The sequence below is a fragment of the Calonectris borealis genome, chromosome Z (assembly GCF_964195595.1).
Source record: "Calonectris borealis chromosome Z, bCalBor7.hap1.2, whole genome shotgun sequence".
Classification (NCBI taxonomy): domain Eukaryota; kingdom Metazoa; phylum Chordata; class Aves; order Procellariiformes; family Procellariidae; genus Calonectris; species Calonectris borealis.
In genome coordinates, this window is record NC_134352.1 from 37714946 (window position 1) to 37859124 (window position 144179).

General features: G+C 41.0%; 3 protein-coding genes across 3 annotated transcripts in view; 2 read left to right on the top strand and 1 right to left on the bottom strand.

Annotated features, from left to right (window-relative positions):
* Nucleotides 1–13007: 13007 nt before the first annotated feature.
* Nucleotides 13008–14029, top strand: LOC142076070 (tubulin polymerization-promoting protein family member 2-like). The gene is made up of 3 exons (XM_075138443.1): nt 13008–13312; nt 13457–13610; nt 13768–14029. The coding sequence occupies exons 1-3, from the start codon at nt 13008–13010 to the stop codon at nt 13948–13950; spliced, it is 642 nt and encodes a 213-aa protein (XP_074994544.1). The 3' UTR covers nt 13951–14029.
* A 4770-nt stretch (nt 14030–18799) lies between these two features.
* Nucleotides 18800–80272, bottom strand: SYK (spleen associated tyrosine kinase). Its single transcript, XM_075138274.1, has 14 exons — nt 80065–80272; nt 57920–58372; nt 56293–56453; nt 46233–46371; nt 44680–44761; nt 43573–43619; nt 37850–37918; nt 30342–30432; nt 29478–29655; nt 27988–28197; nt 27347–27536; nt 25824–25964; nt 25469–25581; nt 18800–23848 (listed from the first exon to the last, which is right to left on the bottom strand). The coding sequence occupies exons 2-14, from the start codon at nt 58331–58333 to the stop codon at nt 23776–23778; spliced, it is 1908 nt and encodes a 635-aa protein (XP_074994375.1). The 5' UTR covers nt 58334–58372; nt 80065–80272; the 3' UTR covers nt 18800–23775.
* A 63686-nt stretch (nt 80273–143958) lies between these two features.
* DIRAS2 (DIRAS family GTPase 2) overlaps nt 143959–144179 on the top strand; it is a 977-nt gene continuing 756 nt past the window's right edge. Inside the window, exon 1 of the mRNA XM_075138326.1 lies at nt 143959–144179. This exon is cut by the window's right edge and continues 756 nt beyond it. Coding sequence (XP_074994427.1) covers nt 143959–144179 — 221 coding nt within the window.

The following is a 144179-nucleotide window of genomic DNA, read 5'->3' on the forward strand; positions in this document are numbered from 1 at the left end:
AAACGATTTGCCATCCCTTCTTCAAAACACAGTGTAATTTCTCCAAATTGATTCCTACTCATTTTCTTGTCCCTGGTGGATATGACATGAAGAAACAGACTCAAACTAAGGAAAGAAAGACTTAGGCAAGGCATTAAAAACAGAGATAGTGAAACACTGGGACAGATTGCCTGGAGAGGCTGTGGAATCCCCATTACTAGTGTTTGATGTTTGTCTTATCTCGTCTAAGATAAGACAAGCATTTGTAGGGAATGACAGAGATAGTGATTTTGCCCTAAGAAAAAGAGTAAATGGCCGCTTGAAGTTTATTCCAGATTCCTGCCATCCTCCCTTCTCCTTTTCCTGTGATTTATGTTTCCTTGAAGTTTCTGCCTGCCCTCTCCTATTTTCTTAACTGCTTATTATGGAGGACTCGCATATAATTGTTGGGTATCTGAGTGTAATAAGCTGTTTTTCATTTTCTTTGATTTTCCAACTACATTTTGGTTGTTACATATCTGAAATAGCATATGACCTTGTTAAACCACACTTCAGTAAACCATAGTTAGGAACAAAGAATGCAGTTTTGGATTTGGTGTTCGGCAAAGAACAAACCAATCTCATGCTACTGTCCTGCCAAAGAAAGACGTGGTATACTTGAGGTGAAGGTCCTCAGAGGCCACTCAGAGGCCAGCGAGCCATCTCCTCAGCCACAGAGTATGTGGGTTGGATCATAGGGAGGGTATTAACCACAGGATCATCTGGGTGGTCTTCATCCCTCAGCCTGGCTGATCTGCAGACTATGCAAATCCTCACTCGGCAGATGAGCAAGGGAAAAGACTGAAGAGTGCTTCTTTCCATGGCAGGTAAACCACACATTTCACTCTGCCCTTCAATCGTGTTGCTTGAAGCCAAGCTTCTGTTGAATCATGAAGTCAAAGCTGTGTTCCCCTGTGATGTTAAAAAGGTAAGACCCATTCTCCAAAAACATTGTTTTGCATGAGACATTAGGATGCCTTTTCCTGAAGAATTTTACAAAATCTCCAGAGTAGAATTTGAGGGTTATTCTCTTTAATCATGGAATCATAGAATCATAGAATCATAGAATTGTTTAGGTTGGAAAAGACCTTTAAGATCATCAAGTCCAACCGTTAACCTAGCACTGCCAAGTCCACCGCTAAACCATGTCCCTAAGCGCCACATCTACACATCTTTTAAATACCTCCCAGGATGGTGACCCAACCACTTCCCTGGGCAGCCTGTTCCAAGGCTTGATAACCCTTTCGGTGAAGAAATTTTTCTTGATTTTCCTAATTTTTCCAGTCTAAACCTCCTCTGGTGCAACTTGAGGCCATTTCCTTTTGTCCTATCGTTTGTTACTTGGGAGAAGAGACTGACGCCCACCTCGCTACAACCTCCTTTTGGGTAATTGTAGAAAGTGATAAATCGATCCAGCCTGTCCAGATCCCTCTGTAAAGCCTTCCTATCCTCAAGAAGATCAACACCCCCGCCCAACTTTGTGTCATCTGCAAACTTGCTGAGGGTGCACTTGATTCCCTCGTCCAGATCATTGATAAAGATATTGAACAGAACTGGCCCCAAAACTGAGCCCTGGGGAACACCACTCGTGACCAGCCTCCAACTGGATTTAACTCCATTCACCACAACTCTCTGGGCTCGGCCGTCCAGCCATTTTTTTACCCAGTGAAGAGTGCACCCGTCCAAGCCATGAGCAGCCAGCTTCTCTAGGAGAATGCTGTGGGAAACGGTGCCAAAGGCTTTACTGAAGTCCAGGTAGACCACATCCACAGCCTTTCCCTCATCCACTAGGCGGGTCACCTGGTCATAGAAGGAGATCAGGTTGGTCAAGCAGGACCTGCCTTTCATTAACCCATGCTGACTGGGCCTGATCACCTGGTTGTCCTGTACGTGCCGCGTGATGGCATTCAAGATGATCTGCTCCATATCCTTCCACAGCACCAAGGTCAGACTGATAGGCCTGTAGTTTCCCAGATCCTCCTTACGGCCCCTCTTGTAGGTGGGTGTCACGTTTGCTAACTTCCAATCAACTGGGACCTCCCCAGTTAGCCAGGACTGCTGATAAAGGATTAATGCGTATATGCATACATATATGGGAATATGCCCACGGGTAAGTAAGCCTACAGGCTAGGGCTGGGTACTGCGGCTCTTATGCAGGTAGTCCCCTGAGTTTGTTTTGAATATTTGCCACAGATAAAGCAAGAAGGCCTCAGGAGGAGGCCTTATAAATCTTGACCTCACGTTACCTTCTCGTAGCCTCAAACAGCATGACCTCTGAATACAAAACGTCTGTTTTATCACACTGCAGGCACAAGTGGCAACTGTCTTTGCTGCAAGCAGAAGACTGATTAGACCATTACAAGGTTTTTCTTCTCTCAGCAAAGGTTGAATGGGTGAGTCTAAAAAACCTTCAACTACTTGACCACCCACAGTTTGTGCCTGGAGCACCCATCGATGCTGATGGATACTGGTTTAACAGTATGGGTACCTGGGTTTAAGAGAGCAGATGGCCTTAAGTATTGGATTTCATATCACAAAATTGACCTTAAGCATCAGCTATGGAAATAATACAAGGGTTAAAGTGAAGGGGAAAAAAAAAAAAAGAGGCTTTGGGGCCATCAAGGTCTATATTTATATCTTGTTGCCATGAAGGAACCAGTGCCTGAAGTTGGTGGTTGAACAGTTGTATTCACAGAGAATGAGCGTGAATGTGTGTGTGGGGGGCGTTTTTCTGCTACTACAGACCAGGACTCCCCTATAATTAGAGATGGCAGGTGGTGAGGCCCTGCCACAACCATGCATTCACTCTGACTCCTTGCTCAAAAATAGGATTTGGGGAAGCGGGGAGGCGTGCGGGAGGATGACGCAGGTTCTTGGTTTTTGCACAAGGCGCACCTAACGTGGTAACGCTGAGCATGATTGATATCAGTTTGAAGCAAGCTGGGTTTTATTTTTTTCTTTTGCCCCTAACCAGACCTGAAAAGCAGTCCCAGGCTGTGGCTTCAGCAACCGGCAGCATGAGGCCAGCTGAGTTGTGTAGACTCCCACAAAGGGTGTCTTGCTTCCGGCAGATGTCCCAGATACCAAGCCATTTGATCCCACCACAAAAATAGTTGCGTAAAATATTGTGCGTTGGCTCTGGCCTGACAGTGATGGGACTGTTCCGCTTCACTGGGCAGGTGAAAACATCCCGCTGGGGCTGTGGCTTGTGTCCCGCAAACCTTCTCCCTCCACGGGGCAGCGAGGTGCCTCTGTGCGAGAACGAGAAAGAGAAGAGATATGGGGGAGTTTCCCCTTCCCTTTTACAGTCGTGCTTTTAAAAACTGACACGTGTTTTCCTAACCAACTGCTGGCATCTAGCTTTGCTGTCGGGAGAGATGGGAGAGGGAACCCAGCAGGGCTTCAGGCTTCTGACACATTTTGGGAGCGTTGCTGTGCCTTCAGGAAAATAAGGACCTATGGCCAAATCCTCAGCTGGTGTCAGCTGACAGAGATCGGTGACCGCTGTGCCGGGAAGCCGATTTACACCTGCTGGGGATCTGGCCCTGGAGAAGAAGCATGAAGGAAGCATGCACAACACAAGATGGTGAGGAGCCTGCAGCCTCAGGAGTGTCGTTAGTGTTGGTCTTCTCAATGCCGCTTTCTCTTTTCAGTGTCGTGCGCTTCCCACCAGTGGCCTTTCCCAGCCTTGTTGGGAGCAGAGATGTGCCGTTGCAGAATTTGAAGCTGGTAACCGCTGCTGACCGCTGCATACATATATTTTTCAGAAAATTGTACCATAAAAATCATGCCACAAATTATCCCAATTCCACAAAATAGTCCCATGTGGATTGGTCGGTGAAATCATGCAAGAATGCTGCTTTTGAAAACAAAATATTCTTAGCCAGAAGAGGCCTTCTGTTTTGTTCAGTGGGTTTCAGACCTGACTGAAAACTGGCTCTGCCCACCTTGTCCTTCCTCCTGTTTTTATGGGATGTGTCCGGTCAATCTGAGCTGTGAAAGTGGGCCAGGCACCACACCCAGAGAAGCAATAACCTGGTACCGTCATCAGCGAAGTGACTTCTCCCAGGCCGCTGCGCGTGACAAAGCCTGCCCTGCCTGACTTGCAGGCAGAGTGAACTAAGTTAATCCCTCCTGGGAAGTTCAAACGCGTTGCAGCCACACGTGCTGTCCCAAGCCTCTGCCCCCATCGGCTTGCACCGCCTGAGTAATGCAGAGTGGGCAAAACAGGTGTCAGCTCTTCTGATGCACGCTGGAAAATGTCACTGTTGCTTAAGTCAAATGTAAGTTATTTTACAAGCTGTAAAATGGTGGGAAATGAGCACTTGCACTCTCCTGCTTTTCATGAGCTGTTTCTGGTGTCCAGGACGTTGGTAATCCTCTTCACTGTAGTTGCAAGTGTGAGCTGCTCTGGCTCCCATCTGCAGCAGCTCATGGCTTTTACAACCTTCCCAGCCTAAAAGGAGGAGTATTTTGTGGTGCACTGGCAGTTTGTTTGTTTGTTTGTTTGTTTGTTTTAGAAGAATCTCCAACCATAGCAGATTTTTCCATTTTCTAGGAGAAGCACTGTAGGCCAAAAGTGGAAGAATGAGAACTGGGAGAAAATATAATAGGTTAATGTCTCCCTAGGTCTGCAAAGCAAGTAAATTGACTGTCAGTACAAAAATAACCGTATAGGATCAGAAGAAAAGTTCATCCACTCATGTGTCCTGTCTCTGGCGTGTGCTTAGACCAGAACAAGCACCTAAAGCATCCTCCGGTATAAAACTTCCTGGCTACCCGTCAGACTCAGAGACTTGCCATGCTAGAGGTTGTTGCCTCTCTATCTTCTGTTACACAAAGCATCTTGTGGTGGTGAGTTTCACCATTTCACACTATGAAGACGGAGTGAGGGGCTGTCATTTCTCAGCCTGCTGCAAGAGCACGAAAGCACAGAAAGCACATGAAAACAGCAACCCCACTGGACTGCGTCAGCACCCAGCATTGATGTAAAAATCAGAGATGCCAGGTGGAGTCGGGTTTGTCTGTGCCATGGTGCAGCAACATCTAGTACTAAATAAATATTCTTGCTAGCATCCCTCCAGGGTAGAGTAGGAGAGAGGGCCGGTGCCAGGTCCTGGTCTAGCTAGGCGAGTCCCTAACTGCTACGATATCAGTACTATTGATCAGTTTTATTGCAGCAGTATCTAAAGGTCCTAACTTGGATCTGATCTGCGTTTTCAAGATCCTGTAAACATGCAGCAAAAAGACAGCTCAGCTCCCGAGAGCTGGCCCCTGAAATTTGTAGTGAGCGGGAGCAGGTGGGTTCAAGTGTGTGCACAAGGCTGTAGATCGCCGCTACCTTTCTTTTGCCATTTCTAGATTTGCTGGATGCCTGAGTTAGCGCTAGACAGTGCAGGTTCTGGGAACACCTGTCAGACCATAACCAGAAAAATGAGAAGGAACGGTTGGTTTCTCGGCTCCTTACAATGCCCTCTGCCCCGGGATGGAGTGCAGGGCTGTGTCCGACACATCCGCCAAATTCATCTCTGCTCTTGGTATGCCTAGAAAGTATTAGTTCAGTCAAAACTGAAAGTCTCTTCTTGTCAACAATAGCCACTCAGAAAGGCAACAGAAGTGTGTATCTGCGTGTCAGCCAACACAGGCCTTCCCTGCGGAGGTGTTTAAAGGAGAGCATGCCCGGCTCCCTGTCTTTGCTCTTTGCCTTCACCAAGATGTTTGAAGCCTGAACCATTGCCTGACAGTGAAGAAAAGACAGCCTCTTCCTCTGCAAGCTGCAGTGTGTTTTGAAATAGGTTGTCAATTTCCTTAATAGTGCTAAAAACATAACCCCTATTTTATTTTTTTCATTGATAGTTCAGAATAGGAACAGGTCTGTAGCTTTAAAAGTCTGGTGTCCTAGACCATCCTTATATCTGCTCTGGGACTTTACAACCTGCTGTTAACACAAAAACTTTATTTACTAAACAGGATGCAGAAAAATGAAGCAACCAAGCAGAAAGCTCTAAAACATAACGTAAATCCTGTTGTGTGGTTTCAGTCTCGTTGTGCTCAGTGCTTTTAGCTAGGGTATGTTGTATAAGTGATTTCTTTGCTTTTATGGAAGGCAAGGTAGAAGAGAAGGTAAAAGTATAGTGCAAGGACAGTGTAATACTAAGACTGCAGTTTGTAAAATTGGCCATTGTATTGCTTAGTATCTCAGCAAATAAGGTCAAGTACGTGCTTTTAAATATTCGTTAAGCCACGGTCTTTCTGAATTTAATATTGAAGATAAAATAAAGCACAGAAATAACGCTGGTAATTAGTTATTAATTTTCTTTTCTTCTTTTGCTTGAAACTCACTTTTAAAAGCTTGAAATAGAATCCTCTGGTTGAAACAGGCTTGTGCAGCTGGTCAGAAAAGGACAGAAGACTTGAGCTATCATAGGAAAACGATGGGCCCACATCAGCTATGGTATAAATGAGAATATCTTAAGATGCTCATTGAATTTGTTCATAAGGGTGCTAAGTGCTAGGTGGTGAAGTCTGCTTGTCCTATTTGTACTTGATGCATGCCAGCACCTGAGTTTTCTGTGGGTCTGAATGACAGCACACAAGATCATGAGGTGCATCTAGACCATCAGAAGATTTCACACTGATTTTACTGTCGAAAGAGAAAAGTGAAGGAATGAGGCATGTGAAGACCAATAATCATGTGAGAATGGTGATTGGGGAGCAAAACTTCTTCAGTTCTCTGGCTAAAATCTGTTCCAGCCAACACTGTGATCCAAAAGGCACCCAAGGAGAGAAGAAAGCTGAGGCTGAAACTTGCTAAAAACAACTGGCTTAACCTTCAGTTTATCTGTTTATGCACCTTTTTCAGTCCATGTCCTCCTACACACAGCTTGAGGAGGATATTGAAGTTAAACTATAGGATAACATTTGTGTAATATAAGGAACTGTACGAAGCTCTAAAGGGCAGTGGTGACACAGGCTGTATTTACCATAAGTCTGTACCAAGCACTGAGCACGATCTTGCTTAGTGCCTCCATGAGCTGTCAGACCTGCAGTATGGCTGCTAGGCAGGCTAGTACCAGCACTAAGAAAAAAAGAAAAATGTTTAAGTACTCAGAATTTGAAGGGAAGGTAGTGAACATTGATTATTGTTTCATTTCTGCCTCAGCCCCCCCTAAACACATAAAGATGGTAGAGCGCGTGTGAGGTTTCTCTTAAGAAGATAATAATGGATGCGAAGCGTGAAAAAAGTGCAGCCTGATGGTGCCTCACGCTCGCTATAATCACCCTTCCTCCCCGCACGGCTGGTCTGCGCAGCCCAGCTTTCGGGCTCAGTTTACCTCCTCCTCAGCCTTGCTGTGGCCAAAGCGGCTACAGGAGCTGCAGAGCATCACATCTGGGGCAGCCAAGGGAGGCGGGGGTCCACAGCCACGGTGGCAACCTGCCCCGGCTGTGTGTGCGGAAGGTATTTTCCCGCACACTGCTGGGGGACACCTCAGCTCCTCCCGCACCAGCGCAGCCTGCCATGTGGAGAGCCTGGCTCAGACAGGACCGGGCATCTCCCATTGCAGCGACCACAAATCATCACCCACCATGGACAAATTCCCATGAGAAGGACCATCCCATGGGTGTCCTCCTAAAGCATGTCTGGACAGATGCAGATTCAGACTGGCCACAGGTCAAAGAAGAAATGATCAATTCTTCCTGTGCTCAGCCTCTGAAATGAGAGGCAGGTGATATCCATAGATAGAGAGGGAATTTGTTTTTTTGTAATTATCCATTTTTACTAGAGGGATATGCTCAGCAGGATCAGTGGTTCAGCACAGCGGTAAGGGTGGATAATTTCTTGGCTTATTTCTGTGGGCTCACTGTGGGGTCTGCAGCTCACCAGAGATCCCAGGATAATGCAGAAACATAGTTTTCCACATGTTGGTTTTCAAGTAAAGGAGGAGACCCTTGAGTTCACATGGGCTAGACTGAGGCATACAGAAGGTCACTTCAATGCAGGATTATTAAACTTCTCCTAATTTAGTCCTTTGAACAACTGCTTGATCTACATGTCCATGAAAGGTTTCCTGGTTGTGTATGTGTGTGTGCATGCCTGACATAAATAAAAGATGCACTGAAGAACTGAAGATATTGAAAAGAAATCCCATAAAATATTTTTACACAGAACAGCTGCATGTCTGGCCTCTTTAGCTTTATGTTAATTTCTGACAAGTAGCTTCAAATTTCTCAGTGCAAGATTCTTGTTCTTGCAGCTATTCTGTAAAACTTCTCTTCTAAGCCCAGGCACCAACACATTGCTCTCTTTTCTCCTCTTTCCCCGTACATCTGCATCAGACAGATTATATTTGTTCAGCAAGACAGATGAATTCACTGCCTTTCAAACTTGTGCTATGTATGTCATTCTCCTACTTGACTCTCATTTTTAATAAAACTTTGTCCTTCATCTACTGGGAGACCAGGAAAGGGACAATTTGGCTGCAAAAGAACATGCTCTGGGATCAAATGGTGAGGGTCTTGTGGAATGGCTACAGCTCCACATCTGAGTTTCGATTCACCTTCATCCTCCATCATTTGGGGTTTTCTAGGTCTAGCAGTAATCCGAGCAGCTCGTTTTGACAGATTTAGAGTGTTTCATACAGTAATTGGAATTTCACTGCTTTAATGTCTTCATTCAAACAGTTTCTCTGATCATGGAACTGAAAGGGAAGTCTTAAGCTATACATAGCTTTATGTGAAAAAAAAAGGAGGTTTATGTGATTATGGTAATAGTTCATAAAATCTAGCAGACAAAGAATAATTTAGAATTCATTTATTCATAACAGCAGAAGTTGATATTCTTCTTGCCTACAAAAGAGTTTCAGACATTAATTTTTTCTCCTGGATTTCTGCTATTCTGCAGAGCTAGTTTGGATTGCTTCAGTATTACAGATGCCCTAACTTCTTTTTTTGTCTTTTTTAGTCTCTTCAAAATACTGTTTTTCCTTAAATAAATAATGCTGATTCCATGAAGATGGTATCAAAGCTGTCTTCCAACTTTCCTGCAGATTTATGTAAGTATTTGAACAGAACACTGAATTCTGGTCTCTGTTTGCAGCTAAGCATATTACTGACAGAGAATAAATCACTTCCCTACAACTGAAGATTTAAGATTTAAGCAACTTAGCATATCCTTTCATAATTTGAGAATTTCTTGTTAGTGGTGCATTTGCTTTGGAGACAGGGGAATAGTGTGTGTGCATGTCTGTTTATATATTCTATTTATATTATTTCAGTAGGATACTACTTTTTCCTTTTTTTTTTCTTTCCTTTTTTTTCCCTGATGATCCTCCTCTATTTCTTCAGCCTCTGTCTTATCTAAGATGGTTCAAACCTCCCTAAATGTAATTTTAAACTGAACTCATAAAAGGCTGGCAACAGCTTCAAATACTTAACTAGTTAGTTGGGATGAAATTGTGTACTCCTTTGGCCTGACTTTGTAGAAAGCCTTGCAGTTGAAAGCAGAAAAAATTTGGCATGTAGTCATGAGAGAATTGAAGAGTGAAGACCATAGGCACAGTGATTCACATTAATCTCTGTATTAACCTCACTGAAGCGATACATCTGGAATATATTAAAACAATTTTGCTGTATGCGCTGTCAGTTACGTGTTATCATTCTAGAGAGTGGCTGTTTAAAGCCCTGTCCTCCAGGTTAAATCAATTTAGCAACAGCGAACTGACAGATCACAGGAGATGCTTTTCCTTAGAGGTGTCTGTGGGGGGAATCTGCAGCTTTTGGTATTAGGCCCAATGCCTTTTCATGTTTTTATCGGGGAGCTGAAAATAGAGGAAAAACTGCTGTTAATAAAATTTGCGGATGACAACAGAAACAGAAATCTGCTAGAGAAATAGGAGAGAGGGCAGGAAATTTCAGAAGAACAGTAATCTGGCCATTTGCCTTTTTCTTAATAAGGCGTGTTGGCTAATAAGAATCCCTGACCATACATGCCTCTCTGTGCGTGTGCGCGTGCACACAAGGATGGAAATAACATAGTTCTCTTCTTCGTTAAACGTTGGTGACCTCTGGTGAGCTTCTTGCATGCTCACTCCACCTGCGAGGTGCATAGCTGGAGAAGGGGCTTTGTCCTTTGGATCAGACGAGGGTTGGATGAGACCACCCGTTCGGGCCATCCAGATCCACAGGGTCCCCACCTTCCCTGGCAATCTCTGCAGTTTTGGAAACTTGGCTGGTTTGAGCGGGTTTTGTTTATGGCTTTGTTGAGTTTATGGCTGGGGAGCATCGCCCCGAGAGTTTTAAGGAAAGTGACCTTTTGGTTTATTCATTGTCACATGCAGACTGTGAGGAGCAGAAACAAATAAGCTGTTGGCATCACAGAACCGATCTGAAGTGGTTTTGAGTTACAGGCCGAAAAAAAAAGAGGTGAACTCCTGACCTTGAAATTTATGGGCACTTGGCTATGCACTCTGAGAGAGTATTGCCTTCTTTCTGGGTCCTTCAGATTCACCTAATCACCTAAAGCTAGGTATACATATTTCAGTTTAAAAAAAAGTCATATGCTGTAACTAAAAGGGGAAAAAACAGTTCAGTGCCAAAAATACACTCTGCCACAGAAAAGAGACACCTTTCCAGAATACAAGAAGAATCCCCACCAACAACATGCACATCTGTCCCGCACATCATCGGTTCTGTGATGACAGCTAGTGCCTCATTTCTTCCCTGCTTTCCTTGCACAGGCAGTGAGACTGGCATTCCCTCTGGGGCAGCCCCAAAACAGCCTGCCTGCAACAAGGAAAGAGGAAACAATTCATTGGGGTGATCAGCACTTGTCTGAAAGGCAGAAACAGCACTGCTACCAATCGTTTGTCTGAGGTTTACACTGGCATCCTTAGTCTCTGCCCCGGCTCATCAGCAGCAAGTGGTTCTGCAGAACGGGTGCGCTGCACGGCTGTGCCAGGGCTCTGACGTTTTTGTCACCTCGGCGGGGCGGGTTGCCAGGCCTTGTTTCCCAACAGTGGTGGGAGGTAGCACCGGGCGCTTTTTTGGCATTTCACCCTTGCCTGGACCACCCCCCCACAGAAGCCTCTCAAAGCTGACAGCTGTCCAGTGCCCTTCGCACAAGACCTGCTAAGGGGCAAAGGAGTTTCTGTGGCTGGCAATGTAATTGGTGGAGAATCATGGTTAGTCCAACAGGAAGACCACGCAGAAGTGCAGCAGCGGTGAGCATGCAGCAGTATCTGCAAGGTTTTCCTCCAGGAATGGGTAGAGCTTGGCCAAGCTCACCCTGCTGCTGTGGGCTCGTTGCGACCAACAGCAAGACTGGAAAGTACATGCCTGTTAATTAGTGGTGAGAATAAAATATTTCTGAAATAAGGCGTATTTATATATGGTTCCATGTTGCTAAGCTCATCTCAAGGAAAATAAATAAAACAACCAATGAAGGCACATTAATTTAATCTTACATGGGCCACAAAGATGAAATGCCTTTTTAACAGGGCTCTATCACAGTGCCCCTACCAACACAGTACGACTGCCAGGGTGCAAGCTGAGCCTTATTGCTGGCCTGAACTTCCCAGATCCAATTGCCAGCTACTTTAAGTTTATTAGCTTATGACCAGAAAACCCTGTTTCTCAAAGGTTTTTCACAGGTGATATGTGTTTGTCTCTTCCCACCCCATCCCACTTTTTGGAGTTATTGATTTCCCGGTGACCCCCAAAGGCGTGCGGGCACAGCCCCTAGCCAGGGCATGAGCACACTGGCAGCAGATCAGCTCCTCGAGGAAGGAGGAGCAAGGACTGGCTGCGTTTACTGGTTGGTTATAGGGAAAAACAGCCCCTTCCCTTTGGAGTACATGTCCAGTACGGATGACATTTCCAATATGTGATGCTTACATTAGCTGAAAAGTGTGCAGTATTTGGTTTTTTGTCCCACAGCAGGCTGAAGGTCCAATAACCCTCCCCAAGGCATTTGGACCACCACATCTCTGGTGGCACAGGGCTGTCCCCTCCTCTTGTCCCCTCCCCCCCATCCCCCGCCCTTTGGTGGGCATTCCGAGGATTGTGACATGCTGACGTAACAATCGGCCAGCGGGGGGCGGCTCTGAGTGCCCTCTGCCTCCAGGACAGTGGGGAAAGTGCCAGTGCCAGCACCAGTCCCATCACCATCAACACCGGATCACGCAGGTGAGCTGGGTCCACACCTCCCAGGGAGGGAGGGAAGGGTCCTGGGAGGGCCTGCAGCAAGGACACCCGGACCCCCCCCCGCCCCCTTCATGCTCACAGCCTCCCTGGTACAAGCTTGCCCGATTTTTGCTCTAGAGAGGTGCAGACCCACACAAGATTTATGTTAAATGGCAGCCTGCAAACAACCTTGAGATTCAGAGCCCCTGGGTGAAGCACAAGGCTGTAGGAGAGGCTAGGTATTTCAAAGGGGTTCGAGGGTGTCTCACAAGCAGCAGAAATTGGCTGCTCAAGCCGTGGTGGACTGATTACAATCCGAGCGATGGCTTTTATGTTCTCAGAGATCCCTATACCTGATTGCAGTGGTCTAAGTTGATCAGTAGTGGAAAATTTACTGGTGTCAGGAGGAGAACAACCTAATTCAGGGAGCAATTCAGGGGATGAAGCATGATAGGGAAAGATGGGGACAACTCCTTGGTGACTACTTGTAAGAACGTCTGTGAGATTTAGGCACTTATCTGGGGCCTGGAAGACAATCTGGACTCTTTATCATCAAATAACAGGCAAAGCATAAATCAGCTTACAAATGCAGGCATTTGTTATTGAGACAGTCCAACTGAAACTTGTATTTCAAAAAGGTTCAGAAGCTTTGGATGCCTCGTTCCTTCACATGCAGCGTTCATTGCTTCACCCCAGAGCCCCACCTCCACCCCTCCACCTTGCCTTGGGTCTCAACCCATCCCTGCCCAGATCCTGCCTGGATCCCAGGTGTTCTGTGTCAATACCTATGTGGTCATCATAGTTGTCCCATGGTGGAGAGATACGTGCAGGTGGCGCCCCTTGCTCTGCTGGAGATGAGGTGCGTGGGACATGAGTGTGTGTCCAGCAGCTGCAGATGGTCTTCAGCTTCTTCCCTGCCAACGTCTTTTCTCCACAGCAGCAAGATGTCTGAGGTAGAAAATGCTTTCCGTAAATTTGCGGTATATGGTGACACATCTGCCAGTGGCAACGACATGACGGGGAAAAACTTCTCCAAGATGTGCAAAGAGTGTGGAGTGATGGATGGGAAAGCCGTGACCAGCACTGACATTGACATCGTATTCAACAAAGTCAAGTGAGTGTTGCAGGGAGGCACGGTGGGCAGCGCAGCCGGGCGGGAGGCAGGCAGGCTCTCATGCGAGGGGGCAGCCCTGGGGGTTTCCATCCCGCTGCCACCCAGCAGCGAGGTAACTTTCCTCTTGGTCTGCCCTCGCCATAGGACCAAGGGTGCCCGCACCATCACCTTTGCCGAGTTCCAGCAGGCCATGAAGGAGCTCTGCTGCAAGCGCTTCAAGGGCAAATCGCCAGAGGAAGCGCTGCAGGCTGTGTATGGCCTTATCGAGGGGAAGGAGCCCGGCAGCGTGGGCGCCACGGTGAGCATGCGTTTCCTCATCCGCTGTGCACCGGGAGCTGCCACGGGACCATTCTTCCCTCCTGTAGGGACGTGTGCTGTCCTTGCATGTAGGGAAGAGTTTGGTTGTGAGCTGTTTCCTAACGCTGGCTGCCTCTGGCTGGCCTCCTTTTTTGCAGAAAGCCACCAAGGTTGGTGGGGTCGAGAGGCTGACGGACACTAGCAAATACACCGGCAGCCACAAAGAGCGTTTTGATGAGAGTGGCAAAGGGAAGGGTCTTGCTGGCCGCGAGGATGTGACAGACAGCAGCGGCTATGTTGGAGCCTACAAGGGAGCTGGCACATACGACAAGACGCACTAAGACTGATACGACTTAAGGAAACAAGGACTTTTCCCCTATAACACGGGAGGAGAGGCAAATAAACATCTCATGCAACCAGCCTTCTGTGTCTGCGTACCTCAATTCCGACAGGGTGGGAATGCATGGGGTGGGCACTGGATGACTCCGAAGAGTGCTGCAGGTTTCCCATCTGACCACGCTTTGATTGCTGTGTGGTGGGGTTAAATCCAAGCACAAGCTAGCCTTCTGGAGGCAACTCTATGGGCAGCTAGTCCACTGCCATCACGCTGCTTTGCATTTCCAATCAAGTGAACAGTAGGTTGTCTCTGAGTAGTCACTCGTTATTTTTATTCTCCCCTCCCAACACACTATACTTTTTGGTGTGATTTTTCATTTGGGGAGCAGCGTGTGCATGTTTTTATATAGCTACGCCGGGCTACATTTGAGTTGATGGTTTCTGGTGGCAGGCAGCCCACCAGTGGTGCCTCACCACACCTTGAAGAGCACTCTTGCCCTTGAAGGGCATAGGATGCAATATGTACCACATGTGGAGAGGGAAGGGGTACTGATAGCACCAGTTCCTGCTTTTTGCTTTGCCCTTCCCCCAGGTTAAACCCTCTCACCCGTTCCTAGCACTTGGCATGGCCACTCATTACTGTTTCCCCAGGCTTCAGGACTCTGGCAGCTGAGGAAGAGTTGTGAGCCTGAGGAAAGCAAATAAAGATCTGTGGTGTGGGGGGATCAGGAAGGAGGGAAGGCCTATGTGGAGCATAGCAGGCCCTCTGTACTCAGAAGGATGGTTTGCAAGCTCTGCCTGCAGCCAAATCCCTTCCCTCGTCTCTCTTTCCCCCTCTGCTTCCCAGCCACACTGCTGTGGTTGCTTACGAGATCTCTAGTGCTGACAAGACCTAAAATGACACGTGCGCTTGTTCTTTCCCCCTGGCATTTCGGCAGGCTGGTAGGACTAGCATGTCCCATGTCCCTGCTGCTGGATCTGCAGCTGTGTGGCCAGTTTTGGGGCGCCCAGTGTGGGCACCCATCCAGGACACACTGCTGGGCAGCAGAGGTCTGTGGGGGGCTCCTTGGATGCGTGACCAGCTCTCAGCCCACTGGGGCTGCCTTCCCTGCTGAGCACATTCAGTCTCTTGGATGTAGCATAACTGAGCTTTTAGGGATAACTGGAACAGCACCTTTGGGACAGTTTCCCCTGACATCATGGAGAATTACTTAGCTGTACTATTCCAGTCCTACAAGCCCTCATCATGGGCCATGACATGGGTGCTCAAGGCACAACACTTGCTCAGAGCACATTGCTCTTTGCCCCATCGCACTTACAAATGTCCTCCTTGCTGCCCTAACCCCAGATAACATAGCATTTGGGTGGATCTAGGAATTAACAAATCCCACTCACTCGCTCGCTCTCTCTTACGTACCGATGACCTTTTAAGCTACTTTAAAAAAGATCCATTGTGCCCCTAGGTAACTCATGTGTGTAAAGTGGTTTGGTGATTCTGGAATAGGTGACAGAAAGTCCTACAGAAAAGCGAGCAGGTGCATTGGGCATAATTGGCAGGGTCTTGGTAGCTGGGGACTGCAGGGGTGACTTGGGAGGAGGAGATCACAGACCACCCTGTGCTGGCCCACGGCCTGAGCAGGGCTGGAGCAAAGAAACCCCCTGAGCAGGAGCAGGCATATAGAAGACACTGGAGGAGGACTCTAGAGGTACTGCGGCTGGTGGAGAAGGCCACACCAGAGCAGTGCAGTGAGAAACAAGGACCAGCAAAAGAAGACCCAGTGGCTGATCCCAATCTCCTGTGCTGTCCATGGCCTCCTTGAAGGTACTGAGGGGATGGGAGATCAGGAAAGGGGGCAGGAGAGTTGTCTGGGGGGAAGCTGATGTATTTCCTCAGTGTTTGTTTAATTGCTTGTCTGTCTTTCTCAATACCAGAATTGATAATTTAAAGTTTATGTTAGTTGGCAATAAAATAAACTGTGAAATGCAGACTCAAGACTGCCTCTTTGCGCAAGACACTAGGAATGGGATATAGTAAAATGAAAAGAATAGCACTGGAACATATGTAAAAAAAATAGGCCTTATGTCTGCTTTTTCATTTTTTGTATAACTCAGATCCAGATCTTTAAAACACATACTCAAGGTGGCTATCCTCAGCAATGCTGTCTTGGTACATCATGTCCTGTACAACAGTTTAAGCAAAGTACCTGTAAATTAAGAGATGACAGAATGTTGTACAAAAAAGAAAAGCTAGTGCACTCAGTAAAACAATGACAGAACATTCTCACATAGCTCCACTTTTGGTGGCGTAGCATTCCTTATTTAAATACTGTCAGCAGGTAATTGCAACAAATATTAATATTTCAGAGCTATGATTGCTATTCCTGACGCTTTCTCTTACTCGTTCCTGAAGTGGCTCTGCTCATCCTGTTGCTCTTGAGATGCTCCTGCAAAAACATGGCTGAGGCTGCAGGACTGTATGATGGTGCCCCCGGACATTTTTAACTGTTTTCTATGCTTTGGTGTATAAGTCATAGTCCCCTGGTCTTCCCAGGATGAAGGGCTGATTGATTTCTTCCCCACAATGTAGCACTATGTGGGGAGCATAGCTGGTACGTGTTAGAGTGTAATCAAAGACACGGGTTTGAGGTGCTCACAGTATTTTCCACAGTCTCTTACCCCCAAACACTTATTAACGCATGATGGGTAGTAATCAGCAGGGTCCTGCTGATGCTTGGTGGCCAAGCAGAAATGAGTACCGGCTTCATGGGCCCAGTAGCGTACTACCACCAAATAATGCAGTTTTCAAGCAAAAGATGTAGGTACCAGCAGTCTCACAGCTGTATCAGTGTCCAGGTTTGATGTGGTATCTGATGCCTCCATTCCTTCTAGCTGCCCTTCAAACATCTTAGGACCTTTTCATTTTGGGGGAAAGGAAGACAAGGACTGCCCTCAATAAACAAGCAAACCTTGAGTATTTCTTTGTTCAGGCCTCAGCTTCCTTGTAATTAAATGACTCAAGAAATTGCCCACATACAGTTCTGCAAACAAACACAGGAATGTGTTGTATTATTAGTTTCTTTTTTTTTTTAATATATATATAGCTGGCATGGAAAAAGCTGTGGGAGCTTTGGGAACAGAGAGCTTTGTACTTGTGCTTGTGTAGTACAAGCTCTGGTTTGCATTAACTCGGGTACAATGTGACACTGGAGAGTGAATTTCTGAGCCATGATTCAATCTGTACTTCATCCTGTAATCTAACTTGTGTAGCACTCCAGCACCAACACGAATCACTGCTTGTCCTGCCTATTCCTTATAAGTAGAAACCACAAAAAGATGAGGAATGCCATGCTCACTCCCTACGGCAGCTACAGAGTGGACAGATAAAAAGGAAGTCATGGTTGACTGAAGAGTTTAAAAATAGTACCTGATTACTGCATGCCCTTGGGGAAGCAGTAATACCAGTGGATATAAGATTCTAAAATATCCAAAAACATACATGTATCAATGACAGAGTCAACAACACATTTGCAAAAGAAAAAAAACAAGTTTATGCTCTAGCGCATTGGGAGCCTGCAAAAATTGAGGTGGCTCCCCAGTGCAAGGTGTGTGTGCAGGGTCCTGTTACACTGCGGCCATCTGATAATAAATATCTGTACCATTTTGAATTTGCTCTCTTAAAGAGCCCATATCATCTAGAAGACCAGCCATACTGGGAGAAAAAGGTTAGGAGCCTTCCTCTCGGCGGTGGCTGAAGCTTATTGTGCCTCACTTCTCCACGCTGTTCTTTGACGGTCAGAGGGAGCCTGAGGGCTTTGGGAGGGGACAGGCTGCTGGTGCTCCTGTTGTCATGTAAGCACGTGTTTGCATAGTAGTCAGAATAACGAGGCCCGTGGAAGCTGCTAGAAGAGAAATGTAGCTGCACACATATAAATGGCCCAGTTTGGGGGATTTACTGGCAACAGTGGAAATCTTGCTGAAACAAAATGACATTGATAATCTAGGTGTTTATACCCAGCTATGGCTAAGATGTGTCATTACTGTGGAAAAATAGGGAAGCATTGGCTCCAAATTACACATCTGTTGGGGAAAAGAAACATCAAACCGAGCCGAACAGCCAATATACAACTACTCCAAAGCAGAGTGGAAAAAATACCCCTAAGCCCCGCTCTTTGCCAAGCTCAGTGAGCTTGCTTCTCTGGTGCGTCTCTTGATGTAACCCTCCACCCGCCCCCCCGCCCCGCGACGTTCCCTTCCATGCGTTTTCCTTGCTATCTTCTAGAAATACGACTCAAGACCAACATCAGCAATTCTTTGCCAGCCGGTCATTGCTTCAGGGTACTGATACACCAGTCAGATAGAAATCCCTTGATAACATCGATGAAATCTGCACGCAAATTAGAACAAGATCTGAAGATATGGCTACAGGGGCTGTGTAGTAAGAACTGAGGCAGTAGGACAGGGCGTTCTCGCACACAGATAGGAAAAAATGACGAGAAACTACACCCTCGCGTGTGCATGTGTGTGTGTTAACGTTTTTAAAGCAAAGTCTTCAAACTGTGCAAGAGACAGCTATAAAAGGCCTCTGCTACCTGTTCTGCTGCTCAGGCATGCAGTTACAGTCTTGGCACTCTTGCTGCTGCTGAAACTGGCACAATTTCACCTTCGCAAAGCAGGAAGAAGAAAGAACAGATGTTGGTGTCAATGCAGGCACTGGCTGGTGGCAATGCTGCAGGACAGACAAGCGAGTATCCATGCAAAGCAACGCGCTGCAGCGTGGGCTGATGGCTCACACTATTTTCTGTGGTATTGAACCCTTCTTTGCAAAGTTGTTCCTATTTTTTTTTTTGTTGCAGGTTGTATTTCTGACGTGACAGAGGCAAGGGGAGCCCCGCACCCAGCTTACCGACCCACTGTCTCACGGGGCCTGCCGGGTGGGCGGCTGTGGCCGCACCCGCGTGGCAGTGAGACTCCTCCACAAGCACTTCGTTACAGTTAAGCAAGGCCTGGACCTAACAGGCTTGTACCCAGACAGTTCAAGGCATTTGTCGTGGTAGTCAGATGTGGGGAGTTAGTGATCTATGCACATTTATACTGGAGTGGTCATCCAGGTGCTGTTCACATTCGAAGTTATGAATTTTAATGGACGACAGTGTAATGCCTTCCCCAACTGCCTCTTGCTTCTTCTGCTTCTCTGGATGTTGAGAAATGTGCACCTCTCCACTGCCTCGGGGAAGCAGTGGTTACACTCGGTGCAGAGTTAATTATATGCCATGGAACCCAGTGGGTATTCACCTCAATTAACACATATATGACAGAAAAGAAAAAAACCTCCCATTTGGAGATTGATGCACAGTGCTAGCCTGGCTTCAGAGAGCTCTGGGTTGTTGTTTTCAGTCAGGTTTGCGCTACATCTCTCTGAATGTTGTTCACAGGAAACCATGGTGTAATACAAGCCTGAAGGAAGACGTGTTAGGCCTGTCTCTTTTTTCCAGCACTATTAATCAGTCTAATAGGAGACAATTTCTTTCCCTACATATTTTGTCTTTCTGATAGTCACTGCATGCTCCACCCTCGTTCCTCCCCTCCTTTTGCCGCCACGAACCTTCACAGGCTACCTGGCTGCCCCAGCACAGCTCTTTGCCTCTCAGCCCCCAGCTGCCTGTGGTTGCTGCAGGAGGCATTCGGCTGTTGAGTCTTGCCCATCAGCTCTACAACCACTCCTCGCTACCACCCGGCCCGCAAGCCGCCCCGCAGGGAGAGCCAGGGCCCGAACGCGGTTGTGCCACTGTCTCGCATCGCACCATGGCGTGTAGCGCTGGGACACGCTGCCGGGGAGTGGCGATACTGACTCTGGAAGTGGCTTTTTTCCATCGGAGTCTGGGATTGCTGTAAGTCCGATATTGTTTTTCTTCACTGCTGTTTTTCTTCACTGTCAAAAATCAGATGGTGCATTTTTTCTCTCTCTCTTTTTCTTGTTTTTCTGCATGACTTAGAGGCTTTCTGTCCTCACTAAACTTAGGGCTGGTAATTACAATTGCTGGCTTAATGTTCCCCTGTACTATTCAACCCAGATGCCACCCTCCCTCCCAAGCACGTGTGGGACATACTCTGTCTTTCTGCCTGCAATCACCCGCTGCTGGTATCACTTAAAAGCAAGGGGAGACAGAGTCTCAGAAGTCTTCGTTAATCATCCACAGCTAACCATTCACGATATAAATCATTCACAATTTGTCCTCACATGCAACTTTGCTTCACAGCAAGCAGCAAACGGACGAACAAGTTCCTCCGTACCAGACGGGCACCACAACAGCCGGGGCAGGAGGGAGAGTGCCAGAAGTGCTGGGGTGAGCGCACCAGCCCAACAGCGCTCGAGCATTGCCACCGCCCCGCGGGGCCGGGCCACCCGGCCACCCCCCACAACCCACCTGCACCGGCCGCTCTCCCGCCCACTCTTCAGCAAACCCGCAGTTCTGATCGTGACGACTTCAGGTGTGAAAACTATGGGTATTTTTCACTGTCTGGTTAAAAGTCCCCTTTTTGCAGTGTTTGAAGCAGGTGGAGATTGTGCCGGGGTTTTTAAGAAGTTTGGGTGGGTCTTTACGGGAGAAGGTGCACGGACTCCTGTGCTTCGAAAAAACTTCATGATCTTGCAGATTCGAGCCCTAACCAAAGCTATAATTACACTGTGTTTTCCTTCACTGAAAAACCCCTTTAACATGTTCTCACCTTCTCCTTCTCTGAGTTACTCACACCAGCCTCCCTTCCTCCATGCTGCAGTTTGCAACCCCTTAACTCTGCTGTGCGATTACTTGTGGAGCTACTCTGCCAAACGGCATTTCTGATACGAGTCAATCTAAAAACAAAGACAACCAAATCCAGACAGCCAAAAGACAACAGCCCCTTCATATCAGTAGATGGGGCAGTCCCACAAGTGGGAAGGTAGAACAATTAGGCCAGATTTGCTACGCAGGAAAACAACCACAGCAGTACAGTGTAAGTTGGTCCCTGACTGATCCCCACAAAGGTAAGTCCCTGCTTGAAGAGTTGTCTACCTTTCGGCATTTGTTGTTTATTACTCAGATTCACGTTCAGTCCCATCCAGCCTTTGCTTTCCTGAGGGCTTGGGCTTGCAGCAAAAGCTAAATGAAAGACTAAGATCTCTCTGTTGTTATTTCAGAATACCTAGAACAGTTGCCTGCACTTTTGAGGGAGGATCCATGTGGTATGTGACTGAAATCCTGCATAGCTGATACCTGTAACGCAGAAATCCTTGGATAGCTGATACGCTGCACCGAATCCTGACACCTCTAACCTTCCAGATCCAGCCCAGTGTTGCTGAAAAGCAGTACCTTGGAAAGGCTTAGGTGTAATAACAACATGCATATTTTGGGAGGTTTTCCTGCTAGTCCTGAATAGCTCCAAAAGCAGCCCAGGCTTCAGTGGGCTTATCTGTCATGTCAGGTACCTTTCAGTGTCAACAGGGGAATCTCAATCTTCCACAACAATCACAGTAGTTCAGTAAATATGCATGCTCTGCACAGCATCAGCATTTTTTAGAAAGCTCTTAAATATTAAAGGATTCTTGTTAAAACAACATATTTTGTAAAACAGTGTCTTTAATTTCAATTTTAAAACCCAATCCATTTATTTCACAATACTTTATATTCTCATTGTAAACTTTCATTACATAATAGTGAAGTTAAAAATAATTGAGTAACACCAGAAAGTGACATTCACTCAGAAGCCGGGGGAAGAAATATTCCTCCAGCTTTGTTGCATCAGATAACACTTTTTAAGATAGATAGATAGATATTTATATATGTATATATATCAGGGAAATGGAGTACTGTCACTCACTGGCTAGTAGAAATTTGTGCAATTTGTTTATAACTAATATCCCCATGAATGTACTAATTGCACATGTAGAGCTAACAATTTATATGCAACAGGATTAAAGTAACAAAACTTCTACATATAACTATGGCTAACTTCTATACAAGCTTTTCTTGTAGAAAAATGTTTCTTAAAAACAAAACAAAAAATAAATCATCTTCAATATAAGTCACGTTTGGTCACATTTGAAACATGGTCTATTGCACTCAGTATCTTTCAGTAGCATGTGCTTTCTGAAGTGTCTTGCACTGGACACCCAAGATTAAACTACCAAAAATCCCAGGTATTTTTTGAAAAATAGACCATAAACTTAGTAAAAAGAAAAAAAATTACAATAACTCCTACACTTTTTAATAGTAATCTCTTTTATGAAAATTATTTCACACTTTCTCACTGTAATTGCCCACACAGTTTCTTTGCTAGAGAAAAAAAACCACTGCATCTCTAAGAATACCCTGTTCACACAACAATTAAACACGTATGTTCTAACAAGCCATATGCAATAAATATATCTACCTCTAAATTTTATTCTTTATATTCTTCTCAAATCTCTATATCTAGTAGATGCAATGTATGTAGTCTCCTGAGATATATGTAAATGCCAGTAAAGTAGCTGCTTGTGAGGAATAAGTGATAGAAATTTTGGTATCTATAATATTTAAAATGGGATTGGACAATCAAAGCATAAGGGTAAAAAAAAATCAGAAGTTGATTACATTATTTTTTACTACCATTGCTATACTTGCACATTAATGGAGATGCATGGTGCATTACAAAAGAGTGATAAGACAAATACCTTTTCCTGAGATGCTCACAGGGATTAGTAACAGGACAAATACTAACATTTAGGAGTGGACAAAAGTAAAGTGGATGTCCATATGCCTGTTTTAAAATATTTGAGCTAGGGGTGAAATTTAACTTTAGAGGTGATAAGGTGTGGTGAATTCTTACAAATGCTTTTCAAGAAAGCATTTCTATCAAAAAGATAGAAATGATTGCTGCTCAAAACACAACACAAGGAGCTTTGGTATACCCGAAGAGATACATGGAAAAGATATCTCTGGAGAAGGCTGAAACAGCACAGAGAAAGAAAGGTGCTGCTCTGTCACCTTTCACTGTACAGCTGTCTTTTCAGGAATGCAGTGATGGAGTTTATGTTAAAACCCAGAATCATTGTCTTAGGTGCTGATATGTTTTGTTCCAAGATGAGAGCAAAACCCTGAGTTCCCAGGTTTCACCAGGAAAAAAATAACTCCCTGAGGGACAGCTGGGCTTCCACATGAGATGAGGAATAAGAGAAGGTGGTCACATTTAAAGGAGATGATGACGTTAGAAATTCACATCTCCCCGTTCCCCTCTGCCTACATTACTACTGAGAAGAATACGATTTGGTTTTAAAGGGGTTTGGCGGTAAAAATCAGACATGCTGTCAGTCAAACTGACTGACACACTTTCACAGTGAATTTCCTTCACAGTGAGAAATGTTTATGCTGTTCTTCCTTGGGGAGGGGGAAGGCTGGAACAACTCTTGATGCATTTGAGGGCTAAGAATATTAATAACAAGAATCTAAAACCCAATCCACATTCAAATGCAAGAGAGAAAGAGGGCTGAAAGACATTAAATAGGTTTTACATGACCACAAAATGTAATGCCAACAAAGCTGTAAATAAAATGAAATGGAATGTAGCAGAAGTATAAGCATCTGCTCTGACGTCCTTGCTGCTCACTTTGGGGCCTCTCCACTTTCAACACTCTATTTTGGGGCTGGATATTGCGCAGAAGGCAAGAAAAGGCAACCCTACAGACATAGGGCTTAGCTCTGAGCTTTGCAGGGTGAAAGCGGCAGCACAAAAATCAAAGTTGCTTGGTTTCGGAAACTGAACTGCTTCTCAGAGGGTGCTGGCTGGAGGCAAGGAAGCTGCTGTTCTTCATGCTCTTAGTGGGAAATGTCGTAATAGTAGTTACGTAATCGCAGCTCGACCGCAACAAATCCTGGTCGGTCATCAACGCTGTGGAAAGACGACAACTATCACTGCCTAGGAAGGAGAAAGTTGTAAAGGTGCGTGGGCCTTGTAATGCTTGGGACTTTACCTCAGTGATAGCTCATTTAAAGCTGCTCACAATATTTTAAGGCTACCAAAATGATGCTACAAATGAATACCAAGTGGCAAATGTCACTACAGAACATCCCGTCAGTGGATTTACTATCATGTCATTACATCACATACTATCATGTTGGTGAAAGTTCTACAAGAAAGAAATGGTAAATCAGCTTCATTTCATTTTCTACTTCATTTACTTCAGCAATAATCTAGAGAAAAGAATACTTACAGTACAATATCTGCCTTATAATGTGTACTACAGTCATACAGAGTGGCTTAGCACCACTGAGAGGAGCCTAGGCATACACTATATGGCTGCACTTTCTTTCCTCTGTATCTGCAACTCCTTGTTGATTTGGGAGGACACAATTAAACGGATAACAAGCCCTTACAATAAAACATTACATTTTGAGATAGTTACACTGCCTGACTTGAGCCTTTTTTTAAATTTTTTTTTCTTTTCTTTGCAATATTAAAGATATTTGAGTACAAACAAATAAAAAGCAGCATGCTTTATGACATGCTTAATAATCGTAACAAAAAATGATCCCTTTCAATCTAGAACTCTTACGGCATTCTTTGCGTCAAACCAAAAGGCAGAAATTATTTTATGGCTCCACATTCTTTCTAGAGTACTAGGTGTAATAAAACTAACAAAGAAGCAAGGTACTTAAAAGCGAAGTACCACAGTTCCTTAAATGGAACCCAGAGATCTTTGTTGGACAGATATATTGCGCGGATGGTGAACTGGAAGAATAAGTGACATTACAGTAGACTTTGGGTGCTTTACGGAGACCTTCCCACAGCTAAAAGTAACTTCAACAAAATAGCTTAAAATGATAAATCATAAAACATTTTTAATAAATTTTTGCAATATACTAATTAAAAAAGAATATCAAGTAGGCTTTCTTTTTTTTCTTCTCTATATTTCATAATTCTAATTTCTGAATTATTACCGATCATAAAAAATGTTTCTGACGTATTAGGTATGATTTGAAAAGATGTTTTGCCTCTCATTAATAGGAAGTCAATGTGGGACCCAATCTGAGTATATTCAGAAATGAGAGAAGAGAAAAATAGGTCAAAACAATTAATTATTGAGGAATGGAATGAATAATTTGGCAATATGACTTTGAAATTTTAGTAAAGAAAAAGTCTTGGAAATGAAAATTAAACAAAATACAATCCAAAATGAAACAAAAATATTTGCTTAATTTTAAACTTTCTTTTCAAAATGCATCAGACTGACCTTTCTGTGGAATGACTTGCTTTTTATGATACCCTATCTTTTGTATGTAACTGTTCCAGCAAAATCAACTGTACAAAATCAGCTTCTAGCAGTACACTCAATAACTCAAATAATTTTCACTCGAAAGTGCCACTGACCCCTTACTTTGGAGATTGTTTGTAAGCTAAACACCAGCTGAAATGATGTATTTTGCAATATGCCCCCCCCTTTCTGGCTATTAACAAAGTAGATTAAAATACACTTCTATTTAAAAAGAGAGAGCACCACATCACACTCACTTGTATGTCCAACACAATTTCATTAGATCATAGACTTCTGTTGGACAGACTTCAGGACGTTCCATCCGTTCTCCTCTTTCAATCATCTGTGCAACTTCACCACCTTTCATTCCCTGGAACAGGGTGACCAGAACAGTCATCCAAGTTGCAAATGATTACAGCACATGTGCTAGTATAAAACAAATAGAGGCTTGGAGTTGATTTTTGGGCTATCCTTTGACTCATTTGTTGCAACAGATGGGGCGCTAAGGCCTGCTTTGGCCTTAGCAATAACCCTTTTTAAGTAGGAAAAGGTATTGGTTCAAATTTGTTCTGAATTTTTACAGAAAACAACCTGCCAGATAGAACTACTCACCTTATATGGTTTTTGCCCATAAGAGAAAGCTTCCCACATTAAAACCCCAAAGCTCCAGACATCACTTTTGCTAGAAAATTTGTAGAAATTCATGCATTCTGGAGCATACCACTTGACTGGCCATTTTCCATGACTTTGTGCCTAAAATGAGTCATAACAGAAAGGAAAAATAGCAGGCTAGAGACAGTGGTAAGTAGTAAACAACATCAGAATTCATACAAGCCAAGTTAACTTAGCACTGCACACATTTGTACTAAGGACCATAACATTTCTGATGCAGTTGGCATTAGAGAGAATGGGTAGCTGCTTCTTCAGCAGTGTTACAAAATTGTTCCTATTCTTCCACTTTCAAAATAATGCACTGAAATGAAATCTATGGTAAAGCAAAGCTTAGCTAAATGACCTGGAGTCACGTTTTTAGTGGCATTTAATTCAAAGTTGCTCTGTAAAAGTGAGATTTTTCATCTAGGCTCTCCACAGAGGGTAAGAGATACACACCCAGCTACACTGAGTCTCATTATTCCTTGAAGTTGATGCTCCGTTTCAAAGCACAGCGACCGCCTTGCGGCAAACTGCAGTTTGATTAAATTATGCCATAACACTGTGTTACGACAATGTAAGTGTCAAGCTATCCCAGCACAGTGCTAGATCTAGTGAAAGAACCCCACTGCATTTTGTGCAGTTGTAAAGCGAATGGGCCTTTGATACCAATTCTCAAACCTCTGACAAGCAGCTCTGGCTAGGCTAGTGGCAGTGATTTGAGATGTTACTGCCTTTTCTGGCAGCAGTTACTATTCCCATAGGAAGGTCATCAGAAGGGAGTATGTGCTTGCTCCTCTTTTGCAGCGTTTCATGGTCTGGCTTATTAGTTTTAAACAGCTGATGAAAGGGAATAGGCAGAAGGAAGAAATAATTTGAACTGCAAGAGCAATATATTAGAAAAAAAGAGGCAGACACGATTAGAGCCTTTGTCTCTCATGGATGTTTTTACCTTATTAAATGTGGCAGTTATTTCAGTCCCTTTAGCTGTACAGAGATCCAATGAATTTAAAACCAAGCTAAACAAATTCTGCTTAGATCAAATGATTATTTACCAATGGTATTCCTTCAAAAAACTCCCCAAATTCAGTTCTATGAGTCAATAATACAGTGTGCTAGCCTAAATTTTCCTTGGATATGGTGAAAACCGTAAGTGCCCAAAAGTTCATATCTGCAACAAAGACATTTTCCCCCTTTTATATGAGGGGGTATCTCATTTCCACCGTAAATTTCAACGTTCTAATGACAAGTTTTCTAAAAGTAAATGAAAGAGGTAAGCAAATAAGGCACTAGCTTTTTCCTCCCTACACATCTCAATGTTGATCACGTATTTTGAAAATCAGTGACCTACTATCAGGGTATAAAATAATGGATGATACATATTATTTCTAATTTTCAACTTTGAAATACAACTGCACTTCAACTAAAAATAACCTTATTAAGCTATGCTACTATACAGTGTTTATGTCTTGTACAAACCTTACCTTATAATAATTTTCATCAGCACTAAGAGCTTTAGAAAGTCCGAAGTCACTAATTTTTGCATAATGTTGGGTGACTAATAGCACGTTCCTTGCAGCCAGATCCCTATGAACAAAGTTATTCTCCTCCAGGTATTTCATCCCCATGGAAACCTGATGTACCAGCTCTGTTATATTCTTCTCCGTGACATGTCTGAAAATCATAATTGAATTTTTGAGAGGTCAGGAGTTCATTTCCATGACTTTTCATGGAGTTCAAATATAAATCTTTATTATGAACTTCCCCACATCATACTAGGAACCTGATCCACTTATGTTTAGCTAAGCTTTAATTAAAACAGGCAGCATAAGAATGTCCTGAGCAAGATGATGCGTGATCATATAAAAAAATGAGCAATTGAAGGACACGTGAAAATTCTTTCATTTATTCAAGATGCACTATTTTACCAGAAATATTCGACAGTTAGGAGACATGTACAAGATAATCATGTCCCAGTGAAGAGTAGCTACAATGATTAATTATTACATTAACAACATGCCAATTTAAAATTGCCCTTAAAGAGGGGGTGGGGGGTGGGGAAAAGGACCTGTATCTTTTTTCCCCTTTGGATAGATCCTACGAAATGGAATCAAAGTTTACATACCTATTTTTTTGCAAGAATTTGTTCAATGGCCCAAGCTCAGCCATTTCCATCACTAACATCCAGGCCTCAGCTTCACATATGCCAATCATTCGGACAATATATGGGTTATCCAGTTGCTGCATTACATTTGCTTCTCTCAGTAATTCATCCTTTATGGCTGGATCATTACTCTCATTCTTAAGAATTTTTACAGCCACTGGCTTGGCACCCCTACAAAAAAGAATCCAGTTCTGGGATTAGTTGCTGAAAAATATGTGTGCAAATGCACACTATCTTCTTCTGATGTTTCTGTGCACATAGTACAAACTGTGACAAAAGACAGAACTGACATTCAGAGAGGAAAAAACCCGACTGTAACAGTAACGTCTCTCTATCAAATGCCCAGAAGACAGCTAAGCCAGAGAGAGAGAATGGAAAGAACCTGAGAAAATTGCAGTCATAAAAACGTCTTAACAAGCCTGAAAACAAATGTACTGGACAAAATTTTCTTGCCCATTCTGGCAAGAATGCCATAAAGCTTTTCTGGCAAGAAAAGCTATAAAAGCCTTTCTAAGCACTGAGGTGTTTTGGGGATGAGACTAGAACATGCAGCATTGCAAGACCCCACGGCAGTGCTCTGAAAGCCTGAGAAACTAAGCCTACTCCTGCAACCTTCAGCTCATACAGCTAAGTGAAAGAGTGACTGATGAGATTGACAGAGCTAAAGTGTGAAACAAGATTAGCAAATACACAAGCTGGGACCAGAGCCCTTCAAATCCCCCCAGACTGTACTGAAAAAAGAAAAATTCTTCCTGGCTCTGAAAACCTTGGTTAAAAAAAATGCCACCAGCTTCAAGTGTTGAAAGCATATACATAATCAGCCCATGCACTTAAACAACGTACTGATAACTTTTTACTATAAAAATGCATGAACAGTCAGGTGCTCCCACTTCTGCCAGTATAAACAGGGTCTGTTCCTACTGCAATTACATGATAAAAGAGGTCACAACATGTTCTTGAAAATCAACATTCCAGCTTCATGAAACAGGTATTTATCATACTTATTTTAGGTGAAAATCTCTTTGCTACAGGTAAGCTGTTCATAGCACTCTACGCTATTTCTCGAAGAGAGGTTGTGCAGATGGGAAATACTGAGTAGCATCACTGCCCATACAAACTATGGAGGAAGGCAGCGGACTTCTCACTCTACTATTTCCGACATGAGAGAAAATAGTCATAAGGGGCACTTCCCCACTTTACAGACAAAAATAATGGCTGGGAGGTGACTATGCTCCAGGCAAAGAGGTCTCTGCAAACAGAGGAAAAGAAAATGAGTGTATAGAAAATGAGTGTATGAGTGTATGTACAAAGAGCAACCAGTGAATGTTAGCCTAAATTACTTAGGTACAGTCTGTAACCCCAAATGACATGCAAAGATTACCGCTGCTCCGAAAAATAAAGGCTAGAGCTTTTACATATTAGACTCCATGAAAATACAAGGAAACACTTACTTTTTCATCTTATAGAACCCTTTCTTTACAGTACCAAAGTTGCCAGAGCCAAGTTCTCCTTCCTCCAAGGTTAACAAATTCCTGTCAAGAGTGACATTTTTTGGTTTCATTTCATCTGGATCAGCATATGGACTTTCATAGACCTCAGTATCCATGGGTAAGGCCTCTCTCTGATCACCTGCAGTTCAATAAATGAAAAAATCACATGTTATGTGAGACATTTTTGCTGCCACAGCTACTATATTCACCCTTTCTATGTTCAGGATCATCAGCGTGTTTGACTTATGAGGGCATTATAAAGAAACCACATGCAGTCCAGCTACAAGCACTTTAGAACACCCCAAAAGAGCGTGACCTCCAGCTGGTGACATGCTCTAACTAGTCAGCATCTGCATAATGTGAAACCAGGAGGTTCCTTGACAGAAGGAGGGTTAAAGGCTGGCCCTTCTCCTTAGTACTTCCCATTAGTTACCTCAGACAATTCTTCACTAAGAATGCTGCCTTATATGTAGTTCATTCTTAGGCACCCATCCTTAATTGCCTTTTACAGAAAGCCAGAGCACCAGCTTGGCACCGTGGATGCAACAGGGCACAACTCTTTTTATGAAGTCAAAGGATGCAGCTTCTAGAGTCAAGGAAGTAAAAATCTTTCACTTCAACATGGAAAAAGGGATTTCTGCTAAATGATTTTTTTTACAGATGGTGACATCTGGCAGTTTCAGCTACCAGCCTGAGCTATGATAGTGGCTACACCAATACACAACATGGTGTGAAATATATGCAAGAAAAAAGCAATATGGGTTGAGAAGAGATCTCTGGCATACAGAAGGAAATTGTATTAATGACATAAATTACTCTGCGTACCTTTTTCTGCTCCTGTAAGACCTCTCTTCCTTTGCAGCACATAAGGATTAAAAGGTGGTTCATCAGGTGGGTGGCCAATAGTTGGCTGACGCTGTACCACACAAATAGAGTTTTTATGTTTAACAATGAATAGGTAAGTTAAAAGCATTTTTTCCCCCGAGGATTATGGCAGATTGCAAGAGACATATAGGTGAGAATCAGAAAGTAAGACGGGATCCAACAACGTCTATTTAATTCTGGAGGTTATCGCTTGAGTAAATATGCAGGCCAAATGAAACATACACTGCTAAAGCATTAAAAGTTATTGCAAATATTTCAGAGCATTTGATCCGAGAGAATTAACTGGAATGGGTCATGCACAAATCTTATTCTGCAGATATTAAATTTACATGCTCTTTTCAAATCTGCCTTATAACACAAGTAGTCATAAGGATTTCTCTTTAATCTGTCCTTCCTCCATCTCCAAGTTCTCTCTCTCTCCATATTTAGGCCATAGAGAAATTCCTAGCACAAATGAAAACAAAAAATACTTCCCTGTTTCTCCTGTGGATGTTACAGAGTGACTCCACTTGGAAGAAACTGGGGTAAAAAGTAATTATTTTAATAGGCTTATGTAACGTCATGGACAAACATCATGGACCAGATACTAGGCCAGTCTGTCTGCTCTGAGGAGGGAGAAAATAACCTAATTCTTACTGTACTTGAACATCTGGTTCAAATACAATCCCTCTGCCTTTACTCTTTGTCAGAGGAATACTATGGAGCATACAAACCACCCCAGCAGAAACACGGTGTGTTCTGGAGCTCCTTGGCTGAAGTCTGAGCCTGGCACAATAAAGTGTAGATGACAGAAACTTATAATCTGTTCTCTTCTGTCTGTGAACTGTCAGGAACAGGGAATTACAGAACTTTTATTTGGAGCTTAGTCCCTTTTCTTTCTCAGTGTAGAAATTTTACTCTACTCATGAGTGACCTCACTCTCCTAAAGAGTGTTTTAAAACCAGAAATTCAAACATCAACACGAGTGTGCTCAGCTCGAATAGGAAACAAAGGTATATTGTACTTGCAAAACACTGGATAGGGCTATTTTTGCAAATATTTGAGTATATAATTCTTCTTTTTAATAACTGAAACTTTCAGTGACATAAGTTCCTGCCTGAAACAGTTGCGGTTTTCAAGCAAAGAGAAACACAGCTTGAGAAATGTCCAGGAGTGAATTATTGGGCGCAATAGAAGTTTTATCACTTGGAAACTGCATTTTGTAGAGAAAATGCCTGACCCGGCTGGTACAGACCATTAAATTGTAATGAAGTGATCCGCCCAGTTGGATGAAGCAGAAAAGGTTTCACTACATAGATTTTACAGCAAACCCCGAGTAGGAGGCAAGCAGTCGGCAAGATTCTGGACTAGGGGCATGAGCATGGTGGCATCAAGGGATGGTAAGGGTAATGTTTCTGACTTGAATTCCTCAGTCTTGTAGAACAGAGTTGAAAGGCCATTTGCTGTCAGGGCAAGCCACAAGAGCCCTAAGACTGTTCTGAGACAGGTCAGAGACCAAACTGACCTGCCAATCTCACGAACAAGAAGGCAAATGAATGGTACAAAACAAGATATGCAGAAAACAAAAGAAGATATGGGTGGGAGTGTTGATCTGCTGGAGGGTAGGAAGGCTCTGCAGAGGGACCTGGACGGGCTGGATCGATGGACTGAGGCCAACTGTATGAGGTTCAACAAGGACAAGTGCTGGGTCCTGCACTTGGGTCACAACAACCCCATGCAACACTACAGGCCTGGGGAAGAGTGGCTGGAAAGCCCAGAGGAAAAGGACCTGGTGTTATTAGCCAATAGCTGGCTAAATATGAGCCAACAGTGTGCCCAGGTGGCCAAGAAGGCCAATAGCACCCCGGCTTGTATCAGAAATAGTGTGGCCAGCAGGAGTAGGGAGGTGATCGTGCCCCTGTACTCGGCACTGGTGAGGCCGCACCTCGAATCCTGTGTTCAGTTTTGGGCCTCTCACTACAAGAAGGACATTGAGGTGCTGGAGCGTGTCCAGAGAAGGGCAATGAAGCTGGTGAAGGGCCTGGAGCACAAGCCTTATGAGGAGCGGCTGAGGGAACTAGGGATGTTTAGCCTGGAGAAGAGGAGGCTGAGGGGAGACCTTATCGCTCTCTACAAGTACCTGAAGGAGGTTGTAGCGAGGTGGGCGTCAGTCTCTTGTGCCAAGTACAAGTGATAGGCCAAGAGGAAATGGTCTCAAGTTGCGCCAGGGGAGGTTTAGGCTGGAAAAATTAGGAAAATTAAGAAAAATCTCTTCACCAAAAGGGTTATCAAGCATTGGAAGAGGCTGCCCAGGGAAGTGGTTGAGTCACCATCCCTGGAGGTATTTAAAAGACGTGTAGACGTGGTGCTTAGGGATGTGGTTTAGCGGTGGACTTGGCAGTGCTAGGTTAATGGTTGGACTTGATGATCTTAAAGGTCTTTTCCAACCGAAACAATTCTATGATTCTATGATTCTAATATCCTCAGCTCTAGTTTTGTTTTTCTAGCCTGGTATACCTTGCCAGGTCTGCAAGTTAAGAACTGTATTTCCAAGACCTATATCACTCTATTTCACACACAGGCCATTCACTAACTCAAAAAACCCCACTAAGATTGGAACTCAATCCTAAACCTCTCAAGTGATGGGCTGGCAGTTTCACTGTGAACACTTAGGACAGTCTTTCCCTATACTGTATCAGGATGTATAGGAAAATGCTTATGTTCAGTCAAAAATATTAATCATCTTTCACAAAGCAAAAACAAATCAGATGGAACCATACTTACTGAGACCACAGTGATTTTAGTTTGTGCATTTCATATATCCTGTATTGCTTCAGAACACATCAACACTTCTTAGGGTTTTTTATCTTATTGCTAATTACTATGACCCATTCAGTATTACTACTAAGAATTGATTATAGTTCCACTGTAAATCTTCCTGGATGTATTCTTCCTTCCTACATTAACTATATTTATACTTTAAAAGGGAGATCATTTTACATTCCAAAAGGTAGTTGGAATCAATTAGCTGAGTGGATACAAAGCAGCATGGACCGACATTAATACCTGTTGCTAGACAGATACAAGTACAAAGGAAACAGGTGCAAATTGCCACATCGCACAGATTTTATGGAAGCCTCTGGTTAACACTTCTTGGCCAAGGCGTCCAAAAGCAGAGTGGGCAAAAAAAGGATAAAAATATGGTGACTACCTAAGAAAGGGACCGAGATGCTGCATCTTCAGTGGCAGCTTCCAGGATACTGGAAGGCAAGTTCTGAAATACTTAGAAATGATAGAATCACAGATTCAAAGGATACCTTAAAGTAATCTTTCTGATAGAAATGCAAAGTGTCCAGAAAATAACATCTATAAGAGACTGCATTGCTCTGGAACTCCTTTGCTTTTTGAAAGCTTTGATAGGACTATGGATTGTCCTCTGTTCACTGTGGGGAGTACCTCAACTGTGCACCAAAAAGTGTGATGGGAATATCTGAACCCAAGCCTTGAAATGTCCCACAGCATACCCCTCACTTAAAACACTGAAATCTTTTCTGTAGTCACAATTTGGTAAAGGGTGTAGCTGTAGCTCCAAGCTAACCAATGAAGCATGAAGTGCTGGATAGAGTTTTTGTAGTTGCTGTTACGTAACAAGGAATATAAATTCAGCCCTCAGAAGGGTACAACTTCAGCAGATCTTCCTTCTTTTTAGATGAGTAAAAAGATTGTGTACCACTTTTTTCTCATCGTAATCCAAGGTTACAAGAAATGAGATACATGCACTTTGGGAAAGGCCTTTGAAAATGATAAGCTCAAGACTTGAACTTACTGTTTGAAGAAGTGATGCTTTTTTGATGGCAATATAACCCTGCAGGCTGAATCATAATGATGGAAATTATCCATCTGCAATTCCACTGCAACACCTTGTGTAGGTCTGATAAGTAAGCTTCATTTGATTGCTGTTGAATAACAGGGCAGAAACACTTCAGAAGTACTCAACCAGTACTGGATAGCTCCACAAATTTTAAAAAAACTTGGAGGGCATAAAGTCTCACGTGATTGTAGACTAAAGATGTAGTCAAATATCCTAGGTCTCAGTGTATGAACTGGCACACTCTGGACTGGCCAAACAGAATTCATGTACACCAAATTCATACATCTCAAGAATCCACTCACTAGTGCAGACCAGCTGGTAAAAATATAGCTCTGGCCATGACATAGCTGACTCCTCAAACGGGACATATAAAGACGTTTCTGCTCTTTGCAGTTCAAGAACAAAATAAAAGAATCAGAAAGGATTGGATGCTCTTGTCCAGGAACGGCATTAAAAAAAAAAACAGAGTGCATCACTCCTGTGCTTGTGAATAAAACTCTGCAGCTGTGAATTGGAAATGACACAGTGACACCAAACCTAACAAAGCAGGTTCTCTTTCTCAGAGAGCTAGTCGTGTTTAAGATGAGTGATAATGTCTTACATATCATTAGTATTAGTTTAGTTAACTAATATATATGTATATATGGAATGATATTCCCCATTGTTGCAGTTTGATTAAACAGCTTAACAATGGCTTTTTCATTATTATTTCTGGTTGAACTGCAATTTGATGTTTCACAGGCACTTTTCAGCTCCTATTAGTAACTCAGGAATATTATGCAGCATTCAGAAAACCCCAAACATTTTTCTTTAGTTCTGCCAGTTATGTATTCGTAGCATGTAGTACCCTGCATGCCTTTGAATGCGATTTTCTAGCAGAAAGGTTGGAATTTTTCTCTTGAAGTCAAGGGAGGCTGACTAGAAACGGTGCAGGAGGCATGTATCATTGCATGTACAGTGGTCTAAGTAATAGTACAATAAAATTTCCTTTTTATTTAACTGTCGTTGAAATCCAGAGTCCTTTCTGCCTTACGCTTTAAAAACAGCAAGTTTAATTCTGCAGATCTTTTTCTGACAAAGGGAGCTTTGTCTTAATACAAGCAAGCTATAGGGTGGGAGATTACTCCTTGTATTCTTACAAGAAGCAGAGAATGAGTAAAATGACCATGGATTTGCTCATCCAGTGAAAAGGAATACAAGAGAAGAGTCCATTAGAGGGGAGACTGTTAAAAATGGTACATACTATGTGACACCTTGTGGTATGTACACTTGTAAACTATGGGGCAGGCTGTCATTTTACGCTCTCATACTAGAAAGCTGTTGTGAGCTTGTCCTGTTTTCACATCAACATATTCTTTTTGTTCCACTAGGGTTTAGTTTTCATTGGTTTAACTTCTCAGGTACCCATAGTTAAGCTAATCTAAATGTGCCATTCTTCCCCTTATCAGGGACTGGCTATACTAGTGTGGCACTTTTATAGTAATATAGTCACATCCACAATGAGAGGAAAGCAGGAGGCAGAGAGTTTGCATTGATATCTTTCTAGTAAAAGGGATACCACTTTCTACGCATGAATAAGGCCTTAGTTTGATACCATCTAGTTGATACAATGAGAACAAGACCTGCTTACTGTTTGCTTTAAAATATGAATGAAACAGTTCTAACTATTCTAAGTCTGATTTTTATAGTAAAGATTATAATTTTATAGTAAAGAATATACTTATAAAGGTAATCAGTACAGCAAGTGCAATTTCTTTTCAAGTTAATTCTGATTTGCAAAAACGCAAACGTATATGTAAGACTATAAAGTCGTCTTATTTTGCTAAACCAAACTGAATAGCAAAATACTGCATGACAAAGATCTTATTAACCAAATCCTCAATGAACTTTGGCTAAGACATCTTAGTCGCCACTAGGTGGCACGAGTTCATTTAAATTGTAGTCTAAAGTGCCAATTTTAAATTAGTCAGTAAAACAGCTTGAAAAATTTTGATCTGAGTGCTAAAATTATATCCAAATAAGCAATTTATGAAATTTTAAAAATTCCGTAATTTCCAAGACTTAATAAACATAACAGCGTAAATTTTCTGGTTTACTGTCTGAAAGTTTTTGACATAAAAGAAGTAACTGCCTAATTAACCAGGTCTAAAGTAAACTCTTTATGTTGTGGTTAATGGATGGTATATCTTGGAAATGTTCAGAGCAGGACTTTTGTTTAGCGTCTAAAATTTGGCAGTGTGATGAAATTTGTGAGTTTGAGTATTCAGGGTTAAGTACACGTAAATGGTGAACAAATCAGATTTCTGAAATTATTTTCTAAAATGATTGGTCTTTCTCTGCCAATATGCGTCAATCTGTGCTCTGTGCATGTTCCCCAGAAGGCAGGAAATAGGTATTTGACTGCAGAAAGCAACCAGGGAGAAGCACAGGTTTTACCAGGTGAACAGACAGCAGCGTGACCAAAGCCATGTCTAGAGAATTCAGACCCCACAGTCACTTCTCTGAACAAAACTAAAACACTTCTCTTGTCTAATGTGTGATAGCACAGCATTTTTTTTCAGATGGCTTTAGAACATGTCCTGACACTGTATATGTATTTGTAGAAGATGACAGCACATTAAAAACACGACGTGGGTCCTGTAAGGGTATACAGATGACAACAGCTATTGGTACTTCAGTATAAAAGTGAACTGAAGTTATAAAAAAAGAATAATTGTTATTTACCAGGATTATCAAATACAATATACGTCAAACATAGTTTTTCACTCTGAACAGCAGTTGTACCTCTAGGGCTTTTTATGCCTGCTCATTTTTGTTGAAGAGCAACTGGAAATAAATAAATAAATAAATAAACAAAAAGAGAGAGTCATGGGTGGAACAGGGACACACATGTTATTCTCAGCATGCAAACAAAGCTCGTAACTACATGCTTAACAACTACATCAATTACTGGACAGCATAATTTTCTGGCCATGCAGCAGCATTTTCATTAGTACAGGGCTGGGTTCCCCTTGATTCCCTGACGTCTTATCGTCTTCCCCATTCTGCTTAGTCTTGTGACAGCTTACACTTGCCTAAATATAATTAACGTCAATGCATAACAAGATTTGTGCACACAGGTTCTGTAAGAATATATTTTGCGGTTGTTATTAACAAATTGTTCCCTAAATGTGCTCAGTAATAGCTTTGTGTAAGTAAGCCAATCTTCTGATTAGGAATGACAGTTCAGAGTAGAAATATCATTTTATTCTGCTGTAAGTGACTGTTTTTTGAAAAACACTTTACCACTTACATTTTATTTGCAGACATGTTGAGATCCATACTAATATTTCGGGATGCGAGAAATTACTTAAAAATAGCCTTCAATTTTAAAGATTTCTTTAAAACCATTGCTTTAGTTATAAAATCAAGTCCGTAATTATGCAGATGATTAGGAAAGAAGCAGAAAGCTTACAAAATCTTCACAATCTGATTGTTAGTAACCAAGACACACATTTAGTAAGAGCAAGCCAAAAGGGGGGGGGAAAAAAAGAGTGAAATTAGTCAAGTGTAAGTGCTTTTAACTCAGTCAAAAACCTAAAAAGACTATATGAGGCACCTTTTTGCTGCCAGCCTTTGGAAAGGTGTATGATTTGAGTCTTGAGATAATTCCACCTCCTGCCCAACTCTAGAAACCACAACGTCAAAGAGGAACAGTAAATGTGTCAGGAAAATAGCTAAAGGTATTTTACAAAACAGACGTAGTATACAAGAACAAAACACTCCCAAACTTTCTCTTGTGTGTGCCTGCAAGTACACATATGATGCATCAAACAAATGTAGTATAGGAAATCTTAGTACTAAATTTTCTTTCAACTGCATTACTCTCAAACCATCTTGAATCTGCAGATATACCTTAAGGCAGTTTTTAAATTCAAGCACATTGCCCCTTCCCCACATCTTTTACACAGTATGTTTCTCCTGCCTCTGTTAATGAACTTTAGCCACCCCCCAACATATTTAGCAATGTAAATCAGTTGATAACTTTAGTGTCTTGAAGTACGACTAACGTATCGAACAAGATTTGAAGCACACCATGGTCTTACAACAAACAATGTGGTTATTGAAGCAAAAAGCACACAAACTGGTATTAATTCCAAACAAAAATGAACAGGCTTTAGATTTTACATGTGCACTTATGTTCTGTGTAAAGATACTTTAAAAAGAAATGCAAATATGTTTTACAATAATACATTAATTTAATTAAATGTGACTAATTAGCATTTCTAGGGGCCCTGAGAGATCATACCTGCCTAATTAAAACTGCGATGCAGTACTTATTGACCAAGCATTTAGGCTGATGCTGAGATTGAAATAATAAATCTGAGCCACATTCTCAGCCTCTTTAAACAGCCTTTGAACTGACTTACAGTTAGATGTTCTGAACTTTTAAATAACCCATTTGGACTTTTTTTTTTTTCTCCTGAAAAGATAGCTTTTCTAATGGATAGGATTGGTATTTTTCCTAGCTTTCTTTTAAAAAAAAATATTTGATTTCACATAAAAAAGGTATCTTTTGTTTTAAAACACCAAGGATAGCCATGCAGTCCCTATTCCTGCTGGAAGAAGAGAAACTTTTTTGATGCTTGACAGTCTTTGTAGCTGTGATACATAAAAACTCAGTTATTGCATATTGAAAAAGCTTACTGAATCCGCTATTTTCTTTTACCTCACAAAATTCTCTTTCCATAGTGGGAATAAATGAAACCTGCAGCACTTCTTAGCTATAGTTTTGCAACAGATAAACTCTCTAAGAGGTTAAGTGCTCTTTTGCATATGGTGAGCATGGTCCCTTATACTTTTCCAGTAACAGTAGCTCCCAGCACTTGACTAAGCAGCCACCTCTACTGCCTTGATGGTAATACTGCTTAACTCAAATGTTACATACAAATGCATGCTAAGAGGAATACTTAATCAGGGACAGCAATAGTACTAGTCTAAAGTTACGCTGTACTCACAAGGTTTAAGTCTATTATTACTATCTGATAAACTGTGGCTAAACAAATAAAATACTGAAAAAGGTTAAGTGGAGAATTTGGGAAGTGGCCAGAAGTTGGCAGCTTCACTGTAATGTCAACCACAGATTTTAGGCTCATGTTAAAAGCTCCTCTGCGGGTTTAAATACATATTGGGATAATGTGCAGGGAGAAAAAAGTAATTTACAAAGTCAAAGGGGATCAAAATCGCCTTAAATCTAGTTATGGAGCCTCTGGTGAAAAGCAAGAAAAGTCCTAGGTCCATACATGCGCTGAGAGAAGTAAGAAGGAGTAACCCTCCATATTCTGCATGGAGAAATTATCTCCAATGTAGACTTTCAGCACAAAGTCCTTCCTTTTGCAGAGGAAGCATATTAGTAACACTAAAAAAGGGGATTACAGGAAAGGGGACAGTAACATCTTGTTACTCTAAGTTTGTTCTTGGATCATTAGCAAATACTAAACAAATCCCTTCCCTGATGTTGTAAATTTTACTCTAAGCTCTTACACACCAACAGTTTGCAGTTAAATTAGTTGGACCATCTGCCTTGCATATCATCCAGCAGATCTTTCTACAGTGGTCATACACTCTCTTAGCTTCAAAGCAACTTCAGATTTGGGCATGCTCTCCACTAAGGGTTTGGAATCTCACCAGTATATTTTAGGCATTAATATATATATAATAATAAAAAATTATTGAATAACTGGTCTGGATGGGAACACCAGTATTAGATTGTCCCTCAGAAGAGCAATTCCCCTCCTTTCTTCAGCTGTTAATAACGTTTTGTCCCTCTACTCTCTCTCTTTTGCTTCTTTATTCTAATCAATATTTTCTCACAAGTCACAATCATTTCTGTTGCCTTGCTCTGGATTATCTCCTGTTGGACAACATTCTTTGGTACAGTGCCAAAAACTGGTGAAAGTATTCCAGCTGAGACCTTACCAGTGTTGAACAAACTGGAAACATTCTTTATGTTTCCCTTTCTTCTACCAGCATGATGGTTGCTGGTCCTTGTTCCTGTTCTGATCCATTACAGGCACCACATCCTCTGAAAAACTGTTGCTGCTCCCCATCCTATGGTCTACAGCTGCCTATTAGAAGTGCAATATCTTGCACTAGTTTCTACTGAATTTCACCCTGTTTTTCCAGGACATTTCTCCAATCCATCACAATTATTTTAAGTCCCAATTCAAACATTCACAATCCCAATTCACACATTTTGGGAATCCGTTTTGTAAAATAGAAAAGATGCAGTACTTCAGAAATGTCAGAAACTCTTAAACTTAAACCTTTATGATGGTGTAAACAATGTGAAGATAGATTGCATATCCGCTAAGACTTTGTCATTATATTTGTTCTTTTCAGGATGCATCTATGCTTTTGCAATCTGAATTCATTGTATTTCAGGCTCTGCGTATAAAAAAAGCTACATGAGTGGTCTTTAGTGAGTTACTGCTTTTGCACAAAGATATTCATATATGAGAACCTGGCAATATTAACTGAAGTCTTTGAGCTCCATAAATAGTAATATTAATTTAAAATTTTCCACTTTCTATTTTTATGTTTATACTACAGGAAAGAAAGTTAGCAGGCTTGTTTTATAAAACTCCTAAAGAAAACACAAAATTCAGATTTCAGTTTTAAGAAGTGCAGAATGTCAAACATATTGTAGCTTTAAACAATATTTTAGGAGAATATACAAAATATGCAGTCAACACATCTCACTTTTATCTTCGGTGCTTTTTCTTCTATCCATCATGATGAGTCTTAAATGCAACTACTACTGATCAATTCTGAAAACATTAACAGTTGTATGTAAAATGTGAAAGTGACCAAGCATATTTAAATCAGGTACTTGCTAAAGAAGTACATGTTCAGGGGTGGAATTAATCTCACCTAACTATGGCTACCTAAAAGCAAGGCATACAGTCTTGGCTAGTCACCTAAGCCCCCTCTGAGTGGAAAGACATAGGCACATATTGGTGGAAAGTCATTCCACCACTTTTAGGCTGAAGTGACATGTGGACGGGTATGTGTCTCTCTCTCTTGCTTCAAAATTCCTCTGAAGTGAGCCTTTGTGATTTGCTGAATGACTAGTTCTTCATTTGTGTTCATTAATGTTAGGTAAGATTAATCATACCCTGTTAGCATGATCGAGTCTTTCACCTGTAAAGCATCATGAACAACTGGGGTGGTATTACAGCAATGCATTGATGAAAAAAGAAGAGGTTGGCCCATTTACTTTCATGGCACAGTCCTAAACATCAGTCAACTTAGTCAGATACACGGGGTTTTTTGTGACTACTTCTTTGATAAGTTAAATACCTAAAGTAAAATTTCTTGAATTTACTTTCATTTACACTTAGACTGCAAAATTTTCTCTGGATAATCTAAAACCTATGTAGTATTCCCACATTGAATGTGCTTGCTCCATCACTATAACTGCATATATATCAGATGATACACATGTGGTCTCATGTGCTTAAACTTCACGGTCGTCCTTGTAAATGGCATAGATCCAAACTTCAGGACAACTTTAAAAAAAAAACGGCACCCATTTTGGCTGTGTTATTTCCAATTATTTAAAAGAGCACCTGATTTTCAGGAAGTGGTGGTATGAGAATGGTTGTTCACGGACCCATGGGGACTCAATAGTACTGAAATAAATGTAATTGACTATTTGAACAAAAACATTTTTTTTCTATAATGTGGGACTGCATCAAGATAATGACCTAGACGATTAGGCTCTCCAGGGAGTGGTGAACCAACTAAATTAAACTCCAGATGAGACCAACTACAGCTGAATGAGATGGTGTTATGTATCACGCCTCCAGTGGCTCCTTTAATCAATGGACTTGAAGAACTTAGGCAATTATAATCACAGATGGGCTTGCTCACTCCTCATGGAGTTGATGAAAGAACTTTCCTTAATTTCACTGCACAAGGAATCAAACTCTGCACACACCAAATATGAAAATAAATTGAACCTCCATTTCTGCTTCAAGTCAGCAGTACCGAAATGAGAACTGGCTTCAGGATGCAACGGCCCAACACCGCACACCATCTCTTCGGCCCTGAAAGACTGTTATAACAGATGGAGCCCAAAGTCATAGACTAAATGAACTCAGTGGACATTTTAGAGGGATAGTCCATAGACCGAGGGAATGATATCTGTGCGTGCATATATATATATGTGTGTATATATAAAGAAAGATAGTGGTGGTTAATTGAAATGTATTAAAAAAGATGTGAGACCTAAGCACGACGTAAATGGTATGGAATAAGGGGTGGATACTGTCCTGGTTTCGGCTGGGATAGGGTTAAATTTCTTCCTAGTGCTGTGTTTTGGATTTAGTACGAGGAGAATGTTGATAACACACTGATGTTTTCAGTTGTTGCTAAGTGCCCTCCTAGTCCAAGGACAGCTCCCGTGCCTACTGACTGAGCTAGGTACACAAGATGGGAGGGAACATAATCAGGACAGCCAGCCCAGCTGGCTAATGGGGTATTCCATACCATGTGACGTCATGCTCAGTATATGAACGGTAGGCGTGATCCAGGAAGTACCGATCGCTACTTGGTTATCGGTCAGCGCGGGTGGTGAGCAATTGCATTGTGCATCACTCATTTTGTATATTCTATCATTATCATTATTATTTTCCTTTTTTTTTCCCTGTTCTATTAAACTGTCTTTATCTCAACCCACGAGTTTTTTCTCACTCTTACCCTTCCGATTCTCTCCCCGTCCCGCTGGGGGTGGGGGGAGTGAGTGAGCGGCTGCGTGGTACTTGGCTGCCTGCCAGGTTAAACCGCGACAGTCCATCTAAATAAACAACATCAACGCCGCTGTCCTCCATTTCTTTCCTGTGTTTTAAGTACATGGGCCAGACGTGTCCAAGAGCCTTTGGGTTTTCGATAGTCTGAAAGATTCGTTTGCTAGAAGCTTAAGCGCTTCCCAAAATGGACAATGTAAACAAAGCAGTATCTCTCCTCGTGTTGATACAGTCACTATAGAACATGACTATCAATGAGGCATTTTGCATACGAAAAATACTGATTTTCACATACATTATATGTATAAAAGAAGTTCACAAAATTAAATGATTAATAGCTCATGCAAAACACTGATGAAAGCAATAACCATGCTACAATATGTTAAGTTTATTCTTTTCAACTTACTGCTTATATCCCTAGAAAAACAAATTCACGGCTGCAATAATATCCAAGCATCAGGATTCCTAGAGCAGTATGTGACTGTAAGCCTTCTCAAATGAATGCTACTGCTATATCACCACCTACTCTTACCTTAGAAGGGGTTCCAGGAAGAGGGGGACGAATGTTAAAAACATTATCTGTAAAAGAATCAAACATAGAGGGATACTAAGCAAGGTGAGAAACATAATGTAAACACAAAATTTTACATGGGGGACCAACTTCCTCGTTTTTAAATCACATTACAGTGTTTCTCCTGGCCCACCTTCTTTGCTTTTGTCTCTAATGTGCAGCAGACTCTGGTACTTGCTGCCACAGAGACAAAAGTACATGCAATGCCTAAATGATTAAAGGAGCGGAAAAAGTATGGGTGTATTCTCTTACGATGGCACTTGTGTCCAGTCAGAATGACAGAAGGAGGCATTAGAGAGAGAACACCACTTCTGGAATAGCACGAATTAGACAAGTATCAGGCAGAAGCATCTTTTTTTCCCCTGGCAGTCAGGGCAAGAGCGAGGACAAGGTTTCATCTGTATTTAACATGACATTAAAGAAGAAACAGGCCAAAGAGCATACTGGACCTCAGGACACCCACCCACCCACTCACTTACTCGCTCCCTCCCTCCCTCCCTCCCTCCCTCCACCTTCCCTTCCTCTCCCTTCCCCCAAGTTATCAGGAATGCCTCTCTGACCCCCATTTTCAGCATCAGGTGCAGCCAATCCCTTGCTCTGCCCTGGTCTCCCCAACATGGGAACTCCTCATCTACCAGCAGCTCGCCTGCTGTGTGCGCCGCTCACCACACCCAACCCGAATGCCTACAGCAGCGCTGCTGACGTGCTGGCCTCAGCTCGGAGTAAGGACCATTGGAGGAGTGCTGGGACGACCACCTTGTTAGTGTGTGTGGGCCAAGTAACACACGCTGCCATTTTGAGCAGCAAAGCACATTTTGGATCTGACATTAATTTAGACCAATAACTGGAGTTGGTAGCCTCCCTTAAGCTACAAGATCTGTCTCCATCCTGCATGGTCTGGCAGATCTTAACTCATTTAACAAGTTGGAAAGTTAACACTTAAATTTTTTTTATCCAACTTTAATCTACCATAATCTGCACCCACCTACATGGCAAGTGGAAAAAACGCACACATCTTCATCATTAGCATGGCTATTTGTACATATCAAAATAATAGGAATAACTCACCATTTTCTGAGCCGAGTTGAGGACAGGGAATGGTAAGAACCCTTAATAATCCATCTGGTTTGTATGAATAATGCTCAACTAACTACCAGAATGAGAGGGGAAAAAAAATAAGAAGTAAGGAGAGAAAAATGTAAGGGAGGTATAATTAAATATATTGTCTCTTTAAAATTGTGTGCATATGTATAATAATTAGTATATATGACAGCAAATGAACTGGGCATACAGCAGATCTTTATTGCACATGTTCTTACCTCATCTTTACTTCTCTTTAGCAGGGGTGCATGTTTCTGAAGTAACCTTGTGGATGAATCTGGAACCTGATCCAGGAACTGGATTTGTAAGGCTCAGCATTCCACGTCTGGTTCTGCTACTAACCAGCTTCGTAACTCTGAGCAAATCACTTCTTTTTATACTTCTGAGTTCCCGCCCTCTTTTTTTTTTAATTTTTTTTTTTAATCTTTTTTGTTTTAATTATTTTTTTTTTCCAAGATGGGTATAACTACAGTGCAGGAATTGTCCTAATACGCAATGCTTTCTTTGGACCTCAAAGTCACAATGGGATGTTAGCAGTTAATAAATGTAGAGCACCAATAGTTGTGGCCATTTGTGTTCTTCGATTGTCCTCTCCATGCCATTTTATTACAAGTTCGTTACTGCTATTTTGGCTTTGGTGCAATTGGGTAGAAAGGAGGGGGTCTGTAAGTGAAAGAGGTGCAGACACATTCAAAAGAACTTGTAAAATAGCATAGCTGCTTTTACATTTCCAGTGACTCCAAGGAAAGAAATATGCAGGACATTTACAGGAAAGGCTAAGGATTAATATATGCAAGTAAAGATTCATATTTTAGATTTGTGACTCGCTTTACTTGTTTTAATAGAATTTGAAGCAAGAGGACATAAGAGATTTCTGCAGGGGTTTCAATTCCCTTAGCATTTTCAATTTATGCAGTCATTTCTCCAGTTTTATTATCGACTATGGCACAGTCAACTATGCATTCCTTAATTGCCTAGTCTTTACCAGGGTTCAGACATATTTCGGTGGTAACCCTCAGCAAACTATGCTTTTTCAGCCTTGAAGGTAGAGAATTTCAAAGTTAGAGAATGCAGTATGTGAACAGCATCCTAAACCATCCCCTTTGTGCTTCTTAGAATTCTGTTTATGGATGTCATAAAGGACATTAGCAAAAGACTATACCTAGCATAGCTATTATTGAATATGGTCACTTGCAAATGTAAACGATCTTCCATTCTAGAGAATGCTCAGCTAACTGAATACTAATTACAGCAATTTTGAACTCAGCCAAGCTGCAACATCACATTTAAAAATTATTAAACTCTCTACACTTACATAGCTTTCTACATTAACATATATTTTCTTGATGTATATGTCGTGGTTTAACCACATAAAGTTGGAAACATATGACAAATAACCTGCCAAAACATGTTGCTGTTTAGCTAAAGACTGTTGTCGCACAGCAAAGTAAAACAAGCTGCCTTAGTCAGTTATATGGAAACATGACGACAGATATCCAAGTCATTCAAATTCAACAGACCTGCCAGAGGGTGTCAAATCTTTTTCCGTCCGGTATGGAGAGCTTTCCTGTCTTATCTCTGTCAATACGGTAATGCAGTACTTTTCCATCATTCAGCAGACACAGGGCATAGGAACCATTGCTGTCCCTTTCTCGGATACTGTCGGAATAAGAGAGATTTTCAGGGTTATGTTTTACTGGATTGAAATTCTTTTTTAAATCACCCTTTCCTTTAAGCTTTTGAATTAAAAACAAAGCAAAATCAGCACTACACTGAAGACATTTCATTAAGCCTTTCATTTATTTCTTAGCATCATTTGTTTTCAGACAGAATTCCCTAAAGTTTCTTTTTTTTTTTCCCCCCCAAAAGGCAACATATAACAACAGAAAATCCACGACGTGGAGCTCTTTGCTAGGCAGCTACAGAACACTGTGCAGTGCACAAAGCGCTCTCTGAGCAAGGAAGCGTTTGAAAGCTTGTGCACTGCAGGCCTAGAAAGCCCATGGAAGTCTGAGGCCAGGATCCAGCTATACAAGCAGCTACACTTCAATCTCCTCTACAGCTGACCTAAAATTAAAAGCAACAGATAAATGCCTTCATTAAAGCAAGGTTTCTCTCATATCTTTTATTTTGAAATGAAGAGATGAGAGTAAGGGCAGAAGATAAAACACTAGAAGAATATAATGTGAAATACAAATGAAGGGAAAATCTTTGTGCACTGAAACAGCTTGTTGTTTGGCTGGGAATTTAAAGTAAATCATACGTTTCTGTAATCATCAATTCTTATAATTTCTGTAAAGACATTAATGCTTTGTTGCAGATTTCACATAAAATTCACATGGTATTGGGGTATATATCTGGTCTAAACTTCACCAGGGAGAGATCATGGAACGTAAGATAAAAACATTGTCTAAAATTCAGCCAGGATGATCTCCTTCTTCCAGGAGACCTGCAAGCAACATCTGAGATGCCTGTAAAGTGTTGCAGAGTTGCTTCATGTGTACTCAAGCCTAGCTCACACTGAGACCAGCATCTTCTGATGACTGGTGGATAGGAATTTGCTACTAGCTCCATCATAGTTGGTCTAGCCTTTCTGAGTAGAAAGTAGGCTTTTTCTTCTAGTTTGAGTTGCCCATGTTCACTTGCTCCTGACAGTGAGACAGCAATAGAGCTAGATTAAAATTTTCTGGAATAATGGGTTTTTCCTACCAAAAACCCAGATTCAGCAACAGTGAAACATTTCTTGTTCCAGTGTGCACAGAAATCTACTTACTCTCCCTTGAATTTTTCAAAAGCCCTGAAAAGAAATACAGCAGGATACCCTCACTAACATGTTGGGAAGCTTCGCTGGTGCAACACTAGTACTTGCTATCACATCTCAGAAGATTGCAGAGACAAGCATTAAATTCTGCTCCTCAGCTAACTCACTCAAGGCTGAACTAAAACCGTGTTTTGTCTGAGCTACTCATGCAACCATTTTTTCAAGCAGAGTGATTCTTGTTGCCTAAGATGTGAACAGGACACTGACTAAAGGAAAAGGGGAGTAGGGTCAGGTTTTTTTCTGAAACCAAAGTAATTTGCCTGGTGTCTCTAAAGCAACTTGAAACACATTGTGGTTTTTCACGACATGCAGGTATTTTCTCAGCATGCATATTTCCTGTGCTGACTGACCAGTGGAGAGCAACAGGTTCTGCTAAAATGAAGAGTGACTTTCAGTTTGTCTTCCTCTGACCTGCTCTTTGCAAATACAGCTTGGAAAAATATTTTCAGAATAGAGGGCATTGTTTCTAAAACACAAATGAATGGCATTTCATTGCATTCAGACTTCTGTTCAGAATACAGCACAAGTAAGATTATAAAAATGCAATGGATTGTTTCCCAGTAACAAATGTCTTTCACGTTTCCCATGAAATTACAATTAGCTCTACTGAAACTCATTCTCATTTGCAAGAGTTGTTACTATCACAAGAGGCATTTTAAACATTTCTTGAGAGCACGGGCATCCATGGGAGAAGAGTCCTGATTTCTAAGGACCATGGCACAGATCCAAACCACCCTATCAGTACCCAGTGCAGGATTTAGGCAGAGTTCAGATTTATAAGGTGGTTGTTGCATTTTTGAGCTCTTCCTTCCCCCAACCCAACAGCTACATAACTCTGAAGACATCTGCAGTTCACAGTCATCGCAACTTCTGTCAGACAGCTCTATCACTGCACATGCAAAAAATCTCCATTCTAACACTTATGATTGACCGGGGTCCAGAGGGAGCCTCGTTCTCTTGGGGTTATGGTCCAGGTGGTTTTTTTAACTGTAGCCAGTCAACCCCAGCACAACAACAGGAGCTACTGCTATCTTCCAAAACATGTCTGAAGAGCAGAATTATCAAGAGCATTGAAGCAACAGTCAAATGATGGCCTAAGTCTTAGTTTTGGCAACCAGATCCCTTACTGGTCCAAAAAGTGCTCTCACAGAACTTACAGTCCAAATCAAAAACTTGTACTGCCTCTGGTGACAAGGATTGTCACAGGCCATGTTTCACAATTTCATTTTGGTTTTGTAGACTGTGATAATGGCTGTCTAGGTTAGGCTAAGCCTCCAGAACTCCAGCTCGGTACACAGTATCCAGTACCTTACAATTACTGTAAAAAATGGAATCAAAGAAAAAGGCTGCTCAAACTGAAAGGTTATAAACTGAAACCTCTTCAAATGGAAATCAAGGTTTTCACATCTTCTTGATGGTGCTGCCTGTACTACTCAGGGTCATCACATCAGATTTGGGGGCTCTCTTCATATATGGAACTTCCCTTCTATAAAAAGTAACAATTTTCAGAATTGAAAATTCTTGAGAAAAAAATCCAAAATTCCAAATGCACTATCTGCTTTAATTTGCTCTGAAATTACCCACAATATTTAATGTTCTTCAATACAAACTGATAACAAAAAAATCTTCATTTTAAAAAGCTATGTTTTTCTTAAAACCATTTTGGCAAGGAAGGAAGCCAGCAGTGAAATATCACTTGGTCTTCCATTTCATGCGATTGCAGAGAATTACAGATCTACAGAATAAAAACATAAATAATAAACAATACTGTCCTTTCATCCACTGAGATTAATCTGAAACATGAACAATTTCACTGAGAGCAAATTTGAATTCACAGATATATCAGAGAAGCACTGAGGTATCTAGATTTTCTATGACATACATTTTAAAACAGCAATTTCAGAAGGAACTGAGAAACTCAAATTGTTAGGTGATGCAATGCAAAGAAAGTTTAGTTATTGATTTTAATTTTCATGTAAACTGTGTCTGAGTATTTTTTATGTTTTTGTGAATGTAACCCAAATAGCAACCAGTATCTATTTGGAGTATCATTACAGACTCTGTAAATAGCTATCCATTCTCTTCTTTGGTAGTCTCTATTTTTGCTTGGAAGCAAAAAGAACAATGCCCCAATTTTTTCTGCTTCCAAGTGAAAAGCCAAATGATCCCTTTCTTTCTAAAGGAAAAAATCCCTGAGGGTAAAAAAAGTAAAATGCCTTTACAACACGCCTCATTGTGTACAAAAAAAGTCACAGCATTCTACAGTGGAGAATAATGAAGGAATTAAACTAGCAAAATGCTTGCTTTAGGAATGATGTGAAATTACTCTCACTCCCGAATCCAAGGGCATGTTAAAGTTTGTTCTTGGCCTTGCTTTTCCTTCTCAGTAATAACAGCCTCGTTGATCCCCAGTGCTGATCATCCTCCAGCCATTCCCTGCTTGTCTGCCCTTATGACCATCTCTCTTGTACTGTTATTAACAACATGGCTATTCATTATCACTTAAGGTATCTGCAGCACACTGCGCACGTTCCAAGTTTGAAGGCAGTGAGAAATGAACTCAGTGCCATCTGTAGAAGGATCATACAAAGGAAAAAATGGATTGACTGCAGGCTTCATTTACATCATTTCTTCTGCCCTCTTTGGTAACATATTCAAAGCTGTTTCAGAAATGTCAGCAAACTGCAGAATTTAGGAGCTAGCTCAGCCACACGCTCTTGCTATCTGCAATGGAACCTAAAACTTCTGATAAGGCTATTGCGGTGTGCTGCACAGTGATGAAACACCTTTGTGAGAAGGACTGCATCACTGTAGTCTATTTTGCTGGCATTGCCCTGCCAGCAAAACACACGGTGCTCCACCAAAGCCCCAACAAATAGCTTTGCTGTATAACCGCACCTGCAACAGGGGATCTCCTCAGCACAGCTATCTCAGTCAAGGATCGCATCTTTTCTTCACACCTCTGACCCACTCTGCTGCTGAAGCGCAGGGCGTAGAGCTAGCCTTGAGAAGCCATAGCCCTGCTGCAGTGGTCTGCAAGTGGCACCTAACCATGTGCCTAACTGAAGATCAATAAACAGCTCTCCCAAAGAGCTGTGGGCATCATCCAGGCTGCTGTGGAGGGGAATACAGCACCTCCAGAAACACGGTTCACTGTCTGTTTTTTATCATTTATCCTGGAGAATTTTTATGGTCATCTAAGCCTAGCAAATGCTTGGCATTTTGAAGAGGAACTTCATCATTAATTAATATCCCTGAATTAAGACCATGTGTAGTAGGATTGTTTTCACCTTGTCTGATATCAACAATGTCTAGTTCCATTTATGGATACAAACATAATACTGATAGATTTATTTGAAGAATAGTCTACAAGGTCAGATAAATCTCCTAGCTCAGTATGCACTCCAGTAGTGGTAAATTCCTAGAGGAAGACATTAACATTAGTGTAAGTATAGACTGCTACATGTATCAGAAACACAAATTTTTGGTCAGACAAAAGACAAGAAAACTTTTACGGACAACTGCACTTCAAAACTTGTTATTTTGAAATGGTGTTACTAGTGTTAACTATTGTGACATATAAGAGACAGTTTAGTCTCTAGATGTCATGAGATGCCATGATGAGTAGTGCTGTGAGTCATTCTAATAGTCTAAATTAGTTTTGTCCGCTTTAGTATATCTCGTTGCATATTGAAGACATTCTTATGATACTAAAATTATTTTTTACTTTTCTTTTACACAACTGTTCACATTTTATTGGAACTACATATGGCTATGAACCCATATAAAAGGTTTATACAGACTAAACTGCTAATTACGCAATGCCTTCACTCACAATTTCCTTAATGTTGAATTTTAAAGTTTAACAGTATTTCTGAATATTGTTTATCTCCCTTCAGCTTCAGAACTTCTGGTTCTTAACACACATGCAAGATCACGTGTTCGTATAACTGAAGTGGTCACCACCAATGACAAACCAAGATGTGCCAAGAGCTATCACACGCTTTCCAGAATTGTTTCCTATGTGAAACTGCAGAGAAAACTATCATTTCTTATATTGCTGGTCTGTCACTGTTAGCAAATTTTTTGTTTATTTTTCAACTGGTCCACACATGCATGCACTCACATAGATAATATTAACAATATTATCAATAATATTATTATATATTATTAATATAAGTATGATTACAATATTAATAACAGTATTAATACTAATAGTATTATCTATGATCATCTAGACAATATTGATCATCATATTCTACAACTATGCCCCCTACCAGGCAAAGTCTAATGAAAGAACAGAAGTCTAGTAAGAACCAGCATCCTACACAACATGCAAAGTAGTGTGAATGAAGCTAATAGGGGCTTTAAATAAAGTTCTCTATTTTCAGTTGCACTTCAGGTCATTTTAGAGATATAGTATTTTCTTTCTATTCCACTGCTATAGTTTTTTCTCCAAATTTTGTGGCTAGAGTGGCAATCTTTCATGAGTGTTCTTCCCAGAAGAGGTGGGCACTGCTTCCTATTTCACGTCATTTCATGACATTGTTTCTACATTTGGCTTTGAAAAAAAACTCTATAGCACCCACATACATCCTTATTTCACTAACTTTTCATTCATGACAAAAACTTTTAAAAGGCTTTGAAAATTCCCTAGTAAAACACGCACTGTTAGCCCAGAACTTTTCCAGCAGCTTAGATGAGTCGCAGTGTTAGATTTGTGATGTTATTTGTGACATTTTGAACTGCAATCAGGAAGCTTTTCAACTATTTCCATGTTTATTATATATAAAAAAATCTAGATTTGATAATCTTGTAGTGCTGCAAAGCAGTGCTAAAGAAATCTAGGCGTTAGATGTGTTCTCACAGAGACCGCTGTACTGGATTTTGTTTCAAGGTAGGTAGGTCAGACAACAGATTTCTGGTGTAATGAAGTGTCAGAGTAAAAGAATATATAGAAATATTCCAGCCTTCTAAAATTTATTATTTTTTCCATAATAAATAACATTATTTTTGTCATAGACCAGCACCTGCTTGTGGACTTGTTGAATAGCCTTGAAGTACCTCATCCCATTGAAAATCTAGCTTTCCTCTATGTTCCCAGGGTCCAATTCCTACCTCAACAAGCGAACTTCTCTTAGACATTGAACGTTTCTAAGTTTCTACTTTTCAGTCAGCTGCCAGGCTTGAGTGTCTCGAGCAATGTGAGAAGAACAGTCCCTTAGCAGCTATATTCACAAGAACAAATTCACAGTCTTCAGTCCACAGATGTACAGAAGATTCTGACACACGCTGCTGCTGGGTAGGGAAAAAGTATGCGATGCCCATGCCTGAAATGTAAAACATTGCAGCTCTCTAACACTGAACAATTTTGCTGCTACTGTTTCAGTTAGCTAACAGATGAGTGGTTTATTTCTCAACACCTGCTGAGCCAGTCCATGTTAGACAAACCACTGCAGAAAACAGAAAACCTCTCTAAATTAGACAGTTCTTTTGTTATTTGCTATGAGCCTCTAGGTCTACCGATCTGAGAAAAGCTCTACAAGGAAAAGTAACCCATTTGATACAAATGAATACCACATTATTTCTCTTGCTGCTCTGGCTGCTGAATTACGGGGCAGATGAAGATCTTACCCTGTTTCTTCCCTGGGAGCATAAGAGTAAACAGCAGCTAAGTGGTTACTGAGCTCTAAACCTGCCAGATAGGCCATGCAAGAACAATTAATGCATTGGAAAGCACCCTACAGATGAGAAGTAAACAGTGTTGTCCTTAATAAGAGGGACCCAAGCTCAACAAACTATCAGTTATATTTTCATATTATTTAAGCTCCAGTGGCACTTCTCATGGTTTAAACAGAGCCTTAAAGTTAGCATTTTCTCTCTATGGGTTTATCTACCTGAGGTGAAAGCAGCCGCCTGAGTCCCAGCAGAACTATGTATGATATGCACCCACTGACATAACCAGTCCCACAGGAGAAGGTCTGACCGCTGCCTCCACAGCTCATCAAGCATGTCACTGCAAACAGCACCAGCAATGCCTCCTAGGCCATCTCTACAGGAAACAGGAAAATGCTGGGGAAGTATTTCTATTTAAAGCTGTAGGAACGCTTATAGAAGATTAAAAAGAAACCAGGGTCTATAATAGAGACTGAAAATTTCAAGTCTGCTAAAAAATTACACTCCCTTACTCCAAAGCCCATCCCTGTTGTTAAGAAATGTTAGCTAAGGGATCCGTTTCTTTGAAAAAAATTACCTTCCTTTTTTCCCCCAAAGAGAAGCACTTTGACCACACAGAAACCAATGTGTGCAAGAGGTAAACTGGAAAGGCTGCAAGTTTAAATACGTGATCAGCATCATGACTCAGGGGATGTAACATTGATTTGGTAAGATGTTAATAGAGAAAGTAATAATTTTTTAGAAAAAAAAGGTGATTAAAAGAAAGGGTTGCTTCTTTGTATCAGATTACATATCCACCAGCCTCTATGTCTAAAAAGTAGGAAAAGAAACTAGCAAAGTCACAGGGCAAAGAAAGGAGGCATGGCAATGCTGTGATGGTAACCTACAACAGCAACCACCTTCATCAAACTGATGAAGCTTCTCCTGTGCTATAGGAAGAAGCATTCAGAAAAGATGAATCTGTGATAAGGGGAATCTTCGGCTCCACAAACTTTTGTAGCAATTTTTTGTTACAAATGTAACAAAATTTGGAAGAATTTTATAACAATTTTTGTTACAAATGGCAACAAAAGCAACCAGGTAAATGATCCTCTAGATGTGATCCCAAGAAAGAGGGAGTATGAAGCTGAATGGCAACTTGAGTGGGAGTGACTGAGAAACAGAAAAAATTCAAGGACTGAGGGAAGGAAAAAGATTTCAAGAAATGAGATGTCAGTACACTCAAAGTATTTGTAGGTAAGACCTGTTAGGAATTAACTCTACTGGAAATAAAGATTTAGACGAGTTACCAGTTCCTGACAATTAAGATTGAAATATGGAAACATATGAAGGTTGCATTTATATTAGCAATTAGTGTGGCACAATTATGGCAAATCTGTAAAGTGAAAGAGTTGGTACTGAAGAAGCATATCCATCCCACGCTCACTCCTGGGGTTCTACTTTGGACTAACTTTAAAAAAGTCAAAGATAGTTGAGTGCTGAAGGAGTCTATGTAGGTAGGCGATGAAATTTCTCTCAGGAATTACACAGCTCCAAGTGATCCTTCCTTGGCCATGAACTTGAAGCTTCGCTTTCTGTCATAATATAAATACTTCCATTTGGGGTGGGGATGAAAAATGGCTCACTGAAAACATTGATTTTTTTTCAAATGAGGATTTTCCAAACGAAAAACTTTTTTATTGGAAGATTTTGACTGGCTCTAATCCTCACAAGATGATGGCTGTTAGTCTCTATCCTAGATGACACATTTGCACTCAGAAAACAAAAGATCATGAGGTTGAGTAAACGCAGACAGCGCCAGACACAACATAGGCATTACCAAGGCAAAAGCAATTCCTTCTGCTGCTTAACTGCAAAACAAAGCACCGCCACTGCCCCGGGAAAACTGACAGCTACGGATCCCTTCAGTTGTTAACATAGGCAGTTTGTTTGTATTTTTACCCCTTTGGTAAGTCAGCACATTGGGTGCAGGTGGCCAGGCTTTGGCAGCGGGGCTGCAGGCGCTCTGTGAGGAGGCCGGGGGCTGCCCTGGGCCGGTCACGACTGGTTCCAGCTGGCCCCAATGGACACCCCTGCAGGGCACCGCCAAGCCCCTCAGCCACGTGTGCAATGCCTCCCTGAAAACATCCTTCAGAAAGGGCAGAAAAACGCCTGGTCGCTGGCGGCGAAGAGAAAACAACACACACAAACCAGAAGCCGCAGCGCAAACACCCAGGGCAGAGGAGGAGGCGGGGAGGAGGCGCTGCGGGCGCTGGAGCAGAGTCCCCTGCAGCCCATGGGAGAGGCCGCGGTGGAGCAGGCGTCCACGTTGCAGTCCTCCACGCAGGTGGGTATTTCCTGAAGGGCATTTCCTGTGGAGCGCCCACGTTGCACAGGGAACAGCGTGCGGAGGAAGGAGTGGCAGAGAGAAGCTGTTACAGACTGACCGCAGCCCCTGTCCCCCACCCAGCCTCCCCCGCGCTGCTTGGTGGGGAGAGGAGCTGGGTGTGAAGGAGTGAAGTTGAAAATTGGGGATGTGGGAGTGTGAGGGGTTTTTATGTTTTTGTCTTTGCTTCCTACTGTCCAACTCAATTTTAATTGACAATAAGTTAAATTACTTTTCCCGAAGGGGAGTCTGTTTTCCCTGTGAAAGCTAATGGTACATGATCTCCCTGTCTTCATCTTGACCCACAAGGTTTTCCATCCTGTTCTGTTGAGGAGGGTGAGTGGGACAGCGGCTTGGTGGGCCAAGGTTAACCTACCACCGTCACTTAGTACTGCTTATCGGTTACAAAACAAAGTCCAATTAATTTTTCTTGGTATTGAGTTTCTTTGATGCTCCCTTTAGAATTGAACCTAGTATTTGATTAAAAAACAATGACCCACCCTTTTGCTATAATTTCCCATCTTTAGTTAAGTGGAAAACTAATCTTGGAGACGCTTGCTTAGTACAGGAATGATTATGTCATGTATATCATGCTGGACTGGGCTCTCTGACTGCGAATGAGCCGCCTTTTAGGGCAAACTCTCATTCGAGATTCATTCAAGGGAACTGTGTAATAACACCGGTGGCAAACAGCAATACCACAGAAAAAAGCACTCACAGAAATTTTCCATTGTTTCTTGACCCAATGAGGATACGGTGTTCTGACTCTTCCCGAGAGATCCTCCCGTGGAACCACGGCATCTTCTCATGGGCTGTAGTGGCAATCAACTTCTCCAGCTGAGGCTTTTGACTAATGATAGCTTGTTCAAGAGCATGCCCCTAGAGAGTGGTAAAAACACAGCGGGACAGTCAAACTGTCTTCTGAAAGAAAAACATGACAGGTAGGCTTCCTGTATTGGATTGCTTTTGGGGCATCCAAAATCTGCATGTATTTGTTGTATGTGAAGAAAAGATCCGGTTGCTATAAAGATATTAAACCAGAAACTAACGTATGGTAATCTAAACATCACACAGCTGGGATTCTTCCTTTACATCTGAGAAACAGAAGGAAAAATAACCAGTAAATTAAGCTCTTAATATATCAGTATTTCAACTGAAAATCTTATTTTTATACTAATGAGACATAGCTAAATATACTTAGTGTCACTCTGAGATGTCATAACATACCTCCATGTTACACTGCCCTATGGCACTTTACTGAAATAAATTGAACACAGTTTGCATTGTTGCAGCATGTCTATGTCGAAGACATAAATGCAAATTTCCCAAAAGCAGACAAGAGAGTCCCAATTTTAGAGTGAACTATGTTAATATTTTAGGTATAACCTAGACACTTCTGCACTCATCTACAACCTATCACTTCTAAATTTGGCCCAGAATCTGGAGGGCAAAACCCCCTAGTTTCATCAGTTTTCAGCTTGAGTTCATCAACTTCCTACTAGATTGGGCTCAGACTCATCAGAAAAAACTGTAAGCCTCAGCACTTGTAGTAAATGTAGTATAAGTTTCAAGCCTTTCCACTTTGGGCATTGCTTCACATATTTTACAGAGCAGAACACATAGGATTACTTGCTAGTACCAAAAGAGATTAAAACCCTAGTATAACGCCATGAGTTCATAATGGTAACTCACGGCGTCCCAAGGTGAAATAATATTCCTGTTGCAGCCTCCTACACTAGTGTTTCCATGTTAAGACTGGCTTCTTCACAGTTATTTTAAGGAAAAAATCTAGCCTGTCTTCCTCAGCGTGGAACGTTCCTGCTTGACACATGCAGTACCGAAGACATATAGGCAGTGCTCTGCAGTCAAGAAACCAAGTTCTGTTTTGGACATAATCTAAATATGCACCACAGAAACAAGGCCAGCTAAGAGGGGAGGATGTAAAACAAGTCACCATGTCGCCATGCCTGCCTGCACATCAATCCATAAAACTTCAGAATCAAAAGCAATCAAACAAATCATTCCTGCATCTTGTGCGTTACATCTATTAACTTTTGGTGCATGTGGAAATCCAATGACATAAGTTAGTGCAATGGTAGATAAGGCTGTGCTAGCCCAAGACATCACAAAAGTCCTAAGTTTTGTAAAATTTCAGGAAAACTAGAATTATGGCCAAGTTACTGTATGTATTGGGGAAAAAAAACCCCACTGTTCAACACTCAAACAGCTATGATTCCATTATGAAAAAATACTACATAGCAGCAGCAATAGCTGGAAACAAACACTGCAACCTCTTTTTCTCCTAACTCAAAGATCACTTTATGGCAAAATCAGCCTGTGTTTACCTGCAAGTTCCAAGTTTGTTTGACATACTCTCTGATGAGGTTCTCTTTTAAATCTTCAAAGGGTCCTGTTTTGGGTTCAACGCCTGGTGGTCGGTTGAAAGGTTTTCTCAGTAAACAGATAAGGCCATCCGCTTCCTCTGAGTGATAGTTAATGAGTTCAGCAGGACTGGCATGCGACTTGCCTCCTGCAATAGCATATGAGCCACTCAGCTCCCTCTCAATGGTATAATGATGAACCTTCCTTCCATGGGCCAAGGATAAGGCAAAGCCCCCCAGGTAATTCCGGCTTTGGCGGAGCAAGTATAGTCCATCACTCACTCCTCCTTGCATCAGATACTCCTCGGCTTCTTCACGTGTAATATTGCCAAAGAAGTATGGCAAATGGTTAGCAGGGTTCGCCGTGTTGGAAGCCATGTTTTTCCTTTTCCAAGTAGCAAACTTAGTATTCTATATCTGAAAAACAAAGACAGAGACATGAGTATCAGTTGAAAAAAAGAGCATAAACCAGTAACATGGCAGTTCACATGTGGTATGTCGGTAATACATTTTCTAAAAGATGTTGGGACGAAGATCACATTTTTGTTTTTATCTTGTTAGAAGTTGCCTTTCTAAATCCCAACAGAAAATTTTTCCCTGTTATACAGCAATATAAAAGTTTCCTACAACTGCACAAGTTTCCTTTAACTCTTTCCCTCTCTGGTCCTTTGCCTAGCCATATAGAGGTTCTGACATTTTCACTTGCCTGAATGCCTCTATCCAGCCTTCTGTACTGGCCTTAAGGTGTTTCCCAATAAAGGGAAATAACTAGGTAAGAAAGATCCAGTGAGAAGAGTTTTTCATTCCAGTTTTGTGCCATTATAATTTTGCTTGTAAGAGTAGCTTATGCCAGTATGTGGGCTGAGTATGGACAAAAGTCTTATGTTAAAATAGTTAACATTCCTCTCCACAGAGATATATCCATGGTTTTTTAATGGTTTTAAAAAAAAAAAGTGATAGTGTCTTTTTGAACAGTTTTCATTTCAAACAGCTTATATTGAAATAATACGAAGGCACACTACCAACATAAACACAGAACAGAATCAAGTTCAGCGTTCTGAAGAATAATAGTGCATACAAGATAAATGGCTTCAATTCTTTTATGCTTAATTTAACAATAAAAATAATCTCTTATATATATTTAATATATATTTTACATATATATGACATGATATTGTTATATATATTAATATATGATATATTTTTAAAAAATATGCACAAGGACTCTATAGAAACTCTAGCTACAGGAATACTGTTCTTCTTGTGTCCTGTCTTCCCTAAGTTATTCCAGCCTCTAACCTACATTGTCAGCAGAGAAATTTATTTTCATTAAACCCCATGGCAGATTTACACTGCCTGGACAGCTAAGTATTGCACTGGAATTACTTTTGTTTCTTTCAAATTACTGAAGAGGAGACATCAGAATGCAAAAGTTTAATTTGGTTTATTATTCATATTAATGACCTTTAAATGACTATCTAATGGATACTGGGAAGAATACCCCAGCTACCTGCTGATAAAATTTAAGTGGATAAGAAGTGTACATATTGACACCAATGAGACCTGTATTCTTGCAAAAGTATTTGCAAGCTCTTTTTTGTCAGATGAATTGGCCCACAACTGCAATTACTTATGTAACTGCAAGTTCACCAGTCGAGTCATTAACTGTTTCCTGCAACATTGCGAGTTTTTCGTATACTTTCTCCTCCAAATGCTTCCCCAATCCAATCACTGTTTGATCAGGACTGGCCACAGACTGTTACATCTACAGTTTATGGGGTGTAAGAAGGAAGGAATTCCATTTAGGAACAGTTTAACATCTTCTTTTGGTCTAGAAAGAAAAGAAAAATCCCACTAAGTATTATTGCCTGCACATCTGTAAAATGACTTCATCATCTGAAAAATTACTTCCAGAGAACACATGAAATTCTGAATAAAACTAGCAGTATGTGCTTATGTTTGTATTATTTGTGTGTGTTAGATTAAACTTTTCCTTAGGAAATATCTCACAACTTCATCGCCAAAATTTGTATTTCCTTGTCTTTTAAGTTCAGTTGTGACAACTTGATCTGTGACAACTGTTATCTATAGTGTATTATGCAGATTTTAGGCTAACTAGGCAAGCCTACAAGTATATCAAAGGAAAAACACTGTTGTTTCTTTGTATTTACAAGATCACTGCACATCTTGCATCCTTTTTTTCCAATGTATATATACTAAGTAAAATGTATATATACTGAATATGAAACCCATGAAATTAACCTACAAAATACTGTTATCTGTGTTTTATTCAGGTTACTGCAGCTCTCTTTTCCCACCTTCCATCACCTTGTCTAGAAGCGGACAAAAGGATCAGAAGTTCAGTTCCTGTTGGTATTGTTGTGCAGGATACAGCAGTAAAAACAATGTGCCCTTCACAGTTAAATGAAAGGCACGATTTTAGGGAAGCCATGCAGCAGTTTGTGGAATCAGCATTAAATGATTCAGGATGTATGTGAACAGGGTTAATAGATCTCTCAGCTTGCAGCTGGCCAAAGTGTGCAACTGAGTTACGTGAGCACAAGTGGAGAGGACTTTATGGAAGACCATGTAAGAAGGGAGGGTCCATAGTGCAAAGCTGCAACTGAGGTCAGGAACCGGCATCTTAACGTAGGGTCTTTTGGCATAGTGCTTCAGGCTGACACCTTCCCTGTGGTGTGCCTACTGCTTAGTTCAGATATGTCCCAGCAGTGGACCATAGCTGATCTGCTGTCTCTTGCACTTGGGTCAAGAAACAGTAGAGAAATACCTGTGCTGCTGTATGAATATGTGAAGAAGGGGTGGGGAGGAGCGGAGGGACACACAAGTCAAATGAACAAGGCTCACACAGTATAGAAAACTAGACAGGACACAGTTAGGACAAACCACATGTTGTGCAGATCTTCTGGTCTTCTCTCACTTTCCCAAAGAAGGTAGACATCGAAGTTGCAGAGCTACTGCAGCTCTACAAAATAGAGCTGTGTGCAGCATGTTATTTATTACTCTTGTCGCTTGCAACCAAAGGTTACTGGTTTAAGATCGCATACTATGCTCAAGTGAATCTTTCTGGCATTTTTGTTGACAAAAGTTCCCTCTAGTTTCCTATTTAAATGCCTCAGTTTGAGAATTCATGTTCTTAGCCCAAATGATCTACTAATACATCTTTTTTTTATTAATTGCAAATGAAAGCTGTAACTGAAGAGACTGAAGGCAGCCCTCAGTCACCACCAGACATTGATTCTGCATAAAATACTACGCAAAATGACAATTTTGACTGTACCAGATGAAGACAAAGACAGCTTTCCTTAAACAGAATGCATTACTTCATAACATAATGCCGGGCCAGAGGATTGTAATCAATAGTACAAGGTCCAGTTGGAGGCCAGTTAATAGTGTTGTAACCCAGGGTCAGTACTGGGGCCAATACTGTTTAAGACCTTCATTAAGGAGGTGGACAATGGGGAGAGTGCACCCTCAGCAAGTTCACAGATAATATAAAACAGGGAGTAGTGGCTGAAACACCATAGGGTCGTGATGCCATTCAAAGGGACCTGGAAAGGCTGAAGAATTGGGCTATGAGGAATTTAATGAAGTTCAACAAGGGGAAACATCCCGTGGAGCAGGCTTTCCCCCTTTGGGGCATCGCCTTCCTGGCTGCGCAGCCATCAAGGGGCAGCCCCTGACACCCCTGTAATGTCACTAGGGAATGGCTGTGACAGCCCTGACCTTGCTGCTTTTCAGCAGCCACAGCCTCTGTGCCCGCACATTTTCTCCAGGGCTCCTGTGGGTGCACACGAAGGGCATGCAGGCTCCATCAGGACCTTCGGCTTGCTCTATCAGCTTTGGCATGGGAGAGAGCAGCAGGTCTGGGCGCTCTGTGCAAAGGCAGCCTCTTCCAGAGCTCCTCTCTCCTCTGCCCAGCTGCGCGGTGCTGCGGGGCCCGTCAGCACCTGTCCCAGGACCGTGGGTGCGACGAGAGTGCCAGGGACATCGGCAGCAGTGAAGACTCCCAGCAAGTTCCTCTGTCTTCCCCGACCGCCTCCTGCAGGTACCCTGCGCAACGCTGGTGGTGTCTGGGGGACAGCGCGGGGACTCGGGGGTCTTGGCTGTACCAGCTCTTCCCGCAGGGCCCCTCGACAGCTTGCCAGAGCCCACCCCAGGTGTCTCGCCCGACCCGGCTTGAGCACTGGGGAGGTGTGGAGGAGATCGGGGCTTCCCTTCCTGCCTACAGCCCTCTGTCCCTCCCTGCAGTCCACCTCCAAGGGGGTGCAGAGACAGGGGCACATCCCAGCCCGGCCCCACATCTCTCTGCCCAGGGTAACGGCTGCTGTTTTTCGGCCCACAACGAGAGCCCTCGGGAGGCACTTGCCTCCCCTCTTCCACAGCCTTCTGGGGCTTCCTTGGCTTTTCTACCCCTAGCACCAGACAAGCTCCTGCACTGTGCATGTCTCCCTTAGCAGGACGTGGTGTCAGGCGCTGAGGAAGCCATGGGGGAGAGCGGCTCTGCTGTGAGGGGATGGTGGCATGAGCCAGCCGCCCCAGGCAGGGCCGGAGTCAGTATCTTCCTAAGTGAGATAGGACGAGAGCAAATGGCCTCAGGTTGCGCCAAGGGAGGCTTAAATTGAGTATCAGGAAAAACTTCTTCACCAAAAGGGTTATCAAAGACTGGAACAGGCTGCCCAGGGAAGTGATTGAGTTCCCATCCCTGGAGGTACTTAAAAGACGTGTAGACGTGGCACTTAGGGACATGGTTTGGTGGTGGACTTGGTAGTGTTAGGTTTACAGGTGAACTCAATGATCTTAAGAGTCTTTTCCAACCTAAATGTTTCTATGATTCTATTAATCTGAAAGTCATTACAAATATGGAGGCTTTGAATGCTCTAGTTTCTGTTTCTTTCATTTCTGCTTACTTGTTTCCCTCAGACACCCCCGTGTCACCACGTCATTCTTTTTTACTCCATTCTGCACCACAGATACTGCTGGTTAGGAGATGAACATACATCATCCCACCTCTGGCAAAGTGCTCCTTGAGGGCAGGCTCCAAGTCTTCAATCTCACTTTCAGGAAGGGTTGAAGAAAACAGATTTGCTGCTAAGTTTTCAGCATGGAAAGAGCTTAAATCATGTTCCACCATAATTAAAACAGAAGAACAATTGCTATAATTTCTATTCTGTGTGAATCTTTGTGGTCCTCAACAGCAGAGGCAGCTGGGACACAGAGGGCATAGCTGCCAAATGTTAATCCTAAGACTGCAGGAGGTTTCCCTTGGCATATTGGTACGGAGGTTAGCCTGGACACAGACAACACATTGGATGCATGGATGGATGAATGATCCACACTGGCTATTAACCAACACTGTACAGCTAATTTGGAGAAAAGGCCAAAATCCCATACAATTCTTATGCCAAGAATGGTACTGCACTGCACAAAATTCCCGCAAGAAACAACCGCAATGTACTTGCCAGAGAGAAATATTTCAAACATTTCAAATAGAAGAAAAATCATAACACAAGCACCACAAGGGAGAACAGATAACCAGTTAGAAGACCATTTAAAAACAGCTGAGCAAACTTTTTAAACAGAAGTCCAACACTGTGAACAGGAGAAGAAGAAAACAAGGGCACATTATGCTAACAGTATCGCCACAGTGAGCTGCCTTCAAACAACTGGTTCTGCTTTATTCAGAGTTTAGCTAAGCATTTTCCATCCTATTCCAAGTATATTCAAGTGTCCCAGACACATTCAGAGTTCAGACAGTAACTTTGTGACCTACCAAAAGAAAGGTGAGAACACATCTGAAACTGCATTTCAGTGAAGCTCTAGGTGTAGATTTTGATATTTGAAACAGGTACTGCAAATACTGCAGTACCTGTTCAAATACTGAATACCTGTTCAAATACTGAATACCTGTTCAGTAATGTTGTAGTGAACAAAATTCAAATAGAAAAATGCCACCACACTCTTTATCTATGGTAATTTATTTTCATACAGGTATTTCATGGAAGTTCCTTTTCTCCATACCTTTTGTTTCAGACTTAAAAAAATGTTAGGACCTTCATATCTAAAAAGGATAAAGAACTCTAGAATGAAATTAAGAGCTAATAAAATAAAAGTGGTGTAAGGGGTGGGGTGGGAGGGGAAACTTGTGTTCTCTGGCTACAAAAGATCCCGATGTAACGGCTACTGAAATTAAAATTTACTTTGACTTTGATGTGTTTCAGATAAGACTACTCCTCAGAGTATTGTTTAGTCTCAGATGAGTCTCAGCGTTTATTATACAGCCTTCAGGATGAGTTGCCCAGACACAAATTCTCTTTGGTGGTCTGCCTTTTGTGTGTATTTTCCACTGCTGATATTTCAGCATGTTTATAAGTATTAAAATAAATGTTGAAAAAAAATCATATATATTCATTAAGAAGTCACAGCACATACACAAAACAGAAGTGATAGGTATGCACAGCAATAGGACCAACAGCCTCTGAGTAAAATACCTCTATTCTTTCTAAAAGATATTCCAAACCACTCTCCAAAGGAGGAGCATGTATAGGCATACCAAGTTAAACTGAACTACTCATCTCAGATACAGTAAGTAGAGAAGGTGGTTCACCAGGACATTCATTGGGGTTTAAATGGTGACCTGGAAATCTGACTAAATGCTGAAAAAACTAGACAGTGCTGAGCTTCATGCTGCTGTTCTGGCAGTGCTGTTTCTACCAAACTATTTGATTTGAAAATAGTTCAAGTATAACCACAAAAGGCGTAGCCGCACCTTTGGGGTCACTTGTGGTAAGGTTGAAGCTGGAATCTGCCCAGTCAGAACTGAGATACAGCGTGTTCCCAGAGGCTCCTCGCCTGCATGCTCGTCATTCAGACTGTGGGACTGGAACTGGTCCTTGTTACTTCTTGCTGGAGCTTGAATTTTAGTGACCCTCAACTGTCTGACCTGCTAACACGTCATGGTGTTGGCCTGGACTCTCTTCCTATCCACCGACTGCAGTTCTACACACAGTTCTTCAATTTCCTTTAAAGCCCATTATGATACATTTTATGCTAGAAGGAAGTAATCTGTTATCCTGAACACTCAGGTTCAACTCTGCAAGTGAAAGGGTACTAGTTTTGACAAATTCAGTCTTTATACGTTCCTTTCTAGTAGATGAGTTATGTATATTATGTCCAGTTACTTTTGTAAGGGCAATTAGAGTTTGTGGATTTGAGTCAGAACTTCACTCTTAACTAAAACGAAGCACTCAGAAATGCCAGTGTTGTACACAAGTGTAGCACTGCTAAAATAAAATACACAAATTTCACTGCCGCTAAAGATCTTTCTTTTAAGGGCCATTTGCTTCTTATTGAGCGACCTAGTTTTCTTTTGGTTTTTTTTAAAGCTGTATTTAAACACGGCAAAAGAATAGAAATAAAAGATTTTAAAAAAGGGTTTAATTAAAATTCCCCAAGGATAGCGGCTGCTGTAGAAGCCATTGAGATGAATTCTGTATAGTTATTTAAAGACATAGATTGGGTTCTGTCCTCCTTTTCATACTCTTTTACATAAAACCAAACTCCTTCATCCTGAAAAAGTATCAGCTCTGTTGGCAAATGTGCAAAGCACAGTGAGTGACTCAGCACCATGTCAACATAGGGGTAGAGACATGGGGCAAGTGGTCCAACCATTCTTTGCTGATCAGTTACACTGTTCCATTGGACCCATTTTTTAGAAGCAGACACTGTCTAGAAGCTTGCAAAAAAAGAAAAAATATTTTTCCTTTCAATTCTCTTTTCCTTTTCATCCTCAGCTCCAACTAATGAACAGCATGCAAAGCTCTCCTTGAAACAGCAAATTGCTCTGTGAAAAGGCCTAGTTTCCTATGAATTCATGCACTACAGCGTTCAAGCAATAAGCCAGGCTCCTCTTATTAGACTCACACTTGCTCCATCTTCCAAAATTCTCACAAGCACTGACTCAAGTACCCTCGGCTTCCTCCTCATCCATTAACTACTGGATAGCAGGGAAACACATGCTGCAGCTATGCATTTACTGTTTGCAGGCTTAGAAAAATGGGCACATGGTGACCTCATGCTTTCATGCAATAGAGGTACTGTGTTGGCTTGTTCTCTTCTGGGCACATTTATTTATCCCCATAAATGATTGATCAGACTATCCATGAGACCTCTCCTCTGAGAAATTAGGCCAAAAGTAAAAAGCTATCAGAGAGAGCCTGACAGGTTGGTGATTGCATGAGCCAGTTTCTTTAGAAAACCAGGCAAAAATAGTTGAAATTTGATCTAGCAGTTCACAGCAAATTCAGAATTCTCTGAAGTACAAGAAATACCACAAAAGCCAAAACAGACTCTGGCTCCAGCAGGACAATGGCACAGATGGGCAGATAAAAACATTCTGAAGAAACGGTAGATATGGTGGAGTCTTGAGTAAAAAGTAAAAAGTAGGTGTCTGCGATAGGTCTGCATTTAGACATCTTGGATTCCTTATTGACACTATGACCTCTGTTAGCAGCAGTCACGGGCAATACACTCCACAATGTCTGGTTTGTGAAGAGGCTTTATTCCAGCACAGATAATGACTTGGCTGCAGCAACTTGCATAGTTGCAGGACCAAATTCCCTAACGATATCCCAGAATTGTCCAGAACATTTGTTCAAAAAGTCATCACGCTTTGGTAAACTTCAATCATAACAGAACATTAAAATACATCTCCTCTTTAAGGTGCTGGGTGCTCTGAGCTAAGGGCATCATAAAGGCTTCTCATAATTCTGAGATGAAGACTGTGGGCAATAATGCACTTTTGGCACAACAGACCCCTCTATAAGGAGATTAAAGCTTCCTGAAGGAAGCTTTGACCAACACATTGAATGAAAGAGCAGTAAAAAGAGCTGCTCCAGGTGCAAGATTGGTTTCTTTGACTTTGCTTATCATACCTACAAAATGATCTCCCAAAAGACAACAACAAACAAATGTAAGTACAGTCACCCCAGCTCGCAGAAGCCTATCAACATGTTCTATGTTTTCTTTCCTGAATATTACCACTTCTCACAAAAAGGCAAGGCTACAGCCTTTTGTTAACCTCCTTAATAAAAATACATGTCATTATATGTCATATATAAAATTACCATATGCTACTCTTGTAGAATATCAATTAAAAGTTTGTAATTAAATTATGAAAAATATCAAGGCAATATTTTGGGAGGAATACTAGAAACTTCCACTGTCAATGCTCAATATTGGTCTACTCCAGCTGGGTAAGCACTGCATGGTTTCACCTGCTGACTGTTCTAACTCTGCTAGTTCAACTTAAAGTTTTGCCTGGAATGGGACTAATTCAGTAGTCTGAATTTATGAAAATTTGCTTCTACAGAAATCTGCATTTCACAGATCAGTCAGCACAATTCTCACGTCTGATTTTATTTTCTCATAATCCTATGAGTTTTTAGTCAAGATGTTCACTAAAGGTCAAGGGAAAAAAAATATTTTCTTCACTTTTTTAAAAGGATGTTTCTACACTACACCTAATGCCTTTCTGTGATGGATACATTTAAAAATGTTGTTCCTTTTCACCACTCACTAAAACAGAGAGGGGAAAAAAATCCACTGATTGCAATTTAGATGAAATGGCAGTGGCAGTTATGAGGACTCTCTCTTAATTCTTCAGAATGTAAAATGGAGACGTTAAAAGCTCAAATAAATAAGAAGGCCTGATATAAAGGATTTATAAAATATGGAGAACACTTCTCAATTATCGCTGAAAGAAGAGTAGCAGGATCCTTATGATCTCTTAGATTTCACAATCGATTTATTTATAACTGTTTCAGACAACAAAGGCCTGATTTACTTTTGCAAAACAGGCTAACGATGGATTTCAGGCAAGGTTCTCCACCATGTCTAATATATGAAGAATTTTCAGTGTGTAGCAACATTAAGAAATGTTTGGACTGATATAGTGTCCCATCGACATGCAAGGAGCCAAATATACACACAAAACATTAGATAATAGTTAAAAACTTCTTATCTATTTTGGAAGAATTTCTGAGTTTGAGGTGGTTGTTCTTTTTGGTTGGACTTTCAAAATCTTGCCTTCCTTTAGGGAGTTTAATACCATTCTAGCATCAGTAATAGAACAGAAGAACATTTATGTGGATTCACTCTTTTCTCCTCTAATTTCCTCCAGGGGACAAATAATGCTGAGCTTGTCAAGTCAGCACAGTTACAAATGTGAGGCTGTAACATGGAGATTAAGTCCCCAAAGGGCTAAATGTAAGGCTTTACCCTTCAGAGGGCTGAAGGAAGTGCAGCTGGTTACCTGAGAGATGCAATTGAGCGTAACAGTAAAAGAGGGTCTGAAGTGCAACTCTCGCCATAGCCATTAAATTTGACTTTTAAGGAAGCTACAAATGCAAGCAAATATCATGGTTATCCTACCATGAAAGAAGAAAAATATTATGTAAATACATAGGAAAATTAGGTACCCACTTCCCCTCAGGTAGCTTCCTCATCAATGTTGGGCACTCTAGACATAACGCAAGAGTTTAGTATCTCACACATTTCATGCGTGCAGGGAAGAGGAACCCTCTTACAAAACAGAGGAGCAAAACTCAGGAAAACTCGCCTGGAAAGCGTTAGAAAGAATCTGTGCTGACCATACTGCTACCCTTAGCTTGCTTCTCTTTCATCTCTTACATTCAGACAAGGAAAAAGGTAGAATAATTGTTTTATTGAAAGGTTTGCATAGCAGTGAGCATAGTGTTACTTAAGTACTGATCTCCACATAAAAAATTATTAATAGGAGTATGAATCTTTCTACAAAGACCAAACAGGAATGTGGTAGGAGACTTAGGGACAGTTGATTGATTAGTTTACGCGTCCAGCTATTTAATGAGTAAAGAACTGAAGTGTGACAAAAGATCAAAAGCCATGTAGTGGTGAAGCAGTGTTCCAAATAAGCTCTTTATTTGAACAGAATTATTTTTCTCCCTTCTCTTGTTTTTCAAAGTAGTATTCTGTGAGCAATGTATGAAAGTAAAGAAGTAAAGTTTAGAGCAAGTAACTTTTGCATGCAGAAGACATAAGAAAGGCTCACTAGACAGTGCAGAATGATGAAAATATGCTGACTGAAACAATTGTTCTAGCACAGGGTGATATTTTAAGCACCCAACTTGTCACTTTAACAGTTCTCTGGTCATACACACAAACAAAAAAATATTAGAACAATGTGAATATGCATTTTTTCCTAATATTCTTGTTTAATTAGGATTCTTGGAATCAAGATTGTGCCTCTGTGAACAGCACTGCAATTTTTCATTCTAAGATTCTTTTCTACATTTCCACCTTATGTAACACACCTAAAAGCTGAAAGAAATTAAGCATGCATAGAATTAGAAATATACATTTGATGGTGACTTCACGTAGTATATTAAATATTTTGGTACTTTCAGGGTTTAGTATAACCTTAACAGTATACTCCAAACCGATGTAAATTCTGACATAATTACCATCAAGGTATTATAAATCCATTGTTATTGCCTTACATTTAAAGCAGATATTTACATTTTATAATATTTTAACAAATAAAATGGATTTAAACAATTGTTCTGTTCTCATATCTTCATCTTTAAAATCACCTTCCAGTCTGGCTAGGCAGCCGAATGGTGGTCTTAATTTGATTCATCAGATTACCTTTAAATGTCCTCTTTACCTTCCTGCATAAACATGAAGATTTAATTTCTACCCAGACCTTAGGAAAAGAATTTTTATGAGAAAATTATGCAGAAATAAAGGAAGAACACAATAAATGTTTAAAAGTAAGTCGTTAGGGAAGGAAATGAAGCAGAATACCATTTTCGCAAATCATTCAAACAAACTAGAGTTTGATTGAGACACTAGGGTGAACTTTCTGACATACTGAAAAAACCCTGAAATCTTACTTAATTCAACTGGTAACGCTGATCATTTTTACAACTTTTGTAGCCAGTGACATCTCCAAACAATGTCCCATTCATCATACTGGAAGAGATGTGTGTAGTACTGTCTCAAAGGGAAAAGTGACATACGTGGGATCACCAACATGTTTCTTCCAGAATGCTGATGTTCCTCAGGGAGGTGCCCTGGCTGTGTACTGATGCCTACGGCCGTCTGTCTCAGCCTCCAGCCACTGCTGCTCTAAGAAGCGTACAGTCTACAGCAGCCTCTCCATCACTCATGCTTGGGCCTCCTTCTCCGTGTGTTTTCTCCAACTTCTCCATAGGGAGTTTTCCTCATGCAATCAAATGCCTGTCTCTGATCTTTGCATCCTTTTACTGACTATCTAAGCATTATGCTGCACTGTTTTTTTCCCCTCCACTTCAGACTCTAAAACATGCCTTCTTTCATCTCCAAAGGCTTTCCTGTTGTTCCACACACACTGCTGGGCAATGCTGATGGAGACACAAAGCGTTCGTTTCTAAGTTTGTTTCAAGTTTCTTTTACTATTTCTTCAACATTGGTCTCTCTCCTTAGCACTTTTATCAGACATACCTGTCTGCGGTGCCAAGTTCCATATTTTCCCTTGTAGCAGTTCAGTTTCAGAAGCATTTTCTTTCTTTCAGGTATTTCTGATTTCTTGCAATGCTTTTGTCCACCCTAGGTCCACCCTAGTGCTCCTGCTAGCGTTTTTAAACACTGAGTCGTATTCTTTAACAGAACTATAGCTTAATTAAAGTCTGTCTGGGAACAAATAGGGAATGTGGTAGCTTTGAGCCTAGAAGACTTTTTTCTGCTGGGGAGTCCACACCCTGGATCTAATAACACCATCAGTGACCTGTGGGATTGTCCAATCCCACAATTGTCCCAACAATTGTGTGTTCTCGTGATTCTGGAAGCTAGTGGCCCTGCTAGCATCTTTCTCAGTTTAAGTGAAAACAATGTTTGCCCAACGTAAATCCTCAGCATTTTGGCCACTTTGCTTGCTGAACAGGTGGTATTGGTGCTTCATCTACTACGTTTAGGGAAAACACCATTTACCTCCCCTCTTGTATCCAAGAGTTATTCATCCAAATAACCAAAAAAAAAATCACAAACACACTTGAAACTATTATTAGCTTCAAAAAAATGTGATTTTAGAAATATTTTTCTTTGGATTTGCTTTCCAGAGTCATTCTTATCTATACTGAAGACAGTTAGATAGATGTTTTTATCTCTACTGAAACATGCCAGAAATGCCCTCATTTATCCTAAATTGCACCTGACATCCTGATATCATCAGACTACTCCAGGCACCCTAGCTATTGAAATATTTCCTGAGGAAATACTACTTGACTTGGCAACACTGTTACTGCCCTATTATAAGGCAAACAGATGCTTAGAAAGAGCACCACAGCATTGGTATGTTATTCAGGGGCTTCCTAATATAAGCTTCTCTACTGAGGTCATGGAGGGGCATTGACCACTAAAAAACCATTCTTCACTGATGCTAGGAATCCATTGTCTCTCTTCCACAACACCTTCCTTTTGGGACTCTTCTGTCTTTGGTAACCTTTTCACATGTCATAGCTTTCCTCTAAAAAGGTTTTTCTGCTTTGATCTTTTAAAAAGCTCAGAATGCTACTGGAAAAAAAAAAAAGCTAGGCATTTATGGCTTAGAATTATTCTTTCCCTGGCAGTAGAAATCCTATGATTTTCACATATATTTAAGAAAAACAGAAAAAAAAAGAAAAAAAAAGTTTTGTGGGTTTTTTTCCCTTTAGAAAAAGAAAAAAAACCCCACCAACACAAAAATCTCAACACTTCCTTCCACATCCTCGCCAAGCTCTACTAGTTGTTCCCTTGCCTCCTTTTCCAGGGAACTTTTACACTGTCACAAATGCAACCATTGCCTCTGGCTAAAGATGCCTCTGGTCAAAGCAAGCATTTCTGCCTTAAAACAGATGGCATCATTCGTATGGAAGCCTGCTCCCTTTTGGGCAAAGTACTTTACTGTGATGGGTACCCATTAAACCACCATACAAAAAGGGGAACCACTGGGGCTGAGCTAACATCTGAAGGAAAGCATTCAAGATACTCCAGGCAGACCCTTCTCTAATCTGCCGTTTTCCCGCTGTGACAAGGTGTGAACAAACTTCTTTGGGCACAGACAGACCTTCACCAACTCCAGCTGTGGGCTCTGCAGTGACTACGGAAGAGTACAAGGGTAACTGTTTCTTCCCAATGCTGACCAAAAAAGCCTGGGTTGGGGTGCAGTTACAAAAGTCTTTCTCAGGGAGCCCAAAACTACCTCTGAATACTTCAGGAACTACTGAGCTGAGTTATATAATACATAAAGTTCCTCCCTGGTTTTGTTTCAAGTTTGGTGCCTTTCCAGAAATACAGTAAAAAGTGAAAGTCCTCTGTGTACCACAGAGGCTACTACCGCTGCACAGAGGGAGCTGTGAAATGAACTTACAAAGTCAGTGAAAACATGTGAAGAGCAAAACAAAAATACTATCAGCCTACTTGCAAGAAAAATCACTAAAAATATCCTACCCAATGACCTGGATATTTTCAGGTTCAAAGATACAGTGACATTAAGTATGTCAGCATAGCCTGTTTTCAGGTGGAATATATTTTTATTTTTATAGACGACTTTTTACAGAGACAGCTATGACTGTTATGGACAAGACAGCACAATAAAACCAAGACACAGCAAACTATCCTTTCACAAAAAATGACTCCAAAATCTTTTTTTCCAAGGTTCACTACTGTCAATTGTTTTTCACAACTCAGAAAGAAGTTGCCAGAAGCAGCAGATCTACCAGAATGTTGTACCAACAACAATGTTGAACCAAAATGTTCCTCATTTTGCAGGAAGGCAAAACCTGGAATATCTGCCCAATTTCTAAACACACTCAAAAAGAGAAAACTGCAGCCCTGAGCACAGAGCTGGTGATACTGTAGATTTTTATTACCATGAGAACTGAGAAAGACTGGCTTCATTCAGAAGGATCACACCCCAAGTGTGGATACATGCACAATCCATAACTTTTTTTTCATTCTTTGTGGTATTTTTAGCAAAATCTCTGGTAAAGAAGACATCTCTCGGTACTAAAGCATCATCAGTTCTAGAACGAAGTCACTACTATCAAACAGAAGATGGAAGAAAAATAATACCTCCCCCTTGAAAATAAAAGATACCCCAGCAGAAATTGAACATTATTACAGCAGTCTCGAAGTCTGAAAGCCATCACAGGACTAAAACAAAATGCCACGTTTCATTCAAAATTTGGGATAAACACCATTCCGGTTTTACTAGCGGGCAGACCCAAAAGATATGTATGCTTTTGGTTCCAGTAAGTAACTTCATTTAACTTTTTTTTTAACTAGTTGTTTAGTTGTCACAAGCTGACATTTCCAAAGCTATTATGAGGGTATGAACTTCCCTTCTTTGTGCAGCTTTGTCTGTCTCTACTTAGTTCCCGGTCTAGAGGCTACAAATGCAGGTAACGATCTCAGTTTCTCAGCCATGAATATTAGCAATCATGCATTGTTAAGTGAACAACAAACCAAGAACATTTGGATCCCATTATACTGTATTCATTTCTCTGAAATGTATTGCTTTATCTCTAGGACCGCGAAAACCTGTTGCTGAATGGATGCCTCAATGGACTGGCCTCATAGTGAGTTAGAGTGGCAAAATTAGGCAGGTTCCTCTTCCAGAGCAAGGTTATCTGTCATCTGAAACAGTCTGTAGTATCGTGCTTTATATAAAGTAGAGAAATTATTGCAGGAACAAAAATAACTTGCTTTTCATACTCCTAGAATAGGCCAGTTTCTACAAAACTGATCAAGACTTCTCAGTGCCATTTCCTAGAGTCTATAAAAACGGTGCCATGTTACTTTATTCTTTGAAAAGCTCCTGGTAGGAGGCTATAGCAAGGTTAATGTTCTGCTGTGGAGGCACTGTAACCGACAATGGCTGACCTCTTGCTGGCAACTCAGAAAGAGCTGACACCCACAGAGGTATGGAAAGAAGGACAAGCATTTTTATTTTATTTTTTTAAAGGGAAGATGTGATACTCGCTCACACAGCCAGACTGCCAACAGTAAGGATCGGTTTCTTGAAATCTATGTAATAGTTTTCTAATTAGGAGCCAGATCAAAGGAAGGCTTGTCTCCAAAAACAGTATCCTCCAGCAATGGAGCCAGATCTTCCTGACTAGCTTTTGTGAGGACACGCTCCTCAGAAGGGCAGACTGCATAGCAAAGAAGCTCCTCATACCAATTAGCACATCAGTGAACCAGCGGTCCAGAAAAGACTAAGTCTGCGTCCTCTCCCCATACCACCCTGTATCCTCAGAACAAGCAGCACAGTTAAAGCTTACTTCTCATTGCTATAAAGAACGGATCAAACAGTCTCTTGGCGGGCAGGAATCCCTTTTAGCCAGCATATGACCACTTGGATTAACTGTAACCTCACCTCTCCTGTAAAAGAAAAAGCAATGCAGAGAGAGGCACGAGCCTTCTCCTCCCCTCCCATGGAGGAAGCCTATTTGCAGCACCTGGACCAGTGAAATACTCTTGACAAGGCCCGTTTATCACTCTGGGCAGAGAGAGGATGCACCTGGCCGCAGCACGTTCTGGGCCAACAGGCAGTATTTCCCTAGCTCTTGCATGACGAACTGCCACGTTGGAAAAAAATACCTCGTAGTCAGGCTTCTTTTCTCATGTTACGCCATTCTCTGCACAGCATCAATGGTTACATCGCTCAATGGTCCATTGGTAATTGTCGCTACAGACAGTTGCTACACCAGGATACCAAAAGGCTGCCTCCATTTGATGAAACTTGTCCCTTGGAAAGGCAACGGGATTTCACACTAGCAACATCACTCCCTCAACACACCGCTGCTTTCAAGCGAACACAGCTCTGCATCCTTTGCAGGAAGCAGGCTCCAGTGGGTTTGAGTTCACTCTTCCCTTACCGGATTTTTTCCTGCACTTCTGTGCGTAAGAGTAGCTGCAGAGAGATCTTCGTTACATCCACTGGATGAAGACTGTCACACAGTTGTTCAGCTCACCTGAGGCAGCATGAGATTTCTTACCAACTGGATATGATAACCGAGGATACAACAGTCACTCAAAGCCTCCCTTGATGCCCACTTCGATTCTGGGGTGTCCTGCTGTGTGCATGATCAGAACTGTTCAGAGCAGCACTCTTCCTCTTGATACTCATTTTAAATAAGTCATCATTCTCAGAAACTTGCAAGATGGTCCACTGATTCAAAAGATAGCTAATCCCGTTATCTGATTAATAAAAATAATCCTTACTTAAACATCCTGCTTGCTTTACTAACTTTTGAGCACAATATTGTGCAATTCATATGTATTCTTTGAAATGCAGCAGTAAAATCTAACACTTTATGTCAAAGATGACTACATTAAAGCTGCTTCCTTTACTTACACTCCCCATATTCAGAAATTGGAGATTTTCACCTTGCCAAAATCTTAGTTTTGTTTTTGCACAGCGTGAACCTCTTTTGTTGATTTCAGTTATCATATTTGAGCTGTTTCCCAGAGTAGGAACTTATCCATAAACAACTGGTTAGTACACTTAACTAGCTTCCTTTTCTAGGTTCTCGCCAAACAAAATGACAAAAAGGATCTTTCAGTTGAAGTTTTCCTATAATGTATTTTAAAAGAGTTTGAGGAGGGGGGGAATTGTCTTTATAGCAGGTATCTAACATCAGTTTTCCAATCTAGGTTAAGAAATCAACTTTTCAGGGAACACTACAAAAAATCAAGAAAACTAGTTTCTAAAAAACGTTAAGACATTGTTTTAAACTAAGCTTCATTCCTCTGAAATTTGTAGAGCCAATTTTGAAATCGGCACTAGAATTTTTAAAAGCAGAACTACATAAGTCAGTGGTCAGCAGTGGCACACATTTTAACATTTTAGCTCTAGCATCCCACAGATGCTCTTAGTTACACTGGCCTTAGCTAAGAGACAGTATACTGGCTTCTACATGTTCTAGAGGCTATGGACTCAAAAGCTTTGTGTTTTTTTCCTTTTCTTTTCTCACTTACTTCACTATTTTATCCAAACAGGGGGGGAAAAAAAAGAGAAAGACTATCCAAGAGGGTAGGCGTAGGCTGTGGCTGATGTATTTGATCATGACCCCTGGTCCTTTTACTCATTTTACTATATCTGTTGTTTAAGATAAGGATTTTTAAGTATTTTTTAAAAAAAAAAGGCTCCGTTTTTTTTTACTTTATGATGTTAAAATACTCAAGCAATTGTATGCCCATGTCCTTGGTGCATATTCTACTCTAACACTTCCTGCCTGTGTTTTCTCTAGCTACCTCCAACCACAATTGTGATTCCTGCCAATTTCAACTCCATCCCCAGCCTAGAGTTGCCTCATGGATTTACATGGCTGGATTTACATACTACAGTGCCACCAGCCCTACTTCTTTACAAAAGCTTTTAGAACCTCACATCTTACCTCTACTGAGCATCACTGCTGAAAGATTGCTTGCGTTGCTGCCTTGCATTTTGAGAGGAAGAGAAGTTGTTGGACGTATTGTTGGACATACTGTCCATTCAGGACACCTGGCATCCCACATCTATTCTGAAGAACATTGTCCCAAAGCAAATTAGGACAAAGCTGGAGCAATTACAGGGTAGTCCTAGCTGGTCAAACGAATACATTCCAACATCATCTAGTTACAAACAGAGTGATAGTGAAACTGCACAAATTATCTGTATCACACTCCTGTACACTGATTATTTAGGTTCTAATACTCGTTAATTTTTTATTAGTTGTTCTGTTACCCGGTACAAAGGGAAGGCTTGCAGCATTTTGCATATACTGAAGCCTCCTTAGAACATTAGGATCCCTGCAAGTTCAAAAATATTTTTCCCCTTTCTTTCCTTTTTACTACAACCACGTTTAAAGAAGTGGCCATTTAGTCATTGTATGTACAGGGACAGGAAGTTATGACCTAATTTTAGCTTTGGAATGTAAAGACAAACTACAAAATTTTATTTTATTTCTTTGAGGCAGACGATATTTTGTGTCAAATGTTATGAATATTTATCAATTATCCTTTCCTACAGCAAATCCTGGAATTGTTTCCTTTGATGCAGGAGCATACAGGCTCCTTCACACTTTTTGCACTCTCAATGCTGATGTTTCCCCATCACCCCGACAAGCAATGCAGAAGTCAGTGGCAAAAGGTTTTCTTCTGCTTAACTGTATGCCTCCACATTACCCTGTGTCATGAAATTAAAAGCTAGACAAAATCAACTACGTAACCTCGCTGCTGAAACCTTAAATTAAAGGAGGAAAATTCAAATACTAAGCAACAACTTTGTGATCAAATTATTTTTACTATGCTCAAAATAAATACTAATAATTGTGTATTGTACTATCCTCTACTGCATACAAGAATAGGGAATGATGCTGCAAAGCCCAGGGCTCCTTTTTCTCACAAGAGTGATCAAAGGGCTTAAATTAAACTGTAGAAATAATAAAAGTGGTAAAAATATTAAGAATGTTTCCCTGTAAAAGCGCTTGTAGAAATGCCAGCTGAGACATAAAGCAAGCTACCTCCTCCCCCAAGATTTTCTTTTGTCAAATGCAAGCAAAACTACTGTTAAATTGGATTACGAAACTGTTTCCCTGTAATAAAATGCTATTTTTTTCCTAAATTAGAAATTAAGAAGCTGATCCTGCAAATCCTTGCAAGGTGGGAAGTTTTAATTCTTACGACTGAACCTTACTACTCACGCTCACAAATGCCTGCAAGACCATCTTCAGCTTTTAAGCAGGGACCTTGAATGGTACAAGTACTCTCGCCCCAACGGAGTAACTCACTTAAGCACGTGCTTACCTTTAAGTAAAAAATAAGTAATTTTAAATAGCTCATTGGAACGACCTTTCTGTAACTATTACTCACATTCAAAGACAAGTGATGTATTCCTTGTAATTATGATAGAAGAACAGACCAGTTCCCCTTTTCAGATGTGTTCTTCTGGAACTAAACACATGCAACTGAAAGCAGATTCTGGCACAGCCTGTCTGATGTGCACACAACAGATCTCGAGGCACTGATCCAAAAGTCTATAAAGCTGGAAAAAGGATGATACTACCTAGTATCTTCAGTGGATTCAGATGCAAACACAATTACCTACAGTCACGATATTCAAACCGGCAATGACAACAGACTCATTGCTTTCTGCTAAACACTGCATACTGGGAAAGCATTAGGAAAGAAAAAAGAAGTGTAATTTGCAAAAAATAATTATGATTGTGAGACCATGTCTGACCACAACATATATTTCAGAGGTGACTTCTCCTTCTTCCAATGCCTCTGGCATAACAGATCCAAAAGAAAGGATGGGAGACTAAGGAAATGTCCCTATATAATTTTTTTTTGGTCATCAGTATCTTCAAAGGTGCTTAAATACAGTTTATAAGCTTAAATACAGCTTATAATTACAGTCTTAAAAACTGTTATTTTGTGCTCAACATAACCCGCTAGCTGTTTCTAAAAATAAATGGCAGTTTTTGTCTTCCTGCAACTTCAGATCAAATTCTGCTCTTGTACCAGAATCACAACAACATGCAAATGGGAGAGCTGCACAGTTCACCTTTGCTTTGACAGAATGTTAATATTTTTTAACAGAAGCAAAACCAGAACACTTCACCCGTATTTCTCTTGGGATTTTGTAGTTATTTCAAGTGAATGTGAAAACCGAAGCAATTATTTACTTTTATCTATTTTAGCCATTTTTGAGCATCCCAACTGATCCCAAACCCTTTAGTTCAAATTATTTGGCTTCACCACACTATAACCTTTCTCCCCCACAGGATAACTGTCAGAATATAAAGAACATTCAAACTTCCTTATTTGTCTATTTATCGCGCAATGCTCAACAGAGGGATGAAAAAAAAAAAAAGAAGTCACAGTTCCTCTAAGTGGACTGCCTCAATGTACGCTGCTACAGTTTATGGCCTCCAAGCCTGTAAAAATACACAGCTTTGCATGCAGATACTAGCTCTGTACCGGATGGCTGTGCCCATGGATTAGGTTGCAGATTCGACCCAAGAGTTCAGGAGATCTAAGCTTCTGTGGATAAAAAAAGCACGAAAGAAGCCTAACAGAAAAGAACATTAAGAAGAAAAAAATTAATTCCCTTAAAAGGAATAATTTTGTTTTAAAATGGAAGTACTTTACACTATATCATGAAATTTGGCCAGACCGGGACCTTCTACTTGCCACTCTTCTACTTGCGTCAGTGGCGCCTAACAAAAGTATTGCTCGTCTTGAACATCACTTCAAACTAATCTGGCCAACTACAACACAAAGTTTATGCAGTACAGTGCTAAATAAGAAAACTGAATAATGCTGGCAAAACACAGGAAATGACTCTGGCATCAGGCTCGTAGTATTCAACTACTTTCAGCACTTCTAGTAATACGCTACAGTTGTTTTCTTGGAAACAAAATAAGGAAGTTTGATAGGAAAGAAACACAAAATTTTTAAAGACATTTTGTCAGGCACCAAATCTTTGACATATTATGCGCCATTCAGACAGAAGCCCTACACTTTGCTGTGTTTAAAACCTACCACCACAATAATGTACCAAGATATAACTAAATTTTTTTTTTTATTTTTGTATTTAAGTTCCTCAAACGCTGGGCTAGTGGTATTTATTTTCAGAAACACTGTAATACAGGAAGGTTTCACGCTTGCTTTCAAGCTGGTGCGTTTCTCGCCGATACGAGTGCCGCCGGTCAGCTGCCGCTCCTCACGCCGCTCCCGCTTCCCGGCGCCACTTCGCCCTTCCCTCCCGGCAGGCGCCGGGCGCCCCCGCTTGCCGGTGACCGGGCGGGGCCGGCCCGCTCTTCTTCCTGCCGGTCCCCCCGCACTCCCCGACCCCGCGGACCCCGCGGGAGCCGGCAGCAGCGCCGCCTGCCCCACCCGGCACCAGCCCCGGCCCCGGCCCTGGCCCCGCCGCCGGGCGCAGCCCCGCGGGGAAGGGGCGGTGGCAGCGGGCGAGCCGCCGGCGGGGCCCGATGCTGGCGGCCCAGCGCCGCTACTTACTTACCGCTCCCCGCGCCGCTACTTACCGCTCCCCGCGGGTCGTTCGCCCCCGCGCCGCCGCGTCCTCCCGCCGCCCGGCTGCTCCTGCCGCTGCCGCTGCCGCCGGGAGAGAGCCGGCAGGGAGGCAGCCCTCGGGCGGGCGGCTCCGCCGAGCCGGGCCGGGCCGTGCCGTGCCGGGTCGGGGTGCGGCCAGGAGCGGGGCTGGACCCGCGCTAGTGCCACGGGTGCCGCCGCTTCCTCGTTTCCTCTCGTAGCCGCGGCCACTTCCTCAAGGGGGTGTCGGCGCGCGCTCCCTCCCCCTCGGCGGGCGCAGCCGCCGTACCCCCGGCCCCTCTTTCGGGCGGCAGCCCCGGCGGGAGGGCGCCAGCCCGGGCGGCGCGACGCGGCCCGGCACGGCACGGAGCGCTGCAGCCTCCCGGCCCCGCCGGCGTCGCTTCTCCCGGGGGGAGAAGCATCCGTCTCCTCCGAACCCCCGGCATGGGGCTGCCCGGGACCCTGTGATGTGGGTCCCCTTGGTGCTGCATGATGTGGCTGCCCTTGGGACCCAGGATGTGGGTCTCCTTGGTCCCTGCGATTTGGGGCCCCGTGGCAGTGGCGTCACCTCGCAGGTGGCTGGCTTTATGAGATGGATATGCCGCTGCTCAGCACCACGCTTGGGATTGGAGGATCAAAGTGTATCAAATGTGGGTTTCTCTTAAGGAGAAAAGAGTATGCACACTTTTGGTGAATACTGAAGTTCTGTGTCTTTCAGTACTTGTGTGTACTTTGGTGAGAAAATGACTCTCAGAGGGTTTGCTTTTGGAGCAATACAGGGGCCTACTGTAGCACAAGATCTCCCCTTCCTGTTATATTTCACTCAAAAAACCAGCATATTTCAATCACAAATACTTTTGTATCAACTCCCCGTGTGGAGGAGACTCCAGCATGCCCAGACACTGAGCTGAAGGAAAATCCCTCTTCAAGGCTTCCTCAGCACCCTGTTTGACAGGAAATTAATTCCCGCTGTAGTTGACTCCACACAGCCAAAAGGTGGCAACTACCCTTTGCCAGGGACTGTGCAGGGACGAACTGCGCCTGCTGTGGGTCCTACAGGGCTGATGAGTGGCACGACAGGCCTCCGTTGGGGCAGGGCTTCTTCAGTTGTGACTGTGCTGCATGACACGGCATCGTGTCCCGTGATGGGCAGCACTACTGGGAGGTAAAGTCCGCTTCCTCCTTCCCCATAATAAATCAGTGTTAACACTAATGTGGGATACAGGCGTTATTTTCAATGGCGAAACACTGGCTCTCTTTCCTCATTGCAAAATGGACCATACACCCCTCATAGTTAACAGAGCCACCAAAGTACAAAACTCTCATATTTCATACCAGTTAAAAAAAGGTCTCTGGTTTTGGTCCATTTCAGTAAGACTTTTGGTAATTGCTGTAGTGGCAATGCATTTCTTACTGGCGCTGCCTACATGTTAGAAAAAAGATAGGAACTTAGAAAACCTAATTTTTGGACATGTTTTGATGGCACAGTTCTTTTCCTATCAACATCCAAGTGTGAACAGAGCATAATCTTCAGGAAATAGCTTTTGGACTATGAACTCTTTTTTAAGGAGAAGTCTCAAACTGAGATGAAAAAATCATCAATACTGCATGGCTTTAAATTATACATAAGCAATTGTACTGGACCTGACGGGGAAGGAATTAACTTTCTTCACAGCAGCCAATATGGTGCTGTGTCTTGGATTTTGGCTAAAACAATATTGATAACACATTAATAATTTGGCTATTCCTTGGACACTGATTGCACAACATTGAGGCTTTCTCCGTTTCCCACTCTGCCCCTGTCCCCAGCGTGTAAGCTAGAGGTTGACAAGAAGTTGGGAAAGGATGGAGCCGGGACTGCTGCCCGCAACTGACCAAAGGGATATCCCATACTATACTCGTCTGTCAAAACTGGGGGTAGATGAAGAAGAGTGGAGGAGTGGGGTGTCTTCCAAGGTGGCCACTGCTCAGAGACTTGCTGGGCATCACTGTGCTTGTGGGAGGTGGTGAGTGACCACCTATGCATCACTTGGGGTTTGTTTTTTTTTCCTTCACCTATTAAACTGTCTTTATCTTGACACATGACTTTTCTTGTTTTTGATCTTCCTATTCTGTCCGCAGTCCTGCTGGGCAGGGGGAATTGAGCAATTGGCTGCATGGGTACTTTGCTGCTGGCCTGGGTCAGCCCATAACAGCAGTAGAGGGGAAATCCAGTAAGGGAAGTAAATATTTTTTGTCGCCGTCCACAGTTTACTTTTTCTTTCACTTCATGTGAGATTTAATACAAATAATTGTATTATGGAATTCTGCTATACTGATTTTTGGTAAGGGACTCACAACAGTGGAATATATTATTTAATGTGTTACATGTAATGTTATGTATTATATCATTATCTCAACATCCATGTTATCATTCTGAAGCTTTTCTGTGATGTGTGGCTGACTCTATAGGAGGCCAGTAATCAGTAAAGTAAAATAATTCCTCTTTTTGTCTGGCAAAATTTGATCAAAGTATATTTGGGGTTTCTGGAAATAAATTTGTGGAATCTCCTGCCCAATATGAATACATACAGTAGAAACCAATAGTTTGTCCATAGCCTCCCAGTAGTTGTGCTGTATAATAACTACAATAATTAACTTTGCAATCCTCCGTACTTTTTGGGAACATCAGAGGGAGTTGCAATGCTTTCGTTATTGCAATATGATTTGAAAGACCTCTGCTTTCAGGAGGCATGACAGTTTACTTAAGGCCAGGGTACATCTATTGTGGTAGGAGGCTTTACAACTACGTGACCATGTTCCATGCCAACCAATGCTTCTAGAAGAGGAGAGAGATGGAGCCTGGGTGAAATGCCATGTCTCTTTCTGGTAAAACTTCAACCCTGAAGTTGGAGTTAAGTTTTACTGTAGACAAAGTCCAGATTTCTCCCGATATAAAAAACCTGAATAATTTCTCACATACCATGACACTGTTACAGTCATCAGCTGCTCTGGTGGTTGCACATGTGATCTGCCAGCTTTTCTGTGTAGGGAAAGCAATTTGGATGACCCCTTCAACTCACAGGACCTAACACATGGAAACAGAGAGGTATTGCTGTGGGTAATGATGAAGTTTACACCACTGGTTTGTTTCAAATCTATTTTTTATCCTATCGTGAGTCACAATAGGGTTGATTAAATGATTAAAAGGATATTCCCAAATCTAATTTCTTTACTATACTGTCTCTAGGATCAATATAATTTATAAAAAGTAATTATGTAACTGAGCCTCTACAACCTTCAGAAATTTGGAGTTATGAAGTGTCTATTCTGTTGCCTTGCCACTATCTGTCCGCATTGTTACAGGGAATAGATGGTTAACAGAAAATACAAGTAGGTATGTTGAAATAGACCTTTCTTCGGCTAAGCCACCATACTGAAGCATTATTATTTATTTCATTCTCCAGAGGGAATTTTTAGGTTGGTTTGTGGCTTACAGGTGTAGTGGAATTTGCAGATGTACTTTTGCAGACGTGGTTTGCACTGGTGGAATTCTGCTCCAGCCCAAAGGGTACTGCTGTGGCTTACTCTCAAGGTAGTTACAGGCTGAAGCTGAGCATTTTTTAAAATGCCATCTCTGTTTCTATAGTAAGGAATGCTGTAAGATAAGCTGATGCTTTGTTGTCTGATTGAATGTTAAATTCTCTAAAAAACATAGCAACAGAATATACAACACCACAGACAGACAATCTCATTTGAGGTTCAAATTTGTGATACTTTACCATACCTACAGCTAAAAGTCAAGGGTCTCTATGATAGAAGCAATTGATGTAAGTACGATACGACTCGACATCTATACAAAAGAAGAATGCATAAGTGACTCATTTTGCCTAAGGAATATAAAATTTCTGCACAGTTCATTGAATTCAGTCATGGTTTGAACAAAAATACATGCTATTTGGGAGTTATTTATTATTTACTTCATTTTAATTTTGATGGAAGCAGTGATTCAACGTTAGCACAATACCGGTAAACAACATTCAGAGAAAATCAAAAGCCAATAGCCTGAAAGCAGTGTTGTGACACAAAAGTAAATGTCCTGTATTATGGAGTATTATTAGCTGTCATGCCTCCTGATCATATGCACTGGTATTTAAGCATCTAAAATTTCATTCTAAGACTATTGTGGATAATAAAAGCAGCCACACTTATGCTGAACCTAGGACATCAGTGAATAGAGACAAATGGACAAAAACTACAGATGCTTAAGAGTATGTAGAAATGGAAATAGAATAAAATGTTCCCAGTGTAAGCGTACTAGTGGCATACAAAACTCCTAATTTTTTATTTTCAACTGAAACATGGTTGGACTTAGTATAACCGGTAAATTGTGTAAAGTACATAACTACTATTATGTATGTATTTATATATATACTTACAAATAGTGTGAAGCTAATTCGGTATAAGCCAAGCTTATGGGACTTTTCTACAGTATTTCTCCCAAATTCCATGCTCCAGAGAGACTTTTATTAGTTGGGTGTCTCATGTCACGTCTTTGGTAATAAGCCCTTCTCTAATCTGAAGGATTGGGGAGCAGACATCAGAGAGAGGCTGCAAGAGTCAGCTTGGATGCAGCTGTAGTTTTATTCTGTCTGTAACGTTTGTCAGCTGTTTCCTGCAGAGCCAGTCGCTATCTTTGCAGTGTGGTCTAGGACCTCGTATTTGTTTACGTGCAGTGCTGGTGCAGTCTGCATCTGTGCATTTATGCTTAATCTATTAAACCCTTCTAGAAACTAAATTAGTTGTCATCCATAGTGCTCAGAGCTAATAATCTGAGCTGGACCCACATTGCTTCCTGAGGAAGCAGGAAGAGTGTTCCCAATAGCAAGAAGTACTCCTCTTTGTGAGAACAGGTTGTGGAGACACCCAGCCTGTCTCTTCATGAAGCCAGTTTATAATTGTCACGGATTCTGATTGATGCACAAAAAGCAGATGTACTATTTCTGGATTAGTGCTAGCCCTGGAAGAGCTATGATGCATTTCCACATCGCTGCACCTGAAGTAACGAGTCCTGTCAGAACTGAGCTGACCTTGCATGCCAGTCATAGATATTCTTCCAACCAAACAGCATGGGCACCTCTAACTCAGGATTCACTGTAAATGAATCAGGCTATAAAATATTATAAAATATTTTTTATAATGCAAAATATTAACCATCTGTTCTCATAACCTATTTTCCTGCCTTTACACTTCCTTAACATCACAGTCCTCATGTATAATTTGGTTTTAGTTTGTTTTCTGCTCCAGGGTAGCTGGGGCCTTCATGCTGAAGCAATATACCTGAGATGTTGTAACCCAAGGAATATCTTAAAGTTGCACAAGTAGCACTTTTCAGTTTTCCATCCTATTTTGTTTTCTGAGACTTGATTTAGCACTGACTTAACTTTTCCACAGCCTGTCTCTGAATAAAAACTACAGTAAAGTTAAAAAAAAAAATCTGAACTGTTCTGAATGCTTTGAACACTGCTGTCTTTTGCACGGTGGAACTGATTTGGGAATCCCTCTCTCACTGGATTGCAAGAATGTTAACATGCCTTCCAGTCTATAGGGGTGAATATGCCATTTATACTGGTACTCATTTCCTAATTTTGGACATACAATAGGATTTTATCAGAAAGAAACTGTCCTAACAGCTATAAAAATGCATGTCATCAAAAAGACAGATTTTCTGCCAAAAAGCAGAAGGATTTCTCAATCAGAGTTTCCCACCCTGAAATTTTAGGCTGGTTTTCTTCTTTTTCTTTAATCCGTACTGTAAGAAAGATAGAAAATAAAATTTGGTAGGGTCTAATAACATGTTTTTCTCTGTATGTGTACATGTATACACACATGTGCGTATTTTAAATTTATTTAAAGCAATCTTTAATGGTCTGTCTTGAACTAAACCCATTTGAACTCAAACATGCCTTTAAAACACTCTTGCCTTTAGAATTTTGCAAAGCTGTGAGAAAGAATTAAATCAGCATAACCATAGGTTTTTTTCCTCTGCGACACTACAGATAAGGTCCAGCTGGTCTGTGCAAGAATGGAAGCAGCGCGTGGCCATAGAAAACCTTTAGAGCTCTAGGCGACAACCCAGGAGCAACATCCACTTTAAGTTAAAAATGAGGCTCCAGAAGGCAAAACATTTTAAAAATATTTAGAATGAATCATGAGTATGGGACAGATGAAAGATCTCTTTTATCTTCCCTTCAGAATGTGAACACAGGAGAAATTGTCTCAACCAAGTTTCTGTTGGTGAAGGCGACGCAAGTGCACATATAAAAACATTTGTAACTTCTTGAGAACTGAAACTGCTGGGGATCTCACAGCTTTAAAACAGAAAGCAGAAGTTAGCTTGATTTTAATCTTATTTACATTGATTTTATACAACAATGACTTCTCTATGTCTAGTAGAGGTCTTGATCAACGCTGTCAAAATTATCCTTTATGCCTATAATATATGTTGTTTCCAGCCATGTTCATAGTGAAACAAAACTCTTAAGAAGCTGCACTGAGAAGCTGAATGAACGAGCTTTATATGAAAAAGGAATATTTATCTAGATTATTTTTGAAATGTAGACATGATAGTTGAGTCAAAAAGAAACAGCAATAGTTAAAGAGTAGGACTGGGGGAGTCTTAGTCAGACACTGTACTGCAGTCAGCCCTCATTGGGGGTGGAAGTAGAAGCACTGAAGTATGTCCAGCAACCTTAACCACACATGAATAATGTCCTTTCCGACATGTCACGACCAGAGCACTTCTGATGCATGTGAGTGGTAAAGAAATAAGGCATCCTATATGCTAATTTTCAAAAGCTTGTTCTTTTGTTGTTAGTCTCTTCTTTTCTTTTTTTTTTTTAAATTTCTGAATGTGTAATGCAGCAAGCATAAAAAATTAAAATCAAACAGTTATTTGAACTGGAGTTATTTAAAAGGACCAGGTTTCTTCAGCCTATCCTGTGTAGCAAGACGAGGTGTTTTTGATGGGATGTTGAGCAAAAACCACTTTTCTGTATTTAGCATTTCTCAAGAGCAAACCTTGAAGGACCATGTGTGAGTGCTGTACTAATTATCTTCATGTTATAAAGGGGGAAAACCAAACTTTGAGACTGGAGACAACTACGTAACAGAAAAAGTTTGAAGGCAGGTGCGTTCAAAAGACTTCTGGTGGCTCCAGGTACCCAAATAGCACTCGTATCTGGGCTGGGGTGTTGGAGTCTGACTGACTCACCTGGAGAGCTGATGCTTGGTCCCTCTCCCTAGTCTGATTCATCTCTTACAAGCCATACAGCAGTGTAGAGCCCAGGTTGCCAAAGCAAAGTCTGTGTCTGACCTCTAAATGATGTGGTTGCACGGGTGGAAGGCATGGACCATGGAAACCAGAAATCCCACCAGGTTTTTATAAAAACACTGTCACCCTAGATCACCCTAGATTGTATTCAATTATTCTTCCATCTTGCAGTTTTTCAAAGAAATTAAAGGCAGCTCCATGGTGGTTGCTCTTTTTATCAATCTCACCAGCCAGACAAGAAAAGGTTCATAAAGAGATGCTGACGGATGAAGGAGATTGCGATTGCAAGATTACAGGTCAGAGAAATATTTATGCTCTATCAGCTGTCCTTAGACTCTATGTTAAAAAGGCAGTATTTCCACTGCATTTGTGAGATGTACTCTATTCTCACTGGGGACTGTACCTTTATTCAGACCACACTTCCAGCCCTTTTGAAATCCAGCTAGCAGAACATTTTGGTTACCTTTTCCCTCACTTTTTTTGGAAAATACCACTTTATTTTATCTTAATGAATTATTCTTCTCTCTACATGGGCTGCAGCAGTTACAGCCAAATGGCTATGGCTTTCCCAACTTAATTCATGCACCTTTTAAAGCTTGAAAAATAGATCAATAGCAAACTGAGAGAGGTGCTCCTAGTTGGCCTGTGGTGCTAAGAGGTTGCTGAGACCACTCATTGGGTATCTCAGGAGGATGCCAGGCAACTGATCAGCAGAGACAAGGGGACATCAGGATTTGGGTCGTCTCAAAGATATCTCCAGATTTCGTCAGAAAATGTGTTAAAAGAAACAGAAGACTTTTGCGGTGATTTTAATTGCATGGGGTCAGCATTTTTTACGACAGATTTCAGTCAACTTTGAGGCTAACCCTGTGTTAATATTTTTCAAAACTACAAGTGCCTCAGTTTATGACTGATAAAAGTCAGTCATATACAACTGTATATGCACCTTTTAAAGCTTGAAAAATAGATCAATAGCAAACTGAGAGAGGTGCTCCTGGTTGGCCTGTGGTGCTAAGAGGTTGTTGAGACCACTCATTGGGTATCTCAGGAGGATACCAGGCAACTGGTAATTGCCTTTTTCTAAATTTTCATTAGCTCATCTTGGCTCTTTCATATGTAAATGCTTAGAAGTCTGTGACGAGTGTTCGTTTGAACATAGTAGGAGTTCATCTGTGTTCATCTGTGTTCATCATCTGTGTACCTATATTGCTATAAGGCAGTGGTAGAGTCCATGCCTCTAGGGATAGCTGATTTACTTTTTATGACTTCCTACATCCACACACGCACACATGGACATTTGGAGTTCCCAGCATTGTCCTCTTGCTTCTGCTCTCTCTCTCTCTCTCTAGTCACAATGTATATATTCTTCATTTGTCCTATCTGTAAGTCTTGTAAGACGAATAAATGGGCTTTCATCTTTCTCAGTAGAGTAAATGTCAGTGAAAGGACAGCATGGGTTTTTGAACAACTGTGCACTACAATAATGCATACTGCAACTGTTACTTCTTTTGAACTTCTGTCTCCTTAGTAGCACCATGTACTGAATTAAACCCTCTAAGGAAAAGCATTTATTTTGTATTGAACACAATAAAGTACAGAAAAATGTTATGACAGGGCATCAAATCTATTTTTTATTGTACCAAATCAATAAATATCTCATTCAGAAGTTCTGCAAAACATGATAATATGAATGCACAAAATAAGCTTCTGATTTATTTTTTCTATTTGTTATTATTATTTATATAACACCATAGAGGTGTATGACATTTTAGGGATTTAGAAGGCAAATCCCCAGCCCTGTGGGTGTAACCAAACGCGACAAATAAAAATGTTGAGGTGTATGGACAGGAACAAGGTGAAAATATAAACTAAAAAGAAAAAAGGCAAGAGATCTTACCTAAGGAAACAGCATGTAAGAAAATATATCTGGTATGCATTGACACACATATAAAAATAGTACAATAAAAGACCATTGAGGTCACAAAGTTAAATAATTTGAGTTAAGAAATGCTCAAATTTAAGGTCACATGCAGAGTTTTAAGTCATCTGCTTGACTGCATCTGTCTTCTGAAATTACATGGCCCATAGGCCATCTTTTCCAGGAACCTTGACTCATGGCATGGACAGGGTAGGCTTGCTCTGGCAGTGAATCTGGTTGGGTAGAGATGAATTCTGCTGATGGGATTCCTGTGTTATTTTTAGCTGGACTGGACATTATTTGATGAATGAGGGTTTGCCTATGAAGGGGGTGCAATACCTTATATACACGTAGATGTTTAAAGGACAGTAATTCTGCACTGAGCCTCCTCCGTGGATACTCTCCGCTGCAGCTGAGAGTGCCTTTCTGTGTGCTAGCTTACCGTACTTTCAGAGAGGAAGGCCCTTCCTCCCATCTCCCTGTCCCCTTCCCTCCCTACTGGGAGGGTGGCTGTGGGTGCCTGCGCAGGGAGGTTGGGAGGACAGCCGATGCCCTGCCAGCCCGGGTTATACCTTACTGCACTGCACATTTTGATTGTAGACAGGCATTAAGAGAAAATGAAATACTGAAGAGTCGCTTATTTGATAACTGCCGACACCCTTATGAACTGAATGAAGTAGGGGTCTTGTGGAAAATTAGTTTGTGTTGATACAATTAGCGATCGCGTACTGTGGAGTGTATTATGGTTACACACGTGTCTTCAGTCCTGACTTTCAAGTTTTGAGAGCCTAATTTTGCAACTGTTGCACAGAACTTAGCCAGACTAAGGCAAGAAAACAAATATCTTTCTCACAAAATACCCCATGCCATATATCAAATCCTTGTTTCACTGCATGAGGTACTAGAATTCATCACTGAATGGCTTAAAATATTTTCTAACATAGGCAAAAAAAAATCTTTATTCTAGTATTTTGAGGGGAAAAGACAAGCTGTTTCTGATAAGGCTTAAATATGAAATTATGAAAGATTCAATTTTACGCAGGCAATGGAGCATGCAAAAAATCACTCAGAGGTCATGGTCTGATGAAGTTATACGCAAATGACATCAGTTGCCTTCTGGAAAGGTCATGAACCTCAGCTCTATATAGTGCTACGACTCTGTCTACAGCACGTGCCTTGTTCTATTTTTTGTTTATGTTCCTGTTTCCCAAAGGCTAAAAATATTCAGAGTTGATTTCAGGACTAGAAAGTGAGAAAGGGGAAAAGCTAAATAAGTGTTTAATATGATTTTCTTTTATTCAGATGTTCTTTCCTGTTTTAGAAATGTTCTTGGAAGCTATCCTTCTCAATTTAAGGGTCTACAAGAAAACTTGTGAACCATGAGATCAGCTGAACTGTTTCATCCCAGGAGCTCAAACTGAAGAGAGGCAATGTATACATCAGGTAAATATGAGTAACATGAAATCGATGGCTGATGACTGGTGGTTTATATAGAAGTCTTTGTTTACTTGAAAAAAACGAAATATCTGCATAATGAAAATCACTGCCTCCACAAAGGTGTTTAACTGATAGCCCAGTTGGTAGTCTTGGAGCAAACAGAGAGTGATGGGCACTGGGATCTACGTACACTGGACACTAAAAGCAATTGAGTTGAGTTTTACCTGAGGCACAGTATTTGAATAGCGTTACCAAGCTGCAACTATGCCTGTTCTGTATATCAGTTAAAAAGCACCTTCCTTTTGGACTGCCAGTCCAGTACCAGTAATTACTGCCATGTCTGGCCACACTTTCTCTCTTTTTGATTTACTTTCTTAACGGATGACAGTGCTAGATTACCTAATATGGAGTTAGCTGTAGAATGCCAAAAATAGTGGATTAATTAGACCCTGGGGTCTAAAATTACTTTTTGAATCCACGCTTCAGTCAATCTGAGATGGCAGTATATAACATTTAGTTATGCAAATATTTGTTAATTTAGAAAAAGCAAACATCAATGAAGAAAGGTCAGCTGCTGTGACGAGGAGGACTCCCTGAATGTCGTTCTGACCTCACCATACGTGTTGCTCAGTCACAGTAACAGGCAATAACAGAAAACTGCCTTCTCAATGCACCACACATTCCTTAACTAAGCTCTGGTGTGAGAAAAAGATTGCCTTGAAAATGCCAGTGAGGCAGAGAGCTGTATGACACAACAATGCAATTCACTGCAGTAAATCTCTGTCTGCTGCTGTTTTATCTTTAAAATCTGGCAGCTAAGATAAAGAAGTAGTTTGCACAAAAAAGAACATAAAAAGCCATAGGATGGTCCAAACTTCCCTAACAGCAGTGGAACAACTTCTACAGTCCTTACCTCATACGGTCAGAGAGGTGTGGTTGAGTATGTAGTTACACAGAGCTGCAGGCGTTTACTCAAATGATAAAGTAGAACATGGAGCTCATGGTATTGTCATTTTTCTGCACAGACTATTTATCCAGTTATGGAATCATAGAATCATAGAATCATTAAGGTTGGAAAAGACCTCTAAGATCATCGAGTCCAACCATCAACCCAACACTACCATGCCCACTAAACCATGTCCCTAAGCACCTCATCTACACATCTTTTAAATACCTCCAGGGATGTTGACTCAACCACTTGCATGGGCAGCCTGTTCCAGGACCTGACCACTCTTTCAGTAAAGAAATTTTTCCTAATGTCCAATCTAAACCTCCCTTGGTGCAACTTGAGGCCATTTCCTCTCTTACCGCTGGTTACTTGGGAGAAGAGACCAACACTCACCTCGCTACAACCTCCTTTCAGGTAGTTGTAGAGCGCGATGAGGTCTCCCCTCAGCCTCCTCTTCTCCAGGCTAAACAACCCCAGTTCCCTCAGCCGCTCCTCATAAGGCTTGTGCTCCAGACCCTTCACCAGCTTCGTTGCCCTTCTCTGGACACGCTCCAGCACCTCAATGTCCTTCTTGTAGTGAGGGGCCCAAAACTGAACACAGGATTCGAGGTGTGGCCTCACCACTGCTGAGTACGGGGGCACGATCACTACCCTACTCCTGCTGGCCACACTATTTCTGATACAGGCCAGGATGCCATTGGCCTTCTTGGCCACCTGGGCACACTGCCGGCTCATGTTCAGCCGGCTGTCAACCAGCACCCCCAGGTCCTTTTCCTCTGGGCAGCTTTCCAGCCACTCTTCCCCAAGCCTGTAGCGTTGCATGGGGTTATTCATTTATGCCTGAATACAAAGTGTACTTAATAAAACTGGGAGTGAAATGAAACTGGAAGGCATTGCAGGTTGGAAAGCAGTATTAGAATTCAAAATGGAAAACAAATTGGAGAAATGTTCAGCACAATTAACCCCAAATCAACAGGAACAAATACAAGTAACAACACGTAGGAAGGAGTATCAATGGCACATATGGGGGAGAAGAGTCAGCTGGAGATAACAGTTGTTCTGAACGTGATCCAGAGGTTATATTTTATAACAAGCTCAATGCGAATTAACAGTATCATGATACTTCAAAACACCGCAACCATTGTACTGGAATTTATGAGGAGGAGAACAGCCAGGGAGGCATGTGAAATCCTCCTTCTGCTCTAATACTTCTGCAGCATTACTGAAGCTGTGGCTGGAGTGCTATCATCAGTTGTGGGCACGTGCACTTCCAGAAACATGTAGGGAAACTGTCTAGAGCAGAGAGGTTCAGAGATAGGCCAGTCCTGTCCACACAACTGGTGAGAGGTCCATACCCTGTGGAGCTGTTAACGTGAAGAGGAGAAGACTGAACAGAGGACACAATGTTGATCTTTATGTAACAGAGGGCTACGGGAAAAGGAAAGAAATAATCTGTTCTTTCTGTCTCTGAAGAGTAGCTAGGACAAGAAATAATATGCTTAAGCTGCAACCAAAGATGTCCAGGATAGAAATGAGGAAAATAATTCTGATAAGGAGGGCAGTGAGTAACTGGAATAAATAGTGTGGGCAGGTTGTGTAATCACTGTCTGTGAAAGTCTTCAGAATCAAGTCTCTGGCATACACCTCATACGATCCTGTGTTGGGAAAGAAGCCTGACACGGAAGTCCTCTCACTGTTCCTTCCAGGTCTAGTTTGCTACAAGTCTGTACACGGGAATGTATTAAATTTCACTTCTACAGTGAATTTGAGATTAATAGAGATCCATGTTAGTTTGCTTTATGTTTCCAGCAGGAGGCTTGTGGCACTGTGGGAACTCCTAGCCCCAGCCGTAGGCAAATGTTACCAATCCTTAGTTGTTTTCTGATTGCACATGGGGTAAACTTTTGGCCTTCCTGGGTTCAGAAGTCCAAATCAAAACCTTGTTTCACTAAAAAGGTATAACCTAGAAAACACTCTCAGAATGGTATTTTGGTAACTGTTATTCAGGAAGTTATAAATTGGATAAAATAATCTGGAAAGATCTCTACCAATGTATAGTGGTAACGTCACTTTTTGCAGATTTCTTCCATTACCATCATATCTTCCAGCAACAGTTGTTCTGATGTCCTTAGCTGAATCTCTGTAAAGAAAGATGAAGCTGTACTTGTACATTATTGATAGTATCAGCTGATGCTTTCAGTTTGCCTTAGTTTATTCATTAAGATGTTTCATATAAAAAGAAATTAAAGGCCAAGGCTACAGGCAATGGACTTTGATGGTCAATTTTCATTAAAAGGTACTATACTAGGATATTTTTAAAACTATAGAGAAAAAGGAGGGGGCTTAAGGGCCTGACTAATCAGTTTAAAGTAATACTGGGAGGATCCACAGGTAAATTCACTGAGAAAGATTTCAAGGGTAATGTTGTACTGTGTGGCTCTTTGGCTCTAGAGTCAGACTGTTTCTTGTGGGTTTGCCTTCCTCAGCAAGCTAGCACAGCCTTTTCTGGCTGCTTTCACAGCCAGAATTTTTGACTGCCTGATCACTGTGATATCACTGACATTTTTTGCATCAGTTCCTTCCCAATTACTCAGTTTAGTAGTACAAAGATAACAGTTTATGCATGGCTTGTTTGGCCAACATGGATTTAAATGTGAATTCTACCCAGAGTTTCAATAATATGTTCATGATTATATGAACCAGCTTACTTTAGAAAGGAATAACACGATTATTTTGTTACCTAACGACATTCACTTCTTGGCCATTCTGGAGACACCAGTGATGCCTGATGTGATAAAAAGTGAAACACTTAGACACCTGCCCATTGACAGTCATACTGAAAACACCCCTCATTTCACACAAACCATTGATAAGTCAGTAGAAGACAACAATTTGATGCTGAATGAGGTTGAAGATTGCATGGTGATGCTCTGGTGACCCATTTGTTATGAATTCATGAGGCATTTAGTTTCCCCAAATCTCACCCACACCTCACATATTTACCTCATCTGTTACGTACAAGAGTGAATTCCATTGTCTGCAAAGTGCCTAAACTGAGATAATGCATGGCTCAATCTTTTGAGGTAAAATGCCTGGGTGAAAAGATGTATCTATAGGGACACAATTCGGGGTGACAGAATGAGTGTGTAATGCTTGGAGGTAGCTTACTTGAGCAAAATAGTCTTTGATGTGTTAGGATGCAAATTTACACTGTACAGTTCATACTCTGCCTGAAGACTCCATGTTAATCCACAACACACAGAAAGAGTGTTCACTTAATTTCAGACATCTTTCATCATCTAAATGGTATACATATTTAGTATAGGTCAGTTATCTAGAATCCAACAAAGGAGAAAGACAATGCTGAGAGATGATTAATTATATAGCAAGGTAAGTGTCTAATGTAAGTGGAACAAGTCATCTTCTGCATATCTCACTCTTTCTCTCTTTAGACTGTGGAGACAGTTTAGGCTAGATGTCTAACTCCTGAAGTTATGTGAGTGGGATACCACCTAAGAGCTGTGATTTCTTCTTCATTGCAGCTGGCTGAATGAAAGCCTAACTGAAGGTTTACGTGTGGAGCCATCTGAGTTATAGGATTAGCAACAAAAGATGCAAACTGTTTTCTTGCTCTTGGAATAACATACTGCAGATAAATATTTGCTCTGATAAAATAAATGAAGTTCCTAACAATACAGAAGTTATTTTTTCAAATAACCAAGAGATTTCTCCTTAATTGTTGTTAGAGGAGGACTGTAATTAAGGTGACAAGACTGTAGCTTACTTGAATTAATGAGCTCAACTGATGTTAGAATTTCTTTCAGTGAAGTGTGGGAACATTCACCAATAATTAAATAAAACTGCATCTTCTGTTGACTACATGCATTCTTATAAATGACTAGGGACATTTACATATATAAAGTTAAGTGTTATCACACTATCAATTTATCTATAAAGTAAGCATAGATATTAAATATTGTACAATGTATTTTCCTTAATATTCATATAGTTGTGAAGGCAAGCATGCAAGCTCTTTTTTAAAAAAGAAACTTACTAATCTCTTCAACGCCCAAACTACTTTGTGTTGTCTAAAAACAAAAGACTAACTCCTGCTTTGGGCTACATTTTTTGCAATTCAAATGAAGGTCAATGTAATTATATGTAAAGTCAGATGGGTTTTATGAGTTTATTTTGACACCGTATCTGCTGTCTTGATGTCTTAACTGCAAGGTGTGTCAACAACAAATGCAGGTTCAGAAGATTTTGCAAGTATCAGCATGGCAAGCCTTTATTCTGTCTTCTTTTTTTCAATTGTTTACTTTTTAACATGAATAGGAAGATCAGTCAAGAATACTGTCTTCCAAAATATTTGGAGAGAAAGATATCAGTATATTTGAATACCCTGTTAGTTAGAACAAATGATAATGAGTAAAAAACTTTGCTGTTAAACATCAGTAAGTGAACAACAACTGACGTCAAAAGACAGAAGAATTGATAAAGAGAAGGGAGAGGTACATCAAGCAACAAGGCAAGCAAATGTTGTGGATGTAGAGCTAGCTTTAGTCAAAACATCTTTGCAGAGATGCCTTAACTGAATGTACTGGTTTTGGCTGGGATAGACTTAGTTTTCTTCACAGTAGCTAGAATGGGGCTGTGTTTTGGGTTTGTGCTGGAAACAGTGTTGATAACGCAGGGATGTTTTCGTTACTGCTGAGCAGTGCTTACACAGAGTCAAGGCCTTTTCTGCTTCTCACCCCACCCCACCAGCGAGGAGGCTGGGGGTGCACAAGAAGTTGGGAGGGGACACAGCTGGGACAGCTGACCCCAACTGACCAAAGGGGTATTCCATACCATATGACGTCATGCTCAGCAATAAAACTAGGGGGGAGGTTGGTGGTGGGGGGCCGCTGCTCGGGGACTGGCTGGGCATTGGTCGGTTGGTGGTGAGCAACTGTTTTTATTTGCATCACTTGCTTTTCTTGGGTTTTATTTCTTTCTCTTTGTTATTTTCCTTCTCATTACACTTTTTTTTTCCTTCATTATTTTAATTATTATTGTTTTCATTATTATTTTATTTTATTTCAATTATTAAACTGTTTTTATGTCAACCGATGAGTTTTCTCACTTCTACCCTTCCGATCCTCTTCCCTCATCCCCCTGAGGGAGGAGTGAGCGAGAGGCTGTGTGGCACTTAGTTGCCAGTTGGGGCTAAACCAGGACACTGAGTATTGCTATTTCTGGTTTACAGGGCAAGATTCCTATTCAAAGTATCATCATACACAGCACGGTAGCCAAGGCCATTTCAAATAATCAGCAGAGGGGCAGGTGAGTGGTAAGCTCTAAAGCAGCATTGTAAAGTGCTCCTGTGGGATCTCGGTGAGTTCGTAGCAAATACTTGCATATATTATCCATAAAGGAGAACTGGGTAAAGAGTCAAAATATCCTCGATTCTCAATTCCCAAACGTGACCTCACTTCCAGTTTCACCTCCTGATTTACAACTCCTTTTACGATTCTCACTTCTGTAAGTTTATTTTTGTTCAGTTCATCCCTCTACTGTTACATGCCACAGCTCCCACTGAGGTTATTACTCTTATTTTGGGAACCACTGCTTTTGATGCAATGTCTTAACTAGCATTTCACACTTTTTAAAAATGAATGTGGTATCCAAACTAGCACCTAGAAGGCCGCTTTTACAGATACAAGACAATTGTTGTTTCTTAGAGCTTATATTAGTCCACTGCTACCTGTGCTCCATAAATTATTTATCTCCTCTGTAAGCATAAAGCATGCTCTGCTGTGTCCATTAGGACACAGCCTTTTATGTAACATCCCTTCAGGGAGATACGGTGATGGCTGCTATGCTGAAAAAGACCTGAAGCAGGCACTAAAAATACACCAATTGTAAGGGTTATTTCTTTTTTCAGCTGGCTTGAAAGGTACTTCCACAATCAGATGTTTGTAACAGTTTCTTACATACCATAGCATTTTATCATGCTATCATCACTGAAGTACCACTTAATGGGCTTCATGGAGTCTCCATCTTTCTTCACTGTCAGTGGGAAAGCACCTGGTTGAAGTAATTTTTTTTGGTTCCTTTATATAATTTGCTTTGGTGGGGAGCATAAGCTAGTAGTCGAACAGGGAACATCATACTGAGGTTTCTGTGGAAAAACTTAGATATATGACTGGCAGCATTTTTGCCCAGTTACAGCATATTGTAATAACTTGTAATATTGCTATAAAGTATGACCACTGCAAATACATTTACTTAATGTATGTTTTACCACTCTAGGCTGGTCAAAAGGTAAATTAATTGGCTATCAAGAGGCTGTATTCAGAGCTTCATAATGTAGGACATAATGTCTGGAAAACCGTGAGTAATCCTTTTAAAATAAATGCTTCCTAGCACATGATATTTCAATACTGAGCAAAATTTAGTGGGGTAGGCCCTTAGTAAGCACTAGCAGGAGTAAGATGTTATATTGAATATCAGTAAGGAAGTCCCCACTCATCTTAAAAGTCCATTGAAAGCCCTCCCTTCCTTTTCCTCCTCCATCTCTCTGCATTTTTCTGAGCAGCGTCACAGAGGCAGATTTTTCCTCTGTGTCCTGCATATCCATTTGATGTCATTTAAATCATGTCAAATCCTTTGATTTTCAGGATGGTTACAGAATTTGTTACTGCATTTGATGTCTTGCAGGAAAAACATTTCCTCTGATGCGTTAGAGGGATTGTCAGCGATCTCGGTAAGATGCTGTTTGCCTACATCCGTGGTGGAATGAGTGTTAGGTACCAGATTGTTTGGTCCCTTTCCTCCATTCTGGCAGGCCAGGTTCATGCACTGGGAGACAGCTCACATGCCAGGTTCACAGGGCTATGGCAATCAGCGCCATTTAAGTGGTGTCAGCTCAGTTCCTCACTTAGCACTAGATAAATACAGTATTAAAGGAGAGGCGAGTAGTGTGCAATCTCGCTATAAACAAGCCTCAACAGAGAAAACTGGCAGTACTCCACACCTCACTGCCTCCAGATTGTTCCTGGTGCTGTAGGGCTCAAGAGCATTTTTAAAAGTTTCTATTCTTTCCTCTTCTCTTCCCAGTTACGAGACTTCTGACATATTCTTCTCACTCCTTTTGCTTTTGGCTCTGCTGCTGACGACACACAGCGTGGAAAGCTCAGCTTGACCTGGCTAAATGTGTGTCTAGGGATTCCTTGATGGCACTGTCTTCTACCCTCCTGAAGTCCTGGTTCCTGGTATACTGTGCAGCGACATCAGCTTGGGCTCTGTGAAATGTCCCAGCGCACCAGTATTCTGTTGATAAGCCTGACAGTCTTTTTGTATACACAATAGCAGAAATCATGTTTGGTAAACCAGGCTGCTAAATAATCTATAAAAATTTAATTGCCCACATTAGCCTGAAGTTGATGTATCAGAACAATGATTTTGGATTCAGTTCCTGCTTTTTTTTTTAGGTTCTCTTCTTCAGCCACATGTCCAACAATGCAAAGCCTTTCTCATCCATGTTTTTAGGTATATGATATGGGATGTAGTCTGCTCTGAGTGCTAACACATAGCAGAAAATAAGGGTTTCCAATAACCTGGATGATAGTCCCTATGAAGTAGTACACCACAGTGGAGAACTACAATTTCATGTTGAATACATTGGAAAGGAAATACTTGGTTTCAGTTTTACAAATTGGCACACTTTTTTCCCTGAAAAAATAAAGAAAAAGGCATTTTTTTTCACAATTAATTACTCATTCTAAATAGAAATTTTTATTTCATGCTCTCTATACATTGTATTATATAATTTATGTTCCATATCTGGTCTATAATATGATTTTTGTAAGGCCTGTAGAGGAAGCTGTGCCTTATATTTCTCCTTGGGTACTTTGGAGTCAGTCTCATTTTTTCTAGGCTATTCTGTAGAATCTTTAGACTCTTGGGTTTGCATCTGTTTATATTGACCTCACCCAAATTATCTAAGGCATATTTGCACATAGATGCTTACGTATGAGCACACGATCTACTTTTTAGTTACATTTCTTGATTTTCATTTGCCAGGTGGAACACATCTTTGGAGATTTTGTTTTGTTGACATCAGAAAGGAAATTCACATTCCACATCAAGAGGAGTTTTTTTGAGAAAATGATCTACCAACCAAAGACTCAGTCACAAAGACGTTGTTGTAAACAAGTAGTCTAGTATGACTATGAACTTCCATGTATTTGGAGGAAAAATTGTAAGTCACATTTCTTCTGCCATAAATGGAGAGAAAATACTGTTCAGTGCTTGTTGAAGGCACGTGTGTGGTGGTGGGGGGGTGTGTGTGCTGGGAACGGCATTATATCCTAAATTGGTTGCCCAGGTGTAATGTGATGGGCACCATGCAAAAACTAGAAGAAATGTCCTGCTTCTTGTGCTGGAGTTCAGCGGGATCTCTGGCTAAAAAATTATAAAGTAAAGTAGAAAGAGGCATGAAAAGTGGTTTCTGAGGCAAACTTATTGTGACACTTTCTTTGTCATGGTTAGGTAGGTCAGGTAGAGGGGCAAGCGCAGACTGTAGACTTCAAAGAGTTGGTGCTAGATTAAGAGGCAAATAGCCATGCTTATAAAAGAGAAATCCTCTGAAGAGTTTTCAATACAAATACCTTTCTATTCGAAGATATTGTGTCTGGATCAGGAGGTCCCTCAGACTCAAGTAGTTGACAGCCGGGAAAATATTCAGCAGCTTGCCCTTGTCATAAAGTCTTCCCTCCTCGTTTGCTTTTGGTCACTGTTGGAAACAGGATTTTGAGCTAGTTTCTGTGTGGTCTTGTATATTCTTGTTTTTAAAAAATATAAACTGACATCTTAAATATTATTTTTAATAACAGAGGGAAGCCTAACTGTCCCTGAATAATTTTCTGCTAGGAGCAGAGCTTGTGAATGAGTGAGAGAGTTTATGAGTGAATATATACAGCCTGAGACTCTTGAAAAAACAGAGCACAAATATTGGTTTTACATACATACAAAAAAGTTTTTCTTAAAGAAAGGGTTAGACAGTTCTACTTCAGATACATCTGGCTAGCTCAGTGAAGCTGGTCTGGTACAGACACATGTGCTACTTTGAGTGGGATGGGAGCATGAAATCTTATGTGCAGATGCTGTCACTGGTGTCCTAATTGAAAATTTAACTACAAAGTTCAGGAGGCCTCTTCAAACTCAGTCAGGGATGGGAACAATGAATAAATGATTGTCATTGCCACTGATATTAAGGTGTCGCCTTGCTTTCTTAGACACACATAAAACATTCTTAAAAGCCAAGTTAGGTTAAAGGCTCTTTGCAGCTTGCTTTCAGAAGTCTTCGTTTGCAACAGTAGACACAAAATGCATTTATATTTTGGACAACACCTTCATAAACCATCTGTCAGTAAATGAATTGCCTATGCAACATGTATGCAGGCTGTGGATGTGGTCTACCTGGACTTCAGTAAAGCCTTTGACACTGTCTCCCACAGCATTCTCATAGAGAAGCTGGAGGCTCATGGCCTAGAAAGGTGCACTCTTCGCTGGGTAAAAAACTGGCTGGACGGCCGAGCCCAGAGAGTTGTGGTCAATGGAGTTAAATCCAGTTGGCGGCCGGTCACGAGCGGTGTTCCCCAGGGCTCGTACTGGGGCCGGTCCTGTTCAATATCTTTATCAACGATCTGGACGAGGGAATCGAGTGCTCCCTCAGTAAGTTTGCAGACAACACCAAGTTGGGCGGGAGTGTTGATCTGTTGGAGGGTAGGAAGGCTCTGCAGAGGGACCTGGACAGGCTGGATCGATGGGCTGAGGCCAACTGTGTGAGGTTCAACAAGGCCAAGTGCCGGGTCCTGCACTTCGGCCACAACAACCCCAGGCAACGCTACAGGCTTGGGGAAGAGTGGCTGGAAAGCTGCCCAGAGGAAAAGGACCTGGGGGTGCTGATTGACAGCCGGCTGAACATGAGCCGGCAGTGTGCCCAGGTGGCCAAGAAGGCCAATGGCATCCTGGCCTGTATCAGAACTAGTGTGGCCAGCAGGAGCAGGGAGGTGATCGTGCCCCTGTACTCGGCACTGGTGAGGCCGCACCTCGAATCCTGTGTTCAGTTTTGGGCCCCTCACTACAAGAAGGACATGGAGGTGCTGGAGCGTGTCCAGAGGAGGGCAACGAAGCTGGTGAAGGGCCTGGAGCACAAGTCTTATGAGGAGCGGCTGAGGGAACTGAGACTGTTTAGCCTGGAGAAGAGGAGGCTGAGGGGAGACCTCATCGCGCTCTACAACTACCTGAAAGGAGGTTGTAGCGAGGTGGGTGTTGGTCTCTTCTGCCAAGTAACTAGCATAGGACGAGAGGAAATGGCCTCAAGTTGCGCCAAGGGAGGTTTAGATTGGACATTAGGAGAAATTTCTTTACTGAAAGAGTGGTCAGGCCTTGGCACAAGCTGCCCAGGGAAGTGGTTGAGTCACCATCCCTGGAAGTATTTAAAAGACGTGTAGATGAGGCCCTTAGGGACATGGTGTAGTGGGCATGGTGTGTTGGGTTGACGGTTGGACACGATGATCTTGGACGTCTTTTCCAACCTGTATGATTCTATGATTCTATGATTCTATGTTCGCTATGACAGAAAGTGTGGTATAGCATCCTGTCAATAATTTACATTTATAACTTCCTTTCATAAACTATGTGTTCTCTCAAGCCTTGTAAATGTTAGTGTTTTAGTTTTAGGACTTTACCTTTTGACTATCCTGCTGAATGCCATAATTTCCTTTTTGAGATTTACTAGGTACTTCCCAAAACCACAGCTGATAGCAAAAATCTTACAAAATGTGTAGCGTAATGTAACAAAAGAGTAAAAAGACAATATGCACAAGGTATGAAGGGAGAATAATGTAAGAAAAAGCAGTTAGGGCACTCTCAGCAAAACATACCTGCAAGTTACACAGAGAGAATGGTTTTGTTTCACTTTTGGGGGCATTGGGATTTTTTATTGAAGGCCTATTTTATACTGCTGTCATTGTAGAAAGGGTTGCAAGGAATGAAAGAGACTTGAGCTTGCCTCTGCAGTGTTCCTTGCATGCAGACTGTCATGGAAAAGTAATAATGTTAACAGGAAAAGCTAATTAACTATGCATCAAGGAGAACATAGGAATAGGAGAAAAATTTGAGAAGAAAGCATGTCAGCCAAAAGTAAGACTCGAGCAAGACGCTGGGGGTCCCTCTCTGTGTTGTTTCTGTGTACAGTTCCTTTCCAGTGGGGACTCATGCAAGATAGTTAAATAATGAGGAGAGATGGAAGCACATCACGTAATGTTTTGAAACTGATGTTAACCTTTGATGTAGTGAAGCGGGGTATGAAAACATAGTGATGACCAGATTTTATATGGGAGAGTATATTCACGCACAGTGTGAAAACTTGAGTTCCTAATTCTTTATAGGTCATGAATGGAAAGGCATTTGCTTGTTTCTTCCTAAGATATTTTTGTTTCAGTTTTGGCTTTTGATTTTTTTTTTGTCTTTTTGTGAGTTCTGTCCACATTGCGCGCTCCTCTAATAATGCACCACGATGGATTTTCGGGTCAGGAATCTTATACTGTGAATAGGTGAGATGTCATGTGTAGCTTTAATTAGTTGTGGTAGTGGCAAGTTGGGACTTTTTGTACATTAGTTTACAGTTTTCGTCTGAAATAAATATTTTTAGTATCTCATTTTCCCGAACCCCAAAGTCTCATATAATATCTACACGACAGAAGAAAATGCTCATCTGAGTTATAATACAAAAAGAAAACATAAAATATAAAAGTTTTACATTAAGGAAGTCCATCAATAAATTTTGTTACTGTTTTACCAGCTGCACAGACTTTTTGCCCTGCCAACATTCGCTGGAAGCTTCTGATTTCTCTCTTGTTTATTGGCTGTTTCATTCATGTAATTTGATTGTATCAATGAGTATCTTCCCTTGATACTCATATAATTTTGTTAGAGTCTGGATATTACAAAACAAATAACTATTTACCTTTTTTTTCCTACACTTTCTGTTTAAAATCACTATTTTCTCCTCCTATACTCTACCCATAGTGTCCAAAATGTGTTCACATCCTACTTGTGGTCTGTGAGGCTGTTGGAAGTAGTCTTCAGCTGGTCCCAGACTAGATTAAACTGTGAAACCGACAGAGTAGTTTTTTATAGCATGTTGGGATGGCAGTGCAGAAGAAATTTTGCACCTCAACATTGGTACATAGCACTACATGCTCAGAAATCACAGCACATATAGTCATTAAATAATGCATTGTAAAGAAGTAAAGGGTTCTATTGGATTCTTACCTGCACTGTGCTGCTGTTTTGAATCTTCTTGCCTGTTTTACTTTCCCCTGTACACAGGCCCAAACGCTTTTGTCTGTCCTGCTGAGGAGCTATTGTCCTATTTGCCACCATTAAGCTAATTTTTAATGTATTTGACACCAATGTCAAACTCCTGCTTCTCAAATAAGCCAAAAGAATTCTTTCAAGCTGTGGAGGAAATGACTCATCAGAGCTTTGATTATCACTGATTTGGTAAAAAACATGGGCATGAAGGAACTCAAGATGATTCAAGATGAATGGATGAGGGATGTCTTTCACGTTTCTACATTATGAATTGATAGACAAATTGTTAGTGTTTACCATAAACAGCGATTTAGAGACATTATTAAACCATCAGCCTGAGACAATTACTGCATACAAATCTCATCTTTTCAATATCAATCTAAATGGACAAGCAAGATAGCAATGCCAAGCCTTATGCAATTTCCTAATGAAGGAAATTCATGTCTCTCTTGCTTGGCTGCATGATTATTTCAGAACCACAGACTAGCTGATGGCTGCTGGAGACATATATCTCACTGAGGCTTACAGCCCTAAAGATCTCCTTTGTAATTAGGTGGAGAAGCAAAGAAGCACAAAGTAGTCATCCTGCAAAATCCTGATATAACATCATCCTTGACACTGCATCCCTGTGCTGGAGTGTTCTCCTATGGTTGTGCAACAATTCGTGTTACAGTTGTCTCCCTGCCAGCGTGATTTCCTCTTCTGATCAAAGACTCAGGGTGGCGATATGATGCAAACTGACTTTTATAGTTTGGAATTTTCTGGGTTTCCCTGGGAGACAGGAGGAACTAAGTGCCAGGGAGAGTTTGCGTGCAGCAACAGCCTCTGCCGCCTCTGCTGCCCCAGGCCTTTGGCTGCCTGTCTGCAAAGCCGCCCCTGATATCGTGTGCCCTTACATCATGCTGCTGGGGAAGAGCCATGTGGGGAAGAGATGGGAGATGGCTCAGTAGAGCCTTGGCTCGGGAGCCACAGGACTGCACCACAGCCGTGATCGTGACCGTGACCGTGCCCGGCCACCCACCCTCCTGGTGCTGGCCACCAGACCTGACGCCTCGGCTTGGCCTCAGACCTGCCTCGACCCTGTGACTTGCCCAGCTGTCACTGGCCTCTCGGCTGACCCCCATTACTGTCACTAGCCCTGCCCTTCTCTCCCAGTGGCCAGGGAGGCCGCTGCCTGTCCTTCCCCATCACCCTAGCCATGGGGCATCCCTGCCCACAGGGAGCAGCTGCCCCTCGCTGCTCCCTGACACTATAGCCTCGATTTTCAAGGAGAATTGCATGTGCAAGATAGCGCGTATCGAGTACTAACTTCTTATTAATAGAGTTATTGGAAACCTTATTGGATGCAACCGTCTGTCAGAAAAGGCATTCTTGTCAAAGGCCAAATCTGCTGCCAGGAACTGTCAGTAAAAAAGAAAATATTAAAGGAAGAAGCCAAACTCTCTGCTTCATTAATGCCAATTTTCTTGACTTCCAGAAGGTATTATAGTAGAAACCCCTGAACAAACATGACTGAAAGACGGCACAGTTTCACATTGCAATAACAGAATGTTTCAGTGAGTTCATTCTGAATTTAGAAAATAATTTTTACTTTTCTCTAGAATTGTTCCTATTTTGGTTTTTTCCTTCAGTGGAGAAAGGAGAAAATAAAAAAAAATAAAGGAAAGAAAATTTAAAAAAAATGAAACGGTGGAAATTCTAGAAAGCAAGAGAAATATCTGGTATAGAGATATTAGAGAAAACATAGCAGAGGTACGCCAACATCAGTTTCCATGGGTATTTTAGGCAAGCAAAAGGTGTTGTTGAATCTAAATCTTTATCTTTAGCGTTGGTAGCACAGAGCACGAAAAATCATTTTATTGTTCAATGCACATCATGTAAAAAGGAATGCAATTTTAAAATAACAGAGTTTTGTATTTTTATGTGATTTCTGTTTTCTTTAGAAATCGGATTTTTACCTAGTGCCAGATACTTTTTTTTTGAGAGAGAGAAAAATTCAGAGGTGAATCACTGACCTGCTGTAGCTGATAGCAAAAGCCAGTAAGTTTTATTGATTCGGTGGTGTGAGAAGAGTCAAGGTGGACATACACATCAAGCTCCTTTCTGCTTTGGCCTCTATTCCTAGAACTCTTCCCAGGACAGAATTTGCCTCAGTGTGAGAGCAAAGACATACAATGTAGCTGTTTTCAGTGCCCTGGCATGAAAATGTGGGAAGAGAAAAAGAGAGCTAAAAAATCCTGGAGGTATTTTGTCGTCAGCAACCATGAAAGTCTGTCAAAGCATGTTGGGATCAGCTGCTCCAATGTGAAGCAAGAAAGACAGCTGGTGAAGAATCAGTGCCCAGACTGCTATATCAAGGGCTAACAAGATGGCTTAATCAAATGCTAAAGGTGGAGGATGCCAGAGCCCAAAACAGGTTTTAGTTCATATGTTGTCACAAGGGAAAAGAAAAAGAGGATGCCAATGGCTAGCTTGAAGAAGAGCTATTTGCTTAAACAACATGGAAAACACTTGCTAAACTTCATCAATATATAACTCATGAAAATGGTTAGATGAGTTCTCAAAACACAAAGCCACTTTTGTGGTTCTGGAAGTCAATAACAAAACCGTATGTAACCAAGCACAGCATTAAAAGTCTTCAGCTGTCTGTGATAGGGTCAGATAACAATAATTTCCCCAACTTCTGCCAGGCTCTGCCACAAATCTGTGTGATCGAGAGTAGACTAAAGTAACTTGTGGCCAGTCCCATGCCTTTCCTCAAATGCATTTTAACTTTCATGGAGGAAATGCCAATAAATTCTATGAAATTTGTAAGCTTCAGAGAAGAGGTCTTCAGAAGAGAGAACCTTGATCCTAGAAAAACATTAAGCGAGGTATAAACGGGAGTAGGTCCCAAGTCATTTTATGCACATACACAGAAACAAAGACACATACACATTCATCAGTATTTAAATAGAAAGTGGGAAATATTGAAGATGCAAAAGATTTCTTCTGAAGAATGTGGTGGGGGAAGCAGCGGACACTCTTGGGTTTAGGGAAATGAGGGCTCTAAATTTATACCACAACCTTGCTCAAGTGGTTTGTTGACAGCAAAAGGACTTCTGAGTATCACCTTTCTGCCTCCTAATGTAACATTTGCTCAGAAGAAAGCTGGGGAACTGCAACTGTTATTTAATCTGTGTCTGGTAAAAGACTCCTACCAATACTTCCAGGATGTCAGTGAAGACACTCTTTGCCTCGGCCAAGTCATGTCATGATCAGGAAGATAATGGTGACTGATGCCAACCTGTCTTAATATGCAATGTTTCAGCACTGAATATAGTGTCCTGAAATGTCATCATAACCGTTCTAAGGCAGAAACAGATGGAAGAGAAACAGGAGCATTTTCACAAGCTGCAATGACACAGACATGGCCACAGACCCAGGGTCAGAGACACAAGAGTGTTTGTGTCAACGAGACACTTACTTATCCCAGATGAAGCAAGGGATTCGTTACCATTTCCTTTCTCTGCTGGAAATCAGAAGTGGAAGTGAAAGTTCAGTTTTCTGTGGTCTTTTTTTTTACTGCAGAAAGAATATGTTAAGAATTAGTAACAGGCTTGTGTGCTTGGAAATGGGCAGGGATTCACACCCTCAGGACTTGTCACTCACTCTTCAGCTTCCTTTCTGTGAACAGAATAAGGCCTGGAATCATTGGACATAACAGTAATGGAGTTATTAAATAATAACAGCAACAGCAAGCAAAACACTCATGATACATGGAAGTAAATAAAGTTGGTTCATTTCCCTTTGCGGGTTAAGAAACTGCTACTTCAGCTGTTTCCCTTTGGCTGGCTTTCCTCTTTAGCGCTGACTCAGAAACAGGTGAGCCAAGGATGGATTTGTTCCACCACGTATTAATGACTCTCTTTAATATTTTCCTTAGAACAAAAAGACTGTTTTCTTTCTTTTACATCTTGAGTTGTAGTCAACCTTTTGGCACAAAAAGAAAAAACTGTTTTCAAAAATGACACTAATTTATAAGTAGCGCTTTGGCAACTTAATGTCTTGCTTAATGAGAGCTCTTGCAAAAGTGATAATTTTTCATTTCTTGATCTGAATTTTTTACTGTTTTTTTGTTTTGTTTTGTTTTTTAATTTGGGGAGAGGATGTCACTTTGCACATCTTACACCCGATTAAGCTCTTTTACATAGAGGACTTACAGATTCCGTCACAGCTCAACAGCAACTATGATTCATTAAGAGATGATAGGACTGTTTGGAAATAGAAGGTAAATCAATCCATAAAAATAACTGCTTCATTTTATTTTGTCAGAGTTAACCATTTCCCATTTTCCATGAACATAGTGCTTTTCTTGTACTGTAAAATACCAGTAGGGTTAATATGTCCAGCTTAATTATACTCAGCATGACAGAACTGAGTTGATATGGGGGAGAAGGGTATCCTAACCCTCATGCCACTTAAACGAATGTTTATAATCTATACATTATAGAATCCAAAGCCTCCTTGATTCTTTTTATAACCATTTCTAATGCTTACTCTGACTCAGTGACACAACAGGAATGGCTATAAACAGAGACGTGCAAAACAACTGAATCGATCTGAAGCACGTCTGTTGTACGCGTTTGGTCATGTTTCCCCACTGAAGCTGGATATGTACATTTTTCTCTGGTCACAGAGAAATACAGACTGCAACTGAAAGGGGGTAGGTACCATTAGGTGCTATACAGGAGCCTGGGAATATGTTCAGTAACTGCAGTTGCAGGTGAGTAAAAAACATGGTTTCTCAGAATTTTTACAGTTAATTGGAGGGAAATGTACTTTACACTGGGGCTGATGCACTGTAATAGTACTTTAACTTTTAAGTGTGGAAACCCGAGTATTCACCTGCAGTAACCTCAGGCGATGAGGTGAAAGCTGAAAAGCACAATTTGAGCTCCTGAATACCATCTGACTTTTCAAGACGGACTGAAGGAGAATAACCCTAAATGTTTTCTGCCAAAATATGTAAATATCACTGAAAAGCACAATAATATGTTTATGACTCAGTATTTGTTCATATAACTTTACTTTAAATAGATGGTGCCATAGGGGAGTTTTGACACAGAAGTAGTAACTGTTTCATATGAAAATATCCCATAAAAAGCAACTAGATGAATGTTTCATTAGCAGCAGCAGCATTAATTCTGAAATCCCATTCTTCTCCAGAGTTTTCTGATGTTTGGTACTCATAGGTAGATTTCGTATAAGAAGAGTATGGTCCCCGGTACCGTCTAATCCTAAAAATACTCACATCTGTTTTCTGATGTATCTAAACATCTCCAGTGTAATTGGTGGGATTTTTTTGAGTTTTTAGGGTTTGGTTTTATTTGCTGAGCAAATTTCCTGAGCTAACAGGAAATGTTAGCTTATGTGTGTTTCAGTTCCTAAAAGTGTTCACATGTGATCAGTTTTCAGAAGCACATGGTTGGCAGCAGCCCACTAGTTTCAAATTCAGTTACATCAGTCGTATGGCATTGCTTGAAGCAGAAAAAGACTAACACTGCATTTTCTTCTTTGTCACCATCCCCTCAGAGGATAAATAAACTGCGAGATCTGGGCTAATTACATTTTCTGGGTAAATTTTAAAAATTGCATGAAACATCCCTTTCAAAATGTTGGCTTTTTATTGGTTGGCCTGTGGAAATTGATATATGCACAGGACACAAATAAGAGCAAGCACTGTGATGTGGCCAGTAATCAGCACAGATTCAGTGGTCATTCTAGTTGAGATTCTCAAAAAGAATCAGGCAGCAGCATGTGTTTAATGAATGAACAAGGCATTGGGAATTTTGGCCAGATCCTTCAATTTAAATGTCTCTGTTTGCCCTGAATTTTGAAGTGGAGGTAGGTATCTGACAAAGTAGCTAGACAAAGAAGGTGGGGTTTTTTAGTACAGTATTGTGAGCATAATATGTTTTACTTACTACATGAACAGACTGTGGTACCATACATTGGAAATAATGGATAATTATCTGACAGATACATTAATTTCTGTTATAGGTACTGTTACCTAAATGAAATCTCTCATTTTTCAAGCTTTAAGTATGTATATATATATATATATAAAAAAATATAGTTAGTTATGCATTTATATATAAGTATATACAGAGAAATATATACACAGAGAGCAAGAAATACACAATTTTAAAATGCAGTCTAATTAAAAACACAAAATTGCACAGGTATGGGGAAATTATTGTTACTGGATTTGAGCTGTCTAACCATTACAATACATGAATGCAAAAAAATAGGTCTGTTCTGAAAAATAATGAAGTCAGTGGAACATACAGTACAATTCCCTTTGGTGACATGCTACGGTCATCTAAAACTCTAACACAGACAATTATAGAAGAAACTCTAGCTATAGAAAAAGAGATGCCCACTATGTTAGTCTGCATGATTCACTGCAGAGTAACCAAACAGGGCAGTTTTAATACTGTTTCTTCATTATTTTTCTGTATAATCAGTTAAAACTGTGGTAATATCTGATTTTCTTCACTTCTTGTACAGTCTGTTAGAGACAGAATGCCCTTTACCACAGCATCAGATGTTATTTTAACTTTCTTCCTCTGCTGTTTGTCCTCCAAAGGGCTGCAGACACTGTAGTTTTTATGTACTATTTCTATTTCACCTTCTGATTGACTTTTATCACGTCTTCCTGTTTAGTACATTAGGTTGATCTTTCTGGGAGCTGGATTCTGAAACTCTACCATGTTTGAAGCAATTTAGTCTGTCCAGCAGCCCCCTTTCCTTTTCCTATTATGCAGAAATCTCTTTGCATTAAATAGGCTCCTGACTACAAATTTCTGTTCATATGTGCTTAAAAACCTGACACATGGAAACAAAGTGAATGAAGAATTTTCTTGTAAAAAATAATTTTTATGACTAACATGGAAATATTTTATGATTAAGCTTTATCCACCAAACCCAGTAACAGATGTGATTATATCTACAGAAAACTCGTTTGTGCTATTCTGTCAATGAAAAGAGCTCTGAAATGGTTGCAGGTATAACTTGCTCCACTCTAAGGCACTTTGTTATGTGAAAAGGCAATTTAAAGATACCTGTAATGAAAATAGCACTCTAATAAATTACAGAGCTAATTCATTTGCTTAGCTTTGCTTTGTCTTGGTTTGCAAGGCCAGAATTGTGACAGTAGGGCAAAAGGTGGAAGGGTCACTGGGAGACAAAATGAATACAGCATTAGCTTAAATTAACTATTTTTTGGGAGAGGATGCAAAAGACAAAGCAAAAAAAAACCAACCTCCAACCCAAAACTACTGCATTAATGTAGGCAATACCCCCTAATGACAAAAAATCAGTGAGAGGGCTGACAGCCTTTCTTGTAAAAGATTTCAATTTCAGAAGCTGAGTTTTAGGGCAACTGTTTTGACATTAGCAAGTAGTATGTGCCATAAATTATCTGTGCCTTTTTGTATCACTAACTATTCTTTTCCCTGTTTCTGCTCTGCATTACCCAAGAAAATGCAGAACACCAAATACAGGATACTTTAGTTTACATTTCCAGTGTAAAAGCTTCCAGCTTAAAGTGTAATCTAATATTGGCTTGAGTCACATCTATTGGACTTCACACAGGCCTGCAGTCTTCACACAGGCCATATTTAAAAAGACCAAGAGAAATATCATGTATTCTGGATAATTATTTTTAACACAAAGGTGAATATATGCTGCACCAACAATGGACTTGTCACACTATTCCTTAATGCACCTCAGACAAATTTTCTGGGAGCTGACATAATGGCATGAATTTCACCAGCTAGGTACCAATCCTGAGTTCAAACGAATGAGAAAGAAATCTAAAGCGCAAGGAGATAAAAAAGTCTTTTTCGTATAGCTGGTTTTCACTGGATGGAAGCAATTACCCTCAGTACTAGACAAAATGGAAGACAGAAACTGGATAATAACTATATAAGGAATATTTTGAAAAGGATGATAAAAAATATCACTGGAGTTTTAGAGCCGTATATTTGGTATTGGTCACCTCTTCTGTGACCCTGTGGTGGGAAGAGAAGGCTGTAGCACCAACTTAGTCTCTCATGGGCCTGGTGATAATAACATCCCAGTGATGGTTAAAAGCTGGGCAGCAAAGTCCCCAGTGTCCCATTTGAAACCCCAGAAATCCAGCCCAGTCATCACCAAGGGCCTAAGGCAGGAAAACTGGGTGGACAGATGCTCCAGCCATCCCTGGTGGTCAGAAGGGTTGGTTAGAAATGGGGCGTAACATCAGCAAGCCTGACACTGGCATTGCCTGTTCTGAGGTCAGGCACCACCTGGCAGTGGTTTTGTGTGACTTGAAAAGCCGGCATGCGCCCCAGGTACCGTCACTCTGCTCCTGTGCCTCTTGCGGAGCCACAGCCTGCTGCTGCGGGGTGCTTCGCCCGCCTGGCACCCGCCTGGCACCGCCATGAAATGTATTCTCCCCATTCTTGAATCCCATGTTGCAAAGAGTTTGGCCCAAACCAGACCCTTCCAAACACCAGGCAAGTGGGACTTCTTTCTTCTCACCTGTTAGCTGTACGCGTGATAGACCTATTATGAGATATCTTACACTTCAGGCTATTCAGCTGTGTCAAACAGACATTCGCTGAAAGCAGTGTCTGCAGAATCAGGTCCTGTATAGCTTTTTTGACTTGAAAGGAGGTATTTGTGAGGTAAGGTTCAAATGGGTTACTGCAATGTGGAAATCTGCACCTAAATGCCAAGAAACTGAGCCAGAGCAGGACGCTCGTTATTTGTTGCATACGGACTTCTGTTTGGTTTTACTTTCTTAGTTTTGTTCCTGATTAGTCAGAATGTTATTACTGCAGAACATTGCAGGTTAATTTACACAACAATTAGAAGGCAGAAAAAAGGAGAAAAAAATCCCTACCGACAAAATGAAAGCACGTTAACACGGCACAAGTCCTGGTGATAGTATGGTGGCCTGGTGTCTAGAAATACCATCTTGGGGAAAGGCCGAAGGAACTATGCCCTTAAATGTTTTCTGTATCTCATTTAACCTACCTCACAAATACATACTTTAAGCATCTCTTAGATATTTTAACTAGTATATTTTTATTTTATCATTTCTACTGGCTACTCAAATTTATTTTCTCAAACTTTCACAAACATTCACCAGCATATTGCTGTAGTACATTATTACTATGACTTTGCACAGTTCTGGAATTTCTACAAAACTAACAGACACTTTAAGGTCATCAAGAGGTAGTGGAGAAATGTTTATAATAAATGACAACTGTTTGGTGCACCATTATATCACATAGCACAGTCCAAGGAGATATCAAAAATATGTGATTTTCAGCAATACATTTCTCTGCTTTTCTGATTCGAAGTCATTTTCTTCAGTGTGCTCCTGGTTAAACATTCATTTATCTGATAGATTTCTAAGACAGTGTCAGTGCTTTCATTTGTATGCATTTCAAGATGGAAATTTTAAAAAGACTTGTTTTTTTTTTTTAAGCCACCAGAAGTTAAAGTTAATCTTATTGATACTGAAAGTTCGATAAAAAGATAGATTGTGAAATGATCCGGATTTGCCTCTCCGATTCTAATTACTCCTTCGGATAATGGTATTTATTTTTAAAATCTATTTATGTAATATATTCTATAGGATAAATTAATTGCTGGAGTAAATCATTTTAACACCACTGGTTTCAACAGAGCTGAACTGAACTGCTCTGTACATTGCTCTTTTAATCCTTCGTTGGAGAATTAGAACCAAAGTGAATATCTTCCCACATATAATTTAGCAATTTAAAAAAAAAATTATTCTCCCCCAGGCTTATTCTCTTTCAGGGTGGGATATTTTTAAATAGATTTTTTTTCACAGCTGCAGCAGCAGGAGACACACTAGGTTGCTATTATTGGCTAGTCAGGCGCTGAAGAACTGCAGAAAATGGAACAGACAGCAAAGTTTCACTCTTTGAACTCCTAAGAAGGTGTAATCTAAAATATGGTATAAACCCTCTTTCACAGCTTTTTTTGAGGGTCTGATGAGAGGGGAAGGTATTCTGGTGACTGTAGCCTCTCTCAGTGTAGCTTTCTGTACTGAATTTCCAGACAGGCTGATGAAATTCAAAAGAATATCTGAAAAAAAGATGTTGGGAATATCGAGAAGCTTCCTTTTTCTGATTCCTGAGATAAATGCCTGGACACTCTATTTCTGGAAATTCCTTTAACAGAAAAATTAAAATAACTTCTGTTGAACCGTGTTGTTCTGTGAACCCTATCTAAAAGATTCAAGTAATTGGCAAAGCGAGGCAGCCTTGACCATCACATCAAAGGCAGCTGTCCTGGAGGGAACAGGACTTCAGTCAGTTGCTGGGTCAGCTTTTCCCCATTGTGAAAAGAAATATGTCAACTTTACAGAACATTAGGGATCATGCTGGCCATTCATAATGTAACATTTGTATCCTGAAAGCAGACCAACGGGCTGGGAGGGAAAGCCTTCAATCTGCTGAGCTTATTGTACTGAGAGCACAAGAGGTTTGGTGGATTTAATTGTAGGAGCTGTGTCTTAAATCCTTGTTTTCAGCTGTTGAAGACAGCTGTGAAGAGCTCAGGCCATTTGTGGTGAAGCTTATTTCCTTTGTAGTGGAACGATGTTCACTACAGACCTCATCAGAACATTAGGGAATGTAACGGCTTCGCTGAAGTACTGATTGAGGCAGGACTTTTGGGAACTGTACGTCAAACGTGCATGTCTTTTGTAGACTTACGCATGCTAATGAGTCAGGGGAACGGTGTGGCATGCGCAGACCTATCCAAAAGCGAGCAATGAAGGCAAGGGTAGTGAGCATAGGGTAGCCTACCACTAGTAATGTGAGGCCATGACATGAACAAACAGAGTATCTTGGTAATAGATGCCGGCTGGTTAAAAACTGGAATGTAATCTGCAACTTGTTTTGATCAGTGTAAACTCTTTGTTTGGTTACTGTAACCTCTTACTTTGGTCACTTTATAAAATGACAGATAAAAAAATGTATCTTTGTACTGGCCTGGGAGATGCTTTTTGGGGGTTATTGCCTCATCAGAGTGAGGACGGAAGTCGGGTGCCTTGCTGACAAGAAATCAAAAGTGCGCTCCTGAACTGAGCTCCAGATCTTGCTGTGTGGAATAAGAGCAATGCCAGCACCTCCTGGCTGTTTGCACTGTGACAAGGTCTCCAAATCGGACACTGCTGGGCTAATATTTATTTTAAAAAAAAACCCAATCATGTAAGATTACTGAAATCATTAGGAAGGGAGAACTCTGACAATAGCCACATAATCCTTTGTCAATACAGACTTAGACTCAGCTGTTGTATTTTGGGTTATTTTGTAGTGAGTGAAGATCAGAAGGCCATGCTGATGTTTTGCAAAGTAATAGTAGTACACCCAAAACCAACAGAAAAAGAAGCTGGGATACTGCATTTAGTCAAACTCCCCAAACCAAGCAGGCATATAGATGTAAAATTTTGTGTTAATTGAAGTAACAAATTGCACACCTATATGGTCTGCTATAATGAACCTCCTATTGCACACCTATATGGTTTACACAAATGAACCTCCAACCTCGAACTGGACTTTGCAGCTCAACCTGGGACCTTCTGGTAATGGGAAGCATCGGTCTCTGCCCCGAGAAAATGCCATGGTTATCACGTTCATTGGTAATATTTGTAAAGTTCACTGAAATCAAGATCTTTTTAAAGAAGCACATGAATCTCAACACAGAGGCCTCTTGCAATGAAATACAAGACATGGAAAGGATCGAACAGCTTCTCTCTTGCTTAGAGATAGGTAAAGGACTTCAATGAAATCTTTCAAACTTTTACTCTCCCTCTTGCTTTCTTTGGTAGTTCTCTTCCCTAGGGAGAATCCTTCATGGTTAACTGGAACGGCACAGCAAAACATCTCTAAGCAAACTTTTCTATCCATTATGTTTCCATCCAAAATTTGATTCAATAAACTGTTTGCCTATTTCCAATTTGTGTTTGCCTATTTCCAATTCTTCCTGAAATTATATTGTGAATATTTTATAAAATGAAACATTTAATGTCCACACAGCAATGAATTAGAACGATCAAGTTTATCTGTAAAACGTCAGCAAATTTAGCAGGGAAAGAACATTTGCTAGATTAAGTGAGATTGTGTTACTCACAGAATGATAAAGTGGTAGCAGTTAATGCAAGTGTATTCTCCTGTCTATGCCAGCACAATTGATTTGGGCAGAATATACCTGCATTCATCCTTGTTCCAGGACTGCAGCAGTGTTACAGAATGCAAAGGGCTCATTTATTTAGAATCCGCTTACACAGAAAGGCCCCAGTTCTCAGCTCTGTAAACTGGCACATCTTGAAGTCTAATTTCAATGAAGCTAGCCTTTCGCCCACTGAGTATTCGGCTTAAGGCTGCTTACTTCTTACAGAAAAATCTCCCCTGGAAAGGGCAACGGCAACAGCAACAGCAGCCTTCTTTGAGCTAGCCCTGGGATATTTTATAAAACTGGCAAGAGATAAGGCACACATGTTTTGCTATCTGACATAAGAACATTCTATATAAAATTTCAGTTTATTCTGAGAAATCCCATTTCTTTAGTAGGTGCTATTACAGAAAAAAAGAAGTCTACTAGCCAAGTTCTATCTTCAGCTGAAGTCTGCAAAGCCCCAATGTAAAACCAATGAGAATCTGACCCCACAAGAATTATTATTATTATTATGGCCATGTCATAACTGTCTAATAGTTAGGTGGGTTTTTCACTAAAATTATGTTCTTAAGTACACCATTTTGTATATCTGAATGTGGTAGTGTTAGTGATTGCATTGCTGCACAGTAAGTAAAGCTCTTTAACGTCTTACCTCTGTCAATGCAAACCTTTAAACTTTTGGCCACTGTATAGGCTGTGGGCTCTTTGGACATGCAGCATACGTCTGTACAGCACAGGATCCAGGTACTAGCAGAGGTCGCAGATGGACAGTCATCATGTCACTGAAGGCATCACACTGCACTTTTGAGTACAGCCAATTACTTTGAGAGAACTGCTGAGCCAAGATGGTTGTGCTGTTTTCGATTTTGGAGCTAGCTTATCTGCACAGGCTCAGGTATCGCTGCACAGTCCACGCTGTGTTCTTTAGACATACTCTAAATGACCCAGAGCCTATAAACAAAAGTCGTACACTTTCTTACATCCAATTCTACTGCCTTTCCTCAAGAGAAATGTTCAGAGGACTCAAGTTTTGATTTAGCAGGTGCCTAGCTGGTTGTCTGCACAAAGAATCTCATGATCACAGTTACAGTCCCGGTCTTCTGAGGCCCGTAATTCTCCAGACAAAGCCATGTTGTTGCATATTAATAACCTACGGTACAGTGGCAGAGAAAAGGGTAGAACTAGCTTGCATAAATGGTAAATTTTTTTAAAGTTTTTCTTCATTTTTTAAGAACTAATTTTCTTAAATAAACATGATTATGCTATTCTGAAAACGTTCTAGGTTAGCATTCCTTATTTCTTTCAGGGAAAGCAAATACTATATATTCCTTTTATGTTGCGCAGTATAATAGCACACAGCCCACACAGTGGGTAATTTAAATGAACAGCAGGCCTTCAAATTACACTGAAAGGGCTATTATATTTCAAGCAGGGAACATTTTTATTACAGTCACATTCCTGACATCCTACAGGATGCATACGCTTTTTTTCTTCTTTCTTGATCTCAGACCAACAGGCAACCAGCTGGGATAAGTGGGCATCTCTGAGACACCCATGAACAGTTTATGAATACAGGTAGCTCACCTTTTTGATGCTAGAATATTTTGTACTGAGGGAAAATTGTATTTTGTAGTCAGGAACTGTAGCATGAATTGCATGCAGGAAGCCTCATCATACCCAATCAGTGATCCACAGTTTCATTCAGAGGAGACAGCTACCAATGGCATTATCCAGCCCAGTGAGCAGGGATTTGTGTAACAGGGCTTCCCAAAAGTATTAACGCAGCAATGAAGGAAGGCGTCAGCTCTATATTTTCTGTTTGTGCTTGACCTTTTATCATGCTTTGGACCTTGATACAGCCTTGACTGCTTCCCTCCTACTTTGGAACAAGCCTGGCCATTATTCCTTTAGCTATCCTAGGACTCCAGCTGATGGTAGTCCTACCCCACATCTTTAATCTATGTTTGTTTTCTCACCTCATTAGCTTCCTCCTTCTTCATCCTCACTGTCTCTTTCAATTTCAAGGCTACAGAAGCTGTAGTTCATTATAATGAACTATAGTTCATTAGTGGTGCTCTCCCAACCCTGGAAATGCCTCACCAAAGAGCTGCCACCCAAATAAAGTGAGCTAAAAGACTGGGAATTTTGCAGTGTTCACATGACAGTTTTGCAAGATCTCTATCACCTAAAATGGAAAACAAGCACATCTGGGGGATTCATAAAAATGCATACATTTTAATGCTACTAAACACAAGGGAATGTAGATGCCTAGGCATCAAAATGGGAACTTAAACATTTTTGTTAATCTTTCCATGTGACTCAGATCGTGTCTTTATTGCCCACTGATGTGCAGCATACAGATATCCAAGAGTACTATCCATAACCTGCTGTAATTCTGGAAGCCGTCTAGCCAAAGGGACTCAGTTCTGTGCAAGCAAATTTGCCCTCTCCCATGCAGCCACAGTAAGACTGCTTCTACTCCCTTGGCTAGCAGTAAAGATGTATCATCAGAATCCAGTGAAAATCAGTGAAATTTATGCCTGCGAATGATCCAGATACTTTTAAATACCCTGATCCATGAGCCCACAGCCACATTCTCATAATGAACATAAGGAACTAGCAGGAGGGGCTAGTGACTCAGCAGAGTCTATTCTTAGCCCTGTTACCGGTAGACTAGATGACCTTGGACACCTGAATTCACATCTCCAGGCCTCAGCTCTACCCAGTGAAGTACAGTGGTAACTATCTGCCTTTGGATTATGATCTGACATGTAAGGTTTAATACTCCTCTTATTATTCATGTTTAAGGGTAAGTGAAGAACATGAAAATTCTGCCTATAATCTATTGAAGCATGAGCTGTATTCTAGAAACTGAAGGTCTATAGGTTCAGTTACCTGCAATAACGTTCAGAAGGCTAAATAACTTCTGTCTTCCTCCAAATGAATGGAATTTCTGCCAAGAAATTTTGCTTACCCAAAAAACTGTCCTTTGGAAGATTGTTCCTGATACCTTAGCTAACATTTTTTCTGAAGTGGCTTTGAATTTTGTAATGTCCACTAAATAACCTTCACTTTGCATTCTCTAAGGCAATTAATAACTAATAAAGAAAAATAAATAAGGATTTTATTTATTTGTTTTCCTGATCAAGCTATTTAATGTGATAATTCAGACAAAATAAATTAAGTCTATCATGTTGTTCTTTTCCACTGTGGCAATTCCATGTTTTTGTGTGGCCAACAAATTTCATTCAAGATCGTGTATTTTTAAGGATATGCAGAGCCTTGTAAAGAGGGTAAATATGTCTCACCTAACTGGCTTCCGTGGTGAGTCCAAGTGACAGGATGAACATGAAGCAAGGACAATTGGTGAGAAGGATCAGGTGTTGTTGATGCCAGGACATTTTATATAGCTCTGCAGGTATGAATAAGTGTACAGATGCCAGCAAAGGCATTTAATAGAAAGTAAGAGTTAAGACATTTAATAGAGAAATATGTAGCAAGAACCATAGAGAAAACTGAAAAGTCACCAAAAAGTAAAGAGCAGATAGAAATATTCCCATCGTTTACATGGAACCCCAATGAAAATTTGGCAAAGTAGTGGCAAGGGGGAATCTGACAGTAATACTATCAACAGGCTTTCTTATTCCCATTATTTACTCAGTTTTCATATCTGAAAATGAATGCAACCTTTTTCCCTGACTTTGGTTGGTCAACATAGGATATCTTAGAGAGGAGGAGGCAGATCCCTGTAACACGAAGTGGCACTACGCTGCTGCCATTGCTGGTGCAAGCCTTCCTGATCAGTGCCAGGAAAAGAATGTGTGGAAAGGGTAGTCTGCTCAGCTTTCACTCTGACAAGCCGTGTCTTTCACTCTGACAAGCTGTGTCAGCTAAGCAAGCTGCCCTACAGAGGCAGAGGAGAACACAAACTGATTTGTGCACAAGGTTGTCAGAGCTGCCATCCTAGCCTGCATGTCCTGGTCACCCTGGGGAGATTTTAGCAGACTCAGCCAGCCTTGCTAGAACGCAGGCAGGTGGCTGTGGCATTCAGTGCTCCTCTTTAACCTTGACAGGTAAGGATGAATTTCAGTGTTAATCAGGTAAAAGGGAGCGTTTCTCCCAGCTGAGAGGGAGAAACCTGTTAAATCCTCAGCTATTCTTGACCAGGTGATGGAACACTGCTTGTTAAAACATTGCCAGAGACACATAAGATCTCTGTAATGACAGAAATGTTGATTAGAGGATTGAATCAACGGAGTAAAGGGCTAATGCAGTGGGACAGGGAAAGTGAAGCAGATCAGTTTATCACTGTATGACATGACAATGAAAGAGAAATAGACATGCTCTTAAACTTGCTTCACACCAGATATCTTATTCAGGAAGTAGATTCTGATAGATATTAGTACCAAAAGGTTTGTACACTGTGTCAAACACTGCTGTAGCATTTAACATTTCATGACAGGGTTAGGAGAGCAAACCGATTGGTAGTCAGGCACTTAAAAACCATAAGGCTCAACTTAGCAGATGCAATTGGCAGACACATGGCTCTGATCCCTGCTGTGAACATCCTCAAGAAGGAGGTGAATAACAACAGTGCACACCTCTGCACACAACAGCAACATGGAGAGTAGTGGAAAGGATTCTTGCTATGCAAATTCTCTGCTTCAAATCTAATTGGTAGAAGTGAGAGATAATAATAGACTTGGACCAGGATCAAGAGGACAGCATGAAAAAGTCCTGCTGATATTCTGTGTATACTGCAGAATCTGGAGAATTGCTAACAATGTGTGAATTTTGTGCACCTACACTATAGGGCTTCTAAGCCAAACACCGTTCTTGTCCTTGGACATTTCTGCAAAGGTACAAGATTAAACCACTGATACTAGGAAGAGTTTCAAATTAGTTGAATTCATGTCTAATTAACAATTGTCTAGTGTTTCCTGTATTGTTACCCTGATTCTACTCTTTATATGAAAAAAAGTTCAATAGCAATTGGGAGCAGCAATCTAGCAAATGATAGAGGGCTCTTTTCCCCTCACTATTCATATCTGATTATTGTTGCAATTGAGGGATTTGAGTACTAATTAGATCTGTGATGTCAAGACAACCTATGATGAAAGTTTCCGTTTCAAATAGGCAACAATAAGGTCTGAAAAGAAAACTGGGAATTGTGACTGCATAAATAAAACTAATGTCATTTGCAAAGGGTGTAATACACTGTCTATAACTAAAAAGGCAGGACCTTTCTTGAAATGTTTGATGTAATCCAAATGTTTGATACAGAATACTTATAGCTAATACTTAACCAGTTAGCCTTAAACACAGAAAGTAACAGCAAGTTTCAGACTCTCTTATTTATCAACAAATAAGCAGTTTGTCGTGGTTTAACCTGGCAGCAGCCAAATACCACGCAGCCGCTCACTCACTCCCCCCACCCCGGGTGGGATGGGGGAGAGAATCAGAAGGGTAAAAGTGAGAAAAACTCGTGGGTTGAGATAAAGACAGTTTAATAGGGAAAGCAAAAGCCGCGCACGCAAGCAAAGCAAAACAAGGAATTCATTCACCACTTCCCATCGGCAGGCAGGTGTTCAGCCATCGCCAGGAAAGCAGGGCTCCATCACGCGTAACGGTTACTTGGGAAGACAAATGCCATCACTCCGAACGCGCCCCCCCCTTCTTCTTCACCCAGCCTTATATGCTGAGCATGACGTCATATGGTATGGAATAGCCTATTGGCCAGCTGGGCCAGCCGCCCTGGCCACACTCCCTCCCAGCCCCCTGCACATCTGGCAGGGCATGGGAAGATGAAAAGTCCTTGACTAGCGTAAACACTACCTAGCAACAACCAAAACATCAGCGTCTCATCAACATTATTCTCACACTACATCCAAAACACAGCACTATACCAGTTAATAGGAAGAAAATCAACTCCATCCCAGCCAAAACCAGGACACAGTTCATGAATGGGGATGTTATGTGGTATTGAAAGTGCAAAAGTAATATGATGACTATATGGAATCATAGAATCATAGAATCATTTAGGTTGGAAAAGACCCTTAAGATCATCGAGTCCAACCGTAAACCTAACACTGCCAACTCCGCCATTAAACCACATCCCTAAGCACCACGTCTACACGTCTTTTAAATACCTCCAGGGATGGTGACTCAACCACTTCCCCGGGCAGCCTGTTCCAATGCTTGATAACCCTTTTGGTGAAGAAATTTTTCTTAATTTTCCTAATTTTTCCAGTCTAAACCTCCCCTGGTGCAACTTGAGACCATTTCCTCTCATCCTATCACTCGTTTTGGGAGAAGAGACAGATGCCCACCTTGCTACAACCTCCTTCCAGGTAGCTGTAGAGAGCAATAAGGTCTCCCTTCAGCCTCCTTTTCTCCAGACTAAACAACCCCAGTTCCCTCAGCCGCTCCTCATAAGACTTGTGCTCCACGCCCTTCACCAGCTTTGTTGCCCTCCTCTGGACACACTCCAGCACCTCCATGTCTTTCTTGTAGTGAGGGGCCCAAAACTGAAAACAGTATTCGAGGTGCGGCCTCACCAGTGCCGAGTACAGGGGCACGATCACCTCCCTGCTCCTGCTGGCCACACTATTTCTAATACAGGCCAGGATGCCATTGGCCTTCTTGGCTACCTGGGCACACTGTTGGCTCATGTTCAGCCGGCTGTCAATCAGCACCCCCAGGTCCTTTTCCTCTGGGCAGCTTTCCAGCCACTCTTCCCCAAGCCTGTAGCGTTGCCTGGGGTTGTTGTGACCCAAGCGCAGGACCCATCACTTAGCCTTGTTGGACCTCATACAATTGGCCTCGGCCCATTGACCTAGCCTGTCCACGTCTTCTGTTATAATTTATATGAATAATAACAGATTATAATTTTTATATTTTTGTATACATATTATTTACGTTTACAGGGCTGTAAAATTAATGAAGTTAGTATATTAATGATAAATAATGATATTTTCGTATACAGTGTGACTTAGTTTCTGTCTGGTAATGGTAAATGAAGGGGTTTTTTGGATGATACTGAGTAAAGCAGTTATAACTCTTTCACCAATCACTCAGTCTTTGTGAGCGCTGTAATGGTTTACACCTAAGAGCTGCTGTAAAAGCTGAATGGGGTTGTCTTCCTTTTAAGGGGTACAAGGTAAATGGATGCATTAAAAAATGAAGGACTACACATCTATGTGGGTTTTTTCCTTTATTTAATTTTATTTTCAGGTACAATGCAAGTGGTTCACATAGTGTTTGAATTTTTAAGGCATTATGCCCATATGAACTTAAGTCTTTGACTACCTAAAATATCATTTGTCCTCCTGCGAGCTGTAATTACATTTGTAATAGCTGGGCTGTCTTTGCTGATTCTCAGTCCCACGTAAATGTTGAAGAAAAGGGTAATCCCAGTTCTGAAATTCTGCTTCTCCTTTGTTTTCACTGGTATCTAAATGTTTGGTACAAAAAACATTTATGCACATTAATATATTGGCACCCATGAATAGCAGAGTTAAGACCAATGAATGACTCTTCTGGTTAATGTCATTCATCTACATTTATCAAGTCGCAAGTTTCTTAACCTTCCTTCCTCACAGAGGTTTCCTTCAGTATGCCTGGATGAGTATGGGTCAAACATAGTGCGGGGTTTAGTGTGAATATTGATCAGCAAATGGAAAGACTGTTCTTAATATACTAATTTATATCCAGTATATTGTGTGATAGATGCTTATACAAATTAATGAAGACAGAAAGAAATACTCTGTTTTGCTATGAAGGGTTCTTAACAGTTTAGAAATTTCACAAAGTCTTCTTAATAGTATTAAATATTGTTTATGGATTTGTAACACAGCATAGTCACTTCTGTATTTACAGTTCTATGCAATTTATTAATGTTGAATCACTATTTTGTGTGTGCATGTGTTTGTGCATGATTTAGTGAGGTGTATCTCTGGAGAAAAAGGAAGAAAGGACAGTTAAACATGATCCTTTTTTGCTCTTCACAACAAAGAAATTTTGTTTTTCTGTTCTTCTTTGGTTATTATAAATGTTATCAGTATATTTTTTTGGAAATGATCATATTAAATACTGAGCAGTGCTATACTCTCTTCCCATTTCACAGAAAATCAGGTTAAATGCAGTTAGCTACAAATTTTTAGTGACAATAACACTCTCACCTGTGTACCTGGACAGATATTAGAGAACAGAGTCAACAGCTTATCTCCTTCAATCACCTTTATGGTATCTGACATTCCAGAAGGTAATGAGGATTAAACTCTGTCTTGGTTTCTCTGTAAATCAACAGCAAACCCCTGCTTGCTCTCAAGTGCTCAGAAGCAAGGCCTGAGTTATGACCTTCACGCAGACAATAAGGCAAAAATGTCTTCTTGCGTCATTCCCTTCACCAGGAACCAGGTAAAAACTTGGAAACTTTTGGTTCAGAGTAATACAGCTAATAATGGAAATTGCAGGTCAAGAGAGTGTCTAAAGGCAACTGTATTCATCATATTGCGGGTTTGAGTGAGAAAGCCTGGGCTGAAATCCACTGAAATCTAACGGAGAAGAAAATTGTACTCTGTGGGATCTGGCAATATTTTCTCCAAACTACCAGTTCCATCTGCAGTCTATAGGAGTGACACGTCTTGCAATTTTGCTGGAGTAGCTGCTGACTTTTACTGCAAGCTAAGAGCTAGGCAGGGTTTTATTACAACAATAATTTATTTTTTTATTTATTTTTAAGTTTTGTGTGCCATACAATGTTACCTTGCAAAGAGATGAACTAAAAGACCACAGTTAGCAATACCAGTATTTCATCTATCTATCCACAGGGCCTGAAAATTTTACAGTGTGACACACCCCCCTCCAGAAGAATTGCAGTTTGAGCTTTCTCCACAACATTTCACAGAGCAACTCTGGCTGTCAGATGAGGCTTTACTGTTAACACATATTAGATAAGGATCCATCTTTCCAACCTCAATCCAATCAAGAGGTAATGTGGAGTCACTTCAACGTAAATGAGAACCTTAATTCACCCAGGAAGAATTTGGCCCCATCATCTCATGGCATTGGGAGAGACCACTAACTGTCTGATACACTACGTATGAGTTTTAATCACATTTGCTTTATACATAAGATGTCATTCTACCAGAGATAGTCACATGCTCCAGTGCATTGTAAATGGGCTATGATGTACTTAGCCAAATTGTAAAAGTACAGTAAATTATTTTATTATTATATTTTCCAAATGATATGCTGTAGTGACTTGCTAGTTATCTACTTTTTTTGAGCTTTTCTGGTTCAAAGCAGTGTGCAGGCACTAAAAAGATCATTAAAATTTTATGCTTCATTTACAAAATGGTGGGAATTGCCTAAGATTCAAATGCAGTGCACAAATGCAAAATACAGCCTTTGTGATAAACTGTCCTGTAGCTACAGCCATATCATATTCACAGAGTAGGAATCTAATTACTGCACCAATTACAGGGTGTTAACAGATCCACTGCTGACCATCAGCTGTCCTGGAAAAACGCTCTTAATAATAATTTTTTTCTTAAGATTTATTTCTTCCTATTGGACAAAAACGTCAGTAAACCTTTCTGAAAAAAATAGTATGCTAAGATCTTTTGTAATGTCCTACATATGGCTGATGAAGAGAACTCATTAGCTCATTTTTGAGCACAACCCGGAAATACAGTATGGGAAGATAACCACGTATTATTATAGATTTACGGTAACTATTAGACATTTTTAAGGATAGTTGTAGGGAAGAACTAGATTTCTTTAAGGCATTACACTGCTACGACAGTAGCTTTCCAAGTATGCAAGAGAAGAGGGATGTCTTTTAGCCAGGGTGTGGTTTAGTGAAAGCATTCCAGAGAAACAGAGGTTAACAGGAGGAAAACCATCCCAGAAAAGACAAAAAACAGAGCTTAGCCCTTGCTCTCTGCTGGCTGCTCTGTGTCAAGATTACATTCTGCCTTGCAGAGAGAAAACCTTTAAAAGTGAGCAACTGCTTTACATCTTAAACTTTTACAGGGAAACTGAAGGCTTTCTCATTTTTCCATGCTGTACATGGGCCATGGATTGAATTTTGACTCAGAAGCTGTACTTTCAGTGCACACGCAGGTTTGTGCTAAATGTGCATTAAAGCTTTAGGCAGCTTGTATTTTGCTAACTAAGGAGGTCTCTTGTTCCTTAAATGCCCTCTCTAGCTCTGGTTGCAGCACAGAAACCTAACAATCACATAGCTTGCCTAAGACTTTTCTTTGTGAGGGAAGCTTGTAATATAAATAGTCTCGCGGGGCTTTGTGCCCTTGCCCTCTGCACTTTGCCTTCCACTCGGCAGCACTGGTACATATTTTGGAGTTGCAGAGCGGAGATCCTTGGTGCCCCTGGGAGAAGGGCAGTTCTTCACTGTGAACAGACTTTGTCCATTCTGCCCCATGTTAACATCAGCATTCAGAGCAATGCAACCTCCGTGCCGCTTAGGGCAGGACAATCTTTACCCTGCTGTGCCGCCGCTGGCCTGCGTGGGACTGACCTGGGTTTAGGTCTGTGCGATCCGCTTCTGAGACCACGTGTGAATAATCTTTATTTATGATGAGGTGAGGCACGCCTGGGGTTTTGGAAGTCTTCCTTATCTGGCACAGGTGAACAACCCCATTGAAAGCAGCAGCAAAACCATTGCTGAGGGTAGGAACTGCCACCCTAGTTTTCAGCAGAGATAGTAAGGGAAATCCCATACAAGTATCCTTTACTATGTATTATAGTGTGGTGATCCAGTACTCTGCTTCTGCTCAGAAAAATCACAGTGATTTCGATGGGAGAGAGCCCGGGTGGAAACTGTAGAACTGGACCTTGTGTCTGTTGGTGCAGGTACGTATCTGCAACCTGTAAATGAAAGATTTCAGTTCTTTGGACAGGTAAGGAAAGAATTACAATGGGCTATACTGATACTTGTAATTGAAGTAAATTCAATTTTGGAAAGAATCAGTATTTTGAAAAGGTATGTTCTTAAAAGTTTGAACATCCATCCTGTTGGAATAAGGTTCAAGAACTAGAATTTCCCAGACCTGTAATGTAAACTGAGTGAGTAAAAGTGGCAAATGATAACTCTAAAGCTCATCAAGTACTTCTACTATTTTTAAGGCAAATTAAAAGACACACTCGCTGAGGACTGAGATCTGTTACCTTTGAAAATTACTGAGAAGCTACATTGTTTGTAACTACAAAAGCACTTTGTAGACTCCTTGAATAAGTGGGGCTGGATTCCGCGTTCATGCTACTATGGGCCAGTACCGGGAAAAAGCACAGGCTAAATCCCTGTGTATTGTTAAAAACGTTATAGATTAAGCTTTGCTGTACTGCAGTAATTGTAATACCTTGACTTTTTGGTTTCAGGATACTAATTAACCAATTCTCCAAGCACACGGGATTAAGATATTGCTGAGAAGTGGTGACAAAACCAAAGGCAGGGCTTTGCTGCCAGGCTGTAGGAGCAGGCCTGCGGCTGGGAGAGGCACGTGGTTTCATCCACAGGTTGCTGCCCGGGAGCCTGTAGAAACAGGGGTGAGGATTAATCTGTACCAGAACTGCACATTGGTGCAAATTACTTCCTCGGGGCATACTGGCCAGGTCAACATGTATCCTAATACTTTTATATGTAGAGGAGAAACGTTTTCATTTCTGTGTTCGGCAAACGCGTTAACACGATGAATGAATCTTTCATAAAAACAAGTAAAACAAAGCCATCTTTTACCGAGACTGGCATTTAACAAATCATACCAGCTGTTGGGAGCTAGCTGCTCGACCCGTGCTTCTCTCAGCAGTCACAGCAAGCCTAAAAATTGAACACTTTCCATGCTGCTGTGCCGGAGAGCTGGGTGCCACCTGTCCTCTGCAGGGCAGTGCTCCTCGGGATGAGCACAGAGCCCTTTCATTTCACGACTCAACCAGCTACGTGGTGCAAGCTTAGAGGAACTATGGTGCTACATACCCCTGCTACTGGGTTATGAAGGCAGCATCTCCTCACACATTGCCTGGGGATTCACAGAGACCCCCTGTACTTAGAATTCCTTTCTGTGGCGGGAGTTCAAACATCGCCAATGGACCCCACTTCTAATGTTGAAAGAAAAGCCCTTTCTGAGTATTTCTAGGAGTTGCTATAAAAGTAAACAGCTGAAGGAGACATTAGATCTTGCATTTGGATTTTTCATCAAAAAAATCACCATTAAAGGTGGAAAAAACAACGTACTTTCTTAATTTATGTTTGCCCATGAAACTCAATAATCCTATTTTACACTGCTGTCGGAAAAAAAAAAGTCTTATCTATTTCAGGTGAGTGAAATTTTGAGGGGCTGTTTTTATGGCATGTTTTTCATATTTGATATCTACTGTGTTTTTGCAAATAAATATTAGATCTAAGGGATTAATTTCACAGCTAGTATAAATCAGCACAGCTCCACTGATTTGAATAGGGCTATGCTGGTTTATGCCCCCCGGGGATTAGCCTAACCAAAGGCTTTGTAAGCTTTTGAAAGTTAAAGGAACAGGCTTGTACCGTGCTTAAGTGCTGAAAGAAAGGGAAAAAGATGAGCAGAGATTAATGTAAACTACAGCTTTAAATGATAAACTACAGAACATTTTGAGGGCTTAAAGACTAATTGTAAAAATCTACTACAGTTGTTGAGAAAGCCAGAAAATTACAGCCTATATACATACATCCATATATTCCACAATTATTCGGTAGGTGGCAGTTAAAAGCCTAGATGAGCTTTGCAGTCGCCATTTAGGCATAGCACCAGCAGAGGCTGGAGCCACTCCATCCGTAACAGCAGAAGGAAAGAGGGGGGCTGCGATCAAGCCGACAAAAGCATCCGCCCGGCCCAGGCTCCGGGGGGAAGGCGGGAGAAGCGCGGGGCCGCCGGCGCAGCCAGCCCCGCGGCACCGGCAGGCAGCGGCCGGGGAAGCCGCAGCCCCCTCGGTCGAGGCAGGGACTCCCTGCTGCTGGAGGAAACCCAGGGCAGGGAGGTTGAAGAGCTGGTGCGATGACAGGCAGAAACTGAAGAGCGCTTGGAGCTTTCTGTTCCCACACAGGTAAATTTTTTTCCGTTGTTTTTCCACCTCACCTCGTACAACAAACATAGCTTTGCATTGAGATTAGAGGTCTTTATTTCCTTTGGCCAAGATCCACAGTCCTCACTCAGGCAAAATTTCCACTGAAGTCAATAGAGTTTTGCGTGAGTTACGACTGCAAGATTTGATCTAAGTGCGTATCTTATGTAGAGAACGTGGCATGCTATAAGCTGGGGCTGACAAGGAAGCCAGAAGCTGGTCTCATGCCTACTGACCAGTTAAACAACATCATTTTTCTGTGTGCTGGGATGCTAGTAATGGCTTCATAACCTTTTCTTTAAACTGTCTTTCATTAAAACTCAATGTGCTGAATTTTGCCCTAGTTTATACTGCTGCCACTACGGTGGCTTAAGGAGAGATTCATTTTTTTAAAACGAAAGCTGCATTTTAACTTATGTGAAGAAAGAATAAAAAAATGTTGAGTCTGAATAAAATAACACCAGGTGTTGCTTTCTCTGAAGCAAATACAACTTTGCAGCATTCCACTGACAGGCGGACAATATTTTATTTGTTCAGGAGATTGTGCCTCTCTCAATTGAATGAAGGAAAATAAATCGTGAAAGGCCATTCTCAAGTGTCTGTGAGTGACATGAATTCAGAGTTGATAATACTTCCTCTCTTGCTATCTTGCCCGTGAAATGTGGGGTGCTCTGTATGCTGCAGCACTCAGTCACAGCTGGCTGAGCCCAGAATGGAGCAGGAAGATTTGATGTATTTGATTTTTAAATCAATTTCTGAATGTCTTGTTTTCATGAGTGCCTAGTCATACATGAATACATATATGCCTGTTTATAAATGCACACAGGTGTAGGTATGTAACGTGTGCATCCCCATACCTTTCCACGTAAACAAAGCTGTTGCAACTGATTTCCAATATACCTTTGCCGGGGTTTACAGTTTACTGTATGTAAAATGTTTGCAGGTCTCACAATTTTTAATTCTGGGTCAGAGGGCTATTTTGGCTTTCCCTGCGCCCCCCCCCCCCCTTTACTTTTCTGACTGATGGTCTTCACTTGTGTTCTGGGGCTGCCCCCCGGGATCCAGCTGTGCTTACTAAATGCAGCAGTGCCTAATTCTCGCATCCGTGCCATCGTTCAGGGGCTGTGAAATGTGGTATCCCTCCAGGTTTCATGGTCTCTCTCATACTGCATGTTTCTGAGGCTCTTGCATGAAGAACTGTCCAAACATGGAATAGGTTCAAAGACATAGCTGCAAATCAATGGCCCCATGGAACTGGGGGAATGATTGCGATGTACAGCTGTTTATCTTCATCCCTGGGAAGAGCGAAGAACCAATAGGTATAAATGGGCTGTGAATACACTTAGGCTGGAAGGTTTCAAACCATTAGAGCAGCGAGGTTCTGAAATTACCTTCTCATTGAAGTAATAGAAACGGCTCTAAATGCTTTTCAGTTAGTACTTGATGGAAGGGATTATGTGAAATGGTTGCCTGCAATGGCAAAGAATTGGATTTGATAGTCCAGAAGGTTCCTTTCAGCGCTAAATACCATTCTTACTTTTCACTGGAAGTTGCCTGCATTAAAAAGTCTCTTTGCAAATGGGTCACGGTCTTTGGAAACACAGTTTTCCACACATCTCACATCAGAGCCAAATGAAAGCATATTTCTCTTGTAGGTTGTGCTGCACTGTTGTTTACACCACCACGGCCAAACAGCAGACACATAAGCCCTGATCGTCATCAGGCTGAATAGTATCCCCTTCGCACAGTGCAGAGCAGAGCTCTTTGGAGGATGATTGGAGTTCAGAGGCATGGCTCCTTCTGGACAAGTGGTCAAGATTATATTACACCGGCACTGCAGTCTCTGTAGTACCAACAAAAATAGTGGGTAATATATAAACTGATAATGCTGTTCCGGAAGGTGTTACTAGTGCTCGTTCTAGTTTCCGTTGAGGATCACTTGATAACTTTCTTTTGTGCCAACCAAGACACCTGCCCATGTAAAGATCCCACCATCATGTGTGAAAAAGCAAAACCTCACACTTTTCATTGTGACAGTGTGCATTATTGGATCAAACTTAGCTTTTTTTAAAAACCTGCAATAAACAGTATTCCGGCTCAAAGATGCTCCTACAGAATGACCGCATTCAATTCCATATTCCCTTTACTTCTACTTCTTTCTCTTTACAACCTGATTCTTTTCTTGCTTTTTTATGGTTTTGATTTACGTACTACATTGGATTGCTTTCAATTCACAGTGTACCTCAGTAAGTATTCTGTAATACATAACAAGCTGCATTTGAATGTTCCAGCTGCCTCACTGTATGTGAGTATCAGGCCATTTGTACACTTAAACTGAAATAGTATTCACTGTGGGAGATTTGGTTTGGTATGTAGGGCTGATTCCAAATGCTTGTTACTTGCCCCTTAATACTTTGGCCCCCTAATTACTAGGCCTAATTGAGCGATTATTAGTATTACATACAAGAAAAATGGCAATTTTGTGAAACATGAATACATAATATTAGCAATATTACTTTGCCTTTTAAATGATCAATTTCCTTAAATGTACCAGGAAAAAAAAAATATTGGAAAATTTTTTCTGTGTGTTATTTTTTACTTTCCACCCAAACAAAGGTTTTTAAGTATCAACAAACAGATACTTTCACTGCATTCTTATTGTTGCACTAAAATTAAAATGTGCATTAAATTATCTTATCTTAATGCTGGAAAGGCAGTGGAAAAGACCCACCGAGTGACAATGCAACTGTATGCATGAATTCAAACAGAACATACTTTATTTTGCCTTTTTGAGAAAACAAATATTGATTTGTTTTCAACCACAAAATAATTGATTACTGTATAATTCTTGAAATGAGTATCAAAGGAAGACGAGCAAAATGTCGAAAAGGGTGTATCAAGTCTGTGATAAATGCACTTTCCCACTTACACCAAGGTCAGGAGCACCTCCTCTTGAGCAAATAAATTTGAGTTGAGTGTCAGACTTCTGTATCTGAGATGAAAATCAGTCTCTGATTTCTCTGACTGTGCAGGGTTGCAGTACGCTATGGCAGCAAAATGCCACCCCCCTCACCCTGACTGCAGGTAATGGAATTGGTTTTAGTTGAATCTGAATAAGTGTCAATGAAGTTATGACAGCATTTTAGCATTCTCATTTAAAACATGGGTGTAGGAATGCAGCCATCTGAAAAGAGCAAATCCGTTCCTGGACTGCAGATGTTTCCTTCCCAAAGCGTCTAGTAGTTCTGACTTAAAATTAATGTGAAGCTAAGAAAAGGAGACTTACCCTCTTTTATTTATTTTTATTTATTTTTATATTCTTCCCTGAAGATCTAGACTGACAGCTTTTATCTGTTCTGAAAAAGGTAGTAATTTAAATAATCAAATATTAGCTACTATCAATAGCTAAAATACTGCTGTAAACCCAACTAAAAAACATTAGTTTTCCCAATTTGTTCACTCAAACATTAAAATGCTACCATGTGTTACTGAGAAAGTATTTTTTAATCTTTAGAATATAGTTTTTATAATTTTGTCTACTGCTACAAGGAAAAGAAACATGAATCGAGAATAAACTAGTCTAAAGGCTAAACCTACCTTTCTTACTTCAGAATAGAACTGAAAGCTGGGGCAGTGATGAAGATTACTATGAAATTGCTTTTCTATTTACAGATTTTTTTAAAAAATCATTGAGGAAAGTATTCAGTTTTGTGAAAGTCCTGAGATGCAGATTTGCAAACTAATTCTTAAAGAAAATACACTTTAGAGTAAAAAGAAAAATAAATAAAATTTTCCCCCAAAACCAGCTTATGATAAATTGCATATCATGGATAGCAAATAGCTTCTTGTGAACATTTAGAAACTCCTATCAGAAAGCTGTCATTCCTGTATCATACCCCACAGTTATGCTTTAATTGCTGGTTTTCAGCAGACAATTTTCAGTGGAAGCACAGGCTGCTTACTAGTGCCTGGAAGCATATCGACAGTGGGATTGCATTGCTTAACTACTTGTCAGAGATCCTTCTGGCTCCTGAAACCCACTGCATTAACCTATTCACAAGTTATTGCCCAAGAAACCAGTTGCAAAGTGTATTATATTGGCTGGCAGGGTTTTTGGAGGACTTGCCATGCACAGCTAGGACAGCAGGACAGATACTGATATTCTTAGTTTAAGCCACATTGTTTTGAATGGGGTATTATTTGGGCTGTAGAAGAATATCAGAAGTGTTCCAGTGGTCAGGATAGCAATCAAGCTACCCTTTCCAGCCCAGCAAGGAAAAGTAATGACAGGAGTTACTTTCATAAGAATAAGTCAGAAGCCCTTAACCTTTAATAATTCTGCTTTTATAGAAGGCTTGCGCAAATAGTCTCAAATTAACATTAAGGAATTGAGGACTACAGTGGAAAGGCAAAAAGGCCACTGGTCTTTGTACAGTTTCCTCTGCTGAATCGAAACCAGTCTTCCACGGATGCATCGTTCGTCTGTGTAAATATACACATTTATATGGAACTAGCTTGTTGCCTACGCTGGGATTTTTATCATGAATTTCATAATATATGGAATTTAATATCCGAAGCCTCTAGAGCCAGATGATTATTTGGGAAATTTTCCTTCTTGGTTTGTTTTCTTTTAGTGTTTCCTATGTTTCTAGCTTTCTCCATTCAGGAAAACTTAAAAGCCACACCTTTTTCCGTAAGATGCAGAATGAAGAGTCATCTATTTTGGCTAGTGGACATCTGGAAAAGCAGAAGTTCACTACAGCATATAAAGTCATAGCTAATTGCCAAAAAGAGTATTCTGCTGTTGAAAAACAGAGGGGCTGAAAGGTCAGGCTGAGTCTTTGATCCTGCATTTACATGAGTGACAAATTCCAGTTAATAACCCTACTGCTCTACCCAATGTCATAATGTCCTACATGTTGAAAGGTGAACATACAACATTGTAAGTTGTTCTTTCCATCTTTACTCAGGTAAATTGAATCTATTGAAAATGAGCAAAAACTACAGTATTTGGTCTGTTAAGCAGGGGAGAAAACTCCAAAAAATCAGACCCATAAAGAGTCGAATACAATGCTGTCATCTTGACATTTTTATTTCTATGTGTGAATTCACAAATACCTAACTATACATACGCAAAGGCTTCTGAGTTGTTTCCCACTGAGTTTTGACCCCAAGCACTGAAAAAATTAAGATACTGGTTTACCAAAATGCTTGAATAGATAAATGAATGTAAGAGTAGCTCCATTTAAGTCAATGAAGTATATAACATGCCTAAAGCAAAGCCTGAATTTAAACTGGAACTGTCATGAAATTCTCCTTTTTTAATTTAAGGTTAGCCAATCCACTAAATAGGAAGTGACAACCAGGAGGACACCTATCCACCCTGGATAAACTTAGCATATTATTGCTGTTTCTGCATGAAAGGAAGTTTTTTTTCTGTGCTAAGTATGTTCAGTGACGCTGAATCTTTTTTTAGGGTAATGGTTCATTAGTACGTGCCTGTTACTCAAGGGTTAGTTCTGAAAGCTACAACAGAGCAAATCTTTTAAGTGTACTTCTAATTCTAAAGCTCTTTGTTGGTCCAGCACCTTCTGCATTTTCTGCGCAGGAACCCTCAGCAGAAAAGGGAATCAACAAACACTTCTGCATCGTTCATTCTTCCATTACCAGTCCTACCTTCTTCTTCAACAACCTAGTTTCAGAAACCCATGGTACCTATTGCCCCTGTAGAAAACTCTACATATAATTCTCTCCTCTTTCTTTTTCCAGTTCTTTCTTGCCTAGCGGAACTATTTCTGAGATAATCCCTGCTGTCCGAATCTTAGCCCAAGAGCTAGTGAAGATTTCCTTACTGTGATAACTATGCATTTGCATTTTTTTGTTTTACCGAGGGATCCATTTGATATGATAATTTATGGGGCTTCAGACAATTTTGAAAAGGCATTGTTTTGGGAATGAGATTTTCAACATTGGTGTGATGAAGATACAACAATTTGCTACAGCAGAGCACAGCATCTGTGACCACAGAACAGTACAGGGGCTGGATTCTATCTCCTTTACATACAGATGTTCTTAGGACAATATTCTATTTCTGTAAATACAGAACAAAACGGCGACAAATTATTCTGAAAGACTCTTGTCCTTTCTATTACTCTTCTATGTTAGGCCAGCAGTATGAAGGGAATCTGCAAAACCTCTCAGAGAACCTCTCTGAAAAAACTTTCTAAAACTGATATCCTGGCTTAATACCTAGACTGTATCTGTAGTGTAGCATACACATTTGTAATGTAGTGAAGAATCTGTCCCAAAATGCAAGAAACACTTTAGCCAACATTGAAAAAATGAAACAATTTTATTTTTTCTTCCCTTTTTCTTTTTTAGATATTTGAAAGCAAACGCTATGATCACTTAGGCCAAACTCCTCCAAAGCACACACTTTGTTTGCTGACATTCTGGTCATGCAGGGCAGTTTTAGCTTTCTGCTCTGTCTAGTCCCATCCAGTTTTGTACAGACTGAGCCACTACTTTCATTCCAGTTAAAAAATTCTAAATGATGAATTTTCTGTGCAAATTCAAACAATTAGAATGTTGTAAAAAGTCTAGCTCTAAACTAGAAACTGTTTCAGTCGAAACAAACTGAATTTGTAGTTTGACTTTGTGCTTCCTATGAATACATTGAATGAGAAGAACATCTGATTTTGTCTCTTACTTTCAGAAGATCAAGTAAATATTACAACAAGGACATTGTGTCATGGAAAAACAGCAGGTTTATGACACGTAACTTTATTTATTTTTTGTCAGTCTGGTCTGCTTCCTTCTGGCTGATGATATAAAATATTAAGTTGGCATTGCTTTTCTCTCAAACTATAGTTGAGAACAACTCTCATTTTCTGCCATGGCCCATTATGCCATCCAATTTTTTTATTGACTCTGAAAATAAATCTGGAATACCAAAAGCCTCTGTTCATTCAGATCTTTTTTTGGCCACACTTGGTAACTTCTACACAGATCTTAAAGTTAGATTATTAAGTTGCTTGCAGTGTCCAATAGTTGAATGCTGTTTGGCCAACATGACTTGTTATATTGAAAAATCCCCCATGTCATTTCTAACTGCTGCATCTACATAGACCTGCCAAAAATCACTGATACTCTTAATCTTTCCTCCACTGTAAACAGTCTTTGTACCACGAGTGCTATGTATGCAGACTTTAGAAACAATGTTCAATTAGACCACAATTAAGCCCAGATTAAAAAAACAGATGAGAAGAATGTACACAATTTAAGGACTTTCTTAAGGACTTTCCTGAACTGGGACCTATATGTCACCTGAACAGAGCCTGTCTTCCTTTTCACGATAAAAGTAATTTACATGACACCAACTCAGCTTTCTTTCAGTAAACCACTACGTTAGTGCTTGGCCATTCAGTGCTGGAAATCTTGAGGTAGATTTAATCTTCACTGATCATGCAGTATTGTCATTATTTTGAAACACCATTCTTCACCATCCTCCAGTGTTAATTAAAATCAGTGTTAACATTGGGCAAGATTCAGTGACCAATTGCATAAACTTTGGTCTTGGAGGGACTCCTATCATGAGCTTTTAGACTAATGCAAAAACCAAGCTATCGCTATGAAACAACAGCAAAACTGATGCTGGGGTCTGAGAAATTTCTGGAAGCAAATAATTTAACTAATTATCAACATTTCATCATCAGCAGCATAATCACCTTTCGTAAAGCCATGAGATGCTTTTCAGAGAGTTATCATTAGGTGGAACAGCTGTAGGCAAAGAATTGTTTTTAGGAATAAAACAACATAGTTTATTCAAACTGCTCTGGAGACAGTGAAAAAACCCAGAGAATCTTAGGTCAAATGGCTTAATGATCTTTGGCACTGCATAGATACCTTGAGCAAAATACAGTCAATTGCTGTCTTCAAATCCCACTTCTCACTATTATGTGAAAGACTTTCTTGCATTTCAAGAATTCCTGTTTTTTTGTAGGGACAAGGTATGATCCAAAATATCTGACACACCTACCTATTTTTTTGGCTTGTAAAGGAATCTAAAAAGTTATAACAATTATGAATAAATAATATTTAGCCTAATATTTGTTACCCAACAATATCTGTTGGATAGTATCTGCTAACAAAAGTACCAGAACCTTAAATTCAAGTGCAAGGAAGTCACCAATATATAGATAAACCTTTTGAAAACAGGGCCTGATGTCACAATAACTTATCAAACTGAAATTTTAGTATGGCAAAGCAAATTCAGGAAGCAGTTTTACTCTAAATGCATCAAATAATTTTAATTACCCTCCAGTCATCCTCCTATTTTATGTAAACATGCAAAGCAAAATGAGGAGGTATTTTGAATGGATACTTATCTCTGGTCAAGGCTTTGCTCAAATATCAGTGACACAGGCATTAACAGTATGAAAATACTCTTCTCTGTTAACAAAGATGGCAAGAACAATACCTGCATAAAAGCCAGAGCTGACATAAATCAAAAGGGCTACAGCATTTATGCAGTGAAGAAGTCACAATTTACACTAGCTGATCATCAAGAAGCAGACTTTCAAAGAAAATTTTGTTCAGCATGAGAATAAAAAAAGTGCTTTCTACATGGACTAGAACCTCATGTTGCAAGAAAAAGCTGTTTTAACTGTTATCATTTTGTCTTCAAACATGTCCAACTTTCCATTGATTTGAGAAGACCAAAGCAAAGCAAGCAAAGAAAAAGAAAGAAAAAGAATGAAAAAGCGAGTCTTGTAGTAAAAGATGAAGACACTGGAAGTACGAAAATCCCCATTCTTTAAGTCCATGTTCATTGACAGATATGGCAAAAATACTCCCCGAGAAATGGCTGTTTATATACATAATGGACAAATAAAAACTCCTTGCAGAGCTCTCTTTCCCTCTTGTGTGTAAATAATGTGTATCTTTTTCACCTTTGATATGGTGAAATGGCCATTAACCTTACAACCATGCTGAAATCCATGTTAATCTATAACTACATTTGGCATTATTCTTCACCCTGCACCTTGTACCCTTGCATAGTGGTTTGATCACTGGGTAGCCTGATGGACTGTTAGTTTAGGTTGATGCAAGCTTTTGAACTAAATGCATTGCTTGTACTTTATTGGATTTTCATCATTAACAATGACAATATAAACAGAGACATCTCCTTAGACTTTAAAAAAAAAAAAATCAGTGACTGACATGAGATGATTTTGCCTGAGGAAAAAGAGCTTTCAGGAAATTAATAGACAGCATCTGACAATTGCTGTATTGCATATCAGACTGACATCTCAGTAGGACATCATAAAACCTCAAGAACTAGATCAGTTAAGACGCAATCAAAGCCTCTGACTCCAGACAGCAAAAGTAGTATCAGGTTGTTTTATGAAACACACTACCCTAAAAGATACCATCTAGCCAAAATATTTCAAAGAAATTTGCAACCTGTGACATTTCATGGAAGTCTAACGATGCCAACATGGTGAAAATCTTTTGCAACAAAACCAAAACTGTGGAAGGACTGGAGAGTGAGCAATTTTTTCTATACCTACTTTCAAATACAAACTGGAGGGGCTCACCAGCTGTGAGATTCTAATCTCATGTTACTCTAAAGGTAAGTATTCAAGTAGATTAATTTTCAGCAGTTATTTTTCAGCCTCCCTGTACCTTTTGCCCCTTGTTGCATTCGTTATTCATGGCTTAAATACAAACGTAAGAGGCAAGTCATAAATATAATTGATAGAAAAGTTAGACCATAAAAAAACGATTAAAGGTAGGAGATAACTAGGGAGATCCAGGGGCTAAATACAGGATCAGTGACATCGATTTATTCAATGCTAACACACCCACATGTAATTAGTCACCCAAAGACATTAAGAGTTTGAACTATCAAGTGCAAGGTTTGAACTATCTGTAATGCAAGGTACTTCGTTTAAACATTTTTAAATGCATATTTTTGTTATCATTGTACAACAAAATAACTGATTTTATATAAAAATGGCTTGGTCCTTAAACTGTATCCTCGTGTCAGAACAACCTTTCAGTTCTTTTACCTGGCATGTCACAAGCAGCTAGGGAAAGAATGCAGACCAACGTAAAGGTCTGTAGTTGAGTTTGAACTGGAGGCAGCCTTTTGTCCCAGTGAATAGCTGGTCGAGCTCACCCGCAGCAGCTGAGCTGCAGCAACTCGAGCCTTGTGCTAGCGGAGCATCTGCAGAAAACAGAGCTAAGTCAGCAGAGGTATATGGAGACTCACTAACTTGCTGAACTTTGCAACCAAACAATTAAAAAATGAAGGGTATGGATGTATGTTATGAAAAGTGCTTTGCCTTTTTAAGTGAGGATAGTTTTGTTAAACCTGACACTTCAGGGCATGAGAGTAAATTTTCACTGATGTAGTTTATGAAAGTAGCAAAGGCAGCAAAGGAGGCTTTATTACACACAAACTCCAGAGTAAGTCAGTTCTAAATTGTAAAAAGCAACTGCTGTTTTCTGTGTGCAGATTATGAAACAGGCAAGGTTCTCAAAGCATGAATCAGAGAGGATTTTGTACATCTGAAAAGTCAGACTTCTTTCAAGTTAATTTATCCATACCCACATTGGCCAGAATATTGAAAGCTGATGAAATAATGTGGTACATTATTTTGTCCTGTTGTGTGTTTTAGTTAACATATTTTAAGACAAAGAAAAATCAATGTGCTAATAGGGCGGTATGAAAAGCATCCACAAATGCACAACTGGATGCAAGTGTACCACAGTCACGCAGAATGATTTTCACTGCAGGATAATCTCTGACGTAGAGAATACAACCACATGGTAAAAATTATTTAGGGAAGCCTTTCTCCGGTGTGATTAAAAAGCCTTGCATGAGCTTTTTGTTTTGTTTGCTTCCAGCTCTTTAGCAGGACAAAAAATAAAATAATCTGTATTGTTTATCGTGGTAAAACTGAGGATCTTTAGGACTGACAGACCTGCATGTGGGACAAACGAGACAGCAACTAAGGTTGCGGCTCCTTTGCAGCAACCCAGGCTGGGGAGCAGCTCTGTGGAGAAGGGAGGCATGGTGGACAGCGACTGGGCATGGCCAGCAGTGGCCCTGGCTGCAAAGAAGGCCCACCATGTCCGGGGCTGTATGGACAGGAGCATGGCCCGTCGGTCGAGGGAAGTGATAATCCCCCTCTGCTCAGCGCTTATGAGACAACAATGTAGTTTGTCTGGTTTTGGCACCCCCAGCAGAGGAAACACATCAATAAACTGGAGCAAGTTCAGCTGAGGGCACCGAGGTGTCCAGGGCTGCAGCACTGTCCTGCCCTGCAGGCTGAGGGACCAGGGGTGGTTCAGCCTGGAGAATGCGCCGTTCGGGGGCCACCAAACAGCAGCCCCCAAAACCTACAGGAAAGCCGCCAAGAAGATGGAGTCAAACTCTTCAGAGCAATGGACGGTTGGAGGAGGTTCAGGTGTGAGTTGAAACACAAGTAGTTCAGACTAGATATAAGGGGGAAGAAATCACGCTGAGGGTAATTCAGCAGTGGAACAGGTTGCCCAGAGAGGCTGTGGGAAATGCTGGAGGTTTTCAAATCCTGACAGGACAGAACAACCTTGTCTGGTCTCATGGCTGACCCTGCTGTGACCAGCAGGCTGGACCAGAGACCTCCTCAGGTCCCTGCCAGCCTGAATAATTCTGTGATTCTATGGTCATTTCTAAAGACATTTCTAAAGATTTCTGCAAAATCTCCCTAAGCAATCGGTGTGCTCTTCTTACCACTGTAAAGTTTTCCTATTGTCTAATGTGAATCTCTTCTACAATGTAAGCCCATTAATTCCAGTTTTTTTCCACTACAGATGTACACTGTCCCTCTTTGCAACAACTTACTATGTATTTGAGGACTGTTACCATGCCATTTCAGGGTCCCTTAGAAGCTTTTTGGGTGCTTAATACTTCATGCCATTAAGTGCCACATTTCAATTTGTTCTAACTTTTGGGCAACCATATGTGCCAGTTTTCTTGGAGATTTCTAAGTATGCTTAAAGCATGAAGTTTAATATAGCAGGAGTGTTCTCAGCGAGCTTTTAAATTTTTACTTCTCTATGCCATATTTCACTGATTTTCATAGTAAAAATTTTCATAGTGGATTTTTTCTCATCATCCCATCGTTCCTAGGCTACCTATTATCTGATTGTGCAATGCTTAAGCTGCTTCTGAGGTCAAATAGCCATGTTTTTCTCCCTTGCCTTTTTGCTCACAAAAATTATTAAACTATAATTCTTATGATAGCTCATTCTCTGCAGTCACCCACGACTCTAAGCTCTACGACTGTTCTGAATTTGCATGTTTGCAGCTCTTAGGTACAAGTTTATTCTCAGTGGAACAGCGTCCTGCTGGTCTCATTTCGTGCTAGCTACCTTGGTTTTGTTTGTTTTCTCAACAGCATGAGCTGCTCGCCCATTTTTCTTGTTCACAGAGGATTTTCCCTCTTATATAAACACATACGCCAGTGTTTTCTGAAACTACTCTTCTTTCCATTCCTTAAATTCTGCTGTCAGAGAGAAACAAATTTGCTTCAGTGCCTCAGGACGAACACTCTTATTTATCAATCTTTCCTATATTTAAACAGGTCTCTAAGACTGACAGTGACTGCCGCGTAGGAGAGATGGAAGGGGCGAAGCTGCCTTCTGCCTGAAGCCAGGCTGGGTAGGCAGAGCTGTGGCAGCTCTCCACTTTGCCTCAGGATCAGCATCCCCGGTTGCACTGGTTATTCTGCCTACGGTGTGGCAGATGAGGAAGTACAACTCCTTCAACTCCTTACAATATTATGTAAAGACAGATGTTTTCAGCTTACTCAGACATTATAATTAGGACAGAATAGGATGCCCTGAACAAGAAGAATAACAAAATCAGGGTATGCTTGAACAGCAAAATGAAGACATTAGTGCAGCATGGGTAGCCATAGCTTTAATCGAACTGGCACAGGCAGCAACAGCGTCAAAGATGCAGAAGCATAAAATTCAGTATGGGCTGGCAACTGGGATAAGGGCACTCACATCCATACCTCTACAGCATCACTGCTATTCTCCCCATGTTAGGCAGGTAAAGGGTAATATAAAATCTTGCCCCACAATGAAATCACTCCTTCTGCTGCAGTGAAGAAATAGCTTGAAGGCTTTCCTTATTCAGCAAGAAATCCCTTTGCGTTGTTCTGGATTAGCTGCTACCCAGGTAACATTGCAACAGGCAAATTCAATAATCTGGCACAGTCAGGGCATGTGGATAAAGTTCCCTATTAAATCAGCCCATTTTCCTAAGAACAAATGTAGGTGCAGCAAATTTTGCACCTGTTCCACACATACTTTTTATATACCTAGTTTTGGTCTGAAAAGTAACATTATCCTAAACTCTTTTCAACTTTTAGGGTTCAATTTTTTAGTGTTTATTTGCTTAGATCTCACTAAGTATAAAAAGAGACTTGTACATGCTGCGTACCTAATGAGCTGCTACTGATGGGAGGACAAATTAATCACATCTATTTCAACAAATTCTAAAACAACTACAGCTTGCAACCCTGTGAAAGCTTTACTATTTCTGTTATTTAATAATGATGACAATATCTGTGGTCCTACTGTTCACAGACAGGTTTTGTCAAAGGGAACTGACTTCAGGGATCACAGTTTTGTGACCTTTGACATATTCATTTGCCAACCTTGACAATATATGCCACTTAAAAATGTTGTGAAGATGCCTGCACAACCTTTCTGATAAGTGTAGCATGTCTCCAGTCAAATATCATCTGCTGTGAAATAAAGATTAGAATGAAAAGGCAGACTGAACATGAACAGTCTCAGTTTACCAAAATGACCTGAAAACGCAAATGGAAAAACACATCGAAGTGGGGCACATGCTCCCCAAAGAGTTAGAAACCAAGCATACTTGGTGCTATTGCTGAATAAGCTACAAATACATCTTAAATATCACTCAGGAGTGTTGTCTAGTTGTACGGGTGATAAATTTGCTAACTACTGAAGTGATGGCATGTTTAGAGTAATTGACTGTCATACATGCGTACACCAGTGTGTTTCAACAATGATTTGAGGAGACTTGTTTTAGAGACAGAAGAGTAATTCAGTTTCTACAATTTGTTTGAGCTTGGCCTTGCTGAAATACCATTTCCCAGCTGCAGCTTTTTATTTCTGGGAATGTTAGTCCAGTAGGAAGAATACTTAAACTCACAATGTTAATTTAAAATAAGTCACAAAGTGATGAAGATGGTCTTTTGTTACCAGTCCAGGCTGGATTGCAAATCCTGTATTTACTACTGCAATAAATCATTCTGTAACCCACTGCAAGTTTTCTTAAATTACTGCAACTAGTATACTATCACTTACATCACATTAATGTCTCTTACTAGGAAAGATATCACAAAGTGCACTCTCCACATGTACCTATATTAATATCTGTCCTGTTCTTTTTGTCATTTTCTTTCCTAGATTTTTCCCTCTAGCTGAGCACAGACACACCGAGAAACATGCCTGAGCAAAGCAATGATTACAGGGTGGTTGTGTTTGGAGCTGGAGGAGTGGGCAAAAGTTCTTTGGTCTTGAGATTTGTGAAGGGCACTTTCAGAGAGAGCTACATCCCTACCATTGAAGACACCTATCGGCAGGTGATCAGCTGTGATAAGAGCATATGCACTTTGCAGATAACCGACACTACAGGGAGCCATCAATTTCCAGCCATGCAACGTCT

What these genes read in the sequence shown, in the direction of transcription:
- LOC142076070 (XM_075138443.1), top strand. Translation starts at nt 13,008, where the DNA reads ATGGTGGAGAGATACGTGCAGGTGGCGCCCCTTGCTCTGCTGGAGATG. An exon ending in ATCGTATTCAACAAAGTCAA is followed by an intron (nt 13,313 to 13,456) that starts GTGAGTGTTGCA and finishes CCCTCGCCATAG; the next exon opens with GACCAAGGGTGCCCGCACCA. An exon ending in CCGGCAGCGTGGGCGCCACG is followed by an intron (nt 13,611 to 13,767) that starts GTGAGCATGCGT and finishes CCTTTTTTGCAG; the next exon opens with AAAGCCACCAAGGTTGGTGG.
- SYK (XM_075138274.1), bottom strand. Translation starts at nt 58,333, where the DNA reads ATGGCTTCCAACACGGCGAACCCTGCTAACCATTTGCCATACTTCTTT. An exon ending in GATTTGACACCCTCTGGCAG is followed by an intron (nt 44,762 to 46,232) that starts GTCTGTTGAATT and finishes TCATTCTGGTAG; the next exon opens with TTAGTTGAGCATTATTCATA. An exon ending in TCTTACAGGAGCAGAAAAAG is followed by an intron (nt 29,656 to 30,341) that starts GTACGCAGAGTA and finishes ATTGAACTGCAG; the next exon opens with GTGATCAGAGAGAGGCCTTA.